At 44.4% G+C, this 119872-nt stretch overlaps 4 protein-coding genes across 10 annotated transcripts; 3 read left to right on the top strand and 1 right to left on the bottom strand.

Moving 5' to 3' along the window:
• Positions 1–1404: 1404 nt before the first annotated feature.
• PITPNA (phosphatidylinositol transfer protein alpha) lies at positions 1405–29859 on the top strand. Of its 3 annotated transcripts, XR_013958099.1 has the most exons (13): positions 1405–1533; positions 6438–6468; positions 12397–12542; positions 12766–12865; positions 17759–17833; positions 18186–18269; positions 19348–19425; positions 20344–20454; positions 22031–22153; positions 22275–22394; positions 22863–22931; positions 24214–27250; positions 28841–28974. XR_013958099.1 is itself a non-coding variant. In XM_080630333.1 (11 exons), the coding sequence occupies exons 1-10, from the start codon at positions 1514–1516 to the stop codon at positions 22908–22910; spliced, it is 816 nt and encodes a 271-aa protein (XP_080486459.1). In that variant the 5' UTR covers positions 1405–1513; the 3' UTR covers positions 22911–22931; positions 29764–29859. The 3 variants fall into 3 exon arrangements, 1 of the variants encoding a protein (XP_080486459.1); XR_013958098.1 differs by lacking the exon at positions 22275–22394; XM_080630333.1 differs by lacking the exons at positions 22275–22394; positions 24214–27250; positions 28841–28974 and adding an exon at positions 29764–29859.
• On the top strand, positions 29316–42775 carry INPP5K (inositol polyphosphate-5-phosphatase K). The gene is made up of 12 exons (XM_080630332.1): positions 29316–29597; positions 29764–29871; positions 30566–30674; positions 33234–33350; positions 33679–33851; positions 34711–34822; positions 35381–35490; positions 37727–37919; positions 38157–38294; positions 38455–38538; positions 39265–39369; positions 40134–42775. Exons 1-12 carry the CDS (start codon positions 29323–29325, stop codon positions 40230–40232), a joined length of 1623 nt encoding a protein of 540 aa, XP_080486458.1. The 5' UTR covers positions 29316–29322; the 3' UTR covers positions 40233–42775.
• A 5071-nt stretch (positions 42776–47846) lies between these two features.
• MYO1C (myosin IC) lies at positions 47847–98263 on the top strand. 3 transcript variants are annotated; one of them, XM_080629994.1, is made up of 31 exons: positions 79435–79575; positions 80193–80308; positions 83031–83229; positions 84123–84203; positions 84749–84928; positions 85112–85210; positions 85433–85546; positions 86054–86125; positions 86376–86495; positions 86715–86797; positions 87315–87420; positions 87795–87875; positions 88083–88174; positions 88893–88987; positions 89197–89243; positions 89374–89454; positions 89628–89733; positions 90177–90294; positions 90468–90581; positions 90756–90832; positions 90980–91048; positions 91297–91381; positions 91585–91744; positions 92400–92483; positions 93624–93717; positions 93813–93868; positions 94423–94558; positions 95430–95500; positions 95904–96001; positions 96239–96338; positions 96971–98263. In XM_080629994.1, the coding sequence occupies exons 1-31, from the start codon at positions 79450–79452 to the stop codon at positions 96995–96997; spliced, it is 3087 nt and encodes a 1028-aa protein (XP_080486120.1). In that variant the 5' UTR covers positions 79435–79449; the 3' UTR covers positions 96998–98263. The 3 variants fall into 3 exon arrangements, with proteins under 3 accessions (XP_080486119.1, XP_080486118.1, XP_080486120.1); XM_080629993.1 differs by lacking the exon at positions 90756–90832 and adding an exon at positions 47847–47937 and having other exon boundaries at positions 79420–79575; positions 90980–91381; XM_080629992.1 differs by lacking the exons at positions 90756–90832; positions 96971–98263 and adding an exon at positions 47847–47937 and having other exon boundaries at positions 79420–79575; positions 90980–91381; positions 96239–96932.
• A 222-nt stretch (positions 98264–98485) lies between these two features.
• On the bottom strand, positions 98486–118761 carry YWHAE (tyrosine 3-monooxygenase/tryptophan 5-monooxygenase activation protein epsilon). 3 transcript variants are annotated; one of them, XM_080629847.1, is made up of 6 exons: positions 117875–117978; positions 109402–109601; positions 103962–104068; positions 103228–103434; positions 102968–103104; positions 98486–99684 (listed from the first exon to the last, which is right to left on the bottom strand). In XM_080629847.1, the coding sequence occupies exons 1-6, from the start codon at positions 117927–117929 to the stop codon at positions 99632–99634; spliced, it is 759 nt and encodes a 252-aa protein (XP_080485973.1). In that variant the 5' UTR covers positions 117930–117978; the 3' UTR covers positions 98486–99631. The 3 variants fall into 3 exon arrangements, with proteins under 3 accessions (XP_080485973.1, XP_080485972.1, XP_080485974.1); XM_080629846.1 differs by lacking the exon at positions 117875–117978 and adding an exon at positions 118571–118761 and having other exon boundaries at positions 98487–99684; XM_080629848.1 differs by lacking the exon at positions 117875–117978 and adding an exon at positions 110489–112597 and having other exon boundaries at positions 98487–99684.
• Between the last annotated feature and the right edge of the window lie 1111 nt (positions 118762–119872).

Below are 119872 nucleotides of genomic sequence, written 5' to 3'. Positions count from 1 at the left end.
CAGGTTAGGTGTGAACAGTCAGATGTCAACTAATCTCTCTTAGAAAAGTAATCTCTTAAATATATAGTTAAGTAATGCAGACAGCAAGTTGAGAAAGAGCTCAAGCTCAGTTCCACAGTGTGAATAGGTATCAAACAGTGAAAAAGGAATAACTCTGCCCCTAGGTGGGAATGCGACAGGAGCGATGCACGAAAGCCACACAGCGCAGTTATCCACACTGGATGTATGGCATTTTGTTTCCAGTCACATAAAGAGAAGCCTTGCTCTGTGATTTCAGTAACCAAAGTGATAAAATTGGGGCTTGTTAGTTGTTTTTTATTGAGTACAGCCCCTGCAAAAGAGTTTTTTGCAGTTGTCGTAGCTAGCTGGGGTTACTCTTAATGGCAAGGGCAGCTGGGCTGGCTGCTCCATGGGAGTAGTCATGAAAATGGGTGAGGCCTTGGAAATGCTGTGACTCGTGATCTGGTGACAAGGTGGAGCCTTGCTGCTGGAATTCTTTAAGGAACCATAGAATAGTCTGGGTTGGAAAGGCCCTTATACCTCATCTAGTCCAACCCCTCCATCTTCAACTGGACCAGGTTGCCACATCCAGCCTGGCCTTGAATAGCTCCAGGGATGGTCTGGGCAACCTGTACCAGTGTTTCACCACTCTCATAAAGAATTTTTTCCTCACATCCAGCCTGAATCTCTCCTCTTTTAGTTTAAAACCATCACCCCTTGTCAAAAAGGCCCTCCTAAAGTCTCTCGCCATCTTGTAAGACCCTTTTAAGTACTGAAAGGCCACAATAAACAGGGAAGAGTGGGGTTAGATTCCTCACTGTGAGGGTGCTGAGGCGCTGGCACAGAGTGCCCAGAGAAGCTGTGGCTGCCCCATCCCTGGCAGTGTTCAAGGCCAGGTTGGACACAGGGGCTTGGAGCAACCTGCTTTAGTGGAACGTGTCCCTGCCTGTGGCAGGGAGTTTGAACTGGATGAGCTTTAAGGTCCTTTCCAACCCAAACCATTCCATGCCTTTGTAAGATCTCCTCAGTTGAACACCCCCAGCTCTCCTCCTCACAGGAGAAGCACTGCATTTTTAGTCCTTTGAAGAGATTCATGTCCTTCCTCTACTGACGACTCCAGAGGTGAACTTACACCCCTCTGACTCATCCCCTGGCTATGCCCGTTAATAACTAACTCATTTGCCAGCCCTTCGACACTATAACTGCTTTAGCCCGTGTCCCCTAACCAGCGTGTGCCCTATGGGAGGCAGCTCGGCCCCCTCACCCCTCTCCTGAGGTAAACACCCGCCGTCCGCCCGCGCACGCCGTGACGTAAGCACGCCTGCGTGGCGCCGTGACGCAGCCGTTGCCGCAGTAACGCCCCGCCTCTCCTCCCGCCGCCTCAGGCACCCCCCTTCCCTCACCCCCCCCCGCCCCGTCCCGGTGCGGCGCGGTCCAGCCCAGCCCAGCCCAGCGGAGCGGCCCGCAGGCGCCTGTCACCTTCAGCGGGGCCGGCCCGTGCGGCGCCGCCGCCATGGTGCTCATCAAGGAATAGTGAGTGTGGGGAGCTTCTGCTTTCACCCCGGTCCCCTTCACCAACCTCTGCCTGTGCCCCCGCTCAGCGGGCCTGCCGCGGGGACCGGCCGCGGGGGGCCGGCACGGCCTGGCCCTGCGCTGCGGCCGAGCGCCGGACCGCGGGGAGGGAGTAAGGAAAGCGGGGGGAGAGCTGCGTGAGGGCCGCGGCGCCGGTGCGGGCGGGAGTGAAGGTCACGGCGGGGAAGGGGCCCAGCGGCACCTCCGCTTGGCGGGCACCGGCCTCTGGCTCCCCCCGCTCCTGCCTCTGCGCATCGCTGCGGCGGCGCTCCGGTGCACGGCCGTGGTCAGGTCGTGCCCCCCGTGGCCTGCCGGCCCTTCGTCCTCCGCAATGAGGGGGGGTCTCAGTGTTCTGGGGGGGGGTTGATGCTGCCAAGGGCCTTGCTGGGCTCGTACCCTGGGTGGGATCGGTGCACGGTGAGTGCTGTGCGAGGCAGCGGCATCTTGCCCCCTTCTCCTTGTCACAGGGGGAAGTGGCCAGGCGGCTTTTACCCCCCCTCGTTTCCTTTAGCTGTGTGATTTCTGACTAGAGCCTCCAATAAGAGTGAGTATGCCAGAAATAAGATAGCTCCTACGTGGCTTTTTTGATGTGGAAACCTCACCTTAGAGTTCTTTGCTGTCCCTGAGGCTGCTGCGGTTGTTGTGCCCCGCGATGGGGTGGAAAACAGGCTAGAGGATCTGTTGTGGGGGAGTGTAACTGCTGGTCTCATTGCTCTGTGTAGTCTTCGGTTCATCCTTGCTAACGTGGTGTACTCCTTTGGACCTGTGCACTTTGGCTCTGTGTCCTCAGCTCTGTGTAGTCCTGCACATATTTCTGTCCTGAGTTCTTAAGGTTAACTTACGTGTATTCTTAAGCGCATTCTGTGCTTTTTTCTTCTTTTTTCCCTCATAGAAGATAGCTGTGATCCTGATGGTTAAATGGGTTTTCAGGTCTTCTTGGTGTCCTCTTTATAGCAATTTCTTTGCCAGATCATGGACCATGGTGTGGGTTTAAATGTTAGAACCACATTGAGGGTTGTACTGATCCTTGTAGTTGTCTTCAAACTTGATTAACTTCTTCTTTTCCCACCAATCCTTAAACTCTTTCTATTTTTAGCCAACAATAGGGGTGTAGACTTTAAGAGCAGCAGCAGAGCTGGTCTTTTTAACATAGAGACACAGTTACCTTCTGCAGTGTTAAACTGGATAGCAGACAGACACCAGGGCTAAGTGCTTAGTTTCAGATGTATGAAAAGATAATTAACTTGACTATAACATCTGTTTTGTTGAGGTTTTCCTATGAATTTAGCTGGTTAATGTAAGTTTTCCTCTTATAACACCCCTCTGGTTTATTTCTGTTTGCATTCATACATCTTTTCCATGCTTCTGCTTGGAGTCTCTTGCCCTGTACTGCAGTAAAGCTCACTTGCCAGTGAGATAAGCTCCCTACAGGGCATCTCGTGAAGATAGGAGCAAACATACTTTGAATCTTCAGATTTCTGGGAGTATCAAGAGCTCATTTGGATGAGCATTGCTTCCACAAGTCATTTTGATGATATTATTTACCTCAGGAAATCAACATACCTACCTGGCTTTCACACTGCCTGTTCCAGAGCCAAAATGTGAAGTGCAAATAATCAGATTAAAGGTTAAAAGACTGGAATTCCTTAATTTTGCTTTATTTTTACAGGCTTACATTTCTATTTTCAAAAGGGTCACCAAACTTTTAAAGTCTTGGCATTAGTTGTATTGTCCTGTTTGTTTTCTTCCCTTCTTTGTGTCTTTATTAAGACATATGCAACTTTAAGGACACTCAAGGTTGCTACTGTACTTCCAAAATGAGCATTTATTTTTGACTTCTTGGGGTTCCCGGCTGGTTGTAACAGTTGCACATAGAGTTATGCTGCTGTATTGGTTCTAATCTAAATCTTCCTTGATGTTGTATGTGGAAGTTGCCCATTTTATGAGCTATTTGAGATGGTTTTTCACTAAATCTCATGTTCCAGAAAGCAGTTGTTAGAAGCATAGAAACCCCCCTCTTTTTGGTGTGACCTGTCTAGTTGAAGGGCTTTGCTGCTGTTGTTGAGTTAGTTCAGGTTGGCTCAACACCGCATACAGGTACCTTAGTGTAGGGGGTAAAAATATAAGTGAGCTGTAGCTGCATGTCATCTGAGCAGATCATTCTTCCATCTCTGAGACCACTTGTCACATCCTCCCTACAAAGTCAAATGGGTTTTATGATGTGCTCCATAGGAATTGTAGGAGATGTCACAGAAATAGAGCAATATAACAAAGACCTGATGTCACATCTTTTATTGTCAGTCAATCTGTATCATCTTTTCTTGTACTGATAGTTATGCAGAGATAGCTTTTAACGTTTTCATCTGATGTCTTATCAGGCATCTTTCATTTCTACCTGTCCGTGTTACAGGTAAGCTGCATGGGTTTTGTTCATTGATTGGGTTTGGGTTTTGTTGTTGTTTCAGGGTTTGTAGATGCTGCTTGTTCTCCTTATTGTGATTTCAGTTACATCAGAAGACCTTGAAGAGAATCAGTGTAAAGACTGACTTCCCTTTCCTGTGAAGTGACGATAATGACACTGACCTCCTCTGCAGCTGTACTTCCCTTTGCTGTCATTTGAGGCAGATTTTAATCTAGGAGGGATGTTAAATGTTCTTCACCAGTTTCAGGCCAACCACGTCATATAATTTCTGATATTTTGATCAAGTTCTGTCCCCAAGTTAGGAGTCTTTGTTCCCATTGTGAAGCCTTTTTTCTGGATCCATCCTCTTGAGTAGTCTTCCCTCTTCTTCCTTTACAGTTTGGCTACCTATAAGTGTTAGTCATCCCCTGCCCTCTTGGTTTGCTAGGCTAAATGAATTGTAAACTATTTATCCTCCTGTGTTTCTGTTTTGCTGTTCATGAACATTGACCTCTAAGATAATATTCAGATCTACCGACTTCCAGAAATGCAATTTTATTACCTTACATCAATCATTTTACGCCAGTTAACTAACCTAATGTCATGCTAGATGGCATGGTCTACCTGTAGAAACCCATTTTCTTTTCTTTGTTCCCTATGTAAGGAATACCATACTGAAGTGGATCAAAGGCCCTCTTCCATCTTGCCTTCTAGCAGGTATTTTTAGGAAACAATATATAAATAGTGAGTAGAAGGATTGTTAGTATATCCTACCAGTAAATGACATAAGGACTTCCATGAATTGATCAAATCCCATCTTAAAATTGCTTATACTTCTTGTGTTTGGCAAGGAATCCTGCAACTTAAGTATTCATAATGGGAAGAAATACACTTCACTGCTCTTAAGTATGTTGCCTGATGGTTTTTATTCTTTTCTTCTTCTGTAAGACAAAGTCATTCTTCCTTCTCCATTCACTGTTTTCTCACCATTCATGACTCTTTAATGCTCTACCATCTCTTAACCCTTTAGTTGTTTTTCTTCTCAGCTGACAGGCCTTAGTCTAACTGCTTTCTTCTCACACAGAAGCTTCTTCCTATCTCTAATCATCTTTTTTGCCTTCCTTCACATGTTCTGTATCCTGTATCATATTCAAGGTGAGGTGACCAGAACTGTATGCAATATTCAAGATGTTGATGCATGAGTGATTATAGTGACATAACTGTCCTTTTTTTGGTATATGTATGTGGTGTTCCCATTGTTCCCATTTCTGATGTCGTGTTTGCTTTTGAGCTACTAGTGAACTGATGTTTCCAGATGCTCTTCCATCAGGACACCAAGATACTTGTTGGTGACAGCTAATCTGGGGCTTCTTAACCCCATGCGTCTGGGGAAAACCAGTGTCTATAATGCATGATTCTCCTTTTATTGCCACCAAACGTCATCTGCAGTTCTCAGTGTCACAAGGAATCTTGCACAATCTGAAGATTTTGCCCCTCTTGCAGTTTGTTCTTACAATAACATTCCTCTAGTGAAGGGAAAAAATACCTATTTTCACCAGTATTGCTTTTTAAGAATCAGTTTATTAATGCAGAGGACTTTTTCCTGATCCTATTATATCCTAATTTCTCTGAGACTAATTCCCAAAAAACTTGGAATTCTTCCACCACTGGTAGCCATATCTGTGTCACGCTTTGGTTCCTTGTTTCAACATCATTGGTACTGAGAGCAGAGGTCAAATGCAAATCTAGTTTTGGAGATCATATACATATATATATATAAAAAAAATAATATTTTTAAAGGCCTTAACCTGCATTTTTAGCAGCTTTAAGTTGAGTTTTATTCTTGCCTTTTTCCAAAAATCTCAGTGTGGCTTCAGGCAGTCTTTGCCCTCTTGCCCAGTCAGTTGATTCCAAGAGGCATTTGGGAAACCACAATGTGAATAAATGTGACTCATCTACAGAGAGGCAACACCTTCCTTTGCAGTCAGCTCTGAGAAAGCCTTCCGTAGGGTTCTCTATTTAGTGCTGTTTCCTACTGGGATAGGACATGGAAGCAAATGGCTTGGGGCTGTCACAGATCTCTGCAAAACTGCTGAAGCACATAGCAGTGCTCTACAACAGCTTGATAAGAAATAAGATGTGACTTGAAAGGATGTTGTGAGAAGGCACACAAAACTGTTTTGATGCTATGTAGACTTCTAGGCTGCTATTACCAGCAAGGGTCTGTGAACACTGCACAGGTTTAATATAGGATTGCAATTATACTATATCGTGTATTGATTCTCTTTGAGGCTATTGTATAATCTTGGGACTAAAGAGTAAACTCTAGGGATGCCAGCACTGCGTGGATGCTGGAATATTGCAGGGACAGAGCTGTGTAGCCTTTGCTGTGAGGAATGTGTCCTGTAAATGTTGCAGCTGCAGGAATATTTGTTAACTTGCTGTTTCTGTGTTCCCTTTTCAGCCGTGTTATCCTGCCTGTGTCTGTGGAGGAGGTAAGTCCTTTTCTTCTTGCTTCCTTCTTTTAGGACTGTAAATAAACTTGTGATCAAAGCAGTTTGTATGAACAAAAACTGGAAGATGCATGAGAAGGATGTAACTGTCTTCAGGACCCCTGTGTGTTGTTATTCACTCACCATCATATTGACCAAAGAATTGAATTCCTTTAAACCTGAGGGTGCTGATTCTCTCTCCTATAAAGTACTTTCAGATGTGTCAATTGCATATCTTGACTTCTCAGACTGTTATAAAGTGCAGTTTCCTTTTGATTAATACTATTGTTCTTCTATGTTTTTAACACAAAGAGGAAGCTTTAGTACAAATTTACGTTACCCTTTAAACTGTGTTTTGCTGGAAGTCTTTTGTTTTAAACTTTTAGACAAAGGCCAACAACTTCTTCTGATTAGTGAGGCTGGTTTAGCTAAAGAAAGCTTGTGTATATTTTTCCTAGGACTATTTAAGACCTTTGTAGCTCTTACAGAAAGAAAACCGTCTTTTTGTCTAGGTAAAGCTGTAATTGAGACAATAAATGTAGTTTATAACGGACATGGTGCATGGCTGTGCAATGTCTGTGGCTGATTCCCTGCTGTTCTCTCTGAGAGCTGCAGCTTGCCTTGCCTTCCTTCTGCACTGAACACCACTCTTGCAGAGAATTTGACCATATAAATGTTTTCCATTTCTGAATGTTCACACTAGCAAGGGAGACGAGAAATTGAAATGACCGAGTTGCAGAGTCCATAGCACTTCTGTAGGAGATTCCTTCTTCCAGATGTGTTGTTTTACTTCTTGTGATCCTTGGCTGTAAGCCTGGGGTCTGTGAGCTCTGATCAAGGGCTTGTTCTGACTCTCACAGAGAGCTGTGATAACAGCACTCTTGTTCATTTTTCTTTCCCCCTGCCTATAGCAGCTACTGTGGCACAGACAGTGGTGAGCTGGATTGTGGCAGCACTGTTTTAAGCATATCCCTTTTATAACTCGCTGCTCTTTTGACAGAACACAGTGTATTTCTGCAGCCATGAGGCTGGCTAGTAATAGAAAAAACTATGTTAAAGCTGAATTCCTTGTTCCTGTGGATCCGTCTGCTGTGACGGGCATCACATGCTGACAGAAAGCCTAGCCTCTGATCGGAGGATGGGTTTAGATCTGTGTTCTATGCTGGTGCAGGAATGAGGCTGTTAATGCCACAAGTCTATTGCTTACTCCTTACCTGCAGCTTACATGCTTTCTGCATCAATCTGTTTCAAGCAGTATTAACAGAAGGTATGTTTTGCTCTTTTACTGTGCTTGAGTGCTGCTTGTGTGGGGAAGTCCTTGACAAAGGAAGGAATAACATGATAAGCTTTATCAAGCAAGCAAAGGATGCAGGCTTGCAAGTTAGAAAAAGCTATGAGTAAATGGTAAGGTACTCCAGAGCTCAATAAGCAGAAGACCTTAGCCTGAATAACAGGAGCCCTGCCTCATACTGAAATGCCTCCTAGGTATCAAGCCATGTAAAGTCATAGCATCAGTATACAGATTGTATCTTTGAGGGAGTTAGACTGGATGGAGCCCAGCACAGGGTTTTTCCAGGTTCTGTGATACTAGGATTAACCTTCATCCAGTTAAAGTGAGTCCATTGCTATGCTCTTTTCCCTCCGTGGCTGGCTGTTCAGTGCCAGGCACATTTGAGCCTTGTGTGTAGGCTGCCTGTGTGGAGAACTGAGGGATTGGGCGGTATGTAAATCTGTATAGCGACTCTGTGGACGCCCTGGGGCCATCTCTTTCAGGAGGAGTATTCCTCTCCTCTGGATTGGAGTTGTATGGAGAGTTGAGTAACCTGAAAAGTCTATGAAGTGATGAGCAAATAAACATCATTAGGAGAGAAGGAACAAAAATATTAAAGAGAACACTTTAATATGTGCCAACTTGATCAGACTTTATCTCCGAACGTACATATTGTCCCTGTGTTCCCTGAGTGATGCCTCTCTTTAAGGTCTGGTGATTCTCTTGTGATATGCCAGAATTCCAGGAACCAGTTCCTGAAGGAAGTGGGAAGAGCTCTAAAGTTCATTTAGCTTTGCATAAGTACTTATGTGATGTGGTAGTCTTAAAGGTATGCTTAAGCAGAAAGGTTATTTCCATATTGACTCAAAGGATGACTCCTGCTTTGGGTTTCTGGATTGCTTCATCCCCCTTTCTGTGTGGAAAGATGCTGACACATCTGTGCATCACTTGGTGGCTGCATTGCTGTCTTGTACTACAAAACAGCTGTTAAAGCTTCATTGCTTTCAAGGATTTCCTCTTAAATAGGGCTCTGGGGACTTTTTGTGGCTCTTGACCATGTAGCTGCTCATTAAGCATCTCAGGCTAGCAAGAAGGCTTATGATTTCCCTTTAATATGGGCAATTTTTGCTTGCAATACTGAAGAGCTCACGCCTTCTGCATGCAAATTGCTGCCAAAAGTCTGATCCCAATGTGTAACACAGGGAATGAAATTAATTATGACTTTGAGGCATTGTAATAGGGCTGATGGAGTCTGCTGTGGTGTTCTGTTGGTATGCCAGGGATTGTGTATTCAGTCCCTTCACCCCTAGCAAATGGGGCTTAATCAGTAGTAAGGAATTCAAGAGAAAACTAGTGATCAGGAAGGCTTTGAACTTAATGAAGAGATCAGTGCTGAATGGTTAGCCAAGTAAGTGCTAAGATGGGAACAAAACAGTGGAAGAGAAGCCCTGGTGATGACTAAAACTTGAAGGCTAGGATGTAGGAGTTAGACTGTAGCAGACTGTCTTCTGCTGGGAAACTCTGCCAAAACATGGTCCTGTTTAAGTGCAGGCTGCAAGCTGCACTCCTCTGTTGGTTTATACATTGTCACACTGCAAGGAGAAAGAAGAAAAACACCTTGTTGTGTCTTAGGGGCTAACCTTTACTTTTGTACCCTGACCAACATCACGTTGCACAGTGCCAGCTTGGAGAGTGCGGTCTTGAGTGGCTGTGTGGGTGTCTTGCCAGCTGCCACTTGGAAATGCTGGTATGGATTAGAGCTGTGTGTACACATTCTGTGCTGCCTCTTTGTTCCTTTCACATGGGAAGGAGCTTGCCAGACACAAAGGGCTCGTATTTATTAATTGTGTTCAAAGCTGCTTTCAGGGAAATTACTGGTTTTGAAGATGGTTACATAGAGATTAGGCCTTTTGAAAGAAATTTGATGTAATGAAGATGTGCTGTCAGCTGCATGAGGTGTTATAAGACAGATCCTCTTGATCTGGATAACTTCTTGAGGAAGGGAAGAAGGTTTTTTGCAGCTCTCAGGTCTGCAAGAATAGGTCTGTGACGCTTTGGGCTTCACAGAATGTGTTTTTCTGTTAACTTTTGCAGGCAGATGCTGTAGGATTTGTTCATTGGGATAGTTTTATTTGTGCCTTGTCCTCCTTTTATCAATGTGATTAAAGGATCAGAAATAACAGGGAAGATTAAATGGTGAAGATGCTAAACCAAAGGGCTTATCCTCTTAGTGCCTGAACTTTGACCCATGTATTTAAAAGGGAGCAGGAACAAATGGCTGTTACTAAGAGAAATTAGTTTGTGCCCTTGAGACCTGTCCTGAGACTTCAGCCCTCCCCTTTAATATTGTAGCTGCCAAACTCATGATGAGTTCTCTTCTCTGAGTGTACGTGTGGCTTTTACTCCACTAAATCAACTTGCTCCTAAGATTTCCCAGCTCTCATGTTTTGCTTGTTTGGAGGGAGGTGAGTGTTCTGCTTCATATGGGTCATCTACAGTGTTATGTATGAAATGTCAAAAGGCAAAGAGTTGTATTGCAGACTCCAGACTGAAACCCAATCTGCTGGGGACAGTGCAGGAACCATCTAGCCAAGTGAGGAGAGCCTGTATAACCTGGCCCAGCACCCTCTGGGTAGGTCCAGCAGAGCTGTTGCTCCTAGCTCAAAAGTGGCCTGGAATGCTTTTTGCCCTGCCCTTGGGTGTCCTATCCTCAAGCCTTACTACTTTGGCTTACCATCTATTACTCTTCCACTAGGAATAAATGTTTCCTTGGGTTTGGTGAGCACCAGGTGGTACAAAACCTCAGAGCTTGGGTACTGTTGTTATTTTGGGTGCTCTATCAACAACACTTAACCACTGTAGAAATCTTCCTTCCTTGCTGCAGATGAACCAGCCAGAGATGTATTTCTGGGCTGTTAGCTCTAAGCTAACACTTTTCCAGCCTGGATTTCAGTGTATGGAGTGCTAGGTGCTATTCCTGATCATATGCTGGAGAAAAGGAAGAAGGCCTAAGCAGTGTTCCATTGCTTTGTAGTTATGTTTTGGAGGTTTTTGGAGGATTTGGTGGGGGTTTTATATCATTGCACTTCTGATGCCTAACGCTTTGTGCATTAGCCTTCCAGACTGCCTCTCTGTACTGCCTCTGGCAGCGGTTCCTGTCTTGCTCCCTTTCAGTTCTGAAGACTTAACTCTGTTAAGTCAGAACACTTCGTTTAGACTTAGTGTTTAACTTCTTCATCCTCAAACCTTGTCTGCTCATCTAACTTCACCTCAAAGACACCTGCATGAATTTTCTTCATTTGATCATGTTTCTTTTGAGCTTTGCATCCCCTTTTTCTGCTGCCAGAGGCAAAAGTGTTTTAGTCTTTACATCTTCTACAGAAAATAATGTTCTCTTTTGCTCATGTTTGTGATTTTTCCTCTTCTCTTCCCTGTGAAACATTTGGGCATGCTTCTAATGAAAGAGATGTTGTAGTGTCAAGTAGTTTGAGTGAAATGTTGCTGCACAGTGAGTGAAAAATGATCTTTTGGTAAGAATTTTATGGAATGGTGAAATTCTGTGCTCTCCCTGTTAGTGGTTTAATGCTTGTGGTTTAAGAGGAAGTCTGATACAGAAAACCCCCAACCCAAAAATAATAGGGGGAGCAGTGCCAGCATGGGTCAGCTGCTCATCTGGGGCATTTATTGGTTAAGTTCATTAGATAAAGCTTTCAGAATGGGTTTAGTTATGTGGGGATAAAACAGCATTTAGGGATGGATAAAGGCAGTTGGGAAGGAAGAAAAGGCTTGGTTGTAGAGGACCTAACAGAACAGAGTTTGACGTAGGTGCACAAGAGAAATGGGTGTTCACTGGGGAGAAATGACCTGATCTGATCATAGTGTCAGGTTTGGCAAGAGATGTTTAAGCATGCTGGGGTGGTAGTAAGCCTTGTAGTAAAGGCTGAGAAGGGTAATTTCAGGCTATTCAGCCTTAAAATGTAGCAGCATTTATTTGGAAAACTCCTGGGTGCAAATACCCTCCTTACTTAAGCTTCTTACTTGTTTTCAACTGCACTCATCTTTGACTCTACTGTGCTCCTAGGCTGTGCACACCTAACAAGTATGTTTCTCAGAGCATTTAAAAGGTGGTGCAAGTACCCTTTGTGTTCTGCCTCCCTCCTGCAGTCCTGCACTTCCTTTCCCCCTACCATATTGTCAAAGGAACTTCATGTGAAGTTCTTTGGGGCTTTCCTGGGTAAAGTACTTTATGCTTTTCAACTCAGGACTGGCAGTGTGTTATTTTCCATTTGAGCTGAACAATTGCTGCTCCTGTGTGCCAAAAAGAGTGAAAAACAATGGATTTTTCTACAGTATGCCTGAGGTCATCTGTGTTTAAATGTTGTCCTGACACACCTTTAATTTGGTTTACCTTCTTCTGAAGTTGTGTTGGTTTGGAGCTTGGGATTGAAGGGTTAAAGGTAACTCTGCTATTGGCAGTGCTTTCCTCCTAACTACCACTATATCAAACTGAAATTGAAAGAGCTGCTTATCTGGACACACAAGTGGATGTCCCTTTCTCTGCCTTCTCCCCAGACAATAAATTTATCCTTGGCTGCTTCTGGTAAAGTTATTACTTCTGCTAAATTATAGCTTTCACAATAATGTGTCTCTCGCTTCTTTAGTATCAAGTGGGACAGCTGTATTCTGTGGCAGAAGCCAGCAAAAATGAAACTGGTGGAGGTGAAGGAGTGGAGGTCCTGGTGAATGAACCCTACGAGAGAGATGGAGAGCGTGGGCAGTACACACACAAGATCTACCACTTACAGAGGTATGAAAACACTTTATTCCGGGAATCGGGAAAGGCTCTTGAGGCAGGAGCCTCAAGGAAGGAAAATACAATAGAGTTGCAGTGACTGTAAATCATGGATTATGTGAAAGCTAGAAGACATCGAGGTAAGACAGGAGTATAACAGCAGGAAGTGAGCATCACCGGTGCACCTGTTACCTGTAGTTCTTATCAATGCCTTTCTTCCTGTTCCCAAATTCTGCAGCAAAGTGCCAACATTTGTGAGAATGCTGGCCCCTGAAGGAGCTCTGAATATACATGAAAAAGCATGGAATGCTTATCCCTACTGCAGAACTGGTGAGTGCGTGGGGAAGGACTGTGCATTGCTGGCTTGTTGGGGTTTTGGGGGTGGAGGAGAAGGTAGGAGGGGATAAGGAAGGAGACAACCAGTAGGGAAGCTGTTTCAGCTCTTAAATCTTGGATTTCTGCTGTCTAAGCCCTTTCTGTGGTCAGGAGAAGCAAAATAGAGTGCTGTGGACTTGAAAGAAATGCCCTTGTCTCATGAGAAAGTTGGGGCTGTTCAGCCTGGAGAAGAGAAGGCTGCGTGGAGACCTCATAGCAGCCTTCCGGTATCTGGAGAGGGCCTACAAGGATGCTGGGGAGGGACTATTCATCAGGGACTGTAGTGACAGGACAAGGGGTAATGGGTTAAAACTGAAACAGGGGAAGTTTAGATTGGATATAAGGAAGAAGTTCTTTACTGTGAGGGTGGTGAGGCCCTGGAATGGGTTGCCCAGGGAGGTTGTGAATGCTCCATCCTTGGCGGTGTTCAAGTCCAGGTTGGATGAGGCCTTGGGTGGCATGGTTTAGTGTGGGGTGTCCCTGCCCAAGGCAGGGGGGTTGGAACTGGATGATCTTCAGGTCCTTTCCAACCCTAACTATTGTATGATTCTATGTGCTGCTGCTGAATGACAATGGGAAAGAACAGACCAAGAAACAGATGTTAGTCCTACTAAAGGCACAGATGTGTTACACTGAACCCTCACAGAAGTTACCAGCCGTGATGGAGGGGGTTGGAACTAGATGATCTTCAGGTCCTTTCCACCCCAAACCTTTCTATGTTTAACCATTATTGTTTTTCTGGTCTTTGTTGCTGTAGGAACTGCAGATTTGACTTTGCCTCCAAACTGACGTAGTGTTTCTGGCTGTGCTTTATGCTGTTTGTGTATCTGAAGGATACATTTTCAGCTGTTTGGTAGTGGCACCGTTGCTATGGGTACTGTAAACTTAAAAACCCCAACTGGCCTTGAAACTTGAGATAGAAAAAATGTATTTTTTCAACCATTTACTGGAGAGAATTTTAAATGAAGTCTTTTAAAAGAAGGAAAAAGCTTTGCGGTGGGGGAGGATAACGTTACTTCAGCAACAGCGTAGTGGAATGGGTATTGCAAATACAAAATTCATCATCGACTGCAGAGTAAATTTTTAATGTGCCACATAATACAAGATGCTGAAACAGCATTAATTCATAGCATCATAGACTAGATAGGGTTGGAAAGGACCTTAAGATCATCTAGTTCCAGCCACCCTGCCATGGGCTTTCCCATTTTTATGCAGTTTTCTTGCTGCATGTTACTTAAATTAGCCAGTAGATGTCTGGTTTATTCCCTTGTTAAGTACAGTGAACTGCTTTAAACACAAATAGTTCTTTCATTAATGCTTTAAGTTGTGGAAACAGATCTAACTAAGTTGACTCTAGTAGGTTTTGTTAGATGTAATGCTTTACCTCTCTCTTCCTCCTGCTGTTTTTCTTCTCTGAAACAAAGGTATGGGGTTACCTTGTGTTGTCACTGTTAGCTGCGTATCCTTCAGTTAGACACTGCTAAAACTCTACTTAACAGTGATACTAAAATCAAGTACAAGACTTTCCAACACAGTCAAAGACGTTTCAGGTTTTGGTATGCTAGAAATGCTAACAACACCCAACAAAAGAAATCCTCAACTGTAATAAACACCGCTATGAGATGAGATAAAGTGCTGCTTTGTGGGGGCTGGAGCAGAAGGCAGTTTTTCTGCGGAGGCTGACAGATCTGTTTAGAGAATCTGCCAGCTTGACATGAATCAAGAAAAACTCCAAAAAGTTGCTGCAACCTTCACTTGTTAGCACTGGGCAGGAGGGAGGAACCCGTGTGTGGTGTAGGCTGCTTGTGCATTATCATTTTACTTTGGGTATTTCGGTCCTATGTGAGAAGACTTGGGTGGCCTCATGTGAATCTTTGATCATGCCAGGCTGGCTTACACCAAGTAGTGAGAGGGCTGAGAGCCATGCCAGAGTTTGAAATCTCAGAGCCAGGGACACAGCAAGAACTAAACCTGGTTTGGCTGCGTAGGAGTTAGTGGTACTTGTACCTGTGCCCTCGTGAACCAAGGTGAATTAGTGTGCTGCTCTCTGGAGCACATCAGCTACTACACAGAGCCTTTTAAACTTGAATAAAGCCATACTTCTAGTTAATTGTGCCTCATGGTATCTATTTTTTAATTAGATGAGATCATCCTTCTTACATTTCCTTATACCTCCTCTGGAAAGCTCAATTATGACTTTAATATGCATATCATATACCATTATCAAAGAAGGATGTTGCTCCATCCCTGGCAGTGTTCAAGGCCAGGTTGGGCGGAGTCTTGGGTGACATGATCTAGTGTGATCCATGGCAAGGGGGTTGGAACTGGATGATCTTCAGGTCCTTTCCAACCCAAGCCGTTCTATGATTCTATGGTAAGTACTGCAGGTCGAGGGAATTTAAATGCCTAGCTTATACCTCCCTGCAGTTCTGCACACATGTGCTGTAGTATGGGTTTTTTCTGTGCTGTGAATGGAATCCTTGCTTAGCTCCTTTGAGAGCATGAACTGTAAATGAGACTGTTGTCATATGCATTTACAACTTCTCCAGTAGAAATGAAGTGAGGGCTGCCTAATAGTTAGAACTGTGGGCTGGTGCCAAGGAGTGTTCTTGGTTCTCTTTCTGCGGTCTGACTTAAATATTAATGTCTCTTAAATGTTGGTAGAAAAGCAATTGCAAGTGTGCTCTGCTCTGCTGAGTGTCAGCATGGCCCGTGGCCAAATGTCAGGCAATTGAGGAGTTAGAACTGCAGCTGAAAAGTGTAGGAGTTGCTGCTGCAGTGCCTCAATGCAGGTCCTGGTTTGTAAAAAGCTTGAGCATCTGAGTTTTAATAGGCATTTCTAAAGGGATTCGTTTGTTTGCTTTACAAATGAGGTGTCTTCCCCACAGAGATTAAGAAGATGAAGGAAGCTGTTTTAAGACAGCTGCATAGTCATGGCACAGAGACATGGGAAGGTGGGAAGACTCTGGCTTATGATTACTATTGGTTTTCATTAGGACTAGCAGAAAAAAACCCTCTTTCTTAGAGAAATAATGAAGTGTTCTTTGAGATGAAATTCAGCCTTTTAAAGATTAGCCTCAGCTCTGCTTGTTCTCTCCCTCCACCCCAACATGCCAGGCTAAATAATGAAGCCTTCTTCATTTAAATTGCTGTAAAAAGCACATTTCAAATTGTTGAAGGTTTAGGTCACTCCAAGGCCCAGCAGCAGGAACTAAGGTAGCTGGATGTGCATGGTAGGTGATACGGGGTGGTTCTGTCTACGTGATGTTGGGTTGGAAACTCGCAAGTTGTAATAGTGCCCTTAAACCAGAATTCCTTCTTAGTAAAGCCCTTGTGAAACTTCAGAACAAGCCAGCAAAGCTTCAGACACCCTTATTCTCGAGTAGCATTGCTAACGTGCTCTGATGGCTCAGGTAGAGCAGATGCTGACTGTTACAGGATCTTAAATTGCTTTTCAGTGTTGAATAATTGAGCCTTACTATCCAGGGAGTTCGGTTACCAGGAGCAGTAGAGATGCAGAGGCTCTGGTTACTGCTGGCAGCAGTGATGAGGTCTGCACTGGCCTGAAACCCAGCGTGTGTTTGCCTCAGAACTGTGGAGAGGTTTCTTATCTGCAAGCTGAGAAAGGATTGGTCATATCCCGTCAGCTGAACATACTTATTCCATCTTCCCATCCAGCTGGCTGGAGGCCAGGGAGCAGAAGGGGCAGTACATAATTAATTGCTGCTCCTGTGAGTTTCTCCAACTCTGAGGAGTTCCAGAGAAGGGGGTGAAGTTCGCTGGGCTTCATTGACTTGTAGGGTGGTCTCACTAGCCCCCTGGGAAGCTGAAGTTGTCCCTGGTTTGCTGGTAGTGGGAGGAGGGCAATGGTTGCTGTACATTCTTTTTGCACTAAAGTACTGTATCTTTTTCTTTCCATGTGTTGATTTCTTGGACCAGTTATTACAGTAAGTATTGATTTTACTGATGCTCTATGGAAGCATTATGTAATGTCTGAAATGAAGTGTTCTGGTTAGGAGAAGGTCTTTAGCTTGAGCTAAAGGCCCTCCAGCTTTTGTCATTATAAGATGATGTAGGTTAAACCCCTTTGCCAACTGTGGCACAGCCACAAACAGTTTGTAAGTGGGGACAGAGATCTTGATTGCAGCGATGCTCAGCTTCACAAATGGGAATGTACCATTGCCTAGATAAAGGATTCAAAGAAAGTTAGCTCATACCATTACGTCCCTTTTAATAACCTTCTTCTGAATTTGATGTTTCCTTTTTACATGCCAAGTGTTTCGCTGGCTCATGCTTTTGTTTCTGCTCCCTTGAGGGAGGATAGGGTTACCTTTGGAAGTCTTTTTCTACTCACAGTAATAATGAGAAATGAAAAGTGGTTTTGCTTACTGTGCTTCTTGTCCCTTCCCTTTCCAGTGGCAAAAGCTCTCAACACATCAGTTTAATACTGTTCATTGGAAGAGTTGTATGCAAATACGTACTCGGTGCTGGATCAACAATCTCCTTGAAAAGACAATTTCTGCCTAGTTAACTTATGTTACCCCTTCTAAACTCTAAATGAAGTACCAGATACTGTGCTTTAAAGAGAAAGCTACTTATAAACCCCAAATGTTTTGCTAAAGCAATGGAACTTCTGTTTTTTTAAGTAAATGACTTGAGGTTTGTTTGATCTTCTGTACTTAGTGATCAAACAGTTTTGCTAAAAGCAATGATGTGTTTACAGATAATTCTCAAGTTCCCTAAATCAAACCCCAGTCAAGTATAATTCTTGGAGTTGATTTTCCTACTGCTTATCTAGCTAATGGAAGACGAGTTAAATATCCAAAGAATAACAGGAAGCTTTATTTTGATGACAGAATGAGTATATGAAGGATGACTTCCTGATCAAAATCGAAACCTGGCATATATCAGATCTTGGAACACAAGAGAATGTAAGTACTTGTGTTGTGCATTTTATTCATCTCTTTAATGTCATAGTGCTGCTTTCCGTGCTAGATTAGATAGTTGCTGTGTGGAACTGTCTGTTTGCTGTGTTATTGCACTACCAAGGCAGAGACTCTCTCCTCCTGGCTTCTCATATCTGCTGCACAAAACTGTCCCTCAAGCACTTGCTCTCTGTGAGCACCTCTGCTTCTCTAGAAGGTTGTGTGTTTACCACAGTGTCCTCTCTGTACATGGACAGGGAACACTGGGTGTCTGCATCTCCATCTGAGGTTTTATGATCTTAGAATGGGATTGTTCTGTGGTGGAATCATTTACATTAGTCTTGTGCTTTCACTGCAGGTTCATAAACTGGAGCCAGATGTATGGAAGAGTGTAGAAGCTATTTATATAGACATTGCTGATCGGAGTCAAGTTCTTCCCAAGGTATGGTAGGTGGGTAAGAGCTCCCTAGAGTGGGAGGCCTTGTGCTAAAAGAGAGATAATACACACACTGTGTTCTCAGGGATGGTCACAGGTAACAGGACAAATGGGAGGATGGAAAGAGTAGGAAAAGTGTTCCTTAAATGTGTTTAAGAAAGCTAGAGGAAGAGCTCTTCTAAAAGCTATGTTAATGCTGTCTGTAAAACAGTGTATGTATGTAGCTCTACAGCACTGCAGCTGATTATAATGCTTGAATAGCAAGAAATGACACTGCCCTTTCCATACAAGGTCATTTTTAAACTGCCTCCTTTTTGAAACTGACCCCTGGCTTCACAAGTGTGTCTTGAATTCATGTAGCTAATCCTGGTTTCTAAGAGTCACTACAGTTACTGTAAGAAACTAAGGGATGTTTCTGTACCGGTCAAGGAAAATACACCTGGAGCAGAAGACTCATGAAGAAGATGCTACAAATTGATCACTTTTGGCACTAAACTGATGATGATTTGAGTTTGGTTTCATTTTAATTGAACTGGGGGTATGAGTAGAGTACATACCCCAAATGCAGGAGGGAAATGCTATGAATTATTTCCTGTGCAATAGGGGACATAGCTGATGCCTCTTCCTTTTTGGTGGTGCTATGAGCTTGTCTGTACTTGTCTCCTAGTGTGCAATATGTGAGCATCATACTGATGTAGTGCTATGAAAAACCAAGCTATCACAGCTCCAGAAAACATAGCTATTTTCTGCAGCAGCAGTATTTAGCTGCCAAAGAATGAGTGGTTATAGGAAACCTATCCTGAAGGTTTACACATCTTCTGATAGATTTACCCCAAAGGAGTCCTTACAAAGGTCATATCAGTTTGTTACCACTTGTTCATATAGGTCTAGGACACAGCACAGGGGGGAGAACTATGTTTCCTTGAAGAGTGCCTGATCTAATGTTGAAGTCTGAAAACAGTAGCTCTTGAGAAGGCAGTTGGAGGTTAGTCTTTGCCCACCAGGAGCATAAATCCTTTGTGGTGGTGAGCAGCTGGGTAAGTGTGGGATAATTTGTGTTTAATCTCCTGTGTCTATCCAATAGGATTACAAGGCAGAAGAAGATCCAGCAAAATTTAAATCTGTCAAGACTGGACGTGGACCTCTGGGTCCCAACTGGAAGGTATGTGTTGGATGAGATCAGGAGCTGTATCAGCTTGCATGACTGAAGTGTAGATACTGGGGCTTGGAGCCGGGGACAGATATCTGAACCACTGGATTCACTTCTGTGGAAGGAAATGCAGGACTCAGCTGGTGATCTGTTCTGGAGTTAAAGCAAATGGAAGAGTTTGGTACAAACAGAATGAGTTCCAAGAAATCACCAGGGCTGTCTGGTGTTCAGCCCAAGGGTTCACCCAGGAGAATTCAGGGATGAAATAGCAGAGTTAGGAGCAGCAGTGTTTAACCTTTCACTGAAATGCTTGGAATCTCAAGACTCTAGAAGAGCAAATGTGATGCCAGTCTTTAAAAGAGACCCTGAGGAGGATCTGGGGAGCCATGAGTGTGCAAGTCGGATCTCTAGCAGGTCAACCTAGAAGATGAGGTTGTAAAGAGTGGATGTGGCTCCTGTAAAAGGAAGCAGGGAGGTCCATCTTGCAAACCTTGTGGAGTTTCCTTTAAGACTTGATAATGATGTGGATGACTTGGATGATATCATCTGTTGGCAAATGTTTTAGGGAGGGACTTTTTCAGAAGACTTTTAAGGAAAGTAAGTTGCTGTGGCATTAAGAGTGAAGATACTGAAAGACATTAATTCAGTGGAAGAAAGAATAGAGGAGAGGAAGGAATAATCCATCCTCAAAATGGAGGGAAGGCCATCTGCGGAGAAACTAGGATTGATTTTCATCATGATCTTAAGTACCATGGAAAAGGGGTGAGCAAAAAGATGTGACAGAACTTGTCAGTAAAAAACAGGTAAAGTGCAAGGATGCAAGATGAATATGAGGAATTGTGGAAAGAATTCATGGTTATGACTGAAGGAACTGCTTTCCTAGAGACATTTGATCTGAGTCCTGATGCGAATGTCTCTGTGTCTTTGCAGAAGGAGCTGGGCAAGCAGACAGATTGTCCATACATGTGTGCTTACAAACTGGTAACAGTCAAGTTCAAGTGGTGGGGTCTGCAAAATAAAGTTGAGAACTTTATACAGAAGGTAAGTGAGCTCTTTGATGGGGAGAGGTGTGGAAATGAGGCATCATCTCCCACCTGCTCTGGCCCCTCAGCTTCTGCTAATAGTGTATTCTGCTTGATGATACTAAACACACTCATGTCACCACAGGCAATACAGTCAAGGCCTCTGCCTGATACACTGCAAGGTGTTAAAGTTGGATTCAGTTTGGTTGTTCTGTGAATTGGCTATTGAACAATTTTCACTCTAATGTAAGAAAGTGATGAAGGTAAACTGCCTGTTGGGTGGTGTTTGATAGATCAGCCTGAGAATTGGGGTCATTTGATAGTTGATTTGTGGATGATGAGGTGATGCATGTACACTAGGGTTATTTTGGTCAGGGGCAAGACGTGGGTAGATACCTACAGCTTCAGTTATCCAGTGCTGATCAGCTGAGGATCTTGCTGGGAAGTGCTACAGCTCTAGTCATGTTTTCCTCTCCTATTCTGCTGCTTGAAAAACCTGTGTTAAAAAATAAGCAGATGGTGGGAAACTTCATTACTTAAACCCATGAGTAATTGGTGCCCTGAAAAGAGCTTTTTCTGCAGCAGAGTTCTTAACCCATGAACTGCAGCAGGATGCTGGACCTGGGAATTGGTAGGTGCGATGTTCATAAAATGCCTGTGACTTCAGAGCATGGAGACTGCCCAGTGGTTAATATTGATGAAGTACGGCGCTGCTTCTGCAAAAGCAATTCTCTGATGATATAACCTAAAGAGGACCCTGAAGGGGAATGACTGTGCTGCTGCAGGATTTCAAATGCTTGTAACAAAAGCCCTGAACAAAGCAGTGTCTTGTATCCTTTTCTCCTGAGTGTCTCTTCAGCTACACAGTTGTGTCAAAGTAGTTGAATTGCTTTTGATGAGAGCAGGTTATCAGATGTGAAACCGTAATTGGTGAAGCTGAAGTGTCTTTCCTTAATGCCATCTCTCCAAGAGGCATTGTGTACCCCTGTCTAATGTAATGATTTTGTCTAGCTTATCTCCTATAAAATGGAAGTAAATTGCTCCTAATGTGAAGTAGCTCCTGCACATTGGGCTGTTGGGTGTGGAAGACAAGTTTAGGCTTGTTTTTAGGTCACTGTAAAAGAAAAAAGCAAGATAAGTGCATATGAACCCTTTACACTTGGTAACCTCCAGTTTTTAGCAAGTATTATCTTAAGAAATACTTTTATTCTGTTCCTCCTTTTTTCTGTACCTTCAGGCCAACGATTGTGCTTTATGTAAACCCAGCCTGAAGCGCTTTGTTCAGTCGGAACACTACTGTCAAATCAAAGGATATTACTAAAGCATTCACTAATTCCTTCAATGCTCTGTCTAGGCTTGGGGGAGAAAAAAAGGCATTTCTCTGTGGATTTGAGGCTGTAGATATTCTGTTAAAGGAATACAAATGAACTAGCTCCAGTTTCCAATTGTGGCAGCAACACAGAAAGGTGGGCGAAGGAGCCAGTGCTTCAGTGTACACATCTCTGACAATTGTTACAATCCGGTTAGATGCATATTAATTGCCCTCTGAGTCAGCTCCTTGTATGTTTGACTCCTCCCTCCTCCTTCTTTTGCAGCAAGAAAAGCGTCTCTTCACAAACTTCCATCGGCAGCTTTTTTGCTGGCTGGATAAGTGGGTTGATCTGACTATGGAGGACATCCGTAGGATGGAAGAGGAGACCAAGAGACAGCTGGATGAGGTCAGTGGAAAAGCAGGGCAGGTGTGGGTTGGGTGAGACGCTGCTGCTATCCAGTACAGTGGAGAGAGGAAAGACTGCTGCATTGTCATAGCATAGTGTGTATTGTCCTCCTGCTATTTAGGTCATGCTGCTTGTGGTTTGAATGATTGGCTATGACTCCGTTGTGCTGGCATCTCCTTCTAATCATTATGGACTTCCCCTTCTGTTTGTTGTTGAGCCAAGTAAATGTGTTGAACCACAGGTAATGAGAGTATGAGTGACAATGATTCCTTTATTGCTTTAATATCTTCTATTAGCTTTTACCCAAAGCTGAATGGTCATTTTTGTCCTCATTAATTTCCAAAAACCAGTTCAGTAAAAGGATTTTTAGCTCTTAAGTGCTATAAGCAGGTACTGGGGGTATGTAACAGGGTTTGGTAATAAAGAGTACATTGTTCCGTGATTTGTGTCCTGCACTGCACCCTTCTCTTCCTTCATGCCTCAGGATTTGTCATTATAACTTCATGTACACTCTGCCCTTTGGATAATGGTCCCAAATCCTAGTAACGACAAATGGTCCGTGCACGTGCGTATGCCCAAACACTGATTTGGGATGCTCAGATACAATCGGTGGCTTACATAAAGGAAGCAGCTTAACTTGTTCCATACCAATAAATCCTGAGATAACATCATGTGAGAATCAGCACTGGAATAATGTTTTTTCTTTCAGATGAGAGAAAAAGATCCAGTGAAAGGAATGTCGGCTGCAGATGACTAACATGACTTCTTCCTGTGCACTGTAGGTATCAAAAGAGGTTGATAAAGCTCTGTGTTGCTTTATTTAGGTGAAAAAAATACATATTTGGGTAAGAAATGATCCTGTTCATAGCTTCTGGCAGGCGAATCTTGGTATTAACTGTGGTCTCTTAGTGAGCCTGTTTCACTGCTGGGTTGAGGAGTGACTTTACTGTCTTGTTTCAGAGCTATCCTGAAGAAATGCCCGAGAGAAAAGTGTAAGAGAAATGTGTTAGAACATTTTGTAGTCCTCACCACTATTCTTATTTCTGCAATGCGTGTGTTACTTCCCATGACTTGCAGAGGAACTTTTGTCAGGCCCAAAAGAGTAAGCTGGACCTGCAGATACTTAGAATGCATTTGGAAAGAGAAAATTCCTTTGCAGATATGCTTGGAATGTATTTCTTGCATTGTTTAACAGTAGTTACTAATGGACCAAGGCCTGGAGCAACATTTGCACATCACAGGAGAAGCAGCAATGACAGTTTTAAAGCTATTGGCTTGTTTTTCATCTCTTTCCCTCTGAGTATGTTAACTTGGCATGGGAGGGACTGTCGCATCAGAGAGCATGTATGAATTTGCCTTTGTTGGCCAAATCCCCAGGATGCATTCTAGGCTGTGTGCTGGATGGTAACGTGTGAGCAGTGCTGAGCATGTTCAACCGCATTCTGTTAAATTGAGTCATCGGTTTGGGTTTGGTGACTTTTTCTTAGCTACTGTACAGAAATAGCATTAGGGAATTAAGAAGGCAGGAGAAAAAAGAGATTGTGGATTTAGGTAGAGATATCTAAGTCACTAGACATAACTTTTCCAGGGCAGTAAACCACCATCCTAGCTATGCTTTGAAAGAGTGGGGTCAGGCACAGCCATAGCACTATCAAGGACTCTCTGTTTACCTCTGCTTGTCCTCTGTTATCTGCTGGTGGTTTGGTGGTGGGGAACACAAGGTGAGGGAGTGTCCAAAGAAGTGTCTTCTGATAGATATACATCATTTATGTAATGCAACTTAAAGCTTTTTAGTTCCCTCCTGATTCATGCTCACTGCAGTTCTTAGAGAAATGAGGGTTTGGTTGTATCAGAGCCTCTGGACTTTGTGAGATGGTTTAAATCACAACTTCTGTCACTTTAGGCTGTGCTGTAACTTCTGCTCTGAATCAGTGCTGAAGTGTAATGATGCAGTGGTGTGTTGCCATTGTCTGGAGACAGTGTGTCCCACATTTGCTTTCTTGAAGGTTCAGCTGCTCTTCCCAAGTGCTTCTAAAACGTCTTCCTCTTGTCTCTCGTAGTTTGCAAGACAGTCGTCAGGAAGGCCCAGGGAATCCACACTGACTGATGGACCATCTCTGGATCAAGCCTTTCTCTATCCAACCGGCAGGCGATTTTAAATCTCCCATAGCTAATTCTAGATGCCCCTTAATATTGTGAGCAAATAGACCGTCTGGTACTAAGCACTCCAACGTTAGCACGTGTACGAAGGAGGCAGCTCCTTGGAGACGTGTGACTTAGAGATTGCTGTATTTACGGCTCCTCCCTCCTTTATTTTCATTGTGTTCAGACCAATTTCCATGTGGCCCTGTTTGATTTCCAAGTGACATTTTTAGCTAAAATAGTCTTGTGATGTGGTGACTTAGATTTATTTTTTTTTTCCCTGTTTTTTATGGTTTTGGGGTTTTTTTTTTTCCAAGTGGGATAAACTGCCACCTTTGTTCCTGCCCAGCCCTTCACCATTCTTTGCATAGTCTGTTTGGAGAGGGAAACTGTCAGTATTTTAGAACGCAGAACTATTCCACAAAATGCTATGCTCTGACCCTTGCTCCGAGGGTAAGAAATTTAATGGCATGTAATCCGAGTACATAATCAGGAGTAGCCAGATATAGTTCTTGGTCTGTGATGAATTGTGATCCGTGGCTTCTGCGCGGCATTACTTTGTTCTGTCTTAGCACACATGAATTAAAGGCTGTGCAGAAGCTGCGTGCAGCATCCCCGTGCTTGGGCCTTCAGCACTCAACTATCGAGTTCTGCTTTAGGGGCACATGGTCCCTTTGGCCTCTATTGCTCTGTTGTCCTTCAGCGGCATATGTCACTTCTACATAATCATTATGGAAAGTTGCTGGGCACATGCTGCAACTTCTTCCTGGTTCTTTATTTACTAAAACTTCCAATAACTTACAAAGCTAAAATGATTTTGGCTCAATAATAACAATAATGTGATTTCCTAGACAAATTGGGATTTAGCAAAAGCTGGGGTACAAGTAAAGTCTTGGTATCTGAGTCCATCCAGATGCCTGGGTTGGTGGTTCTGCTCAGCAATAATATTCTTCCCATTGTAAGACTGACTAAAATATCTCCTTTCTTACTATGAAAAAGAGCAACTTTTAAAGACCTGCAGTCATTTTCTAGGATACCTGTTGGTTATTATAAATCACAAAGGACGCTGTTCATGTAAAGAGCTCTGCTTATTTAATGAACTTCCAATACTTACTGTAACTATCCTTTATGTTGATATCAGCTTTAGACAATCAAATAAGCAGAACAGAATCAAAGAAATGCTGCTTTATTAAATACATATGAGAAGAAAACCCAATGTCCTTGCTTATGCCTAAGGCCCAATGTTTGATTTATCCTTTATGTTTTCCTAGTAGCAATCACTTTACTTTCCACTTCTGTCTTTGGCGGCACTAGCATGAAATACCCAATGCCAAGCACAGTCGTGGCTCTGTCACCACCTTTAAGGAGTCTTTGTGGCATTGACTCCTTCGGCCCTTCACATTCCTGCAAGCAGGAGATCCTGACACGATCCCAGTGAGGGATTCGAAGTGTTTTCGGAGCGAAGGAAGACGAGGTGTGCTCTGGAGGGGAGAGGATGGCGCTTGGTTCCTGGGCGAGGGGGCAGTTTATCCCTTTAGTTTTAGTTTGTTCTGTTTGCCTTACTCATGTCAAAGTGCAATAAGCTCTGAATTGTACCAGTAACTCTGGCAGGCTCCTCTCAGTGACCTCAGGTGGCTTTGTGAGGCAGGGGTGGGCTCTGAGGGGTTTTTAGCACTCTCACCAGGCACAAGTAAAACAGATTTCATGTAAAATACTTAAAAGGAAACGCATTTTAATCCGTGAGGCTCTTTGGGACCAGGATGGTTTCGTGGCATCTCCTCTTGTGTTGCAGAAGTATTCCAGGAGCGTAGGCCCCAGTTATATTTCTTTGAGTTGTGAGTGTTTTTAACAGAGAATTCATGCACTGACTTCTGTTCCTGTTTGTCTGTTACGTCTCGAGGGATTCTTACACTTGAGGACAACCTGGGAATACAACACAGCACACTTGTTCTTTCAGTTCCTGTTATCCAAGAGGCTTTCGAGCCGGTGATGCTAATCGCAGTGGAAGCAGATTGTAACATTCCACCCTGCAATCCTTTTCTGATCCTCTGATTTCAGAGTGAGAGCTTTTACACAAAGCTTTCCTGATTAGTGGGGAAAAATGGGAAAAAAACAAGACGCAGGAACTCCAGCTTGGATATTTCCACCTTTATTTGCCCCTTTGCTTTCTGGCCTTCCAGTTTAATCCAAAGTGGAAGCATCCCTCAGCCTCGGGATAGACAAATCCTATCACGACCTTCCCACCTCGATGCGTGGTGAGCGTCTTTCATCAGCTCCAGCAGGAACCCCTCAACCTGCTGGCTCCATGAGGGGTTGTCGCTGGGCTGTTGGTCCGTTGTAGGGTGATGGTTGGTTGGGGACCCCCTCTCTGGTCCACACTGGGGGTCCGGAGCCTGGTACCTCGCCTCGGGCTGGTTTGTCCATCCCCACTGCACCTCTCTGCTGGGTTCATCCCCGCTGGGTTCATCATCGTGCTCTTTCCTTTGGCAACACACACTTTGTAGGATGGGTTAGGTTATCTCGTTGTTTCTTTAAATGTGAGTTTGTGCCTTTTTTTGTCTCCTAAATCTTCCAATACAGGCATATTGGAAACGAAATCTAATAAAATACTAGACAGAGCTTTTTACGCCTCCTCTTTTGTTTTGGGTGCTGATGGGGGGTACACGAAGCCCGCCAGAGTCCTCCCACACGCTTGGGGGCGCCGCCGCCTTTCCTCCGTCCCGCCCTTGTCACGAGGGCCAATAGGAGCGGGGCGCTGCCGGAGGTGGGCGTGGCCTCTCTGAGGGGAGCGAGGAGGCCGCGGGCCGGTCCGGGATAGCGGAGGCCGAGGCGCCCGGTGTCCCCTTCCCAGCGCCTCCCTGCCGGGTCCATGGGCATGGAACCGGCGCACCGCGGAGCCGTGAGGGAGCTGAGGTGAGCTGGGCGGCCTGAGGGGTCGGTGTGAGGGGAGCGTGGGTGAGTACGGGGGAAAAGTCGGTAAGTCGTTGCGCAATTAGGTCGGAATTAGCGAAACTTGTGGTTTTGCTCATTAAGAGGGAGTTTCGCTAATTGGCGGTGTTATATAGTCATATGGAGTAAAGAAAAGCTGATCTGGTTTGAGAGCGTCGGGACTGGGGGGCTTACTGAGTATTGTTTGGGTCGTAGGGACTTGCCAGAGACCTACTTAGGTTTAATGAGGGCATTAATGCGATTAATTTAGCTGCTGTCTCAAATTTGTCGCTTTTGTGAGGAGAAAGGGGCTCGAATAACTCTTTGGCTTCTGATTTTACAGTGATTTTACGTTGTGTCTTCACGTGGCACCTCCTGAGGTGATAAGTTTCATCTGCTGAGGTGATGGGTTGTGTGGTGTCTCACACTGTGGGCTTGGTTCTGTAGAGGAACGCTGCTTAAAGGATAGTGTCTGTATTGGGAAAATAAAAGAACACCAAACAGCACTAACATTTGCTCGAAGATATTAAAATTCACCTTAATGCATTATTATTAACACGGAGACTCTCAAAGATTCTTAACTATTGAATCATGTCAGGGATCTGTAGCACAAAACAGTAGTTTGCTTGTAATTAGGAATGTGTTGGCAGAGAGTGTACCCGAGCCTGGGCTCTGGTGGTAGGGAAAGCTTCTGAAAGAGTTTGAGCCTTTTCCCTTTGATAAAGGCTGTTCTTGTGGCACCAGATGAAACCTGGTATCACTCATGTTCCCTCCTTACCATGGGCAGTATTGCTATGGCCTCATGAAGCATCAGCAGACCTCTGGGACTGCGTAATGCTGCAGGTTATTTGCTTTGCAGGTGCATGGACATTCGTGGAATCATAGAACCATAGAATGGTTTGGGTTGGAAAGGACCTTAAGATCATCCAGTTCCACCCCCCTGCCATGGGCAGGGACACCTCACACTAAACCATGGCACCCAAGACTCCCTCACGATTCAGTCTTTCCTGCAGACATTATAATCTCCAGTGAAACTGAACTATTAGGGATGTTCTTGACATTTTTACCAGTTAAACCTTTGGTATAAATTCTGGTGCTGCAGTTTTCCCCTGTTCTTACCCATGTGGATACTGGGCACTTTGAGGAATATGATTTCTGTCAGTAATAAGCGATAACCTCAATATTAGTTTTGTTTAATCAGGTTATTGCCTTTACAGAAATAGTAAGTGCAGTGTTCCCAAGTGATACGTCTCTGGCCGAATTAAATTTGCAGCATAAATACCTTTTCTTTCCTTTTTTTTCCCCCTAGAAATGTCTTTTAGAAGAGCTTTTAGCTGACTTCAGTGTAGTCTTACCCATTGGTGAGAGAAATGATGGATCGTTTTAGGCTGGTGTGCAAGGTCATTTTCCATTGTGTCACTTTGAACAGGCTGTGGGATAAAAACATGTCCCTAACAGTGGATGTATTGATGAGATTCACTCTTTAACTATCATTTAATAGCTAACTATTAACTGATAATATAGGAGCCTAAGATGGATGGGAAATAAACAGCTTATTATTTTTTAAGTCTTTCTGACCTTTAACAAGACTGACTGTAAAGTGAATCCCCTTTTTAGCTGCTCTGATGTTGAAATTACCGTCTTATGAAGAAGCAAGTCAGAGAACACATGAATGCTTCTGACAGTGCTGGAGGGGAGCAGCAGCTCTGCTTGGTGTTGGTCAGAACTGTGTGTTTGCATGTTTGGGAGCTGGAGATTATATTTCTGGTAGCCTGCAGCTGGAGGCACATGATTGATTCAAATCAGCAATAAATTCTTTTAAATCTTGAGCTTATAGAATTAACCACCTTAAATCTATTATGAAGAAACAATTCCCTGTGTGAAGCAGGATGTGACTGCAGCTTTTGTAACAACCCAGTGAGCATCGTGATAATGCTATAGGCTTCTCCAGCCTTGCTGCATCTACATTTGTCCTGTTGCTTTAAAAGCGTCTCACAAGAGTGCAAACTTGATCTGGAAGACTTCTGGGCCATCTGCTTCTTATGTACTTAGGATTTTAAGGAGCTGGTCCTGCAGAGTGTAGTTACTTTTTGGAGCACATGGCATCCCACAGCAGTGAAGATGCATGTCAAGATTCAGCAGCTCTATCCCTATCTGATTTGGAGAGCCTGCACCACGTCCGCAGCCGGTCCGCCAGTTTCAGCAGCGCAGGGTCCAGTGGCCGTTTGCAGCTCCGACAGCGAGTAGCCCAGCTTATGGCTTGTGTAGAGGACATCAGCTCGGATGATGAAATTAATGAAGAAGTGTCCCGCACTCTGGATGAAGCTTTCCTTATCTGGGGGAAAAAGCTGAAGGATAAATGGCAGGAATTCAGGTTTTGTTCCCTCTAGTTGGGTTTGTGGTGCTAGCTATTAAATCAATTTCTGACTGTTCAAAAGTGACAGAAAGTTGTTGTTTTCTATAGATAGATGCTCTGTGGGGAAATTAGATGCTCTTAGGGTTCAGTTTTAGCATTGGTTTTATGTGATTTTTCTTTGTAGACTACACTTGGTTACCTGGAATGTGGGCACAGCTTCTCCACCTCCTGATGTCAGTAGTTTACTTCAGCTCGATTCACTGGGCACAACCATGGATATGTATGTTATAGGGTAAGTGTATATTTATATTTACGTATATTAAAGAACTTGCTGTGTAAGTTTATTGCAATGTTGCTCAATTTCAACAGCTTTATGTGTGCAATGTGAATCACTGTCTAGGAGATGGTTTAACATTACTGCTAACAGAAGGTGAAGAGTAGAGTTAGTGACTTAGAACAGAGATGATTTATAGCAAGAGAAGCTTTTCCTTTCTGCTGCTGTTCTGTGACAAAATATGGAATATCTTCTTTTCCAAACACAGTCTTTGGCTGCTGTTTTCTTTGTTGGCATGTGACGGCATATTCATTTTGATATGAAAGTTACCCAAAATTCAGCATGTTTAAAACATATTAGCTCAAGTTTATTAGGCACAAGTTGCCATCATGCTTTACAAACTCTCTTGAGATTTTGAGACCTGGCAGTCAGGTTATTTATGATAACATCTTTTGAGTCTAGCATTGCCTTAAACTCTGTTTTCAGCTGTATATAAGCTGCTTCAACTTAGCTTTTCTCAGTGTTAGATGTGTTAGATTGTGAATGGGTTAAACTGCTTGTCAGTGAGAAACTGAACAGCAAGACATTTCTGAGTTATGCTGTTATGAGAGTTATGAGAGCCCTGTTAGGATGCTGTGGTCTGTGTTTTGAAAAAACTATGAATGCTGTCAAAACCAAGTGATAACAGTGTAAGTAATCTTGATGTCTTCAGCTTACAGGAGGTAAACTCAAAAATCACAAATTTCCTGTCTGACTTGGCATTTGATGATCCATGGAGCATTTTCCTCATGACTGTATTGTCTCCATTGGGATATATCAAGGTAATTGTTGCCATCTTTTTAAGTGTCACAGCAGTAAAGGAAAATGTCTTTCCCAGCTCTGCATGGATGTGTTTTGCTGTCAAGCTCTCTATAGAGAAGTTGATGGTGTTTTTTGCAGGTGTCAATCACTTCCATGATGCACATGTTTTAGAAGTTACTCTTCATCACACTTGTTTTGTCTTGGTTTGTTGATAAAGGCAATTTAATTTTTCTCTACTAATACTAGTGACCTTAATTTTAGCAGTAACAATTGGACATGGGTTTTTAGTTCTCATTTGGAATAGTTGGGCAATTTTGGTGCTTTTGCAGCTCAGCCAACAAGCAGCAGGACATTACTCAGATACACTGGCAACAGCCTGTGGAAGTACTGCAGAACCTGTGATAAATAGAAAAATACTCCTGTCATAATATAAATACATTCTCAAGGAACAGAGTAATGAAGATGATTTAAAATGAAATACGATGTAAATTTACATTCAGCAGCACTCTGGTAGTTTAAATGACAAGATTTTTGGTAGTATCTGGGACATAAGATCAGCTAAAGTAGTGGCTGTTTTAATAATGCAGACAGTAATCATAGAAGGATATCCTGAATTTCTCTAATATAGAGATATTAAAACCTTTTGAATGTTATATTGGTTTCCTTAAGCTGTATTTCAGGGTGATTTTGCTGAGATGACTGTATTACTGTATTATGGACTGCATGCCAATCAGACTCAATAGTTGTGCCATTCTTTTAACTGTAATTAAACAAAACAAAGGACCCATTGGGATTTATAAAAAGACAGAAAAAACCATTGTTCATTCTGGTGTAAGACATGGCTGATAAACAGTCAAAATCTGGCTGTGGGCTGACATTCAGGCCCTGTGTACAGGCAGTTAGGAGAGAATTCCTCGTGGAATGCATGGTTGATTTTGAATTCCAATTTAGAAATGTGGTCCTTTGGACACACTGATGAAAGGATGCTGCCACCTAATGGTTTTCAGCAGGACTTGATCATCTCTTCACAATAAGGCAACTGTCAGGCCAGGTCAGAATCAACACAGGCAATGAGGAGAGCTTCTGCTAGGACTTGTCTGGGAAGCTGGCAGAGGAGGAGAGGAGCAGATACCCATTCTTTGCTGACCTGTGACAAGGTTGAGTGTAGAGGGGTAGTTGTCATCCTTGCGGCATTCTGCCCCTTCAATAACAGGGTCTGTTTTCAGAGTGCTGTGTTGGCTGGAGTCAGTCAGTTCTTTCCCCATAAACAGAATCATGTCCCCTCTATGGAAGCTCTTTGCTTATTGGTGGGAACAGCCCTGGTTCCAGCAGAGGAGCAATCTATTGTGTCTGGATGTTCAGGACCTACAGAGAAAAGAGGCTTCGTATGAATCTTGAGAAATATGTGAGGACTGGCCCACAGCAGAATGAAACGTAGCAAATAAAGGAACTGAAAGATCTTGGTATCTCCTGAGCATGATTATGGAAAGGAGAATACTGGTTACTCCAAATGTCTGAACAGACACAAATATTTATGCATTACCTAGTAACTGATCCATCATTTCAATATACTGCTTAGTATTTTGTTGGGTTCAAGGAAAACATTAACATGGATTCTGAACTCATTTAGTTGTGTAGATGTGGCGGCAAAGAAAGGAGGAATTCTGTTTTAAATTGGGGCTGAGTTTCTGTACTTCCAGCATTTGCATAGGCAGTGTTATTCTTAGTATCAGCTTTTATCCTAATGTAGTCTTTCTCTAAGTTCATCCAGGGTAAAATTGAACTACAGTTCATCTATTTCAATGTCTGTATTTGAAATTGAATCATTATCATTAGAACAAACACTTAAAATGAATTTTGTCTTTCATGCCAGGACCATTGTAAAGTTCATACGTTTTTAATGAAGAACATGATTGTTTAGACTATTTCCACACACATTACATAAACACCCCAAACCACAAAAAACCCAAACAGTATCTTAAAACTTAAACATCTTTAGAATTGTTTGGTAAATCTGCTTTTACAGGCATCACAGGCAAGAGTTACTGCTCTTTGCAGCTTATTGGTTTTGCAAATGCCCAGAACTAAATACTGTGCTTTTTAGGCATTTTAATGGCATTTAGAATGATGAGTTTTCTGCTGAAGGATATTTCAATTCAAAGAAGCTGCTCCTGTTGGAGGACTTGTAGGTGTTCCAGTTATTATAGATGAAAAATAAAGGATTTGGTTCTTCCTGGACAGGCAGAAAGATAGAAACAGAAGATTGATGAGGCAGAAGAAAGGTCCTTAAAGATGTTTGGGCAAATACACGTGTTTTGAGGTCCACTTCAGATTTGTAACATAATGTTGCAACTAATTATTCTCTCAACTGATTAGCTGAGAGATTCATCAGAACTGTTTATAAACAAGTATACCATAAGGATGTGTTCTTCACAGCACAGTGCTGAAGCCAGACTTGGTGAGGGAATTGCATAACTTCTGCTATGGCATTCTGCACCTAAAAGCTCTTATGAAGTAGATCCAAGGAATTCTAAATACCTTCCTGGAAATGATCAGTCCCTCTTTTGTGTCTCTTCCAGCTCTCCTCCGTTCGCATGCAGGGATTGCTACTTCTGATCTTTGTGAAGCATGTCCACCTGCCTTTCATACGGGACCTTCATACCCAGTTCACACGCACAGGCCTCTATGGATACTGGGTGAGGAAGTGTCTGAGACTTGATTACCTGGTTCATTATGGTGGTGTCTGCCTCTGCATGGTTTCACGGCGGGAAGGAGAATAGATGGGTTACTTAAACATGAATACATTGTCCAGCGGTGAGACTCACTTGTTTGAACCTTGTGTGCAAGTGCTCAGCACAGAACATAATTTTACCAACTTAATAAGTGATACGCAGTTTGTGGAGGAATAAATTCAATTCACTTAAATCTAAGTAGCAAGATTTAAAGATGTAGCTGTTACCACCAACTATACGTTTGCAGGTGTTGACTGTAGTCTCAGAGAACATTGTTCATCTTCCACACCAGGGCAACAAAGGAGGAGTCACCATTCGCATGTCCCTCTATGGTCACACAGTTTGTTTCATGAACTGCCACTTGCCAGCTCACATGGAGAACACAGAGCAGCGACTGGATGACTTTGAGAAAATTCTGGAAATGCAATTTGAAGGAGAGAATATTCCAAGTGCCTTGGAACATGAGTGAGTTGTTCAGACCCTCTTCTGGCTGTAGCGGTTTTATCTGTTCTATGGTAAACTCATGCACTGAAGTGTTTGGGGTTTGTTGTTTTTATCCATCGTTTTTATTTTGAATGTCTTTTCAGCCTTGACCCTGAATCCTGTGTGGAAAAGATAACCTGAAAGATGGAGGTCTATTTTGCAAGACTGTTCTCTTCCAGTCTTCAATTGCATTAAATCTGTTAGTGTATGTACTGCACATGTCTTGTGCTAGAGAGCTTCAGAAGCTAAAGCCCATTTATACCAAAAATCCAAAAGCTTGCTATTAAATGTTTATCTTCCTCCATTCTTTTCAAAGAGGAATTAATTTACTTGAAAAAACAGTTTTCCTGTTGTTTAAAACATAGCTGATAATACACTCCAGTGCTTTGGAGTAATTTTTTTCCCTAACAACTGTGGAACACCCAAGATGTATCCCTGCTTTCCCAAGGCGCTAAACCAGAGTTCTTGAGTTAGTGCATTAACATAAGGAACTGCGGCAAAGGTTGAGAGTTTTGTGAATGATTTTACCTACCTTTAAAACTTAATTCTAACTCTGATGGAGATGTAAGTCATTAGGAGAAGTTAATTTTCAGGCAGTAATGAACAGCAAGAATCAAGTAATCTATTTTGTATTTCAATTCCCTTAAGTTTTTGTTTAGCAGCAGGTGATCACTGTGTGAGTTTATCTGTAGCTCCTTAATGTTTGTTGTTTAAGCTGTAGATTAAGTAGTGTAAGTGATTAGAGCACCTAATTAAAGCAATGGCTTGTATTCTATTGAATTCTTCCCTCCTGCTAATGGGTTCCTATAAATCTTCCTTGGTTTTTTGCCTTTCTTCTAAGTGTTCTCTTCTGGTTTGGAGATCTGAACTTCCGGATTGCGGATTACGGCATACATTTTGTCCGGGAATCAATAAACAACAAGCGTTACAATCTGCTCTGGGAAAAGGACCAGGTATGATGTCTTAATGTGTTGGGGGGATTGGTTTGGTTTGGTTTTAATGCACACAAACACTGTAGTTAACATTATCTCTGGAGTTTCTAATTTCTATTAAAGAGCACAAGTTCAGAGTACACATGAGGTGGAACAGATCTGGCTGTTCCCTCTCTCCCTTCTCAGGCATAACTCCCAATCAATTGCAGTCCATTTCTGCTTTTCTTTAGTTTCCTACTCATTTACAATGCTTGTGTTTGAAGTGTTCTTTGAACATCATGGTTTGTGATTTGTTCCTCACCTTAATGTCTTCTCCTTTTTTTCTTCTCCAAAGAATTATTTTTAAGAGAAGCTTATTCTGGAATTTGTTTTGCGTAGAACTGCTACAAAAACTTTTAAACAGATCATGTCAGGAGTTCTGGCAGTAGCAAAGAGGCAGTTCTGAATTTACCTTTCCATCTCTATTATATTGACTGGGGTGTTGGATTCTTGGAAGACGTTTTCTCATCTCCTTTCCCAGTTGCCCATTGAGCTCTGATTTTAAACATCATCTTTCAAAGTTACTTTTTCTTTCTGCAGTTAAATATGGCTAAAAAGAAGGAAGCATTTCTTCAGGAATTCATAGAGGGTCCTCTGCATTTTAAACCCACCTACAAGTTTGACCTTTATTCGGATGTATATGACACAAGGTAAAACATAGCAAGATGAGTTTAGACATGGAATATTAGAGTGAATGTAGTGCTTGGCCAAATACCACCTTAGTACTGAGTGTACTGGTTAAGGGGGCTATGGAGCAGTTCTGTTAGGCTCATTCAGTGCCAAATCAGAAGAAATGAGTATTTCTGGCTGAAGAAGCCTGAGTCTGCTGATTGCATGAGGGAAATGGTGAAACAACCCAGCTTTCTTTTTGGAAAGACTGGATTAATAGAATAAACCAGTGTTTGTTTAAGCCGCTTCTGTTTTCCTTGTTAATACTAGAAGTGCCCACTGGTGTCAGAAATGAGCAAGGGGAAGAGAGTAACTGGCTGCAATTTTTGTTTAAGCATTTCATTTGACAACAAATTAATGTAAATATGTCTTTATAAATTATTTTAAGTTAAAACCTGGTTAATTTAAGTTTCCAAAGTTTTTCTCTGACACTAAAATCTGTTGTAAAGTATTAGTCTTATGTTTCAATAGAAGGATAAGATCCTGTCCAAACAGGGGGTTTGTACTGATCTTTTTCTTTACTTCCAGGGAGCAGAAGTCCCTCTTTTGGTTTAAGTAAGAAGAGAACTTTCGGGATTTCATAGATCAGTAAATATTTCAAAATCAAAACAATGCTCCTTCCTGAGCTTTTGATTTGATTTTTGTGAAATATTTGAAAATCAGATGACAGCTGATTTTCTTCAGGGATGTTCTGAACCTGTCTGAAAGCTGCAGTGTTATCTCCTCTGCTGTTGCACTTAACATTGGAAGCTTATTTGTTTGGATCCAAAGACATTTTACACTGTAGTTGAGTGTGAAGAGATACAATAGAACCAGCAGTAAATCCAGTTAACAAAAAGTACTTATAATAATCCAAACCTGAGCATTCTAAGGATGATTCCTAGAACCATAGCCCGTGTTGGCTCAGTTAAAGAACAAAAAACATGCTTGTGCATACTGTGTGCGTTCTGCTGCTCTTCATGCAAGTTGGATGGGGGTGCTCAGTAGACTTCAAGGCAAGCTGCTTAAAAAGTGTGCATTATATGAAGCACACAGCATTTTTGTTATCTTCAGGGTGGATTTTGAGGGATTGTTTCCCATCTATTACACCTTTTCTTCTCTAAAACAGTGAGTGTATTAGCTTAAGCTGTTGGTTTGGTATTTTCTTGCACAGCAGAGCAGACATCTGGCAGCTCAAAGATTTCTGTCGGCTTATAGAATTCCTGCAGTAAGTGGGATATGGCCCTTTAGTCATTTGAAATCTTTCCACCTTCTTAAAGGTGAGTCAGACTTGATATGGGAAGGGGTAAACCAAAAAGAACTAAATGGCATTTCCAGATTATGATGATTCTGATAGATATTAAACTGACAGTTCTCCTTACACATCCTGCTCATTAACTTCTCTAATTCAATCCAGTCCATTCTAATTCCTCTTCCATAGGGTATGATCTTTTCTCCATTTCAATTTGAAGTGACACATCCATACAGAGAGTTGCTATTAAGTCTTCCTCCCACTACAGAGAGACCCAGGAAAGGCTCATGTCTTCTGTTGTTGCTGATATGGTATAAAAGGAAACTGAGTTATAATTACGGTTTGACATGTAGCACACTTGCAGGCTGCAGGCACAACTGTCTTGATGATAGAATTCTTTTATGATGAGACAGCAGTAGCTTGCAAACTTGAAATGCAGGCTAGTACAGTGTAGTGGAACTTGAAATACAGCAGTGATTAGTTCAAGCTACCTGAGTTTGCCTGGTTTTTGTTGTTATAAGCACCCTGTTCTCGAATGTTTTGAGTAATTTTAAACATCATTCACACTCTTCCCACATCCTCCATAAGGTTATGCCCCTTTTCTCTAATAACTGCATTTGAAGCTTGGGGCAGTTGCTGCATTATCTCAGCGTTCTTGCATGTTTTTATGGAGTGGTTTAGGAGAAAGTATCATTTCCTGTATGAAGCCAACTAACCCACTGAAATTCCCTTCTCCCCTTCATTTTACTCCTCTTTCAGAAACCTGTACAACTTATCTGTGGTAAATGGAGTTCAGTTCAAATTGAGGAAACCTTGGTTGTAAAGTATATCAAACAGAGCTGTAAAATGAAGCCTGGATGTGATTGCCGTCTCTTATTAATATACATCTGACAATCTTTCAACTTTGAGTAGAACTTTCTCTGTATTTTTAGCTTTTGGCAGCTGTTTTTCACTTCTCATTTTGCCTTTACCTTACACTCTTGCAGTGAGAAGAAAAGAAAGCCAGCGTGGACAGACAGAATACTTTGGAGAGTGAAGAATCTCTGCCAACATGCACCAAAAGGCGGTGAATTCTCTGAGGAACAGCAGACAATTTCTGTTACTTTGAATAATTATGTCAGTCACATGAGCTATGGCATCAGCGATCACAAACCTGTTACAGGAACGTTTGGGCTTGAGGTGCTTTCCCACTTACATCCTTAAGAAAAAGTTGGTTTTACTCAGTGTTGCCTTACAGAAGCTGGGTTTAAGTCATAATCTCTGTTTCATTCTCATTACAGTGAAGGCTGCAAATGGCTTTCAGGTTATTTCCACTCAGTTCAGAGTCCCACAGCAGATGTGGCAGAGAATAACTTGAAAAGAATAACAGAAAGCATGACAAACATGACTCACTTGAAACCCTCTTCTTCTGTCTAGTTGAAGCCTCTTGTATCAGAACCTTTGGTCACACTGAGTCCTGAGGGCGAGTGGAGTGCGGAACATGATGTTCTCATCAACTATTCTGCAGTGCCTGAATTCCCAAGCAGTGCTTGGGACTGGATTGGCCTCTTCAAGGTAATGTTACCCCATCGTGGCTCTTTAATGAAGATGGTGAATATGACTGGAGGAGGTAGTCGATAGTCTTCTGTCACAACTCTTGTCACAACTTTGACTTTTCCAGGTAACAGATCTTTGTTTCCTTCAGCAGGCCAATGGTTTCCGTCTTTCTTTGCAGGTGACTTTCAAGCATGTGAATGACTATGTTACTTATTCTTGGGTAGAAGATGATGAAATTTCTTCTAACAAAGATGGTAAACAAGTAAGCCGGTGGTATTTCTTTCTAATGTTGTTTCCCTTAGAGTAGTATTTAAGGTCTGTTTGTTCCATATCCCCTTTTGCAGGTTCTGTATTCTCTTTCCCAGTCAGAGCAAATTGGAAGTGATATTATTGTTTAAAATCCCTCTTCCTAATTCTTAGTAATTTTCAGGTGATGTAGCACACCTTCTCAGGTGGGATCATGTTGCTTGAGGGAGTTCATGAAAAAGGAATTTATAGCTGTAGTGACTTTTCATTGTATTAAAAACTACTGTCTTTCTATATTTTGGTTTCTGCCACTGAAATAAGTAACTGGCCATTTTTTCAACTTTTAAAGTTACTTGATGTAGCCTAAATATTTATTATGTGATTTTCATTACAGTTGTAAGTATATAATGTTATGCTCATTATGCTCTTCCATGTAATACATTGCCACCAGGAGGCAGCTCATCTCCCGCCTTTCTGCCCTTGTGGCCTTGCCCCTTCCCCTGCAGCAGCTCCGGGTTTCTTCTTTCTGAACCCAGTCAGCTCACTAACATGGGGAGGGATATTCCCTTCATTAATTACTTCTGTCTTCATCGGTTTTAGCTTTACATTTACATTTAGCTGTACACTTGCTTATAAATAGTAAATACTGACTTTCGTGGTGTCCTGAGTAGCAGAAATTGGTTTTTTTTGTAAGCTTTCTCTGTGGAAGTTGCCCATTGCCCGTTCTTGCTCTTGTTGACAGGTTTACATGAGTGCTGCAGAAATACCAGATGTGGGAGGAGAATTCTTGCTTTGCTATTATAGCAATAACCTGCAATCAGTAGTTGGTATCAGCCAGCCTTTTCAGGTAATGTACTGGGAAGCTTTGCTTAATGTTGGTGTGAGTTTTATTTCGTGTGCATCTGAACATAGGTGTTGGCAGCAGAAGTAATTGCAAAAAGGATATGTCCTGGCTAACATCCCATGAAAGAATTTGCTGATGTGCTAGAAGACTCTGAGTAACTATTATAACAACATGTTGTTGTAGTGAAAGAAGAGGAGTTTCTCTCTGTCAGCTTTCATTTTTGGAATTTCAGGCTCTGTCACGTTAGGTCCCTAGTTTCTGTAAAGATGAGAACTCACCTTAACTGCTGACTAGTTTCTGACAGGCTGTTTGCTCCTTGTGCTCTGTTCTGTGGTAGATTTGCACAGAAATGTTTCTTATGTATTCGGGGAAATGCAGTAATGAAAGTTCTTGGTATATCTCAGTGCTACTGTTCGTATTTTTCTTTCTGCATTGATGAGAAACATCACAGAGACCAGTATTTCTGTTGTCTCTGAGCTTAATATCTGCCACACACACTGCAGGATGGTTGTCAGTTGTATATGGATACAACACACCATCTGCCTTTCTTTTTGCATGACACTTAATGCTTTGATACCAGTTTAGTGGGGTGTTTTACTAGATTATTTTCCGAACTCCACAATTGCTGCTTAGATGCATCAATTCTAATTTCCTCAGTTTCTAGCAAGTGTGTAAGACATCTTTCTCTAATGGTGTATTGTTAGTATAGGGCAAGAGAGTGTTTCTGAATGTGTTAATTTGATTTTTAACTGCTGTCTTTCTTCCAGATTCAGCCTAACAGAACATTAATAGGAAAGGAGCTGCCACAGGAAGAGAACAGTTGGATGCAGAGATCTGACAATCTGGAATCACACGACGAGTTCTGAAGCAGAAAGGGCATTTAGTGGTGCCGATTCAGGAGTCAGATGATTCTTTATGTCTTAGTAAGAATAAAAGCTTATAATCAGAAGATGGAGTAAAACAGTGCAAGTAAGACAGGTAGGATTGTTCAGAAACTTTGTAAGCTCATAGGAGATAATTTATTGCAGAAACAGGTATTTTTATTGGTATGAAGAGAGTAACTCTCTTGCACTGAATGAGATCCATAGAAGTAGCACCTGCTGAATGCTGTATGGTTTAAGGTGATAGACATTTCTAGTATGAGGATTTAAGCTAAGGAAGTTGTGATCTGTATTAGATTTTTGGGCTTGCTTCTTTTTGTAGAGGATATTTTATTTATGACACAATAGTTACTATACTGTGACCCCTCTGTCATTGATTTCCAGATTTTGAGTTTAAATGAAGTTATTTAAGAAGTTATTTATTAGATAGAGCAGGTTGTAAAGTTTTATTTGCCTTTCAAATGTTAGCTGGTTGCCTTTGGGGAAAAATGTAGCTACAGATCACATGAAAACAACATCTTTGGAGTGTGTAAAGTCTCTTTTGGTGGTAGATTCCATTTCTCCATGCCTTACTGATAGCTGTTTGTAGGATTTTCCAATTCTCAGTTTTCCAAATTGAGATACATTTATCAAAATGCACATTTCCTGCTTTTTTATAAAGCAAATTTGCCTATTGCATTTCTCCCTCTGATTTAAGAGAAGTAAAATAGCCAAGATCCCGAGGTTTCTGACACCAGGTGAGCAGAGCAGAGTTCCTGAAGCACTGAGTGGCAGAGCTCATGGTATTAAGCTCAACTGGTTTCTGTTGTCATAGTGAGTTGGGAAAGGTAAAGTCAAATTTAAGTACTTCCCTGGTCCCATCCTGCCATATCGTTGCTACTCTTGCTACAGAGATGATGTGGATTGTAAATGGGGAATTTCTGTGGAACAGATTCTTTCTCATGGCATCATCTCTGCTATGAAAATTGTAAATCTCTACAATTTATAGCAATATAGGGCCTGAAAAAATCCTGTTTTCCTGGAGGTGCTTAAACCTGAATGTATCCTCCCACTGGAGGATGGAGGTGGACTAAGAAACATTATGTACCTTTAAAAACCTGAAAGGTAGGTAGATAGCTTCAGAAATGGTTTTGTTTCTTGATGAGGAAATGGAGATCTTTGGAAAGGATTGGAAGAGACACCAACACTCCATAGAATCTCAGAGTGCAGTTCTGGAAAAGAGCACTTGTGAATCTCCCATGTTGTAGATACACAGCCTCAAGCTACCTACCGTGTGTGGTAAGTAGAGTTAGTTAATAATCACTCTTCCGTTGCTTATGAATGGAAAAGAGAAAGTTTGGTTCACATGGAAGAGTAAAGCAAAGGATGTTGTGTTTATGGTGGAATATTGCTTCAGAACCCAATGGATTCCTTTGTGCTCTTTTCCTCAAAGCCTTAGTTTTTACAGGATTCTTTTGAGATCAGAAGTTAACACCTTGATGTGACATTTGGTTTGCAGTTACTTGCTTACAGCATTCACTGTATAAAGTCTTCTGGGCTCTGGATGTCTTTGTATGCTGTGGAAACTGTTACATAGGCTAACTGGGTGGGTAGTTGTGGTGTGGGGTTTAAGAACACTTGACTCTGTACATTTTAGTTAGTGGTATCTCAGCCTTAATGCTTGGTGTTGGGAATTGTTCCCAGTTGTAAGTAGTGAGGGCAGGTTCAGGGGATACTGTGTTCAGTGCATGGATTGAAGCTGTGTAAACGTGAGGTTTACACTCTATACATTCCTCTTACACTTTGGAACAATAGGAGAAACAGTTTTCACATCTGCCCTGGTCTTACAAGAATTAGTTTTGCACTAAATCTGTCAGATACGTGACTTTATGGCAATTGTGAGGGCATCAGACAAATCCCTACTGAATTGCAAAGGACTTCTGCAGTTCTGAAGTTGTACTCTCTCCGATTTCACTTGTGGAACTGTGTTACCATGCTCCATGCAAGGAGATTGTGTGGAGAGCTCAGAGAAAAGTGGTCTTTGTATTCCAGACCACAGCTGGTGATTTATTGTGGACCAAGATCCAGTTTCTTCTAATCAGGGTGCATCTGCTGTTCATGAGCAGCTCAGAGGAGGAGCCATACAGCCGCTTTACATGGGCAAGGAACTCAAGATCCTTAATGTCATGTGAGAGCTGATAACCCTCTCTCAATCACTGGACACAGAAGCTGCATTTTGTAAACTAATCCTTTGACTCACAGGACTTCACTGAGAATGCCCACAGCAGCTGTGGTTGAATCTGCTTCAGTGACAGTAGGACACTGCACGCAACTGGGTACTTCCTTCTTCAGTATTATGCACACAGGGGCACTTTTGTTACTACTGTTACCTATGGTAGCTTTCCAAACTATTCCATCACCTGTAATGATGCAATTTCTGATGAAAATTTTCTTAAAACACCTTTCATTGGGTGTTATAACCACTGGAAATGTTTTTATACTCACATGGTTTCTTTTCATGTACCACTAAAATAAATCCTGGCAGTGAAGTGTTTTACATGGCCTCGACTGATTTGGGAACGGACACATTGGTTTGAGTGGGGAGCATGAACTGGTGCATGGTGACCTTTCTCCATGGAACTTTGATCATGTTTAATGCACAGATACAACAGTATTCCAATGTTTTAGAATGGAATTCTTGTTCGGATCAAGGTGGTTTGATGTTTTCCGTGTAAAAATGCTTAAATTGCTTTCTTAATTTTGAAGTCCAGGTTCTTCTAAGTTCAGTTTTTCACAGTGAATCTTCTGCAGCCTGATTTGAGATGACTATTCTTGTCTCTGTGAAAGATCTGCTACATCATACTTCATATTTCAAATTTTGTATGTTTTAATATACATTTGCTATCACATCATTTCCATCTAAGGATAACTTGCTTCTAGGCAACCTGATCTAGTTGAAGCTGTCCCTGCTCATTGCAGAGGGGTTAGACTAGATGAGCTTTGAAGGTCCCTTCCAACCCAAACCATTCTGTGATTCTGTACTCCTACCAAGGAATGTTGTCCAGTATAGCCTCGTTTGACTTCCATATATTTCTGATTCTTGGCTAGCTCAGGATGTGCAGGGTATCATTGCACATAGCTAGTGCAGCTCTCTGTAAACAGGAAATACTTCCAAGATGTCTTGCGTGTTTGTTAGACCCTAAAAATACGTGCAGATAAAGCCCATTGTTTCTACTACCACTGCTTCCTTCTCTGCTCTTGGACACTGAGTGACACTCAGATGAACTTGTCTGAATTAATGTACTGCAGTGGAAAGGCCACTTGAACAATGCTTGAATTAGGTTTTCCTTGAGAGAGGAAGCCTTTTGGGAACTCTACCTTACTGACAGAGTTTTTCCGATGGCCCTTTCTGTCCTTGGATATAGGGACTTTTTACTTGAAAGGGATTGAAATGAAGCAATTTCTTCTGTAATAACAAGATACAAAGATCACAGATCCTGGTACTCATCACTGCATGGTGTTATTTAACTTTATAACTCATGCATTAAGCAGACAATATCCTAGTCTCCTTATAGCTGTTTTTTCTTGAAAGAGAATGGAGATGTTTGTGTAAATATGGAAGAAGTGTTTGAGGCTAGTTTTCTATGTGCACAGCTTGCTGTCTTTAACTCTCTTGAGGCATAAGCTCAAACACCGGAGAGTTGTGTAGTGCATAGTAAGTTACTCTGTGTGGCTAATTTGTTGAGCCAAGGCAATGGCAATCCCCACCCAATGGATCTATGCAGTGCACATTTAGTTCCACTGGAAACTGATCTACTTGGGAGCTACACTGAGTTTATCTGTTTAATCGCTTCAACTTAAGAAACATCAGGTTTCTGTGTGTGTGCATCCCACTCCCTGTGTTACAGTGGAGCTGTCATCTTCCCTTTACAAGGTCTCTGCAATTAAAAGAACATCTCCTATGTGCAATCAAGAAAGTAGGAAGAGAAGTCTGTGTGGGAGAGTCAAGCTCAGGTTGGAGGGATTCCTGGAAGACAACCTTGGAATGCAAACAAGCGAGAGGAGATGAAGAGGTACAGGAAAATCCTGAAAATCAGAATTTTCTGGCACCACAAAGAGAAGAAAAACATGATAACAAACATTTTAACCTGTGACCCTTTCTTGGAAACTGACAGTTATCAAATACCAGCCGCAGCAGGGAACGGTTCAGCATTGCTTATCAGACAGGAGCTTCACTGTAACTGCAGTTGGAAAGTGTCTCAGCAGAGTCCACACCATGTTCCCTTCTTCTGTTTTGTTCTCTCTTACATTTCTCACCCTCTTTCTGCTTTCTTTATCCTTTACTTTTTTCCCCTCTTGTTCTCACTTGTAACCCATTTTCAGAGGGATTTTTTTGCACATGATTCTGGTCTCTGAGTCACAGAATCACTCCAGTTAAACAGCTCTGGTGCTGTGGACTACTCCTCTTTGTCGTTTCTCTGCATAGGAAGGGTAGATAAGAGGCTGTCTCCTCTTGCTCCATGCGTTGCTCCACGTTACTTAGAATTGGGTGGGTTTGTTTGGGGAAGTGACAGTGATGGTTTCTTCAGATGTGATAAAATCTTTTTCAGTATTGGGAAGTGGTCAAGGAAATAATTATTGGACTGGAACCATCTTGTATATAACAGCTAAGGGATGTTAAGAGTAATTCCAGATACAAAACATGGGACAGTGACAGGCCTTCTCTTTTCAGTTACAGAGCAGAGTGGTGTTCCCTGTATCTGCTCTGGAATGGCCAGGGGCTCCTTCATTTTGACTGGATGGCTTTTTGACAAGCAGCATCTGGAATTGATTTGTAGTAGAGTGAAAACTCAAACGTGGCTATTCCAAGAAGATAGAAGGAATTGTCTCCTCACAGCAGGTCCTAAAATACCTGACATTTAGCCTGATCACAAGCAGTACATCTTCATCTGTTGAGGGTGTGCAAAGGGGAGTGGTAGGATTACATACTGCATGAATGGATGACATGTCTTACACCAGTGTTCACCACATTATTTTTCCTCATGTTCATAGTAGGAATTTTTGTGCAGCAAAGTACAAGTTAATTTCCTTTGCCATGATCAAAGATTCACTTAATAATGATTTAGTTCTATAGCAATTTGAGGAACTTCCTGTCCTTACTATGGGAGCAGTCGGTATTTTCCATTGCTCTATCTCTAAACCAAGGATCTGGGGGCTGAGAGGAAGAATCTTTTCTACATAAAATGTCTCAGTAGATGTGTAGAGTCTGACATATGATTGTTTCGTGCTAACACCTCTGAACCAGCATCCGGACACTTCTAAGCCCACTGGGACTAAAGTGGAACATCAACAGTCTGCGGCAATAAACACAAACATAAATTCAGGCTTCTTGGAACTGTCTCAACACATTGTAACTCATGAAAGCTAGTCTTGAACTTAATTGTTGTTTCAACTCACACCTACACTTGGTATAAATACAGAGGTTCGTCTCTTCCTCTCGCAACAGGGCTCTGAACCCGATTGCAGTTAGTCAAGGTCTTCTCCCAGGCTACTCGGGTGCTGCTGAGCTTTGAAACCAGAACTATTCGTAAAGAACAGAGAGATGTACTAACTTCCCTGGGAAAAATGGAGCTGCAAATTGAACTTATTCCTACAGGAGAAATCATCCGCGTGGTTAGTCGCAATGGAGGATGCAAGACTGTAAGCCTGTTTTCTTTATTGTCTTTTTGACCTTCCCATGGTGGTAGTTACCTGATAACCAGCTTGGTCCCTCCTGTTCTGAACTGAGAGATGTTGGCACAAAAATGTGCAGCTTCTGCAGCACTGGCTGGTTATTGGGGTGCCTGTTGCTGTGTTGTGAACAGTTTTCTCTCATTAGGACGAAATGTGTAGCCATGAATGTTAATGTTGAGTGACTGGGAGTATAGAAAATGATTAAAGAGTGTTTCTTGTAGAAACACTTGGGTGTACCAGAGTTGCAATCAGTGTTTGGCCCGGCTGTATTCATTCTATTGGAATTCTGAAAGCACTTTCCAACTACAAAGGAAGGGAAAGAGCTTTGGAGAGTGTTTTGATCCTCTTCAATATTGATTGTCCATGCGGTCACTGGGTTCGTGCCCTGAATGTGATAGGAACGTTCACACATCAGGAATTCAGTGGCAGAGGAAGATATTAGTGGAGTGTTATTGATGGTTTGGGTTGGAAGTTCCAGCCCCCTGCCATGGGCAGGAACACCTTCCACTAGACCAGGTTTGTATGTGAGGAATGGAAAATCGCTGAGCTGATTATTTCTGGTTTGATGTGGTGGACATCAAGAGTTAGGTGCTTTTCTAAGGATAATTTCAGTTTTCAGTATTGGGAATGAACAGGAATCTGCGTGTTTCGCTGCAGGATGTTTTCTAACTGGATTTGTATCCTTTTTAGAGGAGTTTAAAGAGAAGGAACTGTGTAGAAGCACTTTAAAAACATCCCTAAGTGAAACTTGGAATTTGTATCTCTTTGTAATAGGTACTTAGAAACTCTGTCATAGAGTTCAGTTGTGGCCGCAGGTTGTGGTGGGCAGAGGCACTTCTTGCATCTCTGTGTGTGTTGTTCCAGTTTCCTCCTTTATAGTAACTAATGTGAAACGCCACCTGAAGGTTAGCAAGGACTTTGTGCAGGTGGTGGTTGTTGGGTCGAGTCAGAGATACCCGAGTGCTCTCAAAACTGGAGAGAGGGATGATTCTGATGTTCTTTGGGTTTCAGTAACTGATCCAGGAATGTTACTGACTGACTTGTAGCAGCAGTAAGAGGACACTGGTGGGACTGAGCTGGCTTACCCAGAGGGAACTGTTCCTTTAAACAGTATCCCAACTAGTAAGTGCCAGGATCCTGGGAGACATCAGAGAGACATTGTATTAGTTCAGCTTTCTAAGAAGTTTTAAGTACTCATAAACAGCCCATAAAACTCTAATTTGCTGCTTTGAGCACAGCAGTGTGTGTTTGTCGAGTACTGCTGGTGCTGCAGGAATGGCCAGAGGAGGGAAGGGTCTGATTTGCTGGGCACAAACAGAAGCTTGTGGTTGACAGTACTTCAAACTGCTACACGAGTGGCAAGTGCAGAGCTTCATTGTTGCAGCTCAGTGTGCTTCAGGCTGTTGGAATTCAATGTGTGCAGAATTCCCCGTGGATCCTGGACTGCCTCCGGTATCCCACACATGGGTGGGATGAACCAGGCTGCCTGTTGCCACTTGGAGAAGCCAGAGACCTGAACTTGTGGAGCTCTCTCTGCCTCTGGGGAGTCACTGCAGAGTGACCTTCACGTAAGCACACCCTGCTGATGATTCCCACAGCCAGGCCCGACCCAGGAGGGAATCACCATCAGCGTCCGCGGTCCAGCTGCGGGAGACAGGTGCTCCCGCGCTTGCGAGCAGCGGGAACCCCACCCGCTTATCAGCAGGATGCGCTTGTGCTGAACAATGCTCTCAGCGCGGCCGGGTTCCGGCCCCGCGTTCCTGGGGGTCCCGGTGGCCCGCCCCGCGGAGCTGACGGCAGGTGAGGGCGGAGGCAGGGCCGCGGCCGCGCCGCCCGCGCTCACTCCGCATGCCCGGCGCTCGGACATGCTCACTAGCTGCACGGCGCGGCGCGGGCTCCCGTGGGCAGTCGCCGCCGAGGCGCTGGCGGAGCCGCCGCAGGGCCCCGAGCAGCGCGTCCCGGGGGGCGCGGAGCGCAGGTGAGCGCGGTGCGGAGCGGCGGGACGGGCGCTGGGACCCTCGGGACGGGGGCCGGGCGCGGGGAGCGGTGACCGCGGCCGCACATCCGCCGCCCCTGAGCTCATTGGGGAGCGCCGGGGCTCGGGCACATGGCCGCGGGTCGGGGGCTGCGCCGGGGAGGGAGCCGGGGCGGTACCGGACGGCGCCCTAGGGAAGGGAGGGAGGACGGACACATAGAGAGGCAGACGGACGGACAGAGACAGCCGCGGCTTGGCCGTGCCCCCGAAGTCAGCGACCTTCCCGGAAACTAACATTTCCACGGTAGAAACAAATGACCCTTTGAGAGCAGCCGGCATCCTGGCTCCGGCAGCACGGAGCGCTCCCTGCCCTCCCCTTCCGTAGCGTTACTGAAACACGCTCCGGTAACGCTTCCCTCTCAGGATCCCAAACGCTCCTGCCTGGGACGGGGCGAGCTCTGCCGAGGCAGGAGGAAGGTTGGAGCGGAGACGGGGCCGTGTCGCTGCCCGTGTGCTCGGGAGGACCTGCCCGGTTCTCCTAAAGAAATGCTTTCTGTCCATACCGAACTTGTTCTGTACGTTCTTATGCTGCTGTGTGTTTATGGGCGGTATGATAGTGCTTCATACTACAACAATTCTGCCTTTATATATGCTGGAATAGTTCTTCCTCATTTGCTAGTGCATGCACAGGTGCCTAAAAGCGCTTTGTGAAGAAAGCTCCTTGTTCTTAGTCTTCTTATAGGTTTTGAACGCTGTAACTTCTCCATCTTAGACCACAGGTCTGCACCCCACTTACACTCAAGGGTCTCCATCTGTTGTGCTTCTTGCTATGCCGCTTTTCCCCTTATCGTAATATACCTAGCACTTAATTGGTTTAAGTGACAGGGATCTGTGGAAGGAATCTGGCTCTGGGCAGAATGAATGTCTCATTCTAGTAACGTGAACATTCCACGTAAGCTGGCTTGATCTGCATCTCATGCTTGGGAGGGTTACAGAAGGAAAGTGATTGTGAGATGCAGTACAGAGATTATTGTCGTATTTATTTCTTCTATGGCTGTTGCTAGAGGCGGAAAGCTTCTCTGGAACAACTTGTAGGTGGCAGCTGCCTGGTTTTAGGGTTTTAGATAGTGACAAATGAGTAAATGTGCTTGGTTGGTGGGACAAGCTGTGAAAGCAGCGCCACATCTTAGAGTAAGTGGGAAGAAAAGCAGTAGTGTTTCATCTCCTTTTGGAGCAATAGACAGTTACCAGTTGTCAGCACCTTTTCAGAATCTACTTAAGGTTTGCAGAACTTAAGAGTTCTTAAGTTTTAAGTAAGCCCTGATATGGCAACCACTGTCATACTACTGAGGGATTTTCAGTGATGATAGTGGGTGTAATCCGGTGTTGTAGGGAGGGGCTGTGTAAATATAAATCTCTTCTGTTGTGCCTGGCAGGGACCAATGGAGTGCTGGGCTGTGCTCATCTGTTATCATGGTATGAAGGATGGATAGGTGTAGGTGTCTTTATGCAGAGGTAAGGTGGTTTTAGCCTTGTTCCAGTAGTATTCAGACACTTGGGATTTTCCTGTTGTTTGTAGTGTCATGTTCTTATGGGACTCAGCTTTGCTGTGCTGGGAATTGCTTTCTAGGAAGTGTACAGATTGCTTTATCACTATCAAAACAGTCTGCACCAAATGCAGGAGAAACCAACTGCAGCAGCTGGTCACAGTCACAGAGCAACATCTGAACTGCGTCTCCCGTGGGCTTCAGTCCATTCCCTGCTCCCTCAGCCGAGTGCTCTTACCTGGCAGTTCTGAATAGTTCCAGCATGGAAAATGTTGAGGATCACTGAGCTGGAGCACTTTGCCTCCCAGGTTGGAGGAAGAATGGGTGAGGGATGTGCACAGCGTGCTTTCAAGTAACTAATGCCTTCTGTAGGACAAATTTACACTTGGGTTACTGGTGCTGCAGAAAACGTGAAGTGCAGTGTGTTTTCCTAGGGATGGTGTGTCCTACTGCCCTGTGTAAGTGATGCGAGTGGAACTAAATCACTTGTCCCCTCATACAAGCTAAAGAACTGTTTGTAAAGGCTTGTTTGTGTGTTCCTAAAACGTTGCTGTAGGGAAAACCATTTGTATTGTGCTTTGGCTTACCTGTATCAATGACAGCCAGATGTGGTTCACTTCTTAGAACTGATCCAAGTGGAAATAAAGCAGGCAAAACAAATAGGGAATTCCTCTGGAGCAGCTTGTGGTGTGAGCATGTGAACATCTCTGCCTGCACAGGAAGAAATGGCTGGGATCAGGTGGGGACTGCCCTGGTGGTAGCAGCAAAGCTTTGTACTGGCATAAAGTGATTGCAATTACAGCATGTTTGTCTTCCATTAGGGGTTTTACTGTGTTATACACTGCTTTATAACCAACTCCTGAGTGATGTGGTTGGCTTTCACTAGGATTACTACCCCTGACTTTGACAGAAACCGTGCACCTCACCTTCTGCCACCTTTTCTGGTGGATGAGGTTTGCAGGGTTGTCTTTGTGAGACTGTGGCAGTTATTTTCCTGCCTGGAGGGAGCCACTTGGACTGATGGAATTATTTCCCTGCTGGAGCATATCCTGTGCCCTCCTCTGCATACCTTACTCCTTGTTGATGCATCAGCAGGGTAAGGTGGCCAGCTCTTCCCAGAAAGCATTAATAAAGATGTAAGGAAGCAGTGTGGGTAGATTTGAAAGCCTAAGTACATTTGTAATGACAGAATGTTCCGAGTGGACAAATCTCAAGTCGTTTGTTGCAACTGAGTCATGTTCTGTGGGGATGGCAGGTATGGTAGTCTTCAAAGCCCTGCCCTGTGTTACTTAAATGCTCTTCAAGGAACAGCAGGGCCAGTACCTTGTCTGTTAATATATATCTTCAGTGTAGTCTGGCCTATATTAAATCCCTGTACTGGAAGGCAATAAAGGTTAGTATTTAGAACTCCTGGGACGCTCGTGCATGCATGGCTGGCTCTTCCTGGCAGCTCTTTAGGAAAGTACTCGGTCACATGCAGGGACAGGACAAGGGGAATGGCTTTAACCTGCCAGAGGGGAGACTGAGATGAGCTCTTAGGCAGAAGCTCCTCCCTGTGAGGGTGCTGAGGCGCTGGCACAGGGTGCCCAGAGAAGCTGTGGCTGCCCCATCCCTGGCAGTGTTCAAGGCCAGGTTGGACACAGGGGCTTGGAGCAAGCTGCTCGAGTGGAAGGTGTCCCTGCCTGTGGCAGGGGTTGGGGCTGGATGACCTTTAAGGTCCCTTCCAACCCAAACCATCTGTGATTCTAAATGAACAGCCTCACTGGGACACTCGCAGCCCTTTAACCAGTACATTGACCTTGGTCCAGCTTGGCCACCGCCCTTCCTGTGATTCAGTTCAGCTCCTGATAATAAATGCACATAGATTTTTAGCATTTGGCAGTACCTTTGGACTGCTGCAATATTTGCCTTGTAGGCAGCAAGGTCCTGGGGCTGCGAGATACACCAGCCTGCAGTTATTGGGAAGTTCCGTTACCAGATGGGCAGTGTCATTGTTAGTGGCAAAGAATGTCAAAATGTGTTCTGATTTTAGCCAGAAAATGGATAGTCTGTGAATGACAAAAAAATCATCCATCTGTGCTGTCTAAAAAGATAATTTCTTTTTCCTTTCTCTATAACAGAGCTTTGTCAAATCACTGCTAAGCAAAAAGATGCATGTGGATAAAGCCACAGTTTTGCTGTTGGGATGCAGACTGGACCTTACAAGCTACAGCTACTTTAAAAGGCTGTGCCTTTAAATTTATGTTGGCAGTTTCTTCTGAAGGCAGTTTAAAGTTTACTGGGGACATTTGACTCTGCATTTCCTCGTAGTGTTCTTGCATCTGACTGGAGATTTCACCCTTACAAAAGGCAATAGAGATGTGGCCCTAATCTTTGAGATGATGTGGACTCATGGCTGGAGAAACAGCCTTTGTAGTGGTTTTAAGGCTTCTGGGAAACCTTTGTGCCTTAGCAGCTGAGGTTGCATTTCATTAGTTAGAGTGATCTGTGGTGCCTGATGCCAGCTGACAATCACCAGGTGTACTGGGCCATTTTACTAATGAAGAGGAGGATTATGGAAGGAGGTGTAATTCAACGAGAGAACAGTGTCAGAGGATATTGGTGAGCTTACAACTGCGTTTTTCTTCTTCATTACCATATAGTCAATATATCCTGGTTGTCTTTCTGTCTGTGTTCATTAACACCTGCTCTAAATGGGCTATTCCTGCCCAAGAAAGAATCGTCTTTACATCAGAGTTATAATGACAAACTGAGACCAGAAACTCTGCTCTTACTGCTCATTGTTTGTGGCTGAAGGGTCCAATTAAGTCAATGTCCAGTTCTGTCCTAAGGAGACAGTGATCTGTTTAGCTTTTGAGCCAATTAAATTCCACTGAAACAGTAGAACTGGCACCACAGAAGTAGGAGGAAAACTATTTTCCATCCTGAAGTGTGTCTTTGTGTAGTTGCTGTGAGTTGGGTCTTTTCAACTCGCTAACAGTAACTAATAACTTCTACATTATACAGCCCACACTGAGTCATTGTTTACTCAGGGAAATGACTCTCAACAGCCAGACTTGTTTGCTAACTTTAATAACTGCAGTATGCACTTCCACACATCACAAGGCAACACACCGTCATCAACATCTTGAAACCAAAAGCTGATACAGACACCAGCACACAACCTTCTGTTAACGAACAGTAGTGCTGCAGTTCAGGTTCTGACTGCAGCAAAGGCTGATGAGTCCAATGGTGCAGTTTTGAGAAGAGGGAAGATTTCTTGCACAAAATTCTTGTTGGGTTGTTTTTTTCCTAGAGTTTTATTGACCTTTCCAAATTAGAGACCAGGGAAGTCTCTGTCCACACTGCTTGTTGTTTGAAATAACAGCTTGTCTTATGCTCTGAGGACTTTTGGAGGCTGTTCAAAATTGCCTCTTCTGCAGCTTGGGAGGGAAAGCCACACCTTTGCACCAGGAAGCCAGGAATTCCTTCTCTGGCAGAGCTGGAACTTAGACAGCAAAGCAGATGTTTCTTCTGCCTTATGTGAACACTAAGTTCAGCTGTGAGTAGTTTTCTTCCCTCTTTACCTGCTGGTTTGTGTTAGCACCTTACTGTGTCACGGGTACCTTTCCTACCCACCATTACATTTATTAAGATTACAACAACCGTCGGGGTTTGTATCCCTGATTGGTTTTGGTGTACAGACCAAGCAATGCCAAGTGCACACAATGCAATATAATCAGCTTTCTCCATTGCTTTGTTTCTGTGGGAATGAAGTGGGGGCAGCTGAGTGTGCCTGGCTCATGTGGGAAGGGTGTTTGGACCATTCAAATGCAACTTTGAAGCTGTTTCTTCCTTTTGGGTTGATGGATTTCTGAATTCTACGCTCAGTTCTCTTGTTTTCCTTCCGAGCTACAAAGCACCACGTAACTAAAACAATATTGCAGCTTGGAAGAGAGAATCCAGAGCAATATGAGCACTGGAAAAGCAGAGTAATGTATCATGAGGAGCTCCTATCTATTGCACCTTTCCAAAACCAACAAACAAAGTCAAGTGCCTGTCACATTTCTCAAGTAAGCCGGACGCTGCATTTGAAACAGTGTATTCAAATTGGACATGCTTGATTTCTCCACGAGGCCCAGGCTTTTGAGGGCACAATTTTGTTTGAAATAGAAAGGAAAACTTAAGGTCTTGTATGAAAATGAGGGCAAATACAAAATATGTGACTTCCAACATCCCCATTTTATTTGTGCGTGGATTTCTTCCCTCTTATGGGAGGGAATCGACAGCAGAGAAGCACAGCCCGTGTTTTTGTGTGCCTGGTCATAGCACTCTGTGGGAATGCAGATGCCTTTAATCTTGCTGATCTTCTGTCTGGAAAGCTGCTGGATAGGAACTGGGAGCAGCTTCTGGAGCTGTTCGCAAAGCTGGAACATCTATATTTGTTTAAACAAGGATTGTTGGAGTCCTTAGAACACTGAAGAAAAGCATGTGAAGACACAATGCTCTGAGCACAACCTCTTCTGTTTTTGCTTGATAAAATTAAAGAAAACATGGGCTGATGACTACGGACCATTTATATATTTGGGTTAAGCTTTCAGATGTTGTCCCACGTATAAACTGATCTGAGATAACTGTGTCCTGATCCAATGAAGAAGTATAAAGGAAAGGATAAAGATGAGCTGCTCTTCCTGGAGACTGCTGCAGTGACCACCTTGAAACTTTCCTTTACTGTATCAGTGAGAGCTACCAGAGCAGGGATGGCTGGAGCTGTGAGCCTTGCAGGTAGAGAGTGCTGGGAGTGAGTACTTGTGACACATTGGTCATGATGGCACCACATGATGAGGAAATGCTGCAAGAGATGCAGAGTTCTGTATGCAAAATCCCCTTGCAGAGCCAAAGGGGGGTGTTTGATCTCTCTTTAAGCTGCAGCCTGACTGGTTGCCAAGTGTCTGTTTCTGCTCTGATGATTCCGTGTCTAGGTGGAGACATCGTGGAGCTCCTTCAGCCTGGAACATACTCACCTGCCAGCTGCTGCTCTCCAAACCACTTCCCTGCTTCAGCTTGCAATGGGAGGAATATTCCACAAAGTAGCTCTGTGTAGGATGGGAATGTGAACTATGTCCAGGCTGAAGTCCATGGAACTCAAAAGCTGCACTCATGTAACTGTTTACGTCTTTCTAGAGGCTTCAGTTCAGTTGGCTCTTTGTCACTGAATGCATTTCTGTGCCATCAGAAATAGGGAGCACGTGAAAAGACCACGTTATCACCTGAGTGGAAGTGGGGAGTGGAAGAAAATCAGTGTTGCTGTACATTGAGTGCATATGTTTGGAAAGAAATCATTTCCAAGCATTGTACAAGCAAGCTGTTATTTTCCAAGTGAAAGCTTTGTTGTAGCAAATCTTACTTTTATTTTGGATAGGCTGGAAAGGTAAATTCTGGTATAAAGGTCTAAAAGTAGCTGTCAGCTTGGTACCTTCCTGGTTTGAGTGGTGAATTTCTCTGGCTGATCTCTAGCACTGTGCTGAACTCTGGAAAGTGCTTTTCAGGCCACACTTTCACTGGCCCCAAACCACATTATCTTAATTACAAACCACTTAGCTGATGGTGAGTCAACACAAATGTGACATGGTGCTTGTTACAGTAGATCAGTCAGTGTTTAGTGCGGGCTGGGTAGAGATCTATGGATTGATAGGGAATGGAAGGGTTCATTTGGGTCAGTCAGTGGCACAGGGACGCGTGGAGTGAGCTCCTCCCTCCTGTGTGCAGTCAGAGTCCAGCCTCATCAGCCCTCATTTTTAAGTGTCAGTTGTTCACAGTCCTGTTGAGTATCAGACCAGTGTTAGCTGTGTGATTCTGCTGGCAAATCTGGTGGGACACATACCCATGTGCACCAGGTAATTTATATTGCTGATTCCCTGATTGTGGAACATTATGACTGACTGTAGTCTGTGGCATTCATGGGCTTGTCCTGGAGGCTGCTGGTGGTGACAATGCATCGCTTCCCATTGAGTGTTTGGAGGCATGTGTGTGTGTAAGAGCAGAGGATGAAGCAAGCAAGCAGAGCAGCAGAGCTTCATCCACACCACTCTTACTGAAATGCCCTTTCTTTACCTGTCTGCCAGGAGGGTGTATTCCCGCAGTAACTGATGTGAGCTTATACTGCCATGAAGTTCTGTTTAAATTGGTTTTGCTGTAGTTCTCCACTCCCTGCACCAGCATCCATTTGACCCTTTGGTGAATCACCTGAAACCAAGTTTGGAATACAGTGATGAAGTAAAAAGGACTCTTCTGTTTGATTAGTTCCCTGTCTCATGACAGAGCTGGGCAGATCTCAGTCGCAGGACAGAGGAGGGGGAGGACCAGGATAAGCACAGCTGGGCTTATCCTGCATCACAGTCCACTTACAGCCTTACTCTAACACTTTGGAGGACACATTCTGTGCTCTTTTCATCTTGGACAAGTGCTTGGAACGGGGTGCTGGGGGAATGATGGCTTGTGTTGCTGTTCTTATGCTACTGGGTTGTAATCCTTGAACTCAGTGGTAGTGAGGAGTTTGCTAGAAGGTTCTGCAGTCACACTGGGGGTACTTTTGTGCCCTGGTGTGTGGGTGATTATCACTAAACCTTCCCAGCCTGTGGCTGTGGAGCTAGGCCAGATGTTTGGAACATAAATGGTAATCAGTTGTCTTCTAAATGTTGGCTTTATTGAGGTTTCTAAATAAAATAGAATGCACTATCTCCACTCCACTTCTTGCAGTGGGGATTCCCAAGCTATAATACCTATTATAGCTCCTGAGCAGTGCAGTAACCATCTGCCCATGGAGTGCCTGCAGTGCTGTTGCCCATTACATGGTTATCAGGTCAGGAACGGAGAGCACTGGCACAGACAGCTGGGGTGAGCACGCTGAGACACTGAGCCAAGGGAAGCTGGTGTCTGTTCTGCTTCTTGCCAGAGTAGCATGCAGAGTGCCTGAGTTCCAAGCAGGGAGCCCACATCAGCACGTCAGTTGGGTGCTGATGTCTGGAGTGTTTTGCTCCCTCTGGAGCAGATGCACCTCTGCTGCTTCCCGGAGTGTTTGTGGAAGAAGGTTGGAAGAGCCAGTGCAATGGGAGCCTGGAAGGAGGACACCCTGCCCAGCTGGGTATGCAGGCATCATAGTATGGTTTGTGTTGGAAGGGACCTTAAAGCTCACCCAGCTCCAACCCCTGCCCCGGGCAGGGACACCTTCCACTAGAGCAGCTTGCTCCAAGCCCCTGTGTCCAACCTGGCCTTGAACACTGCCAGGGATGGGGCAGCCACAGCTTCTCTGGGCACCCTGTGCCAGCGCCTCAGCACCCTCACAGGGAAGAGCTTCTGCCTAAGAGCTCATCTCAGTCTCCCCTCTGGCAGGTTAAAGCCATTCCCCTTGTCCTGTCCCTGCAGGCCCTTGTCCAAAGCCCCTCTTCAGCTTTCTTGTCAGTGCCCTTTAGGCACTGGAAGATGCTTTAAGGTCTCAGAGCTTTCCTAGGCTGAGTGCTCACTTTTGCACTGTTCTCCCATGGCTCTAAAGATTCAAAGAACTTTTGGGCCCTGTGGGGCTTTGGCAAGGTATCTCTGTGGGGCAGTAGGACAAGGTTACTCATTTGTGGCATCTGAGCATGATGTGATCGACACAGGCAGAAAGGGTGAGGGAGAAGGAAATAATTTTGCTGCCAAAACCTTTCGTGCGAGAGGTTGGATCTGGACGTGTGCCCTTTCTGGGTGTACACGCAGGTTCCTGCAATCTGTAGCTGCTGTTGCTGTCACCACCAGTAGTGGCACCCAAGTAAACAAAATTGAGGAATGCCATCCTGCAATAGGAACTTCAAGAGGCTATTTCTAGATGGAATTGAAGCTCCATGTTATTTAGTGGACTGTAGCTTCATTGTGAGGGCAGAAGGCAACCCAAAGTGGTTTGGACTGGAATTCTTTATAGAGTATTGTTGCTAATGCTGTAGTGGGCAGCTGGATTGAGCTATTTTGGAGCTCTACTCCTTTTTGATACCATACTAGCACTCTTGTTGAAGAGGCTTCATAACAAGTTGGCAGTGGTTGGTGCAAGCCCATATTTTTAGATGTTCTGTTGATATTCCCCCTCCCCCCCCCCAAATATATTCTGGCAAAAGACAAAGAAACAACTTTAGAATCTGTATACTAAATATCCCCCAGCAGGTAAGCTGGAGCAGCAGAGGTAGCAATGGGTTAGCACCTGGGTTAGTGAGTTTTGGAATGATGAGGCTCAGCTTTGCAGGAAGGGCAATACCTGCATGTAGCTACTCCTGTGACCCATCAGCTGTTCCAGCAGACAAGTGCGTGCTGCCCATCACGGATACAGGAATCCCAAGAACGTGAAGGACTCTGGAATCCCAGCTCTGTGTGCCTGCCCTTCCCCTCCTCCTCCAGGGGCTAGTGGAAGCAGGAAAGGAGGTCAGGTTTGAAATCCAAAGAGGAGGAATTTGTGAGTATATAGCAGATAATGCCCATCATTCACTGTATTTTACCACTCCCCCCGCATTGTGGAAAGTATGATTAAAGTCAGCCGCTCCGCCCTGGTTGTCTGAACCTCATACATGCCTCCCAAATGCCAGATTCTCTTCATTCCAGGCTGCTGACTTCAAGACGGACTTGCTCTGACAAGCTGGAAATGAGGACTGGCAGCTTCGTCTGCAACTCAGAGGCTTTATCTCTCTTAGACACTCTTCCTAACATTTCCCACAAACACTGTTCTGCTGGTAAGAGCTGTTGTATGCCTAGGATGCCATCAGACACTTATGAATAAAGCTTTATGTTGTGAAACTACTTAAAACAGGCAAGGAAAGCTTCCTAGAGCAGCTGGCATCAGGCCTGCGGCAGAGCTTGCTCTCCTTGTGCTTCAGCCTCATTATTTGGGGAGTGGTAGACAGAGTCAGCTCAGCCTTTTGATTGTCTTGTCCCCTTACCAAGAGCTGGTCTTTCCTTCATTCAGGTTCTATCATCCAGTCTTCATCTCCCACTCTGTTGCCACCACCTGATGATGCATTCATTGACACTGTGTTCCTTCGGTTCATCACCTCAGCCTCTCTGAACTCCCAGTTTCACTTCACCAGGCCAAGGACATGTTCTGTGACTTCTAGAGTTGATCTGGCTCCACCAGCAACTTGTGTTTCCCTCTTCTCACCTCCTGATCTTGCCTCCTGGCATTATTGCTTCACTGCTGCTTCTGCTTGATGACAGATGTGGCTGTACCCACCTGTAAGGGGTTCTTTATTGCATGTGCTTTTAAGCTGTCTGCTTATGCTGCATATTCCACTTGGAGTATTTCTACTCCCTAGGCCATCTTAATCAATTGATGAACTCAGCCTTCAATAAGTGCTTTCACAGATTGCAGCCCATTTAAGAGATGTAATAATGGTTCCAGAGAGCGTCTGTGCCAGTAATTGCAAGATGGCCAAGCTCTTCTTTGGATGTTGTTTTTGTTTCAAAATGATTATTAGAGCAAGTATCTTTTTATGTTCATATAATAGTTAACATATGAAGTTGAGATAGCCTTAACCTTGATGCAGTAAGGCATGAACCCTGATAGAAAAGTGTATCTTACATCAAATTGCAGTGATCATTATGGTTGTGACATGATTTCTGCTTAGCAGGGTATCTTGGATGTCATCATCCTCCTGCTTCAGGAGCAGCTTGCCAGTGTTAGTTTCGGTTGTGGAGGGTATGTACGTGTATATAAGACCCATCAGTATCAAATGCCTGCCCAGTACTTCACAGACTTTCCAACTGGTTGTTAATAGACAAAACTGAGGGGGTTTTGTCTGATTTTTGGGGCGGGCTGTTTCCACAGGGGCTGTGGCCTTGGCTTAGGGCCACATCACTAACCATGTTGAACAGAAAAGGGATCCATCCCACTAGTCCCAGCTCCAGATCCTCTCTCCTGACCATGGAACTGTGCTCTCTGAAGATTGTGGGGAAAAGCTGGGTGAAGCAAAAGCTCTCATTTCCCCTTATCTAGCTTAATGTGAGCAAAGAGCACACAGCTTTGATGCAGCAATACAAGAGGGTTGGAATCAGCGGTGTAGTGAGGATTCTGAACAAGAAGCCAGCATGAAAAAGCACCCATAGCATTTAACCTCTGTGTTTTATTCATCCTGGAGCAAGTGTAATTGAAAGTGACACCTCTATAATTGATGAAGTATCTTTTTACCATGTGTTTAATTACCAGTTTCAGTGTCTAGAAAGCAGCAGATCAATAATTTACAGCGATGAACTGCCCTGTGTCCCTCTGTTCTTCTAGTTCAGACATACAAACAACAGCTCCTGAAACAAACCCCCATGTTGTGATGCTTTTCTTTAGGTGATTTAAAGGATCACAGATGATGTTACCCTGGCAGTGTCTGAGAGCTGTTAGAACAGGAATTGTAAGCAAAGGAACCAAAGCTGCTGCCTGTGTTTTGTACGTATTCCTTGCGTTATAGGCTTTGATTTTAATACAACCTTTCTTGAGGCTCTTGGACCTTTCTGTCAGGTTAGAGCTCAGACTCCCTCATGGCCCTGCATCCCTCGCTTTCCCCAAGGGCACCTAGAAAATCTATACCTGTTGAATCAGAGCAAGGAAAGTGCTTCTGTCCCAGTGGGATGAGGCTTCTGACAGTTCCTCTTGTCATCCCAGCTGCTCTGGACAGGAGGGTTTCCTCAGACAGCATCAGAACAAAAGACATCCGACTTCCAAGAGATCTCCCAATCCCTAGGATGGAAGGTTTGTAGGAGCATAATGATGTCTGTATCAGCTGTAGGAATTCCTTCAGGCTCTCTCATTGGAGATCACAGCCCAGAAGTAGTTTGTGTTTATGTAGTAGATGTAAAGGGCCTGCCTGGGACTGCCTGCTTTGTCTGCCTCAGCAGGATTTGTGCGGTTTTTCAGCCACACAGTGTAGGACCATAAGTAAATCGGAGAGAGAAAGAAAGGATTCGGACCCAGCCACAGCTGGGGAATGAACGTTTCCATTCACTGCATGGGCCCATGTTTATCCAGATGTGGACCGTACGTTCCTGAGAGCCACAAAGGAAAGGGCTCCTTGGTTATTCTTTAGTGTGTGTTTTGTCTTTGGGTTTGATTAAATTGATGTCCTGATGATGCAGAAATTGCTGAAAGCACTGTGAGCAGCATAGTGCCATTCACCTGAGTGAGCAGGAAACCAAACCCATGTCTTGGAGATGAGAGATCCCTTGCAATTCAACGGGTGCTTCTGAGTTGCAAGCCAATGATTTTGATCTTGATTTAGTGCAGGTTTGATTCAATAGGAGTATCACTTTTTAATCAATATTCTGGATTGTTTGAGGAGTGCAAGCTGATGCTGGTGGATGTTGGATGGCCTTCTGTAATAATGATGTCTCTATTCTCCATGCATCCTGGAATACTTTTGCCAACATGATTGGCAGCTCATCATTCCCTGCTTACTGTTAACTAAAGATATATCTATTTGGGGATAAAACTGTTTGCAGTTCACAGGCTCTGCTCACTGGGGGATCTTTGGGGTGCTGTCAGACTGGTCAGAAGGAGATTACCTCAGACAATACCCTTCATCTGGTGGCTTTTACCCTCCTTTTCAGAAGCAACAGGGTAAAGGGAAGCAGCTCAGACATAAGCCAGCTGCAACATCATCTGTCCACGTGCTCCCTGTTGGTTGCCAGGCCTCAAGCCTGAACTGCTGCCAGAAGCCAGTCTGCACTGCGTGTCTACTCGTCTTTGGTCTGCTTTTGGAAACTGCTTAGGCCATTACTTTTAGCATAATCTGGAATTTCTACACATTGTTGGATAGTCTTATTATGGGCTCACAATCCAGTTTTACTGCAGACTGTTGTTGAAACTCTTCAACTTTTCATAAAGGACTTACGCCATGGTAATAAATGTGAAACGCTCTTTGTTCCCGTACAAAGAAGGGTTTGAAAGCAGCTCAGTCCCATATGTGTTCCTAATAGTTTCATTAGGATTTATTTATAACTTTTCACTGTCCCAAAATAACTGCCTGCCTCAGGCCAACAAAGTCAGTTTGGGACAGAGGGGAAAAGAAACCCTGGTGGAAGTACAGATTGTGCCTGTAAACTCCACGCTTGTAAATCATCAAATCAAAACCTCCTCCACTTGTTTGAATGGCTGAAGCACTGAATGTGCCCTTTCTCTGGGCTGGCAGAGTGGCTCCACACTAGTTTGTAGTTTGCTTTCAGCATTGCAAAGTTTGCATTAAAGAAGAGGCACACCCAGGAGGAAAGTAAGAACTTGTTTCTCCCAGGTATCACCGGCTCCTGGCAGCAGAGCTGAGTGTCGCAAGAGTACTTGCAGACTGGGCTAGTTCCTTCTTTTCCTTCAGGAACCTATAGACATTACATGCAGCAACCCCCTGACAGATGCCTCTGAACCATATGAAGCATTTCCCTGAATTTGGGGTTCAGATTATACTGATTTATGCTAGTATAAGCTTTCCATACTTGGCATTTTGTTATTATACAAACAGGATTGGGATGGAGGGGTAGCTGTCGGGGCATCGCTCAGGTACAAGCTGTTTCGTAACCCCCCCCCTCCAATTTCAGGCAATATATTCCATCTGTGAAATATATTCTCCCTGTGCTTTCCAGGAAAGCTTTAGCCATTTATTCTTTACTTTCCTGCCATTGGAAGCTTGAATACACTAATGTAATGTAGATATTACCTGTGCTGTGGTCTCCACAGAGCAGAAAAGTTCCTGGTTTTGACAGCAAACCGGGAGTTCAACAATAGCTTTATTCAGACCTTATGAAAAGGAAAAGCTCCACATTAACTGAAAGAAACAATTCCATGTGGCTATTTTGGAGGGAGGTATTTCCTTTCTAAGCTGTTTTCCACGGTACCAAGTGGTGTCGGTTTAGATGGGGTTTGTTTTAATGCAAAACTACATTGATGAGAGTTGTCAGTTCCAAGAAAAAAGGACAGCTTAGGACAAGTCAGTCAAGTTTAGTTGTTTCCTATAAAGCAGTCTGATAGAGTAGATAAAGCTCTTGTTTGGATTTCTGTGTGATAGGTGTTGACATGTCAGACTGCCTTCCCCTAGGCTTCAGATTTACCCTGCTACAGAAAAAGCAGCTTAAACTTAACTGGGTTGGTGTCAGTAGTTCTGAACAGGCAGTTCCTGTATTTAGAGAAGAATTCTGCAATCGTCATTGGTGGCATGGGGGAAACCTGGGATCCTGTCAATGTAACATTTGTCGGGATGGTTGATCTCTGCTTCCAGACCCCTAGACTCATACCCACGATTCTTCTCCCTCTTTAGAGCCTTATAATAGTTATGGAGCAGTTATTACATGGGAAAAGAGGTATGAGGGTATTAAAAGGCATTCTTTCTGTAGTTAGTTTTCCCTAAGTCATAACCACTCACATTTACTGGTTCTGAAGAAAACCTGCCTGTTGCTGCGCTCGTTTCCCCCTCCCTGTGGAGGCAGGAATGTCAGCACTGAATTGGTCAGAAATGAAAAGGTCAGTTTAAAAAGCTTCAGGAATCACGATGTCCCCAGAGATAAGCCAAATACGAAACATCCTCTTGGGACAGATTTGCTGCATACCCAGGAAAGCTTAACACACCCTTGAGTGCACACCCTTTTCTGGCCCAGTAGTGTGAGGATAAGGGCGAGGTATGAGCAACTGGTGAGGAACGTACCTGAAAGCCTGGTTACACTGGAGCAGTCCTCTGGAACAATACAGGGAGTTGTAAAGCTCAGCTACGTTCTCAGAAGCTCCTGATGCTGTGATGTAGAAGAGTGTTTCTGCTGTTAAAACTCTCTCTTACATCTCATGTGTGAGTCTTTCACAGGGGTAACTTGGCTTGCTGCATTTTAAGACTCTCAGCCTGACGTTGCTGTGGCAAGCTGACCATTTCAGCTCTAGGAGATCTTAACTAATTAACACATTGAAAGTCTTGGCTGGGATTTGGTCCATTAGAAGCTGTGCAACTCCGGATTTGTAGACATAGGATGGAGCAGGGCTGCAGAGAGCAAATGATTTGTGCGTTTTGCCACAACCCATCTTTTGCTCTCAGAAATAGAAGTCTGGGTGATAAACCTGTCTAGGAATGTATATTGTGCTCATTTCCATGGCAGCTATGGGACTGTGTCAGACTGTTTGCTCAGCAAGCTTCTCTGCGCTGGGAGCTGGCCTTATCCAAAGGCAGAGCAGAGATGGAAAGATACCCCTCACTGGGGATCACAGAGCAATGTTCCAGCGATATCACTTGATCCAAATGAGGGCTTTGTGAGCGTTGTTTCATTTATATAAGAAGAAGGAAAATCTCTCTTAAACTGGACTTACAGGTTTTGTTTCTGATGGAGTGACAGGGAAAAGTGGGTGTTGGAGCTACAATTCCAGCTCCATCCAGAAGTCAGTCTGAGGCATTCACAGCTTGTTGTAGCTGTGTGGAACTGCTTGATGCTGGAACTGCTGGCTTGTGAGACATCAATGCACACAATTGTGTGGGAACAGTTTGGAAATCAAGTTAAATGGCTTCTTCCACGTGTGCCCAACATCCTCACAGTTTAAAACCAGCAAGAAAGCACTGTCCTGGTCACAAACTCTTGTGCTTCATGGATTGACTGCCCAGGAAGGGCAGGAAGGGGAGCTGTCAGCCTTCCTTCTGCGTTAGCACTGGCCATGTCATGCTTTCAGACGTGGCTGTGTCTTTTCCTGCCCTTTCATATCAGAGATGTGCTCAGCCTTGTTCTGCAGGCACTGTTTCGTAGATTTAAAAGTCGTCTTTCTCTCTTTTTCTTCCCATGATAGAAAAAGGACACAGGAGCTTTAATCCGTACATTCAGTTTTCTGTTCTGGGCTGGGGAGAGGCCCCTCTCTGCTCAGGAGAGAAGAGTTAGAGGTTAAATGCTGCCCACCTTTGGTGGGGCAACCTTAGGTTATTGCATTCTGCCTTCCTGGAGAGTACTGATATGTGAAGAGCCCGGCTTGTGTCCCTCCTCAGGACACTTCTATGTTCTTCTCTTCCAGACTACAAACAGTTTAGTGCTGATCTGGCCTTATATAGTCATTTCCTATTATTAGAAACATTTCCTTGGGATCTTGCTCAGGGAGTAGCAGAGGGAAATCCTGTTTCCTTCATCTAACGCGCAGGCAAATCACCACTGTTCACTCTTTCCTTATCTAGTGGTGATAGAACAAGAAGTTTTTGTTATGATATGCTTTCCAGTCTTAATTCCTTTCTAACTCTAAACCTCTTTTCAGAAATGCAGGAAAAGGATTTTGAAGGAATAGGAACTGTCAGCCACCCATGTGAGCTGTAAAGCATTGTCCCCAGCCTGTAAGTTCTGCCTGTTCTTTCTCAGCTCTGTTCTAACTCTCAGGTTTACTTGTCCTAATGCTTTGGATAACCAATTCTCTTACTCATTTTGACTGCTATGATAGGATGTTTCACCTGAATCTGTGAGGGCATCAATACAAAGCTAATGGCTGTGTTAAGAGAAACAACTTTATATTAATGAGAAGCTTCTTTTTGCATGCAAAGAGAATGTGTTTTTAAGGGAGAGCATGGCCACGGAAAGCACAGAGATATGCACAGGCTTTGAACACTTCATTTTTCCTGTGAAAACATTTTTTCCCCTTAAAAGGAAGATGTAGGTCCTGCCACTGGGAGGGACTGTTTAGAAAGTCAGTTGGGAGGAATGCACATCAGCAGAACTGAGTCAGGCTGTTTGTGTTAACAGCTCCCTCCAGAAGGGCTCTTCTTGTTCTTGCCACAGACGCTGCAGGGGAGCTGCTTGAAACGATGGTATCAAAGTAATGGCAAAGCAATCCAGCTGAATTAACTGTTGTTTCAAACTCTGTGCTGTTGAAGTGAGCTCAGCAATGACTGTTGGATTCAGGATGGGCAGAGTGTGTTTGTAAATCAACTGTCTCACAGTTGCCCTGTGAAACAACCACCAGAGCTGTAACAGGGATGGAGCAAGAGCAGCCGCATGCATGAGACGCACTGGCATCATATTAAGGGCATCTGGTCATTATGAAGCAGGACTTTGCTCTGATCATCAAAGCCACTCATCCATTTCTGTTTCACTGCTTCAGCAGAGAGCAACAACAAGGAAAATTTATCTCAGTTTGTTAGATTAACCCAGTTCTGGTTTTCACTCACGTCACAAACCCAGAATTATTGTGTGTGTGCGGGAGCCATGACTAAATAGGAGCGCAGTGTATGTGCTTTTAAACCCGCTGTGCCTCAAATGCATCTATCATCAAGGGTAGCAAAATAGTGACTGGTGCTCACCGGGACAGAGTAGGAGTCCCAGGAGAGGTGTATCTCCATCTTCGTGCTTTCTAATACTCCATTTTTTGGTGATATTCTTGTTTATCGGTGAAAGACCGAGCTTGGGAAGGAAAGAAGTGTAGTGTTCTCACTGCTGAAGCTTTCTGGAAACAAACAAAACCAGTATTGACAGTTTGAGGTGTTACAAAGCATAAATTAGAATCCAAAAGAATCATTTAAATAGGCTTTTTTGTCTTCTGGGTTTTGGAGCCCTTTTGGCCACACCTTAACATACTGCTCAACCTTTGTCTGTAAACATGCAAACACATCCACACAGAATCAGAGCATTCCGAGAACTTGTGATGCCATGAAGCTTGCAGGAAAATTAAGGAACTTTGCCGTCTTGAGACACCTTCTGAGTGAGTATAATGGGCTTTTGATTTAACCTTCGTAGGTGTGCAGTTTCAGACCTGACCAGTTGTGTCTTCAGGGACCAGTGTCCTATGTCCTAGGCTTCTGTTCCTAACTACTTATTTGGGGGACATCTGGCTGCTTTCTGCATGGGGAAAGAGGAGATGTGTTAAAGCAAACAAAAAGGGGGTAGAAACCAGACAACTCTTACCAGGGCTGATGGTATGGGGAGGAGGTTCTGCCTCCTTATAGAGCCTGTTATGATATGTACTGTTGATTCTTTGGCAGGTTTATGCAGTTATTGTGCAGTCAAATGTCCATGTCTGCTAGAACGGAGGTTGTTCCCTAAGGAGTGGTCCAGATGTCCCTTGGAACCTCCAGTTCCTGCTATAGGGTTTCTTAGGAATGTGAGGCATTTGAATCAGCTTTAGATCAGTGCAATCTGAGCAGCAGGACACATGTGGTAGGTTAAAGAAATTCCTATTTTCTAAGATGTTCCTCTGACCTGCAAGAGGAAGGGCCCTTGAATTCCTGGCCTGTCGAGGGTGGTTTCTTTCCCATGATATCTTTGCCAAGTGCTTTCTAATTATGGAATGTGTGCTATTCTGGAGTTGTTTTGCAAGGCAGAAATAGTGAATATTATAGAAATCCTGATAAAAAGATGAACATGGATAGATGAACTTGACACCTTTTGCTTTTGGAATAATGTAGATGTGATCCACATTGATTTTTGGAATAGCATAAACCCAAACCAGCATCTCTTACCTCCAGATTTATATTGTGCAGTGGAATCTGCACTGGTTTGCTGATGGTTTCACTGGTTTTAGACTGGTTTAATGGGGCTAAACTGTTCTCTTCCAGCAGAGTCACTGCTTGTGAGTGCAGCTCAGCAGGTCACGCACTGCTCTCTGTGAGCCTGCCGGAGCAGGGCTGACAGGAAAGGTTTCCAGTCGCCTTGCTTTGAATGTGGAATTGTATGCAGGGAATCAGCTGCTTATCAGCACCGAGCAGAGCAATCCCAGTGCTCTAATCCAGGGTTTATATGAGTCACTTCTGACTGGTGAGGCCTGGAAAACTTGATTCATACCTCTGCCTGTAGTTGCCTGTAGTGGTGATGCAGACCCAGCCAGCCACCCTCAGCAGAAATCAAAGGCAAGGGCTGGGCTCTGTTGCTGGAAAGGAAGAGCCTGGTTTTATCACCTTAATAATCCAGGATCAAGGTCTTTTAAATCAAAATGATGCTGGTTATCTCTGTTTTCCAATCATATTTTTCCCCCTCCTACTTTAGGCTAACCCATGTGCCAACAGGAGCTGGGCAGTACTTTGGCTGCAGAAGAAAGCTTTTTGAGTAAAGGAATTCCCAGTGAATAAAGAGTTCTCCTGCAAGGAAATGGCATTTCCAGTGCTGAGGTGTGTCCTGACAAGTGTTAGGAGGTGTGAACTAGGGGAAAGGTGAAGGTGTTAATGTGAAGATAGCTCTCTACTAATACTTGACATGAATTTTCTTGGCTGTTGTTTGGCTACAACTGGACTGATTTGAGGAATGATGGTGGAGAACTGACATTCTCCTCCTGAAGAATTAGAGCTGCCAGGCCACAGCTCTGATTAGACTTGGAAAACTCCTGGATCAGGGCTTGCTGTTGAGACTCAGTGATGGCTCATATGGCTCCGGGGAACAGAGCTTATATTACCTTGGATCTTAGCTGTTCTCCTGCACTGAGCAGGGCTTTAGGGTATTGTCCATTTCTTTCAATGCTCTGACATAGATAAGTGCTAAACCCCTCTCTGAAACATGTCCTGGGGCTGCCTCTGTTAATTCACCCAGCTCTTCAGTTGGCTGATAAAAGGAGTAAAAGTCATGCCAAAGAGAACTGAGCGAGAACTGAGCAAGAACTGGGAGTTAAGGTTTCAATCACTTCTCAAAATGGAATCTGATGAGGGCAGAAGCGCTAGTGGCATCATAGCACCCTTCAGAAGAGCTTCATCACAAATCCTTGCAATGGTTGGCACGTCCTTCCTGTGAGGAATGGCATCCACCATGGGCTCTGTGCCTTGGGTCAGAGCTAATGAGAGGGGAGCACTGCACTGAACCACTGACAAACATCTCCTGTGTTTCTTTGGTTTTAAATAGCCTCCTGGCCGAGTAGTGGCCTTGTTTTGTTTTACTTTACTTGTTTTAGCTTTACTTTTAAAGCTTTTTAGCTTCTTGGTTTAAATCTCTTTAATGCTTGACTTTACCCTTTCTGTAATAGAATCAGTGTGCATTTTGATATGAAGAAAAAAAACCTAAAACAACCTTTAAGCAGAGCTGGCTCCAGACAGTGCCAGTCATGAAATAGCAGCAGCTGAGGCTGGGAATGGCTTCATGACTGTGCATTCAATGGCTGGAGAATCTGCCTGTTGGTACTGCAGGGTTTGGGTGATGACTGTCATGAGGGACCACTGTAAATGGATTCCAGCAACTGAGGTACTGATAGTGCTGGGCTTACTCAGTGGTGCTGCACACTGCCTGGGGTCCTGCAGTCATAGCTGTCTGAGACTAATACACCTGAGGGTCAAGGAGGCTTTTTGGAGAAGGGAGATTGGTTTATGTCTGCTTTCTTCTTTATCCTACAATCATGAGAAAAGCCTCCCCCACTTAGAAAAGAGGGAAACAGGTAACAAAGTACCTTCCAAAAAGTCTTATGGTGACAAAAGGGCATTACTGAGTTTGCCACCTCTGCTCACCTGCTTATGGTGATGATAGCTGACACTGAGTGTGATACCTGATTTCAGAAGCATGCAGGAGATGTTCAGCAGATGCAAGAGTCTGCAGTGCTCTCTTTTCAGAAGCCCCCATGCACAGCAAGCAAGATTCTGTTCCCATTAACTTTGATAAGGATCCTATGGAAAATCAGGAGTTGTTTGGATCAGGCTCATGTTTGCTCAGTGCAGATGTGGCCACATGCATTTAGAGCAAGCGACCTCTGGGAAATTCATATTCTTATCTGTAGGCTTAGACTAAGTTTGAGACCTTCCTGACTTCAGGTGTAAGTCCAGTTTTGCTGTACCTGTAATTCATTTTAGGATGGACACAGCTTAGATCATAGAGGAGCAAAATAATTCATAGAATCATTTTAGGTTGGAAGGGGCCTGTGGGGATCTCTGGTCCAACCCCACTTTCAAACAGGGCCAGGTTTAGGTCAGGTTGCTCAGGCATTGTCTGATTGAGTCTCAAATATCTCTAAGGATGGAGTTTCACAACTCGTGGGGCCCCTGTTCCAGTCTTTGACAGCACTCACTGTGGAAAAAAAGTTTCCCAATATCTCATTGGAATTTCCCTTCTTCCAGCTTTCACCCATTGCCTCTCCTGCTTTCACTTTCCACCCAATGCTAGCAAAGGCTGCATGTATGCCCTGGCACAGGGTGCCCAGAGAAGCTGTGGCTGCCCCATCCCTGGCAGTGTTCAAGGCCAGGTTGGACACAGGGGCTTGGAGCAAGCTGCTCCAGTGGAAGGTGTCCCTGCCTGTGGCAGGGGTTGGAGCTGGATGAGCTTTAAGGTCCCTTCAAGCCAAACCATGCTGTGGTTCTGTGATTGTTTTGTGTGAGACCAAACCCAGATGGCCTCGAACAGAAACACTGTTTGCAAGGATTGGAGACTAAGGGCAGCAGTGGCTTCAGTATGTCCTAGGAAGGGTCTTAACTTGGTGTAGCGCAGGTTGTTTTGTCATAATGACCTCAGGGACCTCCACATAGAGTGGGTCCTCTGAGGGTGCATGTCTTAATGTTTCTGGAGTACAATACTCCTGAGCCACTATGCTGAAAGTCCTTGCAAGAGCAGACAAGTCAAACTACATCCTATCCCCAGACTCTCTGTGGTCTTTTGATTCACCAAAAGCATGATTGCAAGTGTAAGTGTAAGCCCAGGAGATTGATTCTGCTGCTGTTGGGGTGATTTGGGAGCAGGTTTGGGGAACCCTCTTGCTGCTGCTGCTTCAGTGCAAGCTTGCTGTAATGGAGCACATCTCTTCCTGTCCCGCCGCTGTGGGTTGGTGTGTTGGGCTCTGCACCAGCTTTTCCAGCGCCTGGGATTACTTTTCTTTCCGTTTTTCCCTGCGGTTAGGCACTCTGCAGGGAAGGCAGAGGACAGCTGACTGCTCTTGGCCTGCCTCTCCTGAGCTCTGCACACCCGGCTCTCCTCTTTGCAAGGGGAGGAGAGTTCCTCTCCTTCTCCTTGGAAAACGCCCTCTCCGGGATGCTCCAGTAGGAGCTGGTGGGAGGGAAGGAGTTGTGACTGCACTGAAAATGTCATGAAAAAAAGAAGGCAACTGACAGGAGGGAGAACTTGTCCTCAGATTCCTGCTTTTTGCAGCAGGGTGAACTCAGGCTCGGCAGGAGCTGCCAGGAGGCAGAGATGAAGTTCAGAGGCGCGGTAAGATTTGCTCAGCTCTCTCGGTGGGTTTGCAGCTTTCGGATGTGTATCTGGCCCTGAGGAGAAGGGAGACACGTTGCCAAGGTTCCAGCAGGGAAGTGAAATGCTTTGCGAGAGATCCCTTCATTGGAAAGTGATTTGGAAGGGGTTGGAATGGGATAAAACCCCAAGGAAGCGCATGTTTCCAGGAGGAAGCCAAGGTGTGAGCTGAGGAAGTGGGAAGAGAGGGGGAAAGCTGTGCTCTGCATTAGGGGAGAAGGAAGGGTGGAGCCTTTGCTTGGGTGGAAGGGGCTTGAGGATGTGAACATACCCTACTGGTGCTGGGCTCTGCTGTGTCCTTCCCAGGGCCATGATGGGCTCCTTTCTGTCTGACTACCACCCTCGGGAATGGCAGGAAATACCTGCTTAAGGACTCATTGCCACTCGGTTCCTCTAGGGTGTATTTACTTTATCAAACTTTGTCCATGTTTTAGCAGCAACCAGAAAGCCTGGCTCTGTGTATTGCATTGCACCAGGAGCTTAGGAAAGTATGTGGCAAAAGCTTGAGAAGACCGGGATTAGTACCTGGAGAAAGAGATGAGTAAGAGAGGACGGAAAAAAGTCCACATACAATAATGCCATAAAGAAGACAGATCATGAGCTCCTTTCTTCTGTGTTGTAGCATAGGAAGAGGGACATTCAGTTGCGTTAGAAGTTGCCAAACTGATGCAAAGATTATGTTCGTACAATGCATAATTGGGCCATGGAATTCACTGACGTTGGAAGATGCTGAGGTCAAGAATGAGGGAATGTTACAACAGAGGTGTACGTGGTCTTTTGGCTGGATGAGAATGTTCAAGGCTCCGATTGGCAATAACTTCCCAAATTTAGGAAGAGGAGGATTGAAAACATCGTGTCTGTGGATTTAAGCAGTTCTCTGTTGAAGAAGCAGCAGCAAGGGCTAGAGTATCCCATACCTGCTCAGTGTAGAGATCCTCATGTGCATCCCAATAGTCTAGTGTTGACCACGCTGAGAAAGGGTCTTGGTGATGAAGGAAAGAGCAGAGCTTCTGGAGAGCCTGCCTAGATGTGACAGCACATGCGAAGGTGGAGGTGACAATGCTTGTGCTTGGGTTTCTATTGGCATGGAGGATGGTGGAGCCAGCAAACTCACCTACAGCAGGAGATAGAGTGTGATAAGTGGTGTTGTCCAGGGTGGTGCTTGATATTCTCCAAGAGAACACGTGGGTGTGGAAGTGCCCTTCACATGCCCCAGGAATGCTCTGGAGCGCTTGTTGTGCTCGGAAAGTTTTACTGTCTCTGAAAGACTTCATGGTCTGAAATGGTTGTGTGGGGCGTGGGGAATCCAGCTGGGAAGGTGGGAACCTCTGGTGTGGGGAAGGGCAGAGTGCTGCAGGAGCAACCCACAGTATTGGTTGGAAGTGAGATGAAAGGATGCATGGATTTAGAGGGAAATACAATATTATCCCAGAGCAGTGAATAAGGATGCAGAGTGGGCACCCCATTGCTGCAAGCGGGGAGGCAGGGGGAGCACGTGCATCCCGTAGTTCTTACCTGTAGGCTGGCGTCTGGGTTTCTGCTCCTCTCACCAGCTCAGTCAATGGCAAAACTTTCTAGGAAGGGCAATGATGTGAGATTTTGCTTCTTGTGCCCTCTGTTTTCTGCAGCTACTGAGGGATGCCCAGGCCTGCACCCTGGGGGCACAGGTAGTACTGCAATGAGGAGCGATCAGCAGCATCTCTCAACCAGCACCAGCTTGTGTCAGCTGTTCAGGAGCAAAAATGTCAGCTCCCTAAATATAGAAATCCAGTGTATTTACTTTTCCAGCCTTGGTTGAGTTCCTGGTTTGTCTGGTTCATTTTTCTTACTGCTATTTTATATTTAGCTTGTTGATTGAAATATCAGCAGCCCCTCTAAGGGGTAGATGTTTTGCCTCTCTTTTGAATCAGTTCTTACAACTCTTTCTTTTCACTACTGATTGCTTTTCTTTTTCCCTGACTTCCTCCCTATCCTCCCAAAAAGTAAAGTCTAGAAGATGTCATTCCATTATAAACATGAAACAAGTGATGTTACCTGCTTGCCATTGAACCTCCATGGCTTACTTTGGTTTCTGGTCCATTGTAATTTACATTCAAGCTCCCTAGATGGATTCTTACTATTCTAAATACTTACTGTTTGCAAATGTCAAACATCATTGATTACTATATTAAGTCATCATTAATAGCAGCAACATCTGCACCCTGCATTATTGCTTTTCAAAAGATGAAATGTTTGCTTTCACAGTTCTATCCCCTATGTGTTTGATAGATACTGAAAGTAATGCACACAGGGTGATCCATTGCTCCTGTTTCCCATTGTGCTTTGCATTTTGTTGGGAGATTAAATGGTTCCATAGCTTGGAAAGTGAGGGAGGCAGAACTTCAGTTTCTAGGCAATTTGCTAGTGGGGATGTAAGAGATCTTTGTGAGAGCAGACTGAGATTGCTTCCTCTGTATTTCTGGTGATTTTATGGTTTAACATATTCCAGTTTGTCCCTACTGAAAACACATAAGACCTCAAAATAAACAGCTTACAAGAATTACTCAAGGAAACAGCATTTCTTTCTCTTTAATATAATTTCTTGAATAGTGGATTCTGTGGTTGGATCCTTCCAACATGTGGTTTAGCATCAGGAGGGAAGCATCCGAGAAGCAGGCTCCGAGCATGGGCTCCCACATTCCGTTGCTGGCCATGTATTGCTCTAAAAGAAGCAGGAATAGAAAAGTGATTCTGCTATAAATGGTGACGTGTTTGTAAGTTCAAGTTGTTCCTCTAACTCCACTGGTCTGTGTCATCAGAGTCATTACCTGGCTTTGATCCTGTTTGATCTGACACTTCTGATTTTACCCAAGTTGTCTGCTCAGAACAACTTCATAGAATCATCACAGAACCATAGAATGGTTTGGGTTGAAGGGACCTTAAAGCTCACCCAGCTCCAACCCCTGCCACGGGCAGGGACACCTTCCACTGGAGCAGCTTGCTCCAAGCCCCTGTGTCCAACCTGGCCTTGAACACTGCCAGGGATGGGGCAGCCACAGCTTCTCTGGGCACCCTGTGCCAGCGCCTCAGCACCCTCCCAGGGAAGAGCTTCTGCCTAAGAGCTCATCTCAGTCTCCCCTCTGGCAGGTTAAAGCCATTCCCCTTGTCCTGTCCCTACAGGCCCTTGTCCAAAGCCCCTCTTCTGCAAGCTTACACCTTGTGGGAAATAACTTCCAAAAAAACTTACAGAATTAAAGCCAAAATGAAACATTTGCTTTTGTTACTTCATTTTCTTAACTAAACAAGCTAAGTACATGGGATTTGTGTTGTATAAATTATTTGCTGAGCTCAGGTGGCTTCAGAAGGGGCAAATAAATTCATTGGGCTGTTTGGTGAGGATTTTTATGGGAGACCTGGGCTGCCTCTCAGGAATCCCTTATTCCAACCCCACTGTTGACTAACATAGCCCAAAAAGTGCAGCTCATTTTCAGTATGGCAAGAGGGAGGAGGATCCCAAGTGCTGCACTTGAGTCTGTCAGGGATTTGCTGGCAGGCAGCAAGTGCTTGACTAAGATCCCTTGATTCTGGTCCACCTCAGTTGTTTTCATTATTGCTTTCTCTATGTAGAAGGAAATGAGGAGCTCTCCCATTCTGCACCTCAGGAATTGAGGCCCTGGATAAAAGAGTTGAGTTTTGTCTGCCCTGCTGTCTAGCCCAGGCTGTGTCCAAACCCTTTCTCAGGCTATAGAGTGGAGTAGAAATCAGAGGCATTGTTTTCCTTCCTGCAGCTTTGGCATGACAGTGAGGAATGTCAGACTATCCAGGAGACAAATGTGTTTTCACTGCCACCTCCCCACGAGAAGTTCGTTCTTGGTTCAGACTCCTTATTGTCTTCCCGAATCTAATCTGAATTTCCCTTCCCACTCCTATTTGGTTCTTGCCTGTTCTTCCGTTCCCGGCTTTGTAACTATTTCTGGAGCTTAGAGATCAATCATCTTCCCCTCCATACCAAGATAAAGATGCTGCCTCTTTCCATACAGCACCCACTTCCTGAGGGTGTTTCAGTGCAAGCCTACTGCTCTGCTGGATGGATACTGGTTAATTCCTTGTCAGAGGAAAACAGTCAAACACACATCTTCAGACATCGAAGCAGAAATCATGTTTGTCATATGACTTTTCTTTCTACATCGGATGACTACAATGCTTCCTTGCTCCATATAAGACCATTCATTTGGAGTGCTTCAGGTGTTTCCACAAGCATCACTCATGGATGCTCCAGGAAGGACTGGGAATTGCCTGAGCTACTGAGTGCTTGCTCATCTCTTGGTGGCTGGCAGGTTGGATGGGGCTTGGAGCAAGCTGCTTTAGTGGAAGGTGTCCCTGCCCATGGCAGGGGTTGGCACTGGATGAGCTTTAAGGTTCCTTCCAATTCAAACCATCCCATAATTAGATCTTTAAGTCTTAAGCAGAGTTTAAGTCTTTAGCATAGTTTAAAAAGAGAACTACTGGTTTACACCTTCACAGTAGCATGTCAGAGATTTACTAGTTCACCTTAGGGGACTCTGGTATAGTCTTGAGTGCTTTTGTACTCCCATTTGTGATGGGTATTTTCTGATCTTGTTGACTCTTGTATGAATACAAAGAAAAGCTGGAACCTGAGCCAAGGTAAACCTGGCTCTGCAGGCTGCATTCAGCACCAGTTTACACCAGCAGAGAGTCTTTCCCAAAGTTTAATCACACGGAAGAGAAAGGCATGTGGAAGTGGTGCCGCTTTGGTAACTGCACTGGCTTAGGCCCCACCATTCAGGAGCGATGGCTTTTCCTTTCCTGGCCGTGAGCCACTGTTGTGCTAACGGCTCTGGAGAAGTGATTAAAAGCAAAAAGTGGGTTAAAATAGTGTGGGAATGAGTCCCTAGGAGCTGTGCCCTGGGGTGGGTATGAGAAATGCTGTGGCAGGTTGTACTCTCTCAAGTAGGAGTGACCATCAGGATGTGATTTTAGTAAAGGGCTGTGATTTTAAGCAAGTTTGAGAGAGAAAGGCACCAAGATCAGCTGGAGATCGGTCAGACTTTTGCAGCTCCCTGTTTGCAGCCTGTGTTGGGGTGGCATTAGCAGGGTGTATCCTAGGAAGGCTGGGATCCTTAGCCTGCTCCTCCTTTTGGTTCCCATGGGCAGGGTCAAATTGCTCATGGTAGAGTTAATGGGTTGTTACTGTCAATGGGCACCTGCATTCCCTTCCCTCCTTGCCCTGGGTCTGACACTCCATGATCCCATGGTTATGGTGATTCAGCTCACTACCTCGATAGAAAGTTACCACTTTCTTTTTTCCCCTGTGCTTTATTTAGCTGATTTAGCAAGTTGCATTGATTCAAGACAGGTAATTGCTTGCATGAACTCATGCCAGGGAGGCAAAGGCTGTGTGTGGTTTGGTGGTGGTGAGCTGTTAGACTACATCTAACGTGCCTCTTTGGTGGTAGTTTCACCAGCACTTAAACCCAGCAGGAACTGGCCCTGCTGCTGCAATATTCCCTCCTCTCAGTCTCCACTGTGGTTCCCAATCTTGTGCCACCATCATCTGTCAGCCGCTGCGAGTGCTGATGTGTAGAACCAGTGTGGGAAAATGGCCTGGATTAAAATAATACTAATAAAAGAACCCAAACCCAAGCTAGTTTTAATCCATGTCAGGTTTCCAGTGTAGCTTATTGCACAAGCCCTGGAGCTGGGGGAAGCCAAAGGGTGCAGCTGCACGGAGGGCTGTGGGATGGGCCTTTTGCCTGTGTTCTGCCTGTCACAGCAGCTCATTTACCACTGAACTCTCTTAGCAGCTTCAAGAAGAACTGATTTTCACAAGGAAGGATCTAATCAGACCCTCACAGCCTGTATTCTCCTCATTACCTGGAATACACACTCCTTAGCACAGGGCTTTCAGAGTTGCCCAAGCTGATCTCTCACGTAGCACAGAGCAGAGGACGATGGAAATGAGCTGTACGTCACCCGGAGGCAGTTTGGCAGGGAGAAATCCATCCACTGCAAAGGCGCTGAGGGATCCCATGCTGTCCATGGGCAGACTGCTTTAATGGTTAATTAGCTTCATTCACTTATTTAAGCCCCCTGACAGGCTTTTCTAGCATTAATTTACAGCCACTAGATTTGAAGGCTGCCTGCTAGCACCAAATACTTCACATTTCAGTTATTTTAACGTATTCAGTGCCTTACTGTCACACTCGTCATATGCAGGAACATATGGTCATCATTGTGATTAGGTTTTGCTAAATAGTGTCTTCTTTACCCCCTTTCTTACTGTTCCTTTTCCATTTTGCAAGAAAAAGTTATTTTGACCTCCTTTTGCCCTGCATCTGTTGAAGTTATTGGCAGTTACATAGTTAACATTGATGTTTTAAGTTGATGGCAGATTTGGACATAAGCAGTAAAGCAAATGAGCAAATGCTGGCATGGAGAAGCACATATTGCTCAGCTGTGGTTTATGACTGCTCTTCATATTTGCATTGGATTTAGGCTTGGGAGGGTACTACACTGTGGTTAAAATGATCTTCTGGAGAATCTGACTGCGTAACCGGGTCACAGTGAACTACTGCCGAAAGGTTGCTTTTGGGGTGTTTTGGGCTGCAGATTTCAGGTATGAGGTAGTTCTCCCAAAGAGAGGTTGGAGTTGAATGAGAAGAAGCTGAAAGCTCCTGAGCCTTTAACTGCTTGTCCCAGAGGAGGCGACCAGAGTGCAGTTTGTGTGTTGTGAGTAGGATGGATTGCTCCTTCCTCAGGCTGGATGTGTGCCGCTGGGATCAGTGTGTCCTGGGCTGAGGAAGTGGCTGATGAAAGAGCTGCTGAATCTGCAAAGTGATATTTTCTGTGGAAGTCTTCAGGATTATATAAACTTGGATTAAGTGTGTGAGGGTGGAAGTTTCTCCTCAGTCGTATTCATAACCCTGCCCACTTAAACTGGTGATTTTCTTCTGGGTTTCCCTTTGTTCCCATTATCTTTGCCCAAAATCTGCTTCAGGACTGGACTGCTCTAGGCAGAGCTTACTTGTATGTGATTGTTCTCTTTTGCCAGTGTTGGCCTTTATGTCACCACCTTCCTGCTCCAAGGCTTCCCCCTTTCCTCTTCACCTTGGCAAAGAGGGTTGAAGAAGCCAACAAAGCGCTTTGCTGAAGGTCTGGAGGAATTGGCTTGGAAAGTTTTGGGGCGTTTTAGGAAGATTACTTAGCGACATATCTGCAGAATTCCTCCCAAACGGCATCTTTCAAAGCTTCGAAATCCAGGAGACTACTTGGAAAAAATAAGAAGGGAAATTAAAATGAATGTTTCTTTGTGATGTTTGAGCCATTAGAGTGGGTCTGGGTTTGAGAGTTCCAGGAGGAACTGATTTGTCTTCCTGGAAGCTGCTAGTTCCACGCAGTCAGTTATGTCCAGGGCTTTGGGAAGAAAGACATCTACAACTTAAAGGAATAGGTAAAACTGCATTTGTAGGTGATTGGTAAGTCGAAACACCTGCAGATTGAGGGAGTTTGCACTGTTTCGGGCCCACATTTATACTTGCCTGGGTCTTACCTTTATTACTACTTAACAAAACTTGAAGGTAAATTTTCTTCTGACCAAGGTTGTTTTCATTTTTGTTCTCTGCACGCCATCAGCCCCCGTGCTCTGACCACTCTTATATCTTCAGAAGGAGCAGAAAGGAACTACCTGACAACGTGAGTCAGCAAAACCATCTCCATCACTGTGCAGGGTTTGGGGGCTGGATGACAGTGCTGCAGTAGGGGTCTGGCATTCCTGGTTTGCAGCACCGCTGCAGGAGAGGGTGCCTGGGTATTGCTGTTAGCCTGTGAGGAGCAGGCACCAGTGGTGTTTGTGCCAGCGATGGCAACATCCCAGAGTATAATAATAGATTCTCTGCAATGCATTAGTGCTGTAGGGAAATGATTTAGGAGAAGGGTGATTGCTACGAGGAGTTTGCAAAGTAAGAGGGATTTAAGACTGTGATAAGAAAATGCAGATCCTTCAGCACAGATGTGAGGCAAATGGTTTACTATGTTGGCTCTCCTGTCTCTGGTTTCTGGAGTGTCTCTTCTGTGCCCCGTACATCGTCTGTCTGCTGTGTAGAAATTTTCCATGCAAGCAGCAACTGAGTCACTTGGTGCACATTTCCTCTCCCTGTTTTAGTACATGAGGCTGAGTGGAGTAAGAAGTCAGCAGACCTGTGTCTTGCAGAGACGGTTGTATCTGAACCATGTCGTGTTGAAAATATAACCCTTAAAGGAGGGTCAGGGAGTAGAAGCTGCTTGATGCATGGGATAGATGTTAGTGTCACAGCCTAGATTCAGTGCCATGGGATGCAGAAGTGCCCACTTCTCATTAGTTCTGAGTTTTCCCATTGGGTGTTTTGCTAAAGCTTTTAACTTGGTCAGCAGCGTGAAGCTGTTTGCTCATGAGATGAATCACAATTAGTCATAAAAGATTCCTCACCTCGAAACGACTTCCCGTTATGAAGTGAGAGAGAAAAGCAGAGAGAACACATTTCAGTCCCACTCCTGCTAAGGGAAATCCAAGTTTTCTTCTCCTTATGAAATGATTGCTTTAAAGTTATTAGAAATACAGCAATAACTTTTCCATCAAAGCAATCAGTAGAAACCAGTTGATAAAGTGTTAGGGCATGGTGACCAACATTTTCACCACGTAGTAGCTCAACATGGAGAGTAGTGGGGTTGTTCTAACTTCCTCTCCTGTTTATAGGTTGTCCATGGGTAATTGTGGTTAATGGTTCCTGTGGACTCAGTGACCTGTAGATGAAACCATGGATATCCCAACCTTGCTCTGCTTTGGTTGCAGGGAGCAGGGGCCAACGGCATTCGGCTGACCATGGAGAGTGCTCTGACCGCCCGTGACCGGGTGGGGGTCCAGGACTTTGTCCTGCTCGAGAACTTCACCAGTGAAGCAGCATTCATTGAGAACCTGCGGAAGCGCTTCAAGGAGAACTTGATCTATGTGAGTAGCAGAGTGACAGACACCAGAGTGTTCCTCAGTGACCTGCATTGGGGTGGTTGCTGCAGGCGATGTGCCATAGCTTTGCTCTGCAGTTGGATTTGGAGGTGGTGGTATTGGCTTTAATAGACTATGGTTGTTTGTGTCAGAAGTAGTGTGGACTCCTGCCACATTAACAGACATAGGGACTCACTGCAGTGCTCTAGCTGAGGTCTGCTGGCATTTACAGCACTGAAAATCCAACTCACACCACATTCTTCCATTTCATAAATTCACTTTGTGAATTGCTTTCAGCAACCCCAGGCTTGAACTCAGACCTGAACGATATATCAGAAATAATCCACTATTCCTGCTTGTTAGAAGCACTAAAACCATTTGCAGGTGGTGTTTATCCAGCAAGGATAACATGTCAAGTGTAACTCCTGCAGTGTCATTCTCACTATGCTAAGAGGTCACTTCTTCAGCACCTTTGGCCTCTTTGGAGGCCCTCAGCAGCATCCCCAGCACACTGGGGCAGGCAGCCCTTGTCAACAACACCCGGCTCTCAGAGCAGTCTGGTCTCTTGGAGCATCTGCAGCCAGACCTTCTGTAACCTCTCTGCTTCATGTTCTCTTTTCCAGACGTACATTGGCTCAGTTCTGGTGTCTGTTAATCCATACAAGGAACTGGAAATCTACAGCAAACAGAACATGGAGCGATACCGTGGCGTCAGCTTCTATGAAGTTTCTCCTCACCTGTGAGTGGCCTGTGGGTAAACAGTTGCTCTTGTGCTGCTCCCACGCAGGCGTGTGCAGGAATGACATGTGAAAACAAGCACAGAGGACTGTTCCTTGTCCCACATGCAGCACTAAAAAGCACAGGGATAGAAAGGCTCCTCTGGAGGGTGTGGTGTACGGCTCTTTCTATTCCTGTTCCTCTCTCCAAAGAGGATGAGTTGCCTTTGCAAGAGCAGTATTTGGAAAGGGAGTTGGTTCCTTCCTGGCTGGAAGAACAGAGCTGCTTACCCAGTCCTGGCAGGACAGGAGTTCATTGTTCCAGGGTTACTTGGGGTCTGTGTGTCCGGGCTGTGTTTCCCTCCTCTACACTGCTCCTTCAGCGCGGGGCAAAGGAGTGTGTCTGTGAGTGTGGTGCTTTCTTTCCTACCTTGGCTCTTACTGCCTGACCACTATTTATCTGGTATTTCCCTGGTTGCTACGCTACCATCTGTTCCAACTAGCCTGTTGGAACAAGGAATGTATTTATTTACATGGTCTGGCCTGCTGAGCATTCCCAATTTCCCATTTAGAAAAAAAACCTTTGAGGTTTAAAGTTATTTTTGAAAGCATTTGACTTTTCTCTTGTCTAACTGAAAGAGAAAGATGACGAGAGCTGAGGACATTTAGCTCCAACTTGGGGTTTTTTTTCAGGACCAAATTCTGAGCACCTCTCGGAGGGTTTTTTTGTGTGGTGTGTGGGTTTTTTTTTCTTTAAAGACATCTTGGAGGAGTAAATGATATTATTTTTGAGCAAACTGAGTTGTTTCTTATTATTGGCACATAGCCCAAGAGAGTAAGCAAAAGAGAATGCGCTGCAAGCACACAGAGGGAGAGAAACACCATCACTTGGGAAAGTCTGGGCACTTGGAAGTTGTGTTTGTTAGGATAAAAATGGGATTTTTATGGTGTTTCAGGCTTTTTGTGTGGACCTGTATGGGGGATGATTTAACCTGGCTCGTTCATCCAGTTCCAACCCCTGCCATAGGCACGGACACCTTCCACTAGAGCAGCTTGCTCCAAGCCTCTGTGTCCAACCTGGCCTTGAACACTGCCCCAGGGATGGGGCAGCCACAGCTTCTCTGGGCACCCTGTGCCAGTGTCTTTAATGTTTTTTAATGGAACGATGAAAACTGCCAGAGATGGGAACTGGGAATGGGCCCATAAGCATCTTTAAGTGAAGGGGTTCTGTATGCAGGACTGTTCCCTTCCAGTGCTATGAAACCCCCAAGCAGTCTAGATGCAGTTCTTTAATTAGATTTATACTTACTCAACTGTTTTCAACACACTCTGGAGACAGAACTTGGATGGGAAGAGAAGGACTTGCTGTATTCGGTGGGGTGAGTGTGCAGTTGTGTTGCTAGGTGGCTCGTTGGTGTTGCCTTAGCACCAAGTATTAATAGACTTGAGAAGGCCACGGCAGTTATTTTGATGTGATTATTTCTAATTAATTTCACAGCATGAGAGTTAAAGAAAAGGGTTGTGAAGTGCATGAAGCAGGGTATCTGCTTGATCACCAGCTGAAAGTATCGGTGTGGTGGTCTTATGAGGGCACTCTGAAGGGCTGATGCGCCTCTTTTCTCTTAACCTCTTCCATCACACGTGTCTGGTCTTTTCCCTCTGTAAGCAGCTGCCACCATTGCCAGATTCATCTTCCTGCTTTCTGGTGTTGGAAAAGTGTGTGTGGTTCTTGATAAAAGATCCTGTCTGCATGGAGAGGAAAAGAGAAGTGAAAGAAAAAGCAGCAAAGGAAGAAGCTGGGTCCAGGGCCAGCAGCAATAAACCTGTCTGGGTACAGGCAGGAGGAACCATCCGGTATTTTGGGTAGTATTTGGCCTGAGTCGGTGATAACTTACGTAGCCTCCAGGATGCTGCTTTGTCTGTGCTGGCTCATCCAATTCTTCCTGCCATCCCAGAGGAGCTGAGAGAGGTTGGGCTGTTCTGGAGCCACCCAGATAGGAAAGTGCAGTTGTGACCTTCTGAGTATGTCATCACTTCAAAGATAAGCTGGATTAAAGATTGATGGGAAACAAGATGTTTCCTGAATGTAAAACTTTTTTGTCCTGCAGGACCAATGCTGAGAGATCCTGTATATTTAGAAAAGTAACTCTGCCTGCACCGTTATCTGCACCATTAATCTGGAGAGGGGCTTTGGACAAGGGCCTGCAGGGACAGGACAAGGGGAATGGCTTTAACCTGCCAGAGGGGAGACTGAGATGAGCTCTTAGGCAGAAGCTCTTCCCTGTGAGTGTGCTGAGGCGCTGGCACAGGGTGCCCAGAGAAGCTGTGGCTGCCCCATCCCTGGCAGTGTTCAAGGCCAGGTTGGACACAGGGGCTTGGAGCAAGCTGCTCTAGTGGAAGGTGTCCCTGCCTGTGGCAGGGGTTGGAGCTGGGTGAGCTTTAAGGTCTCTTCCAACGCAAACCAATCTGGGATTCCATGATTTAGTCATCTTCCACAGGTACTTCTGTTGTCAGAGTCAAAAAGAACAGTTTTTAAAGGAATTTGATAGATCTGGGCTATGACCCTTCAGAAACTTGGCCCAGTGGTTAAGATGTATATAGAGATGTCATCCCCAGCACGCAGCCCATGAGCACATACTTGAGGTGCCTCTACCAGGAGTTCCCTCTGTGGATTGGCCTTAGCTGAGGAGTCTCTGCCCTTCGCTCTTAGAAACACACTAACCCCTGGTCATCATTGTCCCTCAGCTACGCTATTGCAGACAATTCCTATCGCTCCCTGCGCACGGAGAGGAAGGATCAGTGCATCCTTATCTCTGGGGAGAGTGGGGCTGGCAAAACAGAGGCCACCAAGAAGATCCTGCAGTACTACGCTGTGACCTGCCCAGCCAGTCAGCAGGTGGAAACCGTGAAGGACCGACTGTTACAATCCAACCCTGTCCTGGAGGTAAGGCTGGAAGCTTGACCTGGAGTCACTGAGTCACACCAGCAGCACTCACATTTTCCAGCACAGGAAGTGCGGGCAGATGGACTCCTCTGGGCAGGACTGAGCTGTCAATGCACAGAGGATAGTGGGATGGTGGAATAGCTTATCCTGGGAACACTGGTTCATGGTATGTGGGCAGATTGTTCACACGCAGGGGAATCCCATTCTGCTTCCAAGCCAAAGACGGGGCCGTTGCAGCTGAGCTCACCCTTTCCAGTCCACCAGGAGCAATTCTGGAAGAGCTGGGCTGCTGGGATAGAAGCATTTGGCGTGGGAAGAGTTTGTAAAGCCACAAGTGGGCACATGGGCTGTGGGCAGCTGCCCTCTGATACAAGCATCTGTGGGTGCGTTACCCAGTGCTGTGGTGTCCTCTAGTGTCCAGTCCTGAGCTGTCTTTATAGTTCCCTTTGCTGTTTCAGCTCTGTATCAACTGTGTGCAGCATGCACTGGGAAAGGTGCTCCCTGTGAGAGGGAATAGCCCCAGCCCATTAGGGCATTGCCTACCGCGAGCAGAGCTGTGGGTGACTGAAAGCAAATAGCTGTCATCGAAGAGGAAGCTTTGAAAAGGCTGTCAGACATGACATATGTTGTCAGCAGCGAACTGGCATTAAAATAAGCTTGCTGGGGCGATGGGAATGTTTTCAAAGGGATATTCCATCTGCAGTGCTTGCACTGGGTATAATGATCAGCATTAGAATTTGGGTTGCAATCTGTTTCCTTCCTGGTTGCTCTTGTAAAAAGGAAAACCCGAAGCTTTAATGGCTGTAAGTAAGCAACTGGCAGCTTCACCAAAGTGTTTATAAATAATCTTACTTGATGCTTACTCCTTTCTCTCTGAATTGTTGTCATTTCAGGCCTTTGGAAATGCAAAAACCCTCCGAAATGACAACTCCAGCCGATTTGGGAAATACATGGATGTGCAGTTTGATTACAGGGTAACTTCATATCTGTGTTACACTTCAGAACTGGTCATCATCACAGCAGGCCTCTGTTTCCAGCTGTGATCTGAAGATAACCTCTGTCAGGTGTAACTTTGCATAGTGTTTCCTTCCATTCTGATCCAAATTGCCCCACACTGTGAGGATGAACGTAGTGCAAGGACTGAGTAGCTCACCATGCTGCAGTCATTTAAGCATCTCAGTTCATAACCTCTCCACTCTCACAGTTCTGCTGCTTTTTCTTTGCGTTGAATTCCTTCTGAGAAGGAATTTCTACCTTCTGAGAAGGAATTCTACACAAACAGGATCCTATTCAGTGTGTGCTGTAGCCATGACCTGTATAATGGCACATTATTGTCACCTGAGAGCTCATTTTGCATACACTTCAGAACTAAAATTGCCACTGTGATACAAAATGACAGCTTATTTTCTGTTTGTAGGCTGTTGTTTCCCATCTTGTTTGTCTTTGAGCAGCCCGCCAAGAAGCAGAAATGTCTTCCTCTGCGTTCATGAGCTAATTCGATGTACCTGGTTTGATTTAGGGGGCTCCTGTCGGGGGCCATATCTTGAACTACCTCCTGGAGAAATCCCGAGTTGTGCACCAGAATCATGGAGAGAGGAACTTCCACATTTTCTACCAGCTGCTAGAAGGGGGGGAAGAGGACTTACTGCGAAGGCTGGGCCTCGAGAAGAACCCACAACAGTATCACTACTTAGTAAAGGTGTGTGTTAACCAGTACCTCTTACAATGTTGTTTTATTATAGCATCAGGGTATTCTCAGTTGACTTTCTAGTTTCCTTCCCTCCCTTCAAAAATAACATTGCTATAAAAAGAAACACGTTAAACACAAATAACGCATCTTTGACAATATTTTACTTACTTAGATCAAATTGTGTCTTTTTAGGGTCACTGTGCAAGGGTCAGTTCCATAAATGATAAAAATGATTGGAAGATCGTGCGAAGAGCTCTGTCCATTATAAGCTTCAAGGACAATGAGGTGGAGGTAAGACATGTTTAACAGCAGAGCTGCTTTTCCTACCTGTAAGGAATGTCTTCAGCTTTGACTTGTTATTTCTGCAGCGTTCAGGGGGAATGTATTCTCTGAAAAACCCTGAAAACCCACAAAATCTCCTTGTAAAATGTTACTAACACCAAAATCTCACTCACTGCCCTTTCCCACTGTGGGTTCTTGTCATCACCCTGATTCCTGACTGTTGCTCCGCAGGATCTGCTGAGCATTGTGGCCAGTGTTCTGCATCTGGGGAATGTGCAGTTTGCTGCTGATGAACAAGGAAACGCTCAGGTCACCACAGAGAATCAGATCAAATACCTGGCTAGGGTGAGTATCACCAGTGAGAGAAGCGTTGCAGGAAAATCACTCGTGGAGGTTTCCGTATTTAGAACTTGATCCCATTTAGAATATGATTTAGAAGTTTTCATAAATTTATTTGACCTAAATGAAGTGCAAATATTAACATCAAAACCCTTTAATTGACAACTTATCCATATATGATTCACCGCTGACTTGAGGTTTTCACCTTCAGGCAGTGGGATAGGAGTAGACTTACTTCAGAGAGGAGTTTCAAAGAAGGAAGAACCCTCGTGGCTTTGCTTACTCAGTTCTTTGTGCCAGAACAATCAAGCCAGTTTATGTGCTAGGTCGTATCACTGCTGGTGTGCAGGAGAAACAGGGCAGACTGATGCTGCAGAAGTCTGGCAGTGTGAATGGGAAATAAAGGGTTGTTTCACTGGGGTTTTAGGACCAGCCTTTCTGGTGTGTTAAAGCTATTACTAATAAATAGAATGTAGTGCTTCATTAATGACTTTATACTTTATTGCTTTGCAGCTCCTAGCAGTTGACGGCTCTGTTCTTCGAGATGCATTGATCCACAAGAAGATCATAGCCAAAGGGGAAGAGGTAAGAACGTGATCTGTGGATCTGGGAGGCACGTGGAATTAAATCAACTAATGATACACCACCAGCTCTCACCAGAACTGAATGTGTCACACCTCACTTGTTGAAGGAGGTTGTCAGTGCAGGATCCCACAAGTTAATGGTGACAGTGATGGGAGATGAGCCTGGACAGGGTGCTGTGGAGTAAACTATGGGAAACTCAGTCCCTCAGGGGGATGGCTGTTGAGTGGCATTTGTCTTGTTCTGCACACAGCTCATCAGCCCCCTGAACCTGGAGCAGGCAGCCTATGCAAGAGATGCTCTTGCCAAGGCAATATACGGACGCACTTTCTCCTGGCTGGTGAACAAGGTTAACAAGTCTCTGGCTTATGAGGTAAACGAACCTTTTGTTTGCTGGTATCCAACCAAATGTGAAATTCTGCATCTTTTAGCTGCAATGCAAAGCAATTACAAACTATACAAAGGTTTCTAAACTAATCCGTCTTCCATTAAGAGGAGGGTGAGGAGTAAATGCTGTAACTAAGTGGGTAAGATCCAGTGATGGATCATAGTTGTTAGTACATAGCAACATATATTTTTTACCCTGTTGCAGGAAGGAAAGTTTCCAGGCTGGAGAAGCACAACAGTTCTAGGGTTGCTCGATATCTATGGATTTGAGGTTTTCCAGCACAACAGGTTTGTTTCAATCCATATCACTGAGTTTTGAGTAAATTCTTTGTGACTTCATTCATTGTAGTGTTTCTCTCCATTGTGAAATGAGCTGTCTCTGAGGCGATCTGTGTTTGGTCTCACATAAAGTAAATAATCATGGAATTCCAGACTGGTTTGCGTTGGAGGGACCTTAAACCTCATCCAGTTCCAACCCCTGCCATGGGCAGGGACACCTTCCACGGGCAGGGACACCTTCCACTAGAGCAGGTTGCTCCAAGCCCCTATGTCCAACCTGGCCTTGAACACTGCCAGGGATGGGGCAGCCACAGCTTCTCTGGGCACCCTGTGCCAGCGCCTCAGCACCCTCACAGGGAAGAGCTTCTGCCTAAGATCTAATTTATAGTTAATGAATAAGCATTTCCCCAAATCTCTTCTATTTCTCTTGATTTACACTGAGAGATTCATGCTGCTGCCCACTGATTAGAGCTTCTTTTACTTGTGGTACGGTGTTAGTGATTATTTCTCTGATTTTTGTTTGCAGCTTTGAGCAGTTTTGTATTAATTATTGTAATGAAAAATTGCAGCAGCTCTTCATAGAGCTCACATTAAAGTCAGAACAAGAGGAGTACGAGTCAGAAGGCATAGCGGTAAGAGCCACTATCATCACTTCCACTTTCTCCTTTGTAGCATCTCCTGCAGGCCAGAGCTCAGGTTAGAAAAGGAGCTGCTGATTTATCGTGGTCTCTAAAGTAAATGAATTAAAGAGCTTTCCTTTTTCCTTTCTTTCTGAAGCACTTTGTGTGATTCAGCTGTGTGTAATGCCATTGCAGTCTTTGTCTCTGCTTAAAAAAAGATGCTTTCTAAAGGGAATCTTAGGAAGGCAAATTCAGGAGTGAAAAAGCTTTGTTTCCAAGTTGACAGAAAGATTCCTCAGTGAGGTGCTGCCTGAAATATTCAGAAATGTTCATTTTTTCCAGGCCAGAACGGTTTTCACCCAAAATGTGGTTTCTTGTCTTTGCAGTGGGAACCGGTTCAGTATTTCAATAACAAAATAATCTGTGATTTGGTGGAGGAGAAGTTCAAAGGCATCATTTCTATTCTGGTGAGTTGAAAACACCTTCTTAGATGAAAAAACTGGGGCAGTGTAATGCAAACCAGGGGGAAGAACCCAGAAAATAATGGTTTCATCTTATGCAAGGGCTGTTTGAGCAGGTGGGAAGAGCACGGGTACACTGAACAGTGACATATTGTGTCGTTGTGCTCTGCTGAGAACAGTAGGAACTCAATGCTGGAATGGGTGTGTTTGTAGGATGAAGAGTGCCTGAGACCTGGGGATGCCACAGACACAACCTTCTTGGAGAAACTGGAGGAAACTGTGAAGAACCATCCTCATTTTCTCACGTGAGTGTCCGCACAGTTACACTGGTAGGATCCAGTAATAAAGCCCAGAGCTTTATTACTCCTAGATAACATTATGATTCCTGGTGTGTAAAGCAGCAGCATCCAAGGTATACTGGATCCCCTGTGAAAGATGATGTTTTCTTTTGGAAAGAGGTTTAATTGTGAGTTAAGATAACAGTAAGTTGTCAGCACAACTCTCTTGCTCAAGAGTATGCTTCAGGTTAAAGCAGGAGCAACAAAAGCTGGTTACTGACTTCTCTCTTCCTGGCACAATTCCATGTTTCACCTTTCAGATTGCTTACTTCAGTTTTGGAGCTCCAAATGTCTTTTTGCTCTTACTGGATGCTCTGCTTATGCTCAGAGTGGGACCTCTGCAGCCTTCATGAGTACACCAGCCTGCTGCCAGCATCTCTCTGCCCTCTTGCCTGCTGCCTCTCCTCTAGTTTCATGTGCACACAGAACCACCCCACAACCTCACCAGGAAGCTGAAAGCTCATCCTTTGGAAATAAGCATAAATCCATTTTCTGTCATTGTTACAATTTGCTGGTTGAGAACTCTTCACTTTCGGCCTTGAAAAGCAGCAAGTGGGGTTTATCCCCTGCTCCCTTCCATGTTCACCCAGTCCCACTCTGGATCAGATGCTGTAGTGCTTTATGAGGAGGATCCCCAATGAAACACAGGTTTGCTCCTCCTAAAGCCCCTTCACTTCCTCCCCAGGCACAAACTCGCTGACCAGAAGACTCGCAAGTCCCTGGGGCGGGAAGAGTTCCGCCTCTTGCACTATGCTGGAGAGGTCACCTACAGCGTTGCAGGTCAGTGTGTGCATCATCTCTGCTGCCTCTTCCCCTCCTCCTGTCCTGCCCTTTGCATTCAAACAGCTTCACTATAGAGCAAAGAAAACTTGACTACATCCACACCTCATTTGCTGAACCAGATGAATTTCCCATCTCAAACTCCTGCCCTGCTGTGATGTTCCTATGGAACACGGGTGGCAGCCTGAGCCGTTTCTTTTGTCCTCCAGGTTTTCTGGATAAAAACAATGACCTTCTCTTTCGGAACCTGAAGGAGGTGAGTGTGGATGGAGGATGCTTCCAGCTCGGCAGAAAAGCCCCCAAACAAGCAGTTTTGTGCCACATTTCTTTGCTAGTTCTCTGAAGGATTCCCTGTGCTTTCTCTCTGACAATGTCTCTCTCTACAGACCATGTGCAACTCTGAGAATCCAATCATAAACCAGTGTTTTGACAGGACAGAGCTGACGGACAAGAAGAGACCTGAAACGGTAAGGACACAAAACTGGCTGGAAGTGTGGCTATTCCCTCGTTTTAAGACATGTCCTATCTAACACAGGGTGCAAACCTCTTCTGTTTAAAGCTGGCAGACTGAGGTGTGTTCTGTGGTCACAGTACTAGCTCTCAGTTATCACTTCATAGAGTTCTCTTTCTTCTCTCCTAGGCAGCAACTCAGTTTAAAAACAGCCTCTCCAAGCTCATGGAAATTCTGATGTCCAAAGAACCCTCCTACATTCGCTGCATGAAACCCAATGATGCAAAACAGGCTGGTATGACCCTGGTGACTCCCTTCTTACATAGACACCAGGTCCCAGTCAGGGAGACACAGGAAGGAGCTCGGATAAAGAACTGTGAGGTTCTGTTGTTTGGGGTTGGTGCCAGAGCTGCTTGTGGGGAGGTGATGGCGCAGGAATTACAGTGGGAGCACTGCTCTTGGGTGGAGTAAGGTCACGTTTAAAGTGAGTAATTATTAACCTTCATAACTTCCTTTTAATGATCTTTATTCTCCGTCTTCCTCCTTGCATGCAGTGAACATCCTAAAGGAGAACTTTGGTTTGGAACTAAGTATAAATGTATAGTAAAGAGGGATGTGGGAGGATGGGTTAGAGGTTAAAGATAATTGTGTAGGACATAAGAACTGACCATTCCCCTTCTCCAGATGAAGGCTCAGCTGTATACTGATCATGTTTCTCTCTTTTCATGCTCTCTTAAGACCGATTTGATGAAGTTCTCATCCGACACCAAGTGAAGTACTTGGGCCTGATGGAGAACCTCCGCGTGCGCAGAGCTGGGTTCGCCTATCGGAGAAAATACGAAGTCTTCCTGCAGAGGTAGGACCTCCTTGAGCTGCTCTCCCCTTGTTCTTGGTCCCACAGATGCTCAGAGCAGCAACGGGCAGCTCTTATACCTCACAGGGAGCAAGAAACGTGGCCTCTCCCTTCCCTTTCCCTGCAGGGGCTGGACTTGTTCTCTCCCTAAGGTTCCTTCTGCTCTCAATTCCCAGGTACAAATCCCTTTGTCCAGAAACGTGGCCCACATGGGACGGGCGGCCCCACGACGGCGTGGCTGTGCTGGTGAAGCATCTGGGCTACAAACAGGAAGAGTACAAAATGGGACGGTGAGTTCTGCTGTTTCCTTCGGTTGAGGTGATGAATCATTGGACGTCCATGTCATTGCTTTTAAATAGGGCTTCTCTAACGGGTGAGGTTAGAGAGCCCAAAGGGGGGGATGCTAAGGGCAGGAAGTGAACTCCTCCAGCTTGTCAGACATCATTCTGCATTTCTATTTCTAGAACAAAGATTTTTATCCGCTTTCCCAAGACTTTGTTTGCAACGGAAGATGCTCTGGAAGTGAGGAAGCAGAGCCTGGGTGAGTCACACACCGCAGCAGCTTCATGGACAGTGGATGGATGAGTTCTGATGCTGGTTTTCTGCTTTTTGTTTAAAAAATTGAGCCTTTTTTGACTAAAATTTGCTTGGTCCCAGTTCCCAACTGCTCTTTTTCTTGCCATTTCAGCCACAAAGATGCAGGCCACGTGGAGGGGTTTCTACCGTCGAAAGAAATTCTTGCACATGAAACACTCAGGTATGAGAAAAAGAGAAAGACAAGTGCAGGGCTGGGAATTGCACGGTTTGAGGTGGCTGCTGCTGTCAGAGGTGGTTTGTGTTTGCTGTGTGAGAAGGAACATCCCCAAAGCCTTGCTGGGAGTAGAGTGGAAAGTGTCGGTGTGGTCCCCAGTGATTCCACGTGGGAGACTGAGCAGGAGAAGCAAACTCAGTCATGTTCTCAGTCATCTGCCAGTGCTTTTAATTGCTGTTTTGTATTACTTTTAGCAATAGCCATCCAGTCGTGGTGGCGGGGGACGCTGGGGCGCCGGAAAGCTGCCAAGAGGAAGTGGGCAGTGGAGACTATCAGAAGGTATGTGAAGGATAACCCAGGCCGTCAACTGGGCACTTAGGTCTTGGCAGTGAGATGATAGGAGTAAACTTGCTTGTCCCCAGAGTACTTTTAAAACAGGTTCCAACTTGTAAATGAAGCCCAGAACATGGCTGGCAAGGAGCAGATTCCAAATCGCCCTGATTTTGGTCACTGTTCTAATAATAACATTTCTGCTTCCTCAGGTTCATCAAAGGCTTCATTTACCGGAACCACCCACGGTGCCCAGAGAACGAGTATTTCCTGGATTACATCCGCTTCTCCTTCCTCATGAACCTCAAACGGAACCTGCCCAAGAATGTTCTGGACAAGTCCTGGCCAACTCCTCCTCCATCGCTCTGTGAGGTGGGTACAGGGTGGAGGGCACTGGGGCAGTGGTGGTGAAGTGAGGGGGGAGCCTCCACTCTCAGTGCAAGGAGGAGCCAGGCTTTCACACAGGTTATCTACATCATCAGCATCTCTACTGGTAGAATTAATCCAGACATCATCACAAGATGTAATTACAGCACAAGATGTAGTTACTAGAGCTGGAGTTATTGACAGATGGCGAGTGCAGTGCTATGGCAGCACCATTTTAAAATCAGTCACAGATTGGTTTGGGTTGAAAGGGACCTTAAGCTCATCCAGTTCCAACCCTCAGCTGGGTTCTTATCTGCTCAAAACAAGGTATTGTAGAAAGTCCTGCTTATTTTACCCAATGAAAGGCCCTTGATTGCTCAAGTGCAGGCACTGGATGCAAGGCAGGGCACAGCAGTTTAAGGGAAGCATCTGGGTGCTCCTTCTCCAGTCTAACGCAGGTGGAGAGCATTGAAGGGAAACCCTCTTAGAAAGGGGGGAAATAAGCTTCCTAGTATTGAATTTTAGAAGGAACTCTCAGTACTTAAACGCTGTTTGAATTCAGTGATGCAGTTTCTGAGGTTTTCTCACCTATCCTCACGGTTTGGGTTGGTTTGTCAGCAGTTTTGAGCTCCTTTCATTCATGGTGTGATTTCTTGTGCAGGCTTCCCAGCTCCTGCGCCAGCTCTGCATGCAGAACATGGTCTGGACCTACTGCAAGAGAATCAGCCCCGAGTGGAAGCAGCAGGTATGAGATCACTTGATGTTATTCACAGCTACACCGGTGTCCCCAGGAGGGGAGGGACAAAGGCACTACTATAAGGGGAATCCCTGCAGCAGGGCTGAGGTGGAGGAGCTCATTTAATGGCTCCACAGGAGCATTGTGGGTTTTATTAGGTTAGAGACAAAAAACTAATAGACAAGACATGCATAAAAGACAAAGCATTGTACACCTATTCCAGTACATGCTATTGGAGCAGTGCTGTATCTCCATGTCCCTATATAATGTCTGTACTGAAAGGCTCCATTATTCTGCCCATGGAAGATAAGAGTGTAACCGGCTGCATTATCCTGGTTGTACCATATAGAGACTAAGAACTCTGCAGCCACAGAACTAGTCATTTTCCAAACAGAAACATCACATGAACACTGGGAGCTGGTGTTATAGCTGAAAAGAGTAAAAATGATCCAGAGATTTGGTTCATCTGAGTCATGGAAAGGTAGAGGGAGGGATTTATTGTTTAATACTAACAGAAGGCTCAGTAAAGGGACACGATGGGAGATGTGAGCATGGAACAATTGACAGGCACCTGTTGGGAGGTGAATGGTAAGAGTTGTCATTAGTGCATCATACATCCTATTGCTGGGGGAGGCCTGCAGAGTGGTACTAGCAAAGTGCTATAAATTAGTGAGTGGCTGAGCCTGTGATTAAGGACATGGGCTTAACACAGGCTCTGACTGAGCTGGGGATACCACTGGACATTTTTTTTCCCCCAGACTCACAAATAAATACCTTTTATCTCCATTTTCACCTCTTTTTCATACTGTGTAACAGCAGTAACAGGCATTTGCCCATCAGAGCTGTCACAGATGTGTTGCTGCCAGTAGGGCTGTTACTGCTTTGTCATTGGGCATTACCAAAATCTCAAGCCTGGATGCCAGGTCCAGGTAAGTTCCAACAGGAGACAACAAGATTTCTGAGAGGAGACAGAAGGGAAAAAACAGCACTCTGTGGCCTAAAGACAGGGTCACTGTTGGGATGTATGGAATATTGTGTGTAATTCAGAAGGTCAGAACTAGATGCCAAATGCTTAAAGAACGCAAAGGGAACATCTTTTATAAGATAAATCTATCTTTTGATGGAGAGTATCTCCTTTTGTCCTTGCAGCTGGAACAGAAAGTCATCGCCAGTGAGATTTTCAAGGGTAAGAAGGACAATTACCCTCAGAGTGTCCCCAGACTCTTCATCAACACACGCCTGGGTGAGCTTAACAGGAGGAAGCAGTGGGGGGGATTAAATCTGCTCTTTTCTTGCTAGAAGCTTCTTTCTGAGCCCATCTTTTTGGTTTTAATCCAGGTAATGAAGAGATAAATGCTAAAGTCCTGCAGGCTTTAGACAATGAAGCCATTAAGGTGAGATCTGTGTGTTAATACTTTGGTCAAGCTTCTAGAGTTATTCAGTAGAATATCAGGTTAGATTTAGGAATACAATACAGAAAGAACATTTATATTATATTATATTATATTATATTATATTATATTATATTATATTATATTATATTATAATATCCTTGGAAGATATTCCATGAACATATATATTATATTATATTATATTATATTATATTATATTATTATATTATAATATCCTTGGAAGATATTCCATGGGAAGAGCTGATGGCTCACAAATATTATTTGGATATTACTTGTGTCCAAATACATCCAAACTGCATCAGCTCAGAACTGAGGAAAGGGGAAACCCACCCAGACTAAAACTAAACCTGGGCTCTCCAAGCTGGCTGTAGCCATCACGTTGTTCAGGACCCCTCCAGGTCAGCAAGGACCTGAGAATAGGAGTCCGAATTGGTCTCCGTTTACCAGGCTCTGTCAGTGCCTCCTGCTCTAGGCTAGGCCCAAGGCAGCTGCCAATGGAACCAGTGCAGTTTCAGCACTGTTAACACTTGTTTCAGTATGCAGTGCCTGTGGTCAAGTACGACCGGAAAGGATACAAGGCAAGAGCCCGGCAGCTGCTCCTGACCCAGAACGCAGCCATCATCATCGAGGAGTCCAAAATCAAACAACGGATTGACTACAGCAATCTGACAGGTGGGGATGGGAACAGGGATGGGGTTTGGGTCAGTCTTGGCCATAGTTACGTGCTAATACAATAACCTTGTCTTTGTCCTGGCCAGGAATGGATGATCGGATACTGACAAGAAGCATTTTAAATCTGTGATAGCCTGAAACTGTGTTTTCCTAAAACTGCACTCCATCAAATGTCACCAGAATTGCTCAGTTCATCTCCCCAGACTCCTCCTCCATCATTTCCCAACACACGTCTCTGCCATAGGGAATTGCACCATTAGTGCACAGCAGCTGCTCAGGGCCCTCTTTGCCATGGCCTGGATACTTCTAGAAGGAGAACTTGATTTTTATTACTTGCTTTGTTACTACTTGGCTTGGCTGAAACCTTTCACTTCCCAGATCCAGTTCTGGTGCCAATCATTCAGTGACTACTGAATGCAAGCCCTGATGGGACAACTGCTGCCTTTGTCACCATCTGAAGTGGTTTCCAAGGGCAACACTAATTTGGGGTTCTATGACACCCATAAGATGCTATTAGAGATGTGTCTTCATCTCTGCTAGGTTGGAGCAGCTCAGTTTAAACAGCTAATCCGGTTTGGAGCTAGTATCAAGTACACAAAGTAATCCTTAGTATCCCAATAGTTACCCCACTCACCCACCTCCCAGGCTAGCATGAAGCACCTCTCCAGTACAGTTTTGATCATAAGTCCCTGAAGTGGCCAGATTACCTCTCTTTCCAAGGCCAGGACAGCTTGTAACCAGGAATTCTTCCTATATCTGATGGACAGAGGTACCTAGAAGGTTCTTTTCCACCTTAAAGAGCACAGTTTAAGCCTATTGTCCATCCCCTGCATTCCTGTGACAATGGCATTGTGGCTGTTCTCTGTTGCAGGCATCTCCGTGAGCAGCCTCAGCGATAACCTGTTCGTGCTGCACGTGCACTGCGAGGACAACAAACAGAAGGTACTGGGACTCATCCATCACTTCTCCAACTGCCTCTAGGAAAGGGTTTAAGGCCCAAAGAGCAGAAGATGCAGCTGGGTAGGGAGGGCACACATGGTGACATGGCTGTAATTAACTTAGGGCCAGCTCCAAGTAACCTTTCTTGTTATTTGAGCTCAGAGTGGGTGACTTGGTCACCAACAGGACTGGTGCTGTCTCTTGTGCCCATTGTCACTTAATGGTCACGGTACAGTGTGACTCACAACAGATGCCCCAGAGATGCCCATGAAGCCTGGTCTGCTTGGAGAAGTGTTTTTCCACGCTAACAATGGAGCTGGTTCTGTCCCTGTTAGCAGCAGCAATCGTTTAGGTACAGTGTCACTGTAAAGCCATGATCCCAACTCTTGTCTCTCCTTCCTCGCAGGGAGATGTCGTACTGCAGAGCGATCACGTCATTGAGACCCTCACCAAGACAGCCATGCAGGCGGGCAAAGTCAACAACGTCAACATCAACCAGGGCAGGTGAGGGCAGCTCAGCCCCTCGGGACTCCAAAGGGAGCTCTGCTTCAGCCTTGGAGGGCTACAGCAACATCCCTGCAGGCATCAAAACGTATCCAATACATCTTGGCTATGAACGTGGCAGATGTTGCAGCCAAGCATCAATACAGAGCAGCCACTTAACCAGAAGAGGGTAAAACTGAGCTAGCAGAGGGGTCTCAACTACTCATCACATCTCTTCTTGCTTCTTTCTCTTCACAGCATCAAATTTACAGTTGGACAAGGCAAAGAAGGGATCATTGACTTCATATCAGGATCAGAACTGCTCATAGCCAAAGCCAAGAACGGCCATCTAACAGTGGTGAGTACCTCCGGGGTTGGTACCAAAGAGCACTGCTTCACTTACAGCAGCTCCAAACCTTGGGTTGGGCACTAAACCCCAGCTGCTGCAGATGGACACGTGCCCCATGATGCTCCTGCTGAACACACAGCCCTTGGCCTCAGCTTCTGCCCCAGCTGGAGCTCCCACTGCACTCTGCCTGCAGGCCCCAGAGCCAGCCAGGCTTGCTCAGACTCATCCAGTGCCTGCCTGTCAGTCACTTGCATTCCCCTCCCCAGGATCCTGCTGTAACTCCCTGCTCTGATCATCAAATTTAGACATTAAGAACACAGGAAGCTAAGGGAAAAATCCTTTTCCCTTCTCGGGCTTCCTGCGGGTCAGATCCAGCCCTGCAGCTGATTTAAGCCTTGTCATATTAAAGGTCAATCAGGACTAAACACAGATGTGTTCAGCGGTGGCCACTTCCAACTCCCTCCTCCACTGAATGGCCAATTCCTGCTTCTGATCCCTGTGAGGCAGTAACAGCGCTAACACGTGCTGTGCCCTAACAAACAGCTCCAAAGCACGCTGGAGGCTGGCTCATAAAGACCCTCAGGACCTAAAGCACTGCGACATCTCCACCCCCTTCCCAGCTTGTCCTTCTCCTCCTGCAGGTTGCTCCTCGTCTGAACTCCCGATGATAACGTGCCACCAGGCCAGGACCTTCTCCTCCTGCCCACAGAACTGGCTGGATCATTCCCAGCAAACCCCCTCCTTCCTTGCTTTGCTCCTCTAATTGTTACCAAAGACCTGCACTTCCAGAAACCCACAAATCCATCTTTCTTGTCTTAATCTCCAATCCCAAAAGAGAGGCCTTCTCCTCCTTACCTTAGTGGCAAAGGTGTGGGTCCAAGGCACCGTCTGGAACCGTGGGCTCTAGAGGGAAGAGGGTAGCGACCAAACCCTTGTGCTTGACACCATCCAAAAGCACAAAGGAACCCCAAAACTCTGCTGCTTTGTCAGCCCCATCCATGCGATGCCAAACTTTATATCCAGAAAGAATGTCTGATGGAGAATTCGACTCCGAGATGTTTGTGTTCCGAGATATTAAAGCCATATTATGTAAATGAGTAAGAAAACCCCTGTAAATACTTTAGAGTGGAGTATGAGAGATGCACTATGAGGAAGGGAGTCGATGTGGAACCTTTTACAGTTTAGATTGGGAGGTTTTGTTGGGTTTAGCTCATATGACAAGGTATTAACCCATGAAACCATCATTTAACTTCTTCACTCACCTGGATCCAGCAGCTCTCACCTTTTGAAGTCACCCAGCCCATTCCTTGCTCTACAGTGGTATTTTTATACTGTTTCCATACCCACATCCCAGTGAAGTGTCAGGAAACACAAACCCCCCAGGCCATGCCCCCCACACGGCACCTGCGCTCATAGCAGCACCTTCAGCCAACACTGCTTTTCCTTGGGTTTAGCCATAACTGGAAGTTCGAGTGCCCACAGTAAAGCTCCTCATTTACCTGCCACTTCTCAGCGCTGCCTTCAGGAGGAGGGCTCCGGGCTCAGCACTGCTGAGGGCTCCTTCCCACAAGAGCATCTTCCCCACTTCAAGCCTACCCTGGTTTGAACACGGTCTCAGCCCGCACCAGAGGCCAACACCAAGCACCAAGGCTGCAGGGTGGGCAGCTGAGCGCCCGGTGTCACCATCCCAGCCCCAGATCCATTTCCAAGCTCTGCCTGCCTTAGGAATCCTTCATATTCCGCCTGTATCCCAGTGCAGCAACAACAGCTACCATAAGCCCTGAGTACAATACAACCAAACATTGCCACTTGCGTACAATTGGCTCAGTCTCCTACGATGAAGACCCCAGGCCTGGGCTGCTGTATACACTGTAGTACATACACCCCCCCTGTATATGCTAGAGTGGATATACCATCGGCTGCTGTATCCGCTGTTGTATAACCTCTTCAAGACTACACTGAATAAATTTTTACAGAAAAGAAACCTCCTGCATCTTGTCTGTGTTGTGGAAACTGCTCCAGGAGCAACTTATTCCTAGGAGTTTTCTAGGATCCAAGCTAAGCAGGGTGGACATGAAGGTACCGTTGCCCGTCTCCACCCGCATCACTGGATGAGGAATGCTCTAAGAGAAGAATGCACCGAGCACATCACAGGGGATTTTGTGCATCCTGGTAGGAAATGGGGTGAAAAAGCTGCTGCCTCGTGATGCAGCTGCACTACTTACACATAGATTGGCATCTTACTTATGTATGAAGAACAATGCTGTTACTTCTCTTTCTCCGCCTCCAAATGCTCCTATTACACGCACCAAAGCCAAGTTATTCTTGCTCAGAGTAAACTAGGAAAGAAAATCCTCATCATGTTTGGCATTTTTTAATTTAGGTTTGTTTTATTTAAGTTTAATGTTAATTCCATGCTGTGTTTCAGTAAGAACAATACAGATTCTGTATCTGTGGCTCCAGTCAGATATCCAGTAGTACAAATTAGCTTCAAGTTACACATACTGAACAAAAGAGGTTGAGAGCGAGCGAAGGGAGATGGGGACAGGGGAGGGGAGAAAGAAAAAATATTGAACACGCATGCAGGCTTATCAATGCCACCTTCAATGCTAACCTGCTTGGAGGAAAAGTAAAGAACAGGCAAGAATGAGCAGCCACGGATTGTTGAACTGTTACCAGCACCATGATTCTCAGCAGGGTTTCAGCAGTTTGGAAACTCAGGTGTTTCGATCCAGTAAAACCATTACAATCTGTGTCCCAAAAGCAACCTGGACCTTCAAGCTGAACATGCCATTGGTATAAAAGTCACTTGAAACAGTTAAAAAAGGAAAGAGAAAGGGAACTGCCACCACTCCTTGGCTGTGACACAGCCCTGCCCTGCGAGGGGGAACGTCCACTCTAACCTGCCCCATCTGGCGGGAGACAATACAGTAATGCTGAAAGAGCCTTTACCTGTTAGTGTCTTAAGGAAACCTACAAGCTGGCACCAGTAAAATCCACAGAAATTCACTCTTGCCTTTAAGAACTTTTAAATTGTGTAAAAAAAAAAAAAAAACCCAAAAAAACCCAACAAAACAAAACAAAAAAAACCCAAAAAAAACCCCAAACCAAACCAAAAAAAAAAAAACAAACCCGAAACAAAATAAACCAAAATAAAAATAAAGAAACCCAACAGGGCAGGAACCTAAATTCTGAGCCCCAATGTAAAAGTCAGATTTGGTGGTTCTCAGAGTGACACTGAGGGTTGTTGTGGGGAAGGGGAAGGGTGGTCAGAGATGGGTTCTCTTGTTGGCCTTTGTGTCTCACTGGTTTTCATCTTCCACATCCTGCAGCGCTTCTTTATTCTGTTCTTCACCTGGGGAGGGGGTCAAAGGAAGAGAGGAGCTTTTAAACACACAGAGCAGCTCTACAGGCAGCCAGAGGTTAACAGCTCCATGCAGTACACACGCTCGCATCAATGGCACACACACATATACACACACACTTGTCACACGGCCAGGGCTGGAGTGAAGCGTTCCCATGGGAATTAAGCCTCATCCCCACCTCGGTGTGTTTCATACAGAGCTGCAGCACAGGCTGTTAGAAGACTCCTCTTGTAAGGACAAAGAGCAGCAAACCACTGGTCCTGAAAACAGGCTGTGCATGGGATCATCAACAGCCAAGAGAACAGTTGTGGAGCAGCATCCTTCAGTCAGAAAATACCCTCCTAAATCCTTCATTTCTACGCCAGAAAGCTCTGAGGACCTCTATTCGCTACCTACAGAAATACAGGGTTTAAAACAAGCTTTTCTCTACCCAAATCCCCTCAAGTCTCACCAACAGCAACATCCTGCTTTATATCCAGTTATATCCAGTTTTATAAAGAACACTGATGAGGCATTATGAAAGGTACCAAAAGAAGTCTAAAAACATCCCTGCTTCAAGTCCAACTTCGAGTCCCAGACCTGCTGTTGTTAAATGTTTCATGTTCTCTTGAAAACAGCCAGTTTGGACCTATTCACCCAGGCTGTGACATGCAGTGGGATGAAATCTATCCATAAAGCCTCCTGTAGTTAAGTGTTGGTTACACTCACGTTGCCTGGGTGAGGTGCATGCAAAGCAATGCCTCCTGCATAGCTTTGCCTGACTTCTGCTGCACGAGGAAATGTTTAACATCCTCCAGCTACTGCCACACACGAGTAAGTCAATGGATGAGAGAAACTCAAACACCATTTTCTTTACAATTACCCATACCCACGTGAGATGGTTTGAGGGCAAGAAACAAAAGCTACCCATTAAAGAGATTGATATGCACTAAAATCCAACAAGCCTAATGACTTCCAGCATGTCCAGATTCAGCACTGCCACCAGGTACAATACAAGGTAGGTTTCTAGAACACAAGACATCTGACATTCAACAACAGTAAAGTCTACATTTAGGATTATGAAGCACATCACTTGAGAGGAAAGTAGAGGCCCTAACCCAGGAAGATGGATTAATGGATCTGAGCATGCTCTACTCGACACACGTAAGCAAATACTCCTGTAACAGGCGATTGTGAAAGTACTTTTCATGCCCAAATATTCTCAGTATCCATCCAGGAATGCAGCTCAATTCCCAAACAAAAGTTACTTTGGGCCTTAGTCAAGCACACTGGACCTGGGCAGGGGCAGCAGGTCACAGCTTAGCCCTAGAATGGAGTCAGAGACACAAGCAGTTTATGAGCAGCAGGAGCGACAGAGGCAAGCACCATTAGTGACTGCAGGAAACTGACACTGGAGCATTCATTCAGCCATGACAGAGACTTACAAAGTAGAGATTTTAGGAAATGAACAGTTGGACTTTCCTTTAGGAATCTATACAGCAGGAAAGAAGGGGAGAACAGGAATCATGAAGGTGACATTACAAGCAATGAAAATAAACTCAACAGCTCGCTTATGACATGGTTAAAAGATACAGGAGATGAGATGAAAGGTGCAGCAGCTGAGGAACACTTCGGTTCAGAGAGTCCTTCCCTAAACCTACACAACTGAAACCAGAACAGGCAAAAGCTGAATGTGAAAGAGAAACCTTTGAGTGTCCCCGTACCCGTTTCCTTCCTCAGTGCCACTGTGAACCTTTACAAGCTTCCAAAGTCTCTGCCTGATTTGGTAACAGGGAGTTCTGGAAGCACCAAGTTTTAGATGCACTCAGTACATCAGCATGGTGTGAGGGGTGACAAAACTTTACACCTGTGTCTACACATGAACACCATGTTTTATGTGAACCCAAAGAACCACACTACAATATTAAGGCATTCTGCAGTGGTTTACATTTTGTCATCATTCTCTTCCTGCCCTTCACCATAAACAGTAACCAGGTGATCTGAAATGATTCAGGAAGGGCAGAATTATCCATATTGACCTGCAACATCCAATACTTGGGATCTATGCAATGAGCTGGAAGCACTTGGGTAACTAACTCATCAATCCTACACAAAACAGGTAGTCAGTAAAAAGAGACTCCACAACTGCTTTCAAATGGACACTACATCACTGAAGTACTCCAAAGTAACTCTATGAGGCTATCACCATGCTTCAAGAACATCTTACTGAGTGTTTAATACATGTATTTTCTAAGTTAAGCAGTGATGTTTCAAACCTCTGCATTTCTAAGCACCTAACGTACATTAAACAGGACTGACACTTCTTCCGCCTTTCCAAGTTAAAGAAATGCAGCTCTTTCGAATTCTCTCTCCAGGATGTAATTTAAACATGAGTTTCATTTCTCTATACAGGGATTATGTTTCATTCACTACCAATCATCAGTGAAACAGAAGGCCTAATGCAAAGAATTAAACTAGTAAAGTTATACTTGGCATGTATGTGAAAGTGTAAGAACAAAAATTCCATCAGGATGCCAAAAGGACACTTATATTAGATAAGCCAAAGCAGTGTCCCACCCTCTGGTACTGCCAGGGCATACATTCAGTACTTGCTGCAGCAATGGCCCACTTTAGGAGGTATAACCTAGTGGGTCTGGGCAGTGTTAAAGATTAAGTCCTTCAAACACCTCAAGTAGGAAATGAGATTTCTCCAAGCTTCTTCTACATCACCTCCTCTGGTAACAAAGCATTTTACAAAATCCCTTTTCCCCTCTTCCCTTCATACTCAATAATTCTTCATAAGAAGAATAAAAGCTATGGGAATTACTGATCTCTGCACCTTTACAGCATGATGGCATTAAATCCTCCACTAAAATGCCAACAGAAACATTGAGTGACCCGAAAAACAAAGGGCAACTAGATGAGCTGCAATACTTGCTCCTGCACTGGCAATTCACATCTCTCAGAATGACAGCCACAGATGAACATGACAAGCCTAAGAAGGAAAAGCTGAATTCAGTGAGGTCACTGCTTTTAAAATAATCACAAACAGCCAGATGGGAGGAAGAGAAAGTTGACATTACTGACACCTCCTTCCTTCAAGTGAGAGGCAGAAGGCTTCAGAAGCTAATGTCACCCCTATCAACTTAATCCAGTGCTAAGAAAGGACATAAATCCAGGAGGGTCAACTATTAGGAAAGACAGAAGTAAAACACCAACCAATCCACATTTCCATGCTTTCACTTCTGTACAGAGGTCAGGAGAGAGCAGCATTTCAGAGGAGAGTTTACTTACCATCACCCTGCATGTCTGAAGTCCATAGTGTCAGATTATCACGTAACAACTGCATGATAAGTGTAGAGTCCTTATAGCTTTCTTCACTCAGTGTATCCAGTTCTGCAATAGCATCATCGAAAGCTGCTTTTGCCAACCTGTAAGCACAGAATCAATCAGATTTAACATAATGCTCAACAGAAACCAGGAGTGCACCAGTTAAACCTGTGCCTCATAACATGTTTGGTATTCACATCCCCATCTTCCCGGTCACCACTTACCTGCAGGCACGATCAGGAGAATTAAGAATTTCATAGTAGAATACAGAGAAGTTGAGCGCAAGTCCTAAGCGGATGGGATGTGTTGGCGGGAGTTCTGTCATTGCAATGTCACTAGCAGCTTTGTAAGCCACCAAGCTATTCTCTGCAGCCTCCTTCCTGTCATTTCCTGTGGCAAACTCAGCCAGATACCTATGGTAGTCCCCCTTCCTGGAAACAGAAGCAGTAAGGAGTCAGCAGTGCTTATTTCCCCACTAAATTAACAGTTGAGTTCAGAAACTGCTCTTTATATATTCACACAAAGGGCACCGCTGCTGAATTACTGCAACAGTGCATTAGTACTGGAGTGAATCTGAAACCATCATGCAGGAAAACCAGTTTGGATTCTCTTATTTTCTTGTACTGGTACACAAAATCATAGTATTACCTTCTCCATTATTAAACTGTGTCTCTACAAATGCATCTCATCTAAACCAGCCAAGTTTAGGATAGATACCTATATCCTAGAAAGAGATAATTCAGCTATAGGGGAAAACACTCTGATCACGTCAAGATTTAAACTGTGCTTCAGAAAGCAGAAAATATGCATCAAACCAGTGACTACAGCAATGTACTCCAAGGCCAAGTTTCACCTGATAATACAATTCTGAAGCTGATACTACGTGGCAGTGATCAGTCTACTTTATTTCTGTCTCTAGTTCAGATAGAGTAACCTTCTGGCCTCACAAGATACTTACATTTTGTAATAGAAAACCTTGGACTCGCCAGTGTTAGCTGCTGGAATGAGGTGTTTGTCCAGTACATCCAGAATGTCACAACAGATTAACTTCAGCTCAGTCTCAACCTAGAAAGGAAAACACACCCAAAATGAAAAGAAGCGGTGAGGTTAGCACATAAGACTAAGAGCTACTTCAACAGCATCCGAATACCAAAACAGGCAGCAGCACAGAAATCCAGAAGTGGGAAGACAGAAGAACAGCAACATTAGAATTCAGCTGCTCCACGAGTGTAATAAGCAGAACAGTTCTGTGTAATCAGCTGGCACGAGAGGCAAGGACTGGTGTGTGATGAAATGTATAACTGAATAATGGAAAGACATCTCACTAGACAGTGGCATTAAGTTTGTCTCAGGACACGTAATTCCCTACTGCAAGGCTTGCACAACTCCCAATTCCTTATGGTTTTGATCCTGGAAGGCTGCCCTAAAAGCAGCACTGGTGAAGGGGATAATTTGAAGGTCATTAATACAAATTAGCTAAATTCCATTGCACCCTAGAGTTTAAGTGACACCTTCAGAACAGGTTTCCAGTGACTACGTGGGAGGCAAAGCTCTAACAGAAGAGCCTTAAGACAAGTATCATGGAGTATCAGAAGAGAATAAAGATGTGCCACACAAAAAGGTCAGATATAAGAGGAAAACAGACTCCAGAAGCAGGCAAAAAAGGCAGAGTGCACCAACACAGAGATAAAGTAGGAATCATCAACACTGAGATCTGTGGCCAAAGAAAACCCATCTAATAAAGAGTTATTTAAAAACGGATGTTGAGTTTTAATAGCCAAAGTTGAGAATATGGTCACAGCACCTTTATTTTTCCCTTTAATTTAGAATATAAAGCAAGGTCTATGAGGGTAGGGTTTACCACCGGAAGTTTCACACCTGAAAGAAAAGAAATCAAGTATACCCAAAAAGCTAAACCCTGTCTTTTAACATCAGCATTGCCAAAAGAAGACTTGCTCTGAGTATCCCATGTCCTTCACAGTAGCAGTGGTTGGTTCACTGGCTCAAGCTACTTTAATGCATGATGAGGTAGAGGGTTTCAAGCAAAGGCATTAATTCAGTTACAAGAAGCTACCTGAAACTGCATGCCCTGGATCACAAGAGCAGCCTTACTTAGTCCATTATCCCTTTGCATCCTCCCATCCATGCAGTTTTCTTTCTTTCTTTGAGCATTTTTCTTGCCATGTAATATTTTTATCACCATAGAGCTCCCAAGCTATTAGGGTTTGTTACTGCCACATCTATCCTCAAAAGCTGTTAAAACTACAGATCCAAAATAGATGTTAAACTGGCACATACATACACAGACTGATTTGTACAAAACGACTTAGATTTGCAAGAGTTCCTTTAGAGAAATTAATCTACAGCAGATGTCAAGTACAATGTCAGAATGCCCTAACGTTCAGAGGAGGAGTTAGATGCTGTAAAGTTATGTGACAAATGCTTAAGGAAGTTGCTGAAATATGGTCACTTGAGAAGAATCTACTTCATATGTTCTTGGGCTACAAAAGCTAGAAAACCTTTGGCCAGCAGTGAGTTCCTGCAAACTTCTTTCCTCTTGATCCTCTTTTTCAATGACTTCTTTTGCAGAGAGATCTTCAGCAAAACTGCAAAGAATTAAATCAGTTTCTAATCCTCTTTTTGTTAAATAACCATACACGTACAAATGTCTATTTCAGCTCAGACAGACCTTTTATAGCTTTGCTTAAAGGATCATTCACACAAGTTATCAGAGATCAGCTGCTGTCCAGGGCAAATGTCCTGACCAAGCTTAGTTTAAGTATGTTATATATAAATGAAGAACAGAACAAGAAACCCCCACCAAAACCCTAAAAGCTCTTTTACAGGGATCTGCTGTAGACAGAGTGGCTCAATGAGCTCTTCAAAGCAGCACAAGAGCCCACACTAAGCTTGTTCAGAGCATTCAGAAACTATAGGTTTAGAGTCTACCACCATTCCAGCTCCAAATGACAGAGGGTACTACAGGCTCTGGCCAGCAAGGAAAGACTGCTCACCCCAAAGGGTGCATAGAAGCCCCCATAAGGCACCTTGCCTCTCTATTTCAGTGATAGTGCTGGCTTAATCAGATTCCAGACTGTGTTCTTAACTCTGCACATACAAAAGCTTGTAAACCACCTGGTGATCTAAAAAAGGAACCTTATTAGAAGCAACCAGGGGAAGGGTAACCTGCACTAGTTCTTTGACCTGTTTTAGTACACCGCCCCCAAAATAGCTGCACCTCACAACTGAGATGCAACACGAAGTTAGAACGTAGGAAGCAGTTGCTAAAACCTGCAACCTCCCTTCCAGCCCTGCCAAAGAAACAAGCTAACCACCCACATTTATGCCAATTCATAGCCTCAACTTTCTAAGTAGGAGGGAAGGAGAAGAGCCTTGCAGCTGCCCCAGAATACAACCCAGAGCACTACAAACACACATACTCATACAGACCGGTAAGATGAAGGTTATTTCTCCTATGCTATTATGGAAGGGATTTGGTTTTACTGTATGAAATGAACTGCATTACATGCAGACATACACCAAGCTCTCAAGGATGAAGTACACACGCCTCCTGTGTGTTCATCTACAAAGATGCAGTCAGATGAGAAAGCCAGGGGCTCTAACTTGTGTGTATCCAAATGGCCACAGAACCCAGAAGAGCAGCTTGCCTTCAAAGGAAGGAAGAAGTGGAATTTCCCCCCATGGCTATGTATGTGTTTTGCTACATTTATCTTCAGTGGTTTGGGTAAAGGCACAGCCTGGCAACCCTGATCACCTCTCAGTATTGCCAAATGTATGCCTCAGACAAAACCAGCCCAGCCCTATTCTGACACCACCATCATCCCTCGAGTTCTGCCCCAAGTCACATTGGAGAGTAGCTCAAACAAACTCCAAACATTAAGAGCCATGTGTTAAGCTGCACTAAATACCGATGTACACCAACACCATCAAATAATTACTTTCACACAAACTACACCTTCCCTTTCAACTTGAGCAGCACTCTATAGCTGAGCATGGTCACACACCCAAGTTCAGGTGGTAGGAGAGGTGTCTTTTGGAGATGTTATTCCCCTCCAACTCTCCAGGGCTTTCAGCTCAGCCTGTCAGTCCCCACACAACTCAACTTACTCTGAAAAATGCTACAAGAGTAGGTATTTGTGGACAAGGTAAGAACAATAACCTGAACCTTGCTGAGCCTGCACCAGACCTCATCTCTGCAGAGAAGCACCGAGCATGACAACAGGGCGGCTGTGTTACTGTTCAGCAATGACAGCAAGAAGCATCATCCAAATCTTTGCAGTATGTTCTCTGCACCCTTACTGCTCCCATGCCATCTTGGTTAGTCCATTAACACTGTCTTTACAGCAGCTGCTAACTCATAGTAAGTCTCCCAGCAGCTACAAACAGGATTTAATGTTCAGCTGCAGTTGATAGCCTCTTGGAAAACTCAGGCTAGAGCTGACACTGTTCATCCTTCTTCAGTATGGAAATGCGTTACAGTTCTCCAAAGCACTCTTCCACCTACAGCAACTGTCACAGCTATTCCCTTTAAGGATTTAACAGCTGAAGATACTGTTGGCACAACCCTGCATTTCACTTGGCCTTTTCCCTCAACAGGTACTTCAGGACTGCATAGATTTCCTGCACATCAGGCTGTTCGGCATGGTACTTGCTCTCTTCACGAAGAGAGATACAGAGCAAAGCCTTTTTTACAGTCCCTTCAAAACTAAGGAAAAGCCTTTTCACTATTAAAGGATCTCTGGCAGAAGACAGTAACTGCCCAGAAAACCCTGTGCAAAAACAACCCTGGAAGCACACAGCCCAAGACAAATTTAAACAATCATCTGATAACTATTGTCTTATATGTTCTGGTAGGAAGATTTCAGACACTCATCAAGAAATGGTATTTGGGACTCTATGTAACTGGCAGAGCTTCATCCCATCAACATGCCAGCATAAAATTAGAAACTCACAACTTGAACAATTCCATGGAGCAACAGAAACCCTGTGAGTCAACAGAAAGCAGGCCAGAGCCATTCCTGAGGAAAGATTTCCAAGCCAACATCATTTCCATTGGTGGTATATGAATCAGTGCCAGGTGATATAACAGACTCCACTGTTTCCCTGAGTGAAGAGCCGAACCATGTGGAGGCACTTGTCATCAAATAAAGGAGATTAAGAAATGTGCAGAAACGTGGGGGATTTAAACATTGGAGCATGCTTGCGCTGTGCTAAACCATCATCTACAGAAAGTGGGGAAGAGAGGAACAAAGCTGACTGTTCTTATAGCTGAAGGTTTCATTAGCCCTTCCTGACAAAAGTCAAAGCCTGCTCCAAGCACTCCATTTTAGGTAAAGCTGCACAGACTGACTAGAGTCAGCATGAAGTTATGTGGATCCATTTTTCTCTCCAGAGAGACAGAAAGAGAAAGAAAACAGCAACGCCTTAGAGGTTATTACACATGCAAGCTTCACAGCTGACCATGACATCTGAAGGAATATGGGAATGCTTTATCTCAAATGGACTGCTTTAACTGCTATCAGTGTAGCTGACCCGTTTAGGACAAAAAGAAACTTAAAATTCTACATATTAAGAATGAGATGCTGTCAGAGAAGTCACACTACCCCAATACTCATTTCAACATAGGCACTGCTGTCTGAGCAAATAATAGCTCTGCCAATTATCAAGCCTAACCAGGCAACTATTCTGCTAAGCACTTAGTTTCAGGGGAAGAAGGAAGAAAACAAGGCTAATGTACATGAAATGCACCCATCACAGTGATAAGGAGTCAAAGAAAGTGGCCATTTGGCTTCACATTGCCCATCTTTATGCCAAGAACAACACTGAAGATCCTTCTCCACTGGCATTTCAACTAACAGTGTTAATGCCCTGCACTCTGTAAGGCAGAATACTGCAACAGCCCCAAGTGTCAAAGTCTGAATGATCCAAAGCAACTTTTATCAGAGGTAGAAGCTTAACAGCCAAACATACCTTTGACATGGTTAATTTTCAAAACAACACTGGTTGGGGTAAATCAGGTTGGAGGGGAAAGAAAAAGGCCTCTTGAGAACATGCAGCCTCATACTTTAGCAAGGAAGAGAAAGTGCCAGCCTAGTTCAAATGCTTAGCAAATAATAGCTGCACTGAAGGAAAACCCCTCCCTTTCTCCTTCCAGTCTACTGCCCTTGTGAGTGTTTACACAGAAACACTCAACCTCTCCCCTTCACCAAGTGTATTTATCCTCCAGAAAAGGAACAAGCGTCATCCTCTCAAGACAGTCACCTTATAACAGGTCACCACACTGCTAGCAATCTAGAATATCAGGAGAGTTATGGCAAGGATAACAAAACTGGACCTTAACTAAGTGGCATTATGCTGCAACACCAAGTACATCTTACCATTTGCCGATATTCCCGGATCATTTTTAATTTGTCTTCTCCACCTTTGTTTTCTTCTTTCTGTTCAATGCTGCTGATTATTCTCCAGGAAGCTCTTCTGGCTCCAATCACGTTTTTGTATGCGACAGAAAGCAGGTTTCTTTCTTCCACTGTCAACTCCACATCCATTCCAGCCACTTTCTTCATTGACTCAACCATTTCTAAGAGGGAAAGGCCAGACAATTATTCTCGGAGCTGAAGCATCTGTCAAACCACTTAATACAAGTTGTAAGTTAATGATAGCTTATGAAAACAGGCTCCCTCCTCCTTTCATACACAGTTATGCCTCACTTTTATGCTGCAGTGTTCCAAACAAATCAATGAGCATGAACACAAAGGAAGTATCTGATGTTCTTTTAAATGTATTTGACAAGGGTCCCCCCAAAAAGCCTTTATAGATAGTTTAGGTTTTGGTTTGGGGGTGGTGGTGTTTGGGGGGTTAAGAGACAGACAAAATGATTTAGCAGCAAGCATGTTTTCCACAGCAGATCAGAGTTACCAGTCCAATCCTACAGGAATGCCAGGTCTTCAAAGTGCTTCAGAAAAGGCAATGAATAGTGATAAGAACATGAACAAATGTAATCCAGCTTTCAGCATAGTGCAAATAAACTTAAGAAGTACAGAAGGCTCCACTGATGTGTCAACTGGAATACAGTCTAACATCCAGATCTGAATAGATGAAGTGTGAGTGCTGTCATTAGGAAAGCAACTCAAGGTGCCAAAGGGAACCACTAAATGAGAAATCAGGCACTTAGAGAGGCAACACCACAGTCATCCTGAGGATACCCAGAGGAACCATATCTACCCATGTCAAGCAGCTACTTACACTGAAAATTAACACACAAAATATGAAGTATTTGATATTTAAACCTTTTGGAAAGGACTTCTAAACCTCAGGTTAAAACAATTATGACTAAATACAGCTTTACTCAAGTGGAAGCAAATGCCTGAAACACTTAAGGAAGGTTATAATCCTTTCATTATCTAACCACAGTGATTGCTTGCGACACAGAAAAATAAAAAACAAAAGTGTTACATAGACACTAACTGAGAGGCTAGGATGAGATACTCAGGAGTCACAGGTTTTGTCCTGCCACACAGTGCTTCATCTCATTCACCATTTACCTTCCAGCTTCTCAACCTGCTGGGAATCCCACAGATGGAAAGAAGAGCATTAATGAATGAGATTAAGACCCAACTACACCACCTACTCAACAGGATAACAGCTTCTCAGCTATCTGCCAGGTAGAGGGACACTAGAATGACTACTTAAGAGTCTGCTAAAAGCATGGTGATACACAGGGTGACATAGCCTACTTGCCTCACTGTTCTGTGGCCTATTTATCGTGCCTACTCATCATTCCACCCCCACTATTTGATGTCATTATGTTCTGCTGTGTCATGGCAGCAAGAGCAGTGGGAAACTCATGAAACTTAACTGTCATTTTTGTCCTTGGGTGCCAAAACTCATCATCTTCACAGGCATAAGCCATGTCAGCAACAGCAACTGTAGGCTCAATCTTTTTCTCCTGGCAGGAACAAAGTTATCAGTCTCCAGCAGGTCCCCACATTCTGTAGTGACTCTACTCTTCACCAGAGAGTGGAAGAAAATCCCTACCTCTAACAGTAGATTTTGCTTCTCCAAATCACAGACAGTAACAAAAAACCAAACTACCAAGGATTTAATAAAACCTTTACAAGCTGTGCTTTATCCATTGAGCACAGCACATATTACAGATTAGAATCCCACCTATAAACAAGTATCTTGCCCAAAGAGAAAAGATTTATTAGCCTACCTACAAAGCTGTTGGAGAAGAATGCTTCTAGTTTAGCAAAGAGCCAAATTTTACTTAGAAGTATCTGGGCTGGTATTTTAACAAGACAAAGTAATATTATGCACATACCTTGGTCTTCCACAGTAAAGCCATAATCCAGCCCTGAAAGTTTAAGCCTTTAATCACTCAGGCAATACAAAAGCAAAAGGACAGCATAATTGTATCTTCTCCAACAGAGAACTAATTCTAACAAAGCCATCTATGCCTGCTAACAGAACAAATATTTCACATTGTAAGTACAGCTTTACCTTTCACCCTGATGTGAAAACTTCAGAGACCATTCAAGACAAAATGCAAGTGTGAGATTACATTTTAGTAATAAGGATTACTGCAGCAATGACAACTCACTGCACACACAATCCAGAGACACTTATGCTGCATTATGGAAAAATGAGTGTTATGCAGGTTCAGAAAGACAAATATTGTAGTTTAAGTGGTTACCTTCCAGGTTTTTTTCAGTTGATTGTGGCTATCACCTTATTATGCTACTGCCAGATCATACCATCAGAGCAGGAAATCCCCAAAGTGTAAGATGTGGAAGGAAGGGAATATTCTGGAGAATGACACACCCTAGATTTATACTCTTCCCCAGGCATTTGCTGCTGGTTGTTACCAGAAGCATCACAACAGACATCTGGTTTGATCAGGTTTGTATATGCTAACAAAAAAGAGCATTTAACTAAGACTCAATGCAATTGTTTAAGATACTACAAAACTACAATAACACCCACGCTGTTTTTTTAAAGTTCCTAAATTCTACTATTATGATTAAGGTGCATCTCATTGCAAAGATAGCTGACTCACCTCCAGCCACTGTGGAGTAACAGTGGAGACACGCATACATAGCTCAGAAAGCACAAAAGATCTGGATGGTGGTCACCACTACACTGAGTGCTATCTAAGAAATATATTTAAAACAGCCTGGTACATTGCTTGGGATTGTGGGGTTTTTTTTTTTGTTTGTTTTAACGTGAAAGACAAGAGATTATTCCTTACTCTAAGCTAAAAAGCAATGGGGTAGTTTACAAGTATTGAGAAGGATATGTTTGATAACCATCTGCTAGGGGCCAACACACAGAATTTGCACAAAGGGCACAGTTGATAGGAAACTTCTAGGTAAATCTTTGCAATATAGGATACAAAACTTAAGCAAGAGTAGACCATACCAAAGGAGTAGCCAGTATCTACTAAAAGCTGAGTGTGATGCAAGGATGTGAATATAGCAGAAAGGAATCGTCCCACGTGTTCACCACAGAAGATCATGCACCATAACCACTATTCAAAGACTCAGTACAAGTCTCATACTTGTTCATTCTTGGAATGAATGAAAGAAGAGCAGTAGTAAGTCGTAAGAATTAAAACTAAAGTATTTCATTCTAAACTGTTGGATATAATGTCTCATTTAAGACTCTAATAGCAACAGCAAACACAAAGCAGCTGTAACACTATGCTAATATTCAAGAAGGGTTCCAGGAGACAACAATCAAGAGGATCTACAGAACCATTAACTTAATGCTCACAAAAGGTTAAGCTAACAGGAATTACTGAGTGAGTATATGCATAAACACTGTAAGGGTAGAGCATGACCTTCTGGAAAAGCAAGTAACACCTCACAAATCTACTGTGATGCTTTGAATGAGTCAAGCATATGGACAAGGAAGGATGGATTGATACAGTCTACCTGGATTTCCCAAAAGCATTTGACAAGGTCCCTCACCCAAGGTTCTTTGAGGAGCTCAACTGCCATGAAATAGGAAGGAAAGTCCTCACATGGATAAACACTTGGCTGAAAGACAGGAAACAGGGTATGAATATAAAACTCAAGTGTTCAGAACTAGAAAGATCACCAGTGGAACCACACAGTGATTCGTGCTGGGAACATTCTAAATCTGTGATCCAGAAAAATGAAATAGTAAGTACTAACTTAGCAGAAGCAGCAAAGTGCTAAGAACAATCACAAAAAGAGCTGAAGAAACAGGGGTAAATGTATTTTCTTCATTAAGGGATGAGTGTATCTGTGAAGATTAATGCCCATAGATTGAGTTTTTCTACAACTGCAGGCCTCCACCCAGCATCAGTGGGCACCATCCTATTCACTGCAACTATTAGCTCCAAATTCAAGCCAAGAGAAGGTAGAGCTCATCTTTTCGTCCATTAGGAACTCTTCTTCTGAACATACTGTTACATTACCCACACTGGGTTTTTCTGTTCTCTTAAGAAATCCTGCATTTGGCAAGTGAGACTTAAGAGATAGCTAAACCTGCCAGCAGCTTGAGGGGGAGGCTTTCCCTCTATCCCTATCAATTCTCAGCTTTCACAGCCCAACACTTCTTTTGACCTCTCAACTGGCTGGCTCAGGTCACCAGCTCAGAAAACAACTACCCAGAAAACTAACAAATAAGCTTGTAATTTAGAGAACTGAACAGGCATTAAGAGGCAGACTAGAACCCAAGTTCTAGTCAGAGCAGAGAAAAAACAGCTAGGGAAGAGAGGACACCCCTCTTTCAACAGGGGCCTGCCAGATTAGCTCACCTCACTATGCAGCACCGCACCATGTTTCCAGAAGCATAAAATGAACCCAGCATTAACCCTTTACATTTACCCATTTACAGCATTCCCCGTACATTACACAGGCTTGAGATTTTCTTCAAGATTTTCATGTGCTCAAAGCATCCCAAGTACAGTCAGTATAAAAACCAGCGTGCAACTACTGAGGCACTAAAAATTGATAATCCAATGTTAAACTCCCTACCTACAGCATGCCACAATTCCCAAAACAGACACGTTTTATACAAGCACGGAAGAACCCAACAGCTACATTCCCACAAGTTAAGACAACCAACAGGCAGAAGAGGAAAAAATACCAAGGAATATCCATCTTGCACCATGACTTGGACTATGTTTTGCAGAGAAAGCAGCAGATTATACTAGTATTCATTGTATACAGCTGGCACAGCCAAGATACTGCCAACATTTGATTGCATGACTCTGCAATATACAATTCTAGAAAGCATACTCTTACCTTTATGCACTCAGAGAAATAGATGGGCTATGGATCAATTATCCAAGCAACAATGGCATTTTCTGAATAATCAATCCTATGGACTATCCCAAGTCCTTCTTGCAACATGAACGTGATTTCTAAGTCATCACTATCACCTCTTCAAGCTGTGAACATATGCTTTCCTAAGTAAACCAGGGTTTTTCTGGCATCTGTAACAAAAGACTTAGTTTAAAGCAATACACAGGCAAATCTAAAGACTGAGTGTATTTCTCAGCCTGATTGAGATCTGCTACCAACTAATCTGCTAATATACTCAAGTGTACTCAAATGTAATGGACACCTACTCAGCTTCTGGACTCCTTGCAGAGAATCAAACCATCTAATTATAGATGTTTGTCTCCTTTGGTTGCTCTTGGTACCTCAGGAGAAGTAGAAGCCAGTTCTAGAAGGCCCTCTCACACAGCTCCTCATGAGAAAAAGTCAATTTTTACGGCCCAGTATGTGAACAATTATCACTGAAAAAACCAATTCCTCCTAATTCCAATCTAACTGTCTTGCCCATATTTTATCTACCTCTTAGATTCCTACATTTCTTAGGAATATGCTGAGATTTTTCTGCCTTCTAGCACTTTCACATCTACCCAATTCTGAGACAAAGAGAGCAGTCATACCCCACGTCACTAGAACAGTAAGACCTTTGACAGACAGGTATAAGTACTAACCGTTAACGTGGGGGGAAGGGGAAAAAAAAAACAGGCACAAAACCTAACCTTCTTGTTTGACATTAAGTCAAACAACACAAAGTGTGCTTGGTATTTGCTTGAAACAGACAAGTCCTCTGCAGACAGGTATTAATGGGTTCAAATTTTGAATGGAGACCACTGCTGCACACCCTACTGCCTTCATAATAGACACATTTCCCTGATAGATGATTTCTAAAGACATTAAGAGTCTGCTATTAACCTGATGTATTGGGAATCAGAAGAGCTGCCCAATAGTTTGGGCTTTTTTTCCCCTTCTTACCTGTGCCTTGACCTATTATCTGCTTTTGGGGGAAACAACCTACCCCCACTCCTTTCACCTAACCTAAGTTACACTGTATGTAAACCTTAAGTCATATACTTCAAGACACGAAGTACAAAACTGCTGCTCAGAGTCTAAGTTCTTGCTTACAGTCATAGCTTGCTTCTCTCCTGAGTAGAAGATATTACTTAGCTTCCACAATGAAGAAATGATTTCAACATTCAGCAGCAGTCTACAAGAATCAAGATACCCTCATTTTTTTCTAATATAAATGACTCAAATGCAAGATAATGTCAAAAAAACAACATAATGTTACCTACTCCAATTGTTTCTAGGGAAAAAAAAATAGGTTATAGCTAATGTATTATTCTATTAATAATAGTCTTTGAAGGAACAGCCCTAAGTGAGATTTCTCACAAAGCTTCCTGCATTCTAAGTAAGCTTCCTGGCATTTTGTGATTTGTCATGACATGCTTAAGCAGATCTGTGAAGATAGTCAGTTACCCAAATCTCTTAATATCTCTAGAGATCAGGGCTTAAGTGCTACCTACACCACAGAAGTACCTAGAAAGTTGTCCCCTTAATCTGGGCCAATATACTGAGGACAGCACAGATACTGGATTAACTCCCAACAAGTCCCCAAATACAGCTTCCAAGACTTCACAAATTCTCTAAATGGGTCAGGTAAGTAACACCAAAGAAGCTACAGTCAGATGCCCACCATAAGTGCTGCTATAAATACCATGAACCATACAAAAAAAGCAACCCACCACACACCACCCTTTTGAAGTCACAAGAAGATGGGACAAAACTTAATGCTATCCTGCTATTGAACATGAAATATGGTCATTCCACACTCACACTCAAGTTACACAAGAGTTCTGTACTCCCACATACCTGTGGACAGTACTTGCCATCACACCATTTTATACAGGTCAATTAATAACTGTGACTTTATGGTCATTTACCTCAAAGATCAAACTGAAGAGCAAAATTAAGACTAACTTATTTCACCATGCTGCTTCCCAACAATTTCGTTCAGAGAATTACTGAGCAGCTATTTGGCAGAACTCAGTATTTCAAAGAAACAAGAATTATGCCAATAATTTACTGTTTCACTAAACAAGAACACAGAATCAGATGCTGAAACAGTACCTACAGTACGTACTCTTCCAGGCCTTGGATGTAAGAGCCATGGAGATGCATTCAGAACTGGGAAGAGAATTGGAGGGTGCACCTTAAATTTATTTACTCAGCTTGATTCCAACAAACTCTGCAAGTCTAAAAACCACAGCACTGATTAAGTTTAGTGCTCCTCCTAAATGATAACAGCCTCATCACCATTCAGATACAGTACTGCATAAGAAACTGTTCCACATTTTTATCTAGCCACCTTGTTTCACCCATATCGATGATGCTGGTAGAACAGAAAGAACATTGAGGAAAATGCTGCACCAAGGCAATTCCCTACTAATCATTTTTTATTAGTTGACAGAAGTCTGGTTGGTTTGCACTGAAGATCTCTACAATGGGGTAGAATCTGATTACTTTCCAAAGAACTGATTTACCACTGACTTAATATAACACCAGAAAGACAGTCCTGCCTCAAAAACTCCCAAAGATGATGAATCCTCCACGATGCTGGCCAAGCAGCCAGCTTGGGTTTCCACTCAAACCAAAGCCAACACTTTCAGTTGCACTGACTCATCTGTACCAGGTGGAGAACCCTTTCCTCTCTACCCACCAAACCAAGCCCAGGAATGCTACTGGAATTGGGACTGGGGACCAGAGGGGGAAGAAATGCATCTTCTCATCTCATATCCTTTAGGGTAGGCAATTAAGACACTGAAAAAAACCCCAATCCTCAGTAAGTCCACACTTACTGTGGACTATGGAACTGCATGTATCCCTCCACACAGGTCAATTATGTTGCACCCCAATATCTGGATTGGGGGGGGTGCATTTTTTTCTGTTACTTCTTACACTTATTGTGAAAACTGACTCCTCCCATGTAGTGGAATTCTCAGTTCTACCTCATTTCCCTACTGGAAGAGTCACAGAAGGGAGTCCTATTTAGGTTCTACTTTCTTTGTTACAGTTTCTGTTTTTCTCCCCAAAACATGCCTTGTTCAGGTGTTCTGCAATAGTGTTATTGGGAGCTTTCTACACTCAACTCAGTCAAAATATGTCATTTGGCCAGAACCTGGTCTATTTTGCCTATGAAAATTACAAACAGCAAATATCTGGAGTGTCTTCCTACTTCTAAATGAAGTGTAACCTACAAAGGGATTTATTTCACTTTAAATGAGTAAGCATAAGGCCTTAAGGCAAAAGTAACAGTCCTCAAAGAGTAACACCATTGAGAAAATTAAAGGCCCTTTCTATTATATGCAAGGGGAACATGGCTAATGAAACAGACATTTTGGGAGCTAGAGACACCATTCAGGGGTACCAGTTCCTCCACTCTGCCACTTTTCAGCCAGATATGACCAGGAATTATGCCCAAAGTCACCGGGGGAAAAGGATGAAAAGACGAAGGTAGAAAAATAAAGAGATCTGTAATAATGCCTACCACATAATGAAAGCATACACGTTTCCTTTAGGCAATGAAGTATCATGTACTCCATCCCTCCAGGGTGAGAGCTCGCTCCCTCTGGGTTTGCCAGGAGCAGCAGGATCTCCAACCGAAGGCAAAGGAAGAGAAAGAAATGCGCTACCCCCCTCCCCCGGGACCCCATACGGCGAGCGAGCCCCTCCCCAGCATCCCCTCCCAAAGGGCCGAGAGAGCCGGGCACCCACCTTCCGGAGAGCACGGCACTGGGCGTTGTCTGCGGCGAGCCGACCTGAGCCCCACTCCGCCGCGCTCCGCGAGGCCCGGCCCGAAGGTACGCGAGGCCCGGGCCGAACAGAACCGCCTCAAGCCGCGGCGGTCAGCGGCACGATGAGGGGTAACGGGGTCTCTTTGTCGGTCCCCCCGAGGCGGGGGCGCCTCCCCTTCCCCCTCCGGGACTCGCCCTTCGCGGCCGCCATTTTATTCCCGGCTTCTGCCGCCACCGCCCCCCGAAGCGGGCCCCGCCCAGGCCCAAGACACCCACTCGTTCAGGGCCCCCATCCCCAGCTCCACCACCCCCTTGGGGCGCTTCTTGTCGCCATTTTGTCTGGGCCCCCCTCCTCCTCCGCCCCTGCCCCCCCTCCCCCGCCCAGCCGCCATTTTGTGGCCGCTCCCTCCCTCTCCCCTTGGCCTTGCACGGCCTCAGCCAGCGCTCACCATCGTAGCGCTCAGCCTGCTCAGCCAACTTGGCCTGATAGACGAGGTCCTCCCGATCGTCCATGTCCTGCAGGAGGGGCGGCGTCGGGGACTGCACGGGGCGGATGGAAGCCGATGGCTCTGGGGGGCTCAGCAGCTACCAGCTCGCTGCTCTCCGGGCAAATATGGCGGCAGCACCTCCTCCCGCTGCATCCGGGCACTTCCGCAAATGCGCGCATGCGTCTTGCGGCCTCCCATGGCAACGGCGGCTCCTTAGCAACGGGAGGCGGGAGGCGGGGGCCGCGGCCGTGAGGCGGCAGCCGTGGATGGCGGGGCCGGAGCCGCCGCTCCCCCGCCCGGCTGTGGCGGGGCCGCAGCCGAGAGGGAGCCGTTGCTCTAGAGGAGGTGGAGGGGCGAGGTCCGGGGCTGCCGATGGCGGGTGGGGCCGGGCCGGGCCGGGCCGGGCCGGGCTGATCAGAGGTTCCCCGCGGGCCTTGACTCGCGTGAGGGTGAGCCGCCTGCCCTCAGGCTGAGGGTGCTCATGGAGAGCGGCGTTTCCCTCAGCGCTCCCCTTTCTCTCAGGGAACGCGTTTCTGCTGCCCTCAAACGCTGTTTGAATACCTCTGTGTGCGTTTTCGCACAAATCACCCTGTATGTTCGACAGACAATGGTGAATCTAGCAATGGAAGGCAGAAGGGCTGATTTGGCAGCTTGCTGCGGCTTCTCCAGGCTGTTTACTCCAGCAAAGTATCACCTCCAATGCTGTGTCTGACGTAGGACATGGTAATTTCACAGTTTTAAGAGGCTGGGAGAACTGGAAGTTAAAATTGCATTTTTCACTAGTTCACAGAGTACTTATGAAGAAAAAAAAACCCGGAAAATGCTCTGAAATAATTGAGATAACGCCTCAGTTTCTGAAATAAGAATGATCTGAAGAAACTGAAAGGGAATAAAGCATAAATTTCATCTTCAAAGATTTGCTGAGGGTCGCTGGGAATGAAGTCTTGTATCTGTCTTTTCCCAGTGTCTCCGGATGAGCAGGATAAAGGCTCGGCCTTCCCGGAGTGTGGAAGCGCACAAAGATCTTTGCAGCCTTTGATACGCAGCAGAGGTTGAGCAGCGCTGGCACCTCTTGGACACAGCATCGGGTACCCTTTCATTTACTCTATTGTATTGTGTCCACTGAAGCAGGTTCCTGATGGGTGACTGAGGGCACAAACCTAAAGCACCACTTAAAGCATGTATTTAACAGGCTATTGTTTCCTGATTCATTTGAACCAGTATTCCAGTTGGTGAACAAGAGCTTTAGGGTGTGTAAAATGA

This window comes from Psittacula echo (assembly GCF_963264785.1).
Source record: "Psittacula echo genome assembly, chromosome: 15".
NCBI classification, from domain to species: Eukaryota; Metazoa; Chordata; class Aves; order Psittaciformes; family Psittacidae; genus Psittacula; species Psittacula echo.
The sequence above is the reverse complement of the archived record's forward strand: the minus strand, read 5'-3'. Positions and strand labels throughout refer to the sequence as shown.

Coding starts and splice junctions, on each gene's coding strand:
- INPP5K (XM_080630332.1), top strand. CDS start 29,323: ATGGCATCCCACAGCAGTGAAGATGCATGTCAAGATTCAGCAGCTCTA. Junction 33,852..34,710: donor CCAAGTGCCTTGGAACATGA/GTGAGTTGTTCA, acceptor CTTTCTTCTAAG/TGTTCTCTTCTGGTTTGGAG. Junction 39,370..40,133: donor GTATCAGCCAGCCTTTTCAG/GTAATGTACTGG, acceptor TCTTTCTTCCAG/ATTCAGCCTAACAGAACATT.
- YWHAE (XM_080629846.1), bottom strand. CDS start 118,634: ATGGACGATCGGGAGGACCTCGTCTATCAGGCCAAGTTGGCTGAGCAG. Junction 109,602..118,570: donor GCAGGCTGAGCGCTACGATG/GTGAGCGCTGGC, acceptor TTTCCCTCTTAG/AAATGGTTGAGTCAATGAAG. Junction 99,685..102,967: donor TTCAGACATGCAGGGTGATG/GTAAGTAAACTC, acceptor CCCCCTCCCCAG/GTGAAGAACAGAATAAAGAA.
- MYO1C (XM_080629992.1), top strand. CDS start 79,450: ATGGAGAGTGCTCTGACCGCCCGTGACCGGGTGGGGGTCCAGGACTTT. Junction 84,204..84,748: donor ATGTGCAGTTTGATTACAGG/GTAACTTCATAT, acceptor GGTTTGATTTAG/GGGGCTCCTGTCGGGGGCCA. Junction 87,876..88,082: donor AAGGCATCATTTCTATTCTG/GTGAGTTGAAAA, acceptor GTGTGTTTGTAG/GATGAAGAGTGCCTGAGACC.
- PITPNA (XM_080630333.1), top strand. CDS start 1,514: ATGGTGCTCATCAAGGAATA. Junction 12,543..12,765: donor AAGATCTACCACTTACAGAG/GTATGAAAACAC, acceptor CAAATTCTGCAG/CAAAGTGCCAACATTTGTGA. Junction 17,834..18,185: donor ATCTTGGAACACAAGAGAAT/GTAAGTACTTGT, acceptor CTTTCACTGCAG/GTTCATAAACTGGAGCCAGA.